Below are 105966 nucleotides of genomic sequence, written 5' to 3'. Positions count from 1 at the left end.
TCACTCAGTCATAATGAGTGAATGGAGTGCTGTCTGATAGGGTGGTGAGGTAATTTTGATTGACACACCCAAAAGGACATAGGATGATGATTTGGGTAAAACTAATGAGGAAGAGCAATAATGTGGGGGAGAAAAACAGGACATTGCCACTGGGTAATGATTCTCAATTATTAAGTCAGTACAGGCACACCGGCCGAATGGCCTTCTCATGCGCAGTAACACTGCCATGATTAGGTAATAAACATAGCAGCCAGGGAGAATTTCTTATATCAGCAATATCATTAAAACCCAAATGCTTTAGTTCTGTGATTAAATCTACAGATTCTGTAGATTTTGCTGGATTCTGACAGATGTTTGGTTACTTGCGTGTTTAATGTATTTCATATTGTTCACGAAAGAGCTGGGTCGGGAGTTAAATAATACTCAAGGGCATGAAGAGAGGTACTGTTTATCTTCATCACGTATGTAATTCCAGTATTTTGTTTAAATTTCTGTTCAGTGCCTTACATTTGTAACTCTTAATCCATGAGGGATATTTTTTGTTTGGATTTGAAATTTTTGCTGGTGTATTTATCCCTTTGATTGATATTGACTGTTTTAAATGAAACATCAGTACATATAAGGAGCTTTCATTAACTCACCTCAAGGGGAACATTTAGGCGCAGTAGTTACCAGCTGCAAACTTGCGCTCCAAATGGGACAGAAAACGTTTTTTTAAACCAACTACCCCACCCCCTTTAATAACGAAGCGCCAGCAATTCATATCGTTATACCCTGATCCGTTCCAAATGCAAATAAACATACATCAATATTGTATACTATTAATCTTGCTTTGGGATTATTAATGAATTTCTGCAAGACAATTTCTTGTCGTTTCAGATGATGTCACACTATTCAAAAGTCAAAAAAAATCTGACTTTTTTTTTGCTCAGTAAGCCAAAACGTAGTGTTGCTTTAGCAGACGCTAGCCTCAGTCGTATTTGTGAATCTCCGACTTGTGTGAACCCAACCCGAATGGTAAGCCTGTTATTGAAGCAGCTGTTCTACCCACACCAACATGTTTTTCACTTCTGACTTAAAATAAATAGTTCCGCAATGACAATTTCATCATTGTCTCCCTTCTATGTACCCCCGTGTCTCGAATGTACCCTACCAGAAACATTACACTTGCTATCAGTTAACCTTTGCATTTACGACTCGTAAACGATCAACGAGAATACTGTAGATAATATTTAACGACAGTTTACTGAACTAAGAAAGACTAGGCACATTTCGAGGGCATGTAAAGTTCTTTATTTGCTATCAGTCTATGACCCGTTGGGTAAGGATCAGCCAGCTACTTTACTGTATTTCCTGCCTCTGCCACGGCTCAAGAGGGATCAAACGTAACGAAGTTTACACTTTCTGCCAAAGAACAAGACTAACCAAACATGAAGGTCAGTAACCAGCGCGACATAGCTATCTCACGGTGCGAAAGGCTGTTTTCATGCAGTACAATCAGAATCCGATGCAAAGTTTTAGCCACTTTAAAATGTTTTCACGTTAGATGCATTTGAAATAAGAGTTTCTATTGGGCTGGCGTTACTATAACTTTGTACAAAGCGGAATTCTAGTCGAATCATAATGGTTTGATGGAGTTTGTTTTTTGCGAGTTTAAGTCCTAACGGGGAATGAAGGGAGCATTGGTTTGGTAGGGTGTTTCCAACGTACTCTTTTCCCATGAATTCTTTGCATTTCAGACCGTTTTAAAAGCTGTGCTGGGGGTCATTGCAACGGCTGTCGTCATCATCGTGATCGTAGTTCCCATTGCAGTTCTGGTCGGAAACAGTAAGTGCGTTTAAAGCTGTTTAGATATCGGAGCACGTCATTCGTGATGTCTTCAGTTCTTATTTGTAGAAAGCGTTGATTTTTCCACGAACCAGCAGAAATTGATGGAAAAACACAAGATTGTACAGAGCTCTGTTGCTCCCATTATGTCAATCTAATGTGTTACAGTGCGTTGAATCTGCAAAAGTTATCAATGCTTCTCTAAACACATCCTTGGTAAATGTTGACTGATATTTGCAGTGCAGATACTTTCATACCACGTGCACAATTTCAATGAGGCGAGGAATTCACCAAAGTGCGAATTTTACATGTAGTTAGAAGGATCTAATAATTGGATTTATGATGGCACAGATATGGGACATTAAGCCAATCAACTCAATAATATAATATTGTACTTCATCGACTGTAAGTCTTTTATTGGTACCCCATATTTTATATTTCTAATCTTTTGTTAAAAATAGTTTTCAATTTGCTTTACTAGTTCTGCCTATTGCACTTGTATATTTTTCCTTCACAATTAAAACAGTGAGCTGCAAAAGAATAAGATTATTACAACAAACAAGGAATGCTGATACGGCACATAAGAGTAATTTTTCTTGTGGTGTCTGATCTGATTCTTTGGTACAGCAATACAAATAGATGTACTCCCTAATTTATCCCCTTTAAATATTAATCCAGTTCCCTTTGAAAAAATACTGTTTCATTCCTTTTCAAAATATCTGTTTGAGCAGCACATTCCAGATCACCAGTCTGCTGAGAGTAAAATATTTCCTCATGCTCCCTTTGGCTCTGTTGTCTACCACCTTTAAAACTAGGTCAAATAAAACAGGGAAAATGAGTTCTGGAAACCTGAAACAAAAACAGAAAGTGCCGGAGAAACTCAGCAGGTCTGCCAACATCTGTGGAGACAGAAACTGAGCTAATGTTTTGAGTGCAGTGTTATGATGAAGGGTCACTAGACTCAAAATATTAACTCTGTTTTTCTTGCCAAAGAAGCTGCCAGACCTGCGGAGTTGCTCGAGCATTTGCTGCCTTTGTTTAAAAATGTGTCCTTTCGTTAACCCTTATGCCAATGGAAACTCTATCAAAACTATTCATGGATTTCAACACCCCTATCTTATATTCTCTTAAACTTTGTAATGTAAGGAATAAAATCCAATTTCTCTCAACAAATAACTGAAATCTGTCATTCCTTGTGTCATAACAAATCTTTTCTGCTCCCTCTCTTGGTTTTGAGACCTATTTGACAGTGTGGGACATGATTTCTGAGGACAAAATCATCATTTCTGAGGCCTACGTGTAATTTGGTAAACCTCACTTCGCCACCAGCTCCCACTCCCTCGGCTGTCCTTATGAGTGCTGAACTGGATCTTAAAATTGCTAAAATCCCTAATCCCTGCCCCTTCAAAGTTCTAGAGTTGCTCTTCCCACTGAGATAGTCTGCATTGAAAGGCAAGCTTTTAATGTTTTGCCAGCTTCAAATATCACTGCTGGATATTGTTTTATATGTAGCTGTATTTTTAAAAATTGAGGTTTTGGTTCAGAAAAAGAAGGAAGCATATGTCAGGAATAGACAGCAGAGATCGAGTGAATCCTTGAAACAGTATACAGCAAAAGTAGTAAGAGTATACTTAAGATGGAAATCAGGAGGGCAAAGGGGACATGAGATAGCTTTGGCAATAGGGTTAAGGAGAATCCAAAGGGTTTTTATAAGTACATTAAGGACGAAAGGGTAACTAGGGAGAGAGTACTGCCCCTCAAAGATCAGCAAGGTAGCCTTTGTGTGGAGCCGCAGGAGATGGGGGAGATAATAACTGAGTATTTTGCATCAGTGTTTACTGTGAAGAAGGACATGGAAGATACAGAATATAGGCAATAGATAATAACATCATGAAAAACGTCCATATTACAGAGGTGCTGGATGTTTTGAAAAGCATGAAAGTGGATAAATCCCCAGGACCTGATCAGGTATACCCTAGAACTTTGTGGGAAGCTAGGGAAGTGATTGCTGGACCCTTTGCTGAGATATTTATATCATCAATAGTCACAGGTGAGGTGCCAGAAGACTGGAGGTTGGCTAACGTAGTGCCACTCTTAAAGAAAAGAGTAAGGAAAAGCCAGGGAACTATAGACCAGTGAGCCTGATATTGGTGGTGGGCAAGTTGTTGGAGGGAATCCTGAGGGACAGGAGTTATATGTATTCGGAAAGGCAAGGACTGATTAGGAATAGTCACCATAGCCTTGTGCTTGGGGCATCATGTCTCACAAACTTGATTGAGTTTTTTTGAAAAAGTAACAAAGAGGATTGATGAGGGCAGAGTGGTGGACATGATCTATATGGACTTCAGTAAGGCGTTTGACAAGGCTTTTCATGGGAGACTGAATGGCAAGGTTAGATCCCATGGAATACGGGGAGAACTAGCCATTTGGACACAGAACTAGATCTAAGGTAGAAGACAGAGGGTGGTGGTGGAGGTTTGATTTTCAGACTGGAGGCCTGTGACCAGTGGTGTGCCACTAGGATTGGTGCTGGGTCCACTACTTTTCATCATTTATATAAATGATTTGGATGTGAACATAGGAGGTATAGTTAGTAAGTTTTAAAATGACACCAAAATTGGAGGTGTAGTGGAGAGCAAAGAAGGTTACCTCAGAGTACAATGGAAACTTGATCAGATGGCCCAAATGCTGGCAAATAGGACGAGATTAGGTTAGGATATCTGGTTGGCATGGACGAGTTGGACCGAAGGGTCTATTTCCATGTTGTACATCTCTATGACTGTTATGATTTGTCCTAATGCTTTACTTGTAAAAACAGGTTATCCATCATATTGTGACCAGCACTCTTTCACTGAGATCCGTTAGACTAATTTTTACATTGGAAAATGTGCCAGAATGGATTCAAAACTGTGAAAATATTTTCAGAAACCCTCCTGTCCTGTTATGGACTGTGGTTTAAATGTCACAAAAACTTAATCTTTGTGAAAAATTGTTCTGCTACAAAATATTTAAAAGAAAGCTGTTTCACTTGTTTTACTCCACTGTTTGACTGGAAATTTGTTTTGAAATGGAAAAGATACATTTTGTTATTTCATCTTAATTGTCTGTAGCTGCTAAAATGTATGACCATCATGAATGCAAGGCTGAGTTTCAAAAGTAGTGATCTACTGCCACAGTTCATGGGTATGAAAGCTCAGTTTTAAACAATTATGATAACATTGTCAGTCTTTGCAATTTGAGAAGGATTTCTTCTTGTCACAATTTCATGATCACTTAAGGGTTTTCATTGGGAAGAAAGGTTTTTGCAGTATCAATGTCACTATGTTTGAAATGCAGATTTATTAGGTTGTTGGATGTTTCAAGTTTTCTAATTGTATTTGTAAGAATTTCCACTAATATACATAGTTCATGACCACTTTACCTATTAGATACTGCATGATTTGCCTTTGGTCAATAACTTGGAATTTCCTACCTAATACTATACTGAAAGCTTCATCACAGTAAAGAGTATGCATTTAGATCATGCCTTTCAAGAATAAAGATAGAAAAATTGCGAAGAAATGTTGTGGTTAGATCAAGTGACTTATTTTATGAGGGCGATTCAGAAGGTATATTGTTTCCCAAAACATTTTACTTTGAAACTTTATTTGGTGCTTTTTCTGGAATTTTGGAATAGATGTAAATAATGTGGTGCATATACAAGGTCTGAGAGGGTACAGTCTGTCAAGCCGGACAGAAAGCAATTACAATAGCATCCTTTCATTATCAAGAATCAAAATAAAATCTATTTGTTTCAAATTGCTTCAATTTACTTTGCAGCATTTTGCTGATCTTTGAAATTACTGATATTGTGATACTTGATATTATTGACATTATTTTGGATAATATTTTGCACAATTAATTAACTCATTTGATTAAAATGGATTTGAACCTTATTAAAGTGTACACATTTTTGCAAATTCTCTCATGAAATGTGGCACCACTGAGAGTAGCATCTTTTGACCATCCATTATCATCATGAAATGGATGGCTTTTTAGGCCATTTCAGAAGGCAACTAAAAGAGAACCAGTTTGTGTGGATCTTGAGTCACATGTCTGGCAGACTTCCTTTCCCAAGGAAAGACCTTAATGAGCCGGATGGATAATGATAACTTCATGGTCAATGCTCCTCAGATTAGCTTTCAATTCCAAATATATGAATTGCATTCAAGTTCCACCAATTGTTGTGGTAGGATTTGAACCCATATCTTCAGGGTAGTAGTCTGGACCTCTGCATTACTAGGATGACAAAATTACCCTGAAGCTATCATTTGCCGAGTGGATTTACAGTTCCTTTAAACGTTTGTCTGTTAACATCTCAACCTCCAATAATGAGTTGGCTTTAATCTCTATAAATATCACTGAATATCAATCACATATATTTTAAAAAGTAAATGATCATAAATAGTCACTGCTGAAAAACATAATGTTCTTCATCAGAATAGGGCTGCCAATAATGCCTAGCCATGATGTCTGTTTTTATTGTGTACTGGAGTCACAAACTGATGCATTTCTATAGATCTACCGGGGAAGAGATGTTCTATTCAGGTTTGTGAAATGTGAGTTAACTTGAGAGAAGGCTGTTGTTCTTTTTTAAAATACTTTTAATCTTATTTGATGTGAGCTTGCATCAACATTAGAGTTTTCAAAAATGGGAGCACTAGAAGTAAAAGTAAGCAAGGCTGCAATGTTTTAATTGCCAAATTCTCGAATACATATCGACAAAATATAATTTCAGATGTAACCAAATAATTCAGCTGATAACAAGTTTGAGTGATAGATTGTGATAAATTAATGAATGCGGACAAACCATTCATCACTATATATATTAATAGCAGCTTGCAAATTTGTTAGTAAATAATAATGCACTTAGTGAAAGTTAAAATGTATCTTTACATGGACTGTAGATAAATGAGGGTTGTATATTTTAATGTTAACAGGGAATTAATCTGAACGTGAATTGTCAAGTTATGGATAGAATTTATACACTAGCTCCCAGACCTTTTCACATTTGGTTGGCTGAAGACTACCTGAAGCAATGTGATAGGACTAGGAAGTTTATGTTGTTCAATCTAGCATTGATAGCTGTGATAGGTCAGAGTTTAGTGTGACTAAGAAGTTTATCACAGCATAAAGTGTACTCTGTATGGTGACTAAAGATGGATTGCATATGGATTTAGTTAAGAGATAGGAAAATAAATTTTGACTGCATTATAATAGTGGAGATAAGATAAAGCAAGATATCTGCAAAGACATTAAAGGGAGAGATAAAAACAACAGAACATTAATTTTTAAAAAAATTCTGCTGTTGTGGAAATCTGAAATAAAGGTAGAATGTGCTGGAAAAACTCATCAGATCTGTAAACATCTGTGGAGAGAGGAACAGAGTTAATATTTCGAGTCCAGGATGACTTCTTCAGAACTGAAAGGGGAAGGAAATTATGATTTTTATCCTGTTGACAGACAGAAATGGTAGTGGGAGAAAAGAGGGGGGGAAGAAGAAAGTGGAACATATTGCAATGGTGCCCAGCTTGAAAGACAGAACTATATTTCTGAAGTGTATTGCTATCATCCTTACTATTTAATATATGTGAGTTTATATTTAAAAAAAACCTAGACAGGAGACGAAACGTCTGCAGCACAAATTCCCAGCTTGGCGAACAGAACCACAACAATGAGCACCTGAGCTACAAATCTTCTCCCAAACTGTGAATTTAGTATCATCTTCAAAATTACTCTCTGTACACTAAAGTCCATGTGATTACTATTTTAAGAAAGAGTAGTGATCCTAATGTATTTCAAAAAAACTCCAAAATTATTACATAATGATACTAGGATCAAATGCTTCACTAAACATTCTTAAAAGGAGAACTACATCTTATTCAGATGCCACCTCTTCTATGATTTCTACCTTGATGAAGGACAATTTTGTGAGACACCATTATTTCCAAGTGCCCTCAAAGAAGCAAATTCTCAATACATGTCTGTATGCTACTTTTGTTTTCATTGCCTTTGGTCAATAATTTGGAATTTCCTACCTAATACTATACTGAAAGCTTCATCACAGTAAAGAGTATGCATTTAGATCATGCCTTTCAAGAATAAAGATAGAAGAATTGCAAACAAATATTGTGGTTAGATCAATAACTTATTTTTCTGATAATAGTGACAAAGGAGGGATAGAGATGTAAAAAGAGTGTAAGTAAAGGTTCAGAAAGGAGAAAATGGGTCTGCTCTGCTGAAAGAAAGGGCAAAAAGAGATGGCTAGGAGAGAGTGGGGAATGTAACAAAATTGGATTGAGTGGTTGTACTCCAAATTTGTGGAACTCAATATTGTTTGTGTCTTACAAGTATAAAAGCTTAACCCTGTGAATGTCCCCATATCTCTCCCGTCCCTTCTCCCCACCCCTTTGTCACATGCACAAGATCTTTCTCTTCAGAAAATAAAATAAAAGTTCTGCAGAGCTTGGCCTCCTGAAAATAAAGAAGAACCCATTGGCTAAAGGATAAAGCAAAGTAATCTGGATTCTGTTGCTGTGATGTTCTGGCAGTGGTGATGAAGTCACTATGGTGGTCTCTGCAGTCACACCTTAAGATGATTCTTCAATCATTCTTTCAAAAGAACAAACAAGTTCTGTACTAAGAAGTGAGAGAGACTGACTGAGCAGCTTGTTCTTGGCAAGTTTTCCTCCAACTCAGTTTGTTCAAAGCAAGCTTCAATCCATCTGAAACAGATAAAACAAGCAGCTCTCCACGACTTTTGCTGTTCAAAACTGCTCCAGCAATGTCTAGATATTTTAATCAGAGATGTTTGGAGATTGAACCTCTAAAGCAGGTGAGCCTCTTGGCTCAGGAAGGGACTGTACCACTGGACCACAAGTGCCCTCTCCCCAATAAAATCTACAGCAGTTATCTATTGTATGGGATTTCTAGGCAGCCTTTTTAAAAAATCTTCAACGTCCACTGTGAACCTTCAGTGACCTTTTTTAAAGAAACCACTCCAGTAGGAATATCCACAATCCATCAAAGCTAAAATCTCCCAAGATTCCTCATAATGTATGGTTAATTTGAGACATGTAAATATGGGATCTGTCTCTTGTTTTACGGCTCCTAAAACACTCCACCCTGGGGTTTTCTAGTGTCATATTTTGCATCTGCTGGTGATGCTTTCATAGAGATTGCTGTGATTGGTCAATTAATTTCCTTCTATTACATCAGTCAACTATTGGGATCATAAAAGGTGAACTAAATGGAGTTTGTTAGTTTCTCGCTTAGCAATTCCTATACTTCTCTGTACCTCCAAATAAAATGTGCTACATCTGATTTATAGATTAAGTAATAAAATACAATGCAATACCGCAAGAACTCGCTAGATATTGCATTTTTTCAATCACACATTCTGCAGTTAAGTAGTCTGATATTTTTTAAACAAGCTATGTCCAATCAATAAACCTGAATTTTCTTTATCTAACAGTTGAAGAATGCAATAGTATGGCACCATTTAATAGTTATCCTGCTCCTTCTTGTACTATTGTAAAGGGTTAAGTGTTTTCTTTGTTTTAATTAGCTGATTAGCACTATTAAAAGAGCTAACCTTTAGTATTTATCTTGCTACACTATTGTACAACCAGCTGTGTGGGTGCTATACAATACGATTCATTCCTCTGTACATGAAATCAGAAATACAATGTGGTTACATAGCCTAACAATTGACGGCCCAGATTAAAGTCCAAGAAAACTAACACAAGGAACATGCAAGATTGAAATGGAAAGATGACCAGTTGAATCTGGAAGGGGGCAATGCAGCCTTATTTTTAAAAAGGTTTAAGGCAATGCTTCCCAAAGTGAGGGTCAGGACCCTCGGGCTATTCCCAAATCCAACCCCCTGACTCACCCACATCTGTTCTTTAGATCGTCTCCCCTCCTCCTTTGCTCTGACAGTTCTTGCAGAGGTCATGACAGTTTTCGAGCCTTGAAATGTCATGTGAAGATTGGGATGCACTGATTTTAAGAAGAAGGGCAGACTTGAGGAAGTTGAGAAATTCCAAAATTGTGGCCTGCTGGTGAGGATTAAAGATGAGCAGGGCTATGGAGATAAACTGGGGCAATTGGATTGCTTGTAGTAAGCTGGCATGGATATCTTGGGTGAATGGTATAGTTTCTTGCTGTAATAACTTTATGGGTGCAATTTTTTTAAAGCCTTGAGGTGAGCTTTTTAGATGACAAAGTAAACCCTACACCTACTTGTGAAGGTATTCATAGATTGCCTGCCAAGCAGCTCATTAAAAGCTGAGAGGTCAGCGAGAGTGAATTTCTTTCCCTATCACATGTGACTTGAGTTACGAGAAGTTGTTGACCAATTGGAGTTGAGGTAAGCATTGCTTTTCTTTGCAGGGTGAAGGTAGAGAGAGAGGTCTGATGGGGTATGGAGGCAAGAGAAGAGGATGGATTTCAGAAAACTCCCACTTATTCCCCATCCAAAGCTCTAATTTCCCCAGAGGGGGGAGCTCAAGATCCTCCCAAACTTCAAGCAGGTTACAGGGTTTCCTTTTCAGGAAGTTAGCTATACTTCTTGCCTGCCTCAGTGGCAGGCGATCAGGATGGTAGTGAGTTCAGGCCTTTAAATGGCCAAACTTAGCCACTTAAAGGACTTTAATTGCAGGCAAGTCAAAAGTTCACCAGGTCCCTTTCACCTGAAACTTGATTATAGAGGTGGCGAAACAGGGATAGGTTATCCTTGAGGGAAACCTCCAGGAAGGGTAATATCATGCCCAATGACTTGATAAACAGAGGCCTGAATTATAATTCAGAGAAGAAGAGTTCAGATCCTGACAATTTGAGAATTTGTCTTCAAGTTATCAAATCTTATAACTGAAAAGCTCACATCATTGAAAATGGCCATAAAACTGCTATTTTGCTGTAATAACCCACATTGACTGACTGACTAATATTAATACCTGAAGGAAAGGAAACCAATTCTGAGCTTTTCTGGCATATGTTACTACAGTCACACGACAGGATGGTGGACTCTTAGATGCCCATTGACATGGTACAGAAAATCACTGCAGTGTGGTTCCTATTGTCTGGAAGATTTTTGCACCTGATTTTCCTTTCTTATTTCCTTGATTTTCTGTCTCACAAATTACCTTATTCCTCCAGGTCTCCTGAAAACAACACCGCGTAGGTGAAATGTGATTTTGTACCTTGGCATGCAGCCGGTCTTTAATTTTTGCTCCAGTTGTGAATGCAGGGAGGCTAATTATTTATTGTGTCTACCAGTCCCAGAGCTTAATTCTCTCATTTCCCAAAATTTGCATGCATATAAGAAGGTCACTTAATCATGATCAGGAACAAGAGGCCTGATCAGCTTTTCCTCTTCCTTACCTGGGGATACCACAGACAATTATAATAGCCAAAGTACTTCCTGATGAGATATACTAATTTAGCAGATTGTGGATGAATACGTGGATCTTTCTATGACAAGTAATTAGCCTGCATGTATTATCTATAACGTTAGGGATGGTGGAGGAGATTTTGTGGCCTTCACACAATTAAAATTCTAATTTGCTAACTTTTAGCTCCCCTTCACATTTTCCCCAAGTCAAGTACTAAACTCCTAAAATTTCATCCAATTAAACTATCTGTCTTAACAATCCTTTTGGGCTCTGGAAGAACATTTTTCACACCTCAAGTTATACATAAATAGATGTATTCATACTATTAACTCTATGGGACTTTTTCCTTTTCTTTCAGAACCTAAATGGATACACTTGGACAAATACATGTTTTCCCGTAAGTTCAAGAAGTCAAGTTCATTTGTAATTTTTCCTTACAAGTTATGATCATTATTGTGTACAAAACAGAAGACACGGTCATTGAGTCTAAATGAAAGAGTAGAGCTGGTAGTCCAGCGAATCAACAGCAAAGCAGTAATACAGTTCAATGACATGAGTAGATGCTTTTAGTTTATTCATTGTAGCCCATATTCAGTTGGGTCATTGATACAACTTCATTAAAAAAGTGATCTGAAGCTTAAAATTAGAGCTAGCAACTTAGGAATATGCATTCCACACAAAAGAAATAAGTTCTTCCTTGAAAGGCTGTGCATTCTGGAGCAGTTGAAGTTTCCAAAAGTTTCTTGTTAAAGGTATGAGAAAAATGGAGCAATGGCGGTTACATTCAGTTGGTGTACCAACCAGCCATGATCTAACTGAGAAGGACAAAAGAATTGAGGAAGTAAGTGGTCCACAGCTATCCTTTATTTCTATGAAATGATGATGCATGATTGCAAAAGCATAAAAATGTCCCAATTTAAATATAATATCTGCACTGTAGTGCTATTAGACATTTTGTAGCCATGTGCATGAGTGGTCATGGAGCTGGAGTAAGATTTTAATGTTTACTCAGATACTCTGCAGTAAACGTCTCGGCACAATTCTCCAAGCTGGCAATTGAGATGCAGCTTTCAGATGAAATAGAACATCCATGTGAGACACCCCATGATAGCACTGATACAAAATAAACAAACTTAGACAAATAGGCCAATAACTGAATCAATTTATGAAATATGATGAGTTTTGTTTTATATTTGGGTATTTCTTTATGAATTTATTGTATCTGCATATAAAAGCCTTGTTGGGGGAATAACTAAGGCTGGGACCAATGGTAAGACTGTACCTGCATGATGTGTCTGATTTGGTTTCTGGCAGTTTTGTTTATGGAAAATAAATAAGGAATTTTATTGTTTGGACTTGTTGCTGTTGTGGTTGGATTCATCACTTTTCTTACCCATCCATGGATTGTAATTAGCTGTTTCATACCTGCATATTTTGGAGTGAATTGGCCTGGTGATTTGAACAGAACAATTTAATTGAGTCTAGAAAGTCACACTTGCAGAATTTCATGCGTAACATTTGCAAATGTGACAGTATGAAGTGTAGTGTACAGTTCCCTACACGTTACAAACCATTTTAGTTCCAGATACAGAAGTGCGTCCTTTCGTAGTATTGAACCCTGAATGCACCATTTACCTTTTCCAAACTTGTGCAATGAACACTCATAATTTTGTCTAACACTCTAAGGTATTCATTCCCCTGACACACGTCTTAACTTCACCTTCTGTTCTATAATTGACGGAATTGTGGAACTGAATCTGTTGTCACGCAACCAATACATTTTATTTTTCTCTATTTAAAAGCTTTTTTTGCATTGATGGCATTGAGGAAAAAAAACTAATTGCAAAACTGATGTATTTTAACTCCGCTGTCTGGGCCCTGATCTGGCAGAATTAATAGCGCATCATTATATAATAATCCTGATTTTTTAATCAACTAAAACTTATGGGTATGTATCTTTTCACCTTTAACTATGCTTCCAGAAAGTGAAGTCAAAAATATACCTCATTTATTTGGCACTGTTTACTGTGATAATCATTTTGTATGGTTGTTTCCTATTTCTAAGAATGATAGGTCATTCCACATAGATGATAAATGTTTTTGAGAAACAGATAGCAAAGATTTTTTCTAGTCACAAGTTATTTTGTGCTAAAGATATGGTGGACTATGAAATTAAACTGTAAAGTTCCTTGCAGGAAATATGACTTCTGCTTTAAGGCAGCACGATACAGGTCTGTTGCTGTCAGTTCCTACTTTGTAACTTTGTATGCTATGTGTCTGTTCTGTTACTGACACAGTACTGACACAGTATTGAGTCATCTATACGTACCAACATCTTGAATAAGTGTTCATGCATCAAGAAGCTGTCAGAACAGATAAAGCAAAAACTAATCAATGTATGAAAGCAATTCTACCCCAGAGTTGGTGTTTACCTTTATTTTATGTAGTGTAACACCTATGAACAGATAAAACTTGATCATTGCAAGAATGATTTTTTCAAGGATGTTGCTGATTGAGATTAAGTTTCCAAGTTAAGTAGAAGTAATAAGCTAGATGGAAGGAAACTATTGCTACTTGTGGAGTCTAGGATTAGGAGACATAGCCTCAAACATTATCAGGCCTTCATGGACTAAATTTAGAAATGTTTTCAGAAATAGTAATAGTGGTTTAGAACTTTTCTTTCATGAATAAAATCAATGCTGAATCAATTATTCATTTTAAGTCTAAGATTGTTAACCAATAGTATTAAGGGATTCGGCAAAAACTGGTGTGTGGATTTAGGTTGCGGTTAGGCATGATCACATTTGAATGATAGAATAGGCTTGAATGATGAAAGGCTATTCCTGTTCATACATTCCTGTCTGGAGGCCAGTTTTGATAATTGCACATTTGTGAATATTGGGTGAGAATGCTATTTGCCTTGGATTTATTGTTAGAATTAATCTTGGCTTCCACATGAAAATTACAGTGAGCTATGCATATTTACAACACCCAGCAAACCAGATGAATCACTTAATGTATAGCCCTTAAAGAAAATGCAGCTGTAAAGCAGACTTGACTATAGACCACTTCTTTAGCAGGTGTTCGACAAGACACCCCCATGGGAGACTGCTAAACAAGTTTAGGTCTCATGGAGTACAGGGAGAACTAGCCACTTGGATACATAATTGGCTTGAAGGTAGAAGACAGAGAGAGGTGGTGGAGGGTTGTTTTTCAGACTGGAGGCCGTGACCAGTGGAGTGCCACAGGGATCAATGCTGGGTCCACTGCTTTTCATCATCTATATAAATGGTTTGAATGTGAACATACAAGGTATAGTTAGTAAGTTTTCTGATGACACCAAAATTGGAGATGGAGTAGACAGCGAAGAAGGTTACTTGAGATTACAACAGGATGTTGATCAGATGAGCCAATGGGCTGAGGAGTGGCAGATAGTTAATTTAGATAAATGTGTGGTGCTGCATTTTGGAAAAGCAAATCAGAGCACGACTTATACACTTAATGGTGAGGTCCCAGAGAGTGTTGCTGAACAAAGACACCTTGGAGTTCAGGTTCATAGTTCCTTGAAAGTAGAGTTGCAGGTAGATAGGATAGTGAAGAAGGCATTTGGTATGCTTTCCTTTATTGGTTAGAGCATTGAGTACAGGAGTTGGGAGGTCATGTTGCAGCTGTACAGGACATTGGTTAGGCCACTTTTGGAATATTGCATGCAATTCTGGTCTCCTTCCTATCAGAAGGATGCTGCAAAACTTGAAAGGGTTCAGAAAAGATTTACAAGGATGTTGCCAGAGTTGGAGGATTTGAGCTACAGGGAAAGGCTGAATAGGCTGGGGTGTTTTTACCTGCAGCGCAGAGACTGAGAGGTGACCTTATAGAGGTTCATAAAATCATGAGGGGTGTGGATAGGATAAACTGATAAACTCCCTGGGGTGGGAGTCCAGAACTAGAAGGTACAGGTTTAAGGTGAGAGGGGACAGCTTTTTCACGCAGAGGCTGGTACATGTATGGAATGAGCTGCCAAAGGAAGTGGTGGAGGCTGGTACAATTGCAACATTTAAGAGGCATTTGGATGGGTATATGAATAGGAAGGGTTTGGAGGGATATGGGCCGGGTGCTGGCATATGGGACTAGATTGGGTTGGGATATCTGGTCGGCATGGACGGGTTGGACCGAAGGGTCTGTTTCCATGCTGTACATCTCTGTGACTCTAAGTAGTTACTGGCAGGCAAAAGAGCAACCTGCCCCAGAGAGTTGCCGGCAATTCAGGACAACCTCCAACAATGATACGAGGAATAGTGACCACTGCTGAAGCAGCATGGAGTCTATCTGAATTCAGCAGGAAACAGAAGAAAGCCTTAAGTGTCAAAGACCCAGTACTGTACAGGAAGCTTGCTGGGAAATATTACTGGGATTGAGCGGGTTGCCTTCCCAGCCCCTACCTCTGACCTCTGACCTCTGACCCCCCCCCCCCCCGACAATCCCCCAAGGAGGTAACCTCACTATGTGGTAGGGGGTTGATTTCTGATGGAATAGTAAAATGCTTCTTTGTATGTTAAAGTTGGCCACTGGCCATCTAGTTAAAGTTGGTTTTCTTTGGCATTTAGAATGAACAGGCAGTATTAGATCAATTACAAAACAATTCACTCCTGGACTTAAAGGTTGAAAAATCAACAAATGCAGTTCCTTTTGTGGTTCTTGTACATCTGCTGAAATGGAAATTAGCCTCTGGGAAAAAGTCTACAGCCAATGACCACCTGCTTTCCCTTCTCTAGTATGGTGAACAACGCCAGCTTCTTTACTTTCTCCATGTAAAGTCACTGATTTCTGTGAGTAAGCTGTGGTAAACCTTCTCTGCAATGTCTTGAAGATTTTGACATCTTTTATTAAAGTTTGGTTCCAAGAATTAATTTAGTATCTGAACTATAATATCTGAAGCCTTCTCAGTGATTTACAAGAAGATATCTGAACTAAGTGATTTTTGTATTCTATCCTATTATAAAGTCAAGGTTCCGTTTTGCTTTATAACAGCCTTGTCAATTTATCCAACACCTTCAAAAATTCCGTACACAAATCTCAGATTTCTCTATTCCTCCAATCCTTAAAAATGAGCCCTAAAGCTTAAATTGCATTTTCTCAATCTTGTTTCCAGAAGTTAAAAATCTCACAATACCAGGTTATAGTCCAACAGGTTTATTTGGAAGTACAAGCTTTCAGAGCACTGCTCCTTTATCAGATAGGTCCAAAAGCATATACTCCAAATAAACCTGTTGGACTATAACCTGGTTTTGTGTAATTTTTTTAACTTTATCCACCCCAGTCCGACACTGACACCTCCACATCATTGTTGCCAAAAGGCATCATTTCACAATTCATCAATCTATTAATTTAGTTACAGCTAAGGTAAGAGACTACAGCTAAGGTAAGACAGTTTGTTTCAAAATTACTTACCTGTAGCGGGCAGCGGAAGTGAGGTTGGAGCGCATAGCTGGGCGGGAAGGTAAGTGATTAGTATTTGAGTGGGTGTGTTCTAGACCCCAGGTCCTACTTTCGTAGGGCCTCCCTCCCACCCTCCTCCTCTAACCTAACTTTAAAGTCCACAGGTTATTGACTCAGTGTTCTTGTTTTTGGAGACAGTGTACAGTCATGGCAGCACAGGCGGTGGAATGTTCCTCCTGCAGGATGTTTGAGGTAGGGGTGACCACCGATACTCCTGCCGACTTCGTGTGCAGGAAATGCAGTCAGATCCTGATCCTCACCGAACGAGTTAGGGAACTGGAACTGGAACTGGATGAGCTGAGGATTATTAGAGAGGCTGAGAGGGTGATCGATAGAAGCTACAGGGACATAGTTACGCCAGAGAACAGAGGTAGCTGGGTAACAGTTAGAGGTGGGAAGGGGAAGAAACAGGCAGTGCAGGGTTCCCCTGTAGTCGTTCCCCTAAAAAATAAGTATGCAGCTTTGGAAACTGTTGGGGGGGACAGCCTTGCAGGTGTAAGCTGCAGTGAAGGGGTCTGTGGCTCTGAGATTCAGAAGGGAAAGGGGGAGAAGAAGAGAGCGCTAGTTATAGGGGACTCTCTAGTTAGAGGGACGGACAGGCGGTTCTGTGGACATGGGCGAGACTCTCGGATGGTTTGTTGCCTCCCGGGTGCTAGGGTCCGAGATGTCTCGGACCGTGTCTTCAGAATCCTTAAGGGGGAGGGTGTGCAGCCAGAAGTCGTGGTACACATTGGCACCAACGACATAGGTAGGAAGAGGGGCGGGGAGGTCATTCAAGAGCTCAAGGAGTTAGGCTGGAAGCTAAAAGCTAGGACAGACAGAGTCGTCATCTCTGGGTTGTTGCCGGTGCCACGTGACAGAGAGGCAAAGAATAGGGAGAGAGTGCAGTTGAACACGTGGCTGCAAGGATGGTGTAGGAGGGAGGGCTTCAGATATTTGGACAATTGGACTGCATTCTGGGGAAGGTGGGACCTGTATAAACAGGACGGGTTGCACCTGAACCAGAAGGGCACCAATATCCTGGGGGGTAGGTTTGCTAGCACTCTTCGGGGGGGTTTAAACTAATTTGGCAGGGGGATGGGATCCGGACTTGTAGTCCAGCAAGTAAGCTAGCTGTGTGTCAGGATGTCCAAGACTGTAGGGAGGCTGTGGAGAAGGTAGCACTGACAGGGACTACTTGCGGACACAGAGATGGGCTCAAGTGCGTATACTTCAATGCAAGGAGTATCAGAAATAAGGTGGGTGAACTTAAGGCGTGGATCGGTACCTGGGACTACGATGTTGTAGCCATCACGGAAACATGGATAGATGAGGGACAGGAATGGCTGTTGGAGGTTCCTGGTTACAGATGTTTCAGTAAGATTAGGGAGGGTGGTAAAAAAGGAGGGGGGGTGGCATTGCTAATTAGAAATGGTATAACGGCTGCAGAAAGGAAGTTTGAGGGAGATCTGCCTCTGGAGGTAGTATGGGCTGAAGTCAGAAATAGGAAAGGTGCAGTCACCTTGTTGGGTGTTTATTATAGGCCCCCCAATAGCAGCAAAGATGTGGAGAAACAGATTGGGAAACAGATTTTGGAAAGGTGCAGAAGCCACAGGGTCGTAGTCATGGGCGACTTCAACTTCCCAAATATTGATTGGAAGCTCTTTAGATCAAGTAGATTGGATGGGGCGGTGTTTGTGCAGTGTGTCCAGGAAGCTTTTCTAACGCAGTATGTAGATTGTCCAACCAGAGGGGAGGCCATATTGGATTTGGTACTCGGTAACGAACCGGGACAAGTGGTGGGCTTGTTAGTGGGTGAACATTTTGGTGATGGCGACCACAATTCTGTCACTTTCACCTTGGTTATGGAGAGGGATAGGTGCACACAACAAGGAAGTTTTTACAATTGGGGGAAGGGAAATTACGATGCTGTAAGACAGGATTTGAGGAGCATACGTTGGGAGCATAGGCTGTCAGGGAAGGATGTGGTGGAAATGTGGGACTTTTTCAAGGAGCAGATACGACGTGTCCTTGATATGTATGTACCGATCAGGCAGGAAAGAAATGGTCGTGTGAGGGAGCCTTGGTTGACGAGGGAGGTTGAATGTCTAGTAAAGAGGAAGAAGGAGGCTTACATAAGGTTGAGGAAACAAGGTTCAGACAGAGCAGTGGAGGGATACAGGATAGCCAGAAGGGACCTGAAGAAAGGGATTAGGAGAGCTAAGAGAGGGCATGAAAAATCCCTGGCGGATAGGATCAAGGATAACCCCAAGGCATTCTATGCGTATGTGAGAAACCTGAGAATGACGAGAACGAGGGTAGGTCCGATCAAGGACAGTGGTGGGAGACTGTGTATTGAGTCGGAAGAGATAGGAGAGGTCTTGAACAAGTACTTCTCTTCAGTATTTACGAACGAGAGGGACTGTATTGTTGAAGAGGAGAGTGTGAAACGGACTGATAAGCTAGAAGAGATATCTGTTAGGAAGGAAGATGTGTTGGACATTTTGAACAACTTGAGGATAGACAAGTCCCCCGGGCCTGACGGGATATATCCTAGGATTATGTGGGAAGCAAGAGAGGAAATTGCAGTACCGTTGGCAATGATCTTCTCGTCTTCACTGGCAACGGGGGTGGTACCAGGGGACTGGAGAGTAGCGAATGTTGTGCCCCTGTTCAAAAAAGGGAATAGGGATAACCCCGGGAATTACAGGCCAGTTAGTCTTACTTCTGTGGTAGGCAAAGTAATGGAAAGGGTACTGAGGGATAGGATTTACGAGTATCTGGAACGGCACTGCTTGATTAGGGACAGCCAGCACGGATTTGTGAAGGGTAGGTCTTGCCTTACAAGTCTTATTGAATTCTTCGAGGAGGTGACCAAGCATGTGGATGAGGGTAGAGCAGTGGATGTAGTGTACATGGATTTTAGTAAGGCATTTGATAAGGTTCCCCATGGTAGGCTTATGCGGAAAGTCAGGAGGCATGGGATAGAGGGAAATTTGGCCAATTGGATAGAAAACTGGCTAACCGGTCGAAGTCAGAGAGTGGTGGTAGATGGTAAATATTCAGCATGGAGTCCAGTTACAAGTGGAGTTCCGCAGGGATCAGTTCTGGGTCCTCTGCTGTTTGTAATTTTTATTAATGACTTAGATGAGGGAGTCGAAGGGTGGGTCAGTAAATTTGCAGATGATACAAAGATAGGTGGAGTTGTGGACAGTGAGGAGGGCTGTTGTCGGCTGCAGAGGGACTTAGATATGATGCAGAGCTGGGCTGAGGAGTGGCAGATGGAGTTCAACCCTGCCAAGTGTGAAGTTGTCCATTTTGGAAGAACAAATAAGAATGCGGAATACAGGGTTAATGGTAGGGTTCTTGGTCAGGTGGAGGAACAGAGGGATCTTGGGGTCTATGTACATAGATCTTTGAAGGTTGCCACTCAGGTGGATAGAGTTTGTAAGAAGGCCTATGGAGTATTATCGTTCATTAGCAGAGGGATTGAATTCAAGAGTCGTGAGGTGATGTTGCAGCTGTACAGGACTTTGGTTAGGCCACATTTGGAGTACTGTGTGCAGTTCTGGTCGCCTCACTTTAGGAAAGATGTGGAAGCTTTGGAGAGGGTGCAGAGAAGATTTACCAGGATGTTGCCTGGAATGGAGAGTAGGTCATACGAGGATAGGTTGAGAGTTCTCGGCCTTTTCTCGTTGGAACGGCGAAGGATGAGGGGTGACTTGATAGAGGTTTATAAGATGATCAGAGGAATAGATAGAGTAGACAGTCAGAAACTTTTTCCCCGGGTACAACAGAGTGTTACAAGGGGACATAAATTTAAGGTGAAGGGTGGAAGGTATAGGGGAGATGTCAGGGGTGGGTTCTTCACCCAGAGAGTGGTGGGGGCATGGAATGCGCTGCCCGTGGGAGTGGTAGAGTCAGATTCATTGGCGACCTTTAAGCGGCATTTGGATAGGTACATGGATGGGTGCTTAATCTAGGATAGAAGTTCGGCACAACATCGTGGGCCGAAGGGCCTGTTCTGTGCTGTATTGTTCTATGTTCTATGTTCTATGTTCTAGTTACAATCCTATTTGTCTTGTTGGATGAATCTTATAAATCAGTGTCATATTGCCCACATGCCTATTTACATTCATTATCAATATTGATACCTCCAAAGCAGCAGTGAAGATAAAGGCAATTAAAATTTAAATTCCGTATTTGGCGACAGAACAATTATGCAGACTGCTTAGGTCTCTGCTTTGTATAATTAGTATAGAGTAGACATCAATAGACAGAATTAATAGTCCTCCAGAGTTAGGTCAAGCAACAATCTCTTTTGCAATCTTCAAAACAAAGAGGAGCTATACAGAACATTGTCTCATTTTATATCGCAATAGTTCTTCTAAATAATGTAAGTCAATTTATTAAAGTTTTCCTTACGCCATAGAAATTTGTAACTTTTAGAGATTACTCCATCCCTGGAACTGAATAGAATGTGTGAATTTGAAGTAGAAGTGGATCATTTGGTCCCTCAATTTAAATGTTTGAAGCTGTTTTCAAATTAGTTCATGGCACCCACAAATCTGGGGGCTGAGGAGCTCAGCACTGCAGTTTGTTGAAAGAGAGATAATATCCCTTTGACCTAACAAACAAAATCTTAATCAGTGTAGATGTAATATATCTTTACCCTCCTCCACTGATAAAGCATGTAGGACATAATAGGAAATCTGTCCAGTTCGCACTTATTAGGCCTACTGAATCTAATGTCTGCTGGGGAACAGATAGCAGGGGAACAGTAGATAAGGTGGTTAAGAAGGAATTTTAGATATTTGCCATTATTAGCTTAAGCACAGAATACAAGAACAGGAGGCACTGACCTCTACACCGCTGAAGTCAAATGCTAACTCGAGGACACCTCTTCCTACTGCCTCGACTATGATTGAACTGTATAGAATGCTTTTTAGGCTACAACTGGACTACTGCATACAGTTCTGGTAACCACATTATAGGAAGGATGATATTGCACTAGAAAAGGTACGGAAGGGGATTTACCAGGATTCTGGTTAGGTTGGAGGTTCTGAGCGACGAGAGAAGGTTGATTAGGTTGTGCTGTTTTCCTTGGTGTAGCAAAAGTTTAGACAGGATCTGCTAGTGGTGAATAAGGTTATGAGAAGCATAGATAGGGTAAGATAGGTAGGCTGTTTTTTATGAGTAAAAGGGGTCAACAATTGGGGGCAGGGGGGCGCACAGATTTAATGTAAGAGTTAGAAGGCTAAGAGAAAGGTTGAAAGAGTTTTTAATGCAGAGGATAATGGGAGTGTGGAACTCACTGTCTGAATGTGGGGATGAGGCAGAAACTCTTGCAATATTTAAGCAGAACTTGGATATTTAATTGCATTTCCATAGCCTCCTGGTCTATGGACCAACAGCTGGGGAAAGGAATCAGTGTAGTTTTGATTATTGTTGACTAGACTGGACAAGGCAGACTGAATGGCCTTGTACACTCTGACCATCTGAGTGACAAGCATGATTTCCTTTGTGGGTTACCTCAGGACACTGCAGGATTTTAAACTTCTGATTTTTTTTTAATTGTTGCAAACTTTGGCCTGATAAGGGCCCATAAAATTATCCCCTGCCTATAATACAGTAATTGGCCAAAGTCTAATTATTTTTTCAAAGTATTACAGGATCTTCTGCTTTCCTACTCTGTGGCATTTTTTACAAGCTGGGCTGTTCAAGTGGAACAAGTGACCTCATAATCAACAGCTTTACAAAGAGGTTGATCAACATCTTACTGCATTTATGACTCCTTAAATATATATCTGTGAAATTTCGAGCTCAGACCACGCACTTAACATTCTTTGTTTACACAATTTATGAATATGCTTGTCCTGTGTAATATGGTTTTCATGGGCTGACAGGAGTGAAGGGAAGAACTGTCTGGGCCCTGAAGTCTTTCAAAAAGTTAGAATGTGGAATCTCTTCCACATTCCCAATCCACTTATCCTGTTCGAAGCCTTGGAGATGCAGGCTCGAAGGGCTGAATGGCCTACTCCTGCATGTATTGTATTGTCTATTGAGATGGGGGTCACGTCCATTCACAAGGCAGGCCACTCATATCTCAGTGGTGCTTGTAGTTCATTAGATAATCTTTTCAGTCTCTCCACCATACTTTTCTATTTTCATCTTGATTTTCTCGAGGATTTTTAGCACTATCTGATCATTATTTGCAACAGAAATGACTTTTTGGGGGGAACTGATGGAAATATGTGAATTTTTTTCCCATCCATTGCTTTCCTTTTTACCTACAGTCAGCTTAAGCACCAGCAGATTTAAACTTCAGCCTGAAAGATGCAATTTATGTGCTGTTGTCTGGCATTTTCGTTGTATCCCTTAACAACGATGAAGCCTTTTGGCATTGGAAATCCTAGGTTAGGTTGGGTTAGATTGGCTTCAGGTTGGTTCACAGGTCAGTGCAACATCGAGAGCCAAAGGGTCTGTACTGCGCTGCTACGTTCTATGTTCTATTTCTTGAAACTCCATACCCTCCTAGTTGGTATGCACAACACATTGGAAGGGCTGTCAAAATATTGTCAAAACTTTTGCCTGGCATCATCATGCAAAAGTAGTAGCGCTGTGTTTAACTTCAAACTTATGGCAGAACAAACAGCTGGATCTTTGATTTATAGCCACCCTTGTGCTCATTGACCTTGGTTCTAACAGTGCTGAGATTTTGCTATTGTCACATGTTCAAATTCTTCCAGTGTCATGTCTCTCCCCATCTCAATAATTCCCACAAACCTTTCAATCTTCTAGGAGCTCTGCACTTGTCCAGTTTCAGCCTTATGCACATCGCTGATCTGTAATGGGGCAATATTAGCCATCGTGCTATCAGCTCTAGGCCCTAAATTCTGGAATTTCCTTTCTAAGCCTCTTCACATTTCTGCCTCACTTTTCTTCTTCAAGTTGTTTTGTGGAAGCTACCTCTCTTACCAGCCTTTAGTCGTCTTGCCAAAAATGTCCTTGTGTGGGACAGTGTTAAATTTTGTTTGTCAACACTGTTGGGACATTTTACTTCATTCAAAGTAGTACATAAATGTAAGTTGATGTTGGAATGCACTACCAAACATAGAGAATTACCAAAATAACAGAGCTTCACTGCAAGTGAAGAATAATGAGTGCAGTATACAGTACACAGGAAATGGGTTATAGTTATTTTCAGTGACCACAGGGACACAGTAGCGTAGTGGTAATTTCACTCAACTAGGTGCCTAGGCTGCTGCTCTGGGGACCTGGGTTAAAATTGCACACTGGTCAATTGTGAAATTTGAGTTCAATTATAATATCTGAAAGTAAAAGAAAGCTAACCAACTGTTTTTTGTTGTCAATGCTCATCTGGTTGACTAATGCCCTCTAAGAAAGGCAATTTGCCATCTTTACTAGCCTACATGTAACTCCAGACATACAGCATAGTGGTTAAATATTAACTGACCCCTGAAATGGATTAACAAGACATTCATTTCAAGGGTAATGAAGCAGGGCAACAAATTCTAGCACAGCTAGTGAAATCCCATCTATGAGCAACTATTTATCTAAATTCAAGTTGGAAATATGTATACTTGAACTTTTCCATCCCACTTCCATCTGTGCAGAAAACCAAGATTTCTTCCCCCATGTCCACTTATAAACAGAGGGAGATGCTAACTATACTTTCCCGAAGTATGCTTTTATATTTTTTCCATGAAAGCAAGTCAGTACAGGATCGTATTGACATAACTAGATGCATTACTTGTTCAATCAGAATTAGTGTCCAAAGTTTGTTCCATTTGTGTGATCATTTTGGAAACATTTGAACACTGCACTGAGAGGTTTCATAGTCTATTATTTAATGATAATGATGCAACTTCTCACTTGTATTAATTCCTCCTTTAAGCAATATAATAGATCCTGTGCAGTTTATCCAACATTTATTGACGTATAAGATTGATATCGAAAATAACCATTGTTTCTTTTCCAATGTTTGAATTAGAAAATCAAGAAGATCGTCAACAAACGTTTCGGTTAGAGGACTACTTAAGTGGAAATTATAGTTACAAATCTTACAGCCTGAGGTGGATATCAGGTAATTACTTAAGCAATTAAATCATGACTTAATTAACTATACTTTCATGATTACACTGACTCCAAAATTGTGGGATTTCAAAGGACAGCCTTACTAAAATTAAGGAAAAGTAGGAAATTTAATGAATACAAATTGAATTGTGTTTAAAAAGAATAAATTAAAACAGATATTGTTCTTGCTTTAAAAATACTAGCATAAAAAACATAGAGCTGAGACGTATAGAGGAAGTGGAGTGAATGTCCATAGATCCCTGAAGGTAGCGAGATAGTTTATTAAGGTGGTTAAAGCATTTAGAACCCAAACTTTTGTTATCCAAGGTACAGAATATAAGAGTTAGAGGTTATGCTAGGACTGTATAAACCATTAGTTAGGTCGCATTTTAAGCACCTTGTGCAGTTCTGGTCACAGAGAAGATGTAATTGCACTAAGAAGGATGTAGTGGAGGTTTAGAAAGATGTCAGAACTGAAAAAAATGTAGCTGAGGGAAAAGTTTGGATAGTGTGGGATTGTTTTCATTGGAACAGAAGAGCCTGAAGGATGATTTGATTGAGATGTACAAAATTGTGAGGACCATGGCTTGAGTAAATAGGAAGGGCCTATTTCTTTCAGCAACAAGGTCAATGATGGAGCAATAGATTTGAAATGTTAGAAGGGATGATGAGGAAGTCCTGTTTTCCCCAAGGATGTGGTCAGGATCTGAAACTCACAACCTGAAAGGTAGTGCAGACAGAAACATTCAACTCTTTAAAAGCTGTACGGGTGTGCACCTCAAGCAATGAAACCCACAGGGCTATGGAAAATATGCAGTAAAGTGAGATTAAGCTGAGTTACTCATTGTGCAGTTGGTATACACGTTTTGGGTCAGGTTGTTACTTTTCTGTGCTATAAACTTTCCATGATTTGGAGTTGACTTGATTAAAATTCTTGTCTGACAACTGCTCATGGCATGTTCTCGATATTGATCTGAGAACAGAACCTATTCTAATGCTGTAACCTTGATTACCTTTAGTGGAATGGTTCATGCCAAAAGCTGGTTGCTTAATTGTAAGATTTTCAATAAGAGCTACATAAATAACTGGACATAAAAGGGATTGATCATACCTCTTGATTGCATTGTATTTACATTTATGCTATGTGTGCTACTGTGTCATACAGATTCAGAAAGTGCCAATTCAATCTCTGGTGTGTGTTTGTGTGTTATGTAAGTGTCAGTGTCTGGCCCAGTCACAATGCCCCAGTGAGCAGTTTGCTCAGCCTTGACAGATCTGAACCAATCACAAAGAGCTGACTACAAATTCAAACAAAGTCAATAATTTGGACCTATTTCCTTATGAGATAAAATCTTTCATAAATGAACCCCATTTAAGGCAAAGAATTTGCTAGCATGTGTAAACCAATCACTTGGGTCAGTTCAGATTTATTGGCCAAAAGACCTTGGCGCAATAAACCACTGACCCCTTCCGAGCTGATATTGCAGCTGTAAAATGGTGCACATGCAACATCCACAATGTATGCTGGATAAGCTTTAATGGACGCTATCCTGATATCACACAGCCACAACTTCTGATGAGATTCCTGGATTGGAAACTTGCACCATGTAGACTGAGCCCATGAATTAATAAATTCCACATCAAAGCCCTATTGTATATGTATCAAATGGTGCCTGAACCTTGGCTAATCAAAAAGTCACTCCACAAATTTCATGGGACGTATTGTTTTCAGTAAATCTTTCTTCGACACAATTGATGGCCTCTGAGACATTTCTTGACAGTTTGCAAATAGAGTCAAGGAGGAATGTAAATTACTTGACCCAGGTATAGAGACAGTTGTTGTAGTGCCTCTTGGTTTGAAAACAGATCAAGACGAGGAAAGAGAAGATGGGTGGTGGGAGGGGAGGGGGTGTGGTGGAGGCCTGAAAGGAGAGGTTAAAAGTGGAGAGACTGTGACAGTACAAATTAAAGACCCCACTTCCACAACTTTCCCATCCCCATATGGATCCACCACCTACTACTGTCTCATCCAATTCACATCCTCTATCAAAATACCTTTGGTTAGAATCATACAACAAAAGCCACAAGCAAGAGTTTGCATATCGCTGAAAAGGGAGGAAAGCTTCTCATCTAGCACTCAATGGGACATGTCTCAAGAAGTACTAATATAAAGAGAAAATAAATGGTCATACTGCATGAAAGCACACTGTTGATTAATGAACCAGTGGATCTGGAGGCATTGCAATAAAAAACATACTAATTAATGATGACTGACACTTAACTGCCAAACTGTGTTTATTTTTTAAATTAGACAGATTGACTCTGGTCAAGGCATTGCATCAAAAAATGAACTTTTGAATGGCTGTCACTGTCTTGTTGAATGAAATAAGCATAATGTATTCTCTCCATTTGCAAAGAACATGGCCCTAGACATTAATATATAAAGCTTCCTATACTTGGAAGTATGCACACGGTGAACCTGACTGACTATGATAAATTGTTTGTCAGTGTAAATCATAACAAACTTGGGATTATTTAGTAAATTCTGTCCAATTGTAAAGCCACATCTAATGTTAGACCCTGTTTTGGGTTTTGCAAGTGTGGGCGGGTTGGCAACAATTAATATCTTGCATGTTAAGAACAGCCCAAGAGATATGTAGTTTGACATGATCCTGTAGACTTTGGGATATGCAGCCTATACACCTAGCATCAAATCAGTATTGAAATTCAAAACCATCCTGCAGGATAATGATTACTATGAGCAAATCATTTCTCACTGTATAATCAAGCAAACTCTTTAATGGGCCAAAGCTGTCACTCTCGGTCCTCAAAAGTGCCCTCAGGTTGGGGAAGATATCTCTGGGGTTTGAGAAAAAAGTTGAGCAATGCTACTGCCCTGCAGTTACAACAAGATTGATGTTTGCCATTAACAGAAGTTGCACTGAATTTCACTTCTGCTGTCCAATGTTTTATTACAACTGGAACAAAGTTCAGAGCACTAAGGTTGGCCCCTTAAAAAGCCCACATTATCACCTAACAACCCCTGTGGTTGACTCCACACTGATTCTAGCGCAGTCACTCTGACTTCAGTTTCAAACCACTTCTTACCCAAGTTTGGTTTGTGAAGTCAGATATTTTCCCAATTCTTTGCTCTGCGCTCATGAATCAGGAGCATAATTTGTGCAATATCAGCCCGTTTGTTGTCACAACTACTTTGGCGATTGTGTACAGCTGTGAATACCTTGCACCTTGTTCTCAGTAAAAGAACCTTGCCAGCAAGCTCCCCCACTCCAACCTGCCCCTGCAAAACTTTCAACAATCAAACCAACTTGGTTTGCTATCAGTTCCACTCAAAACAGCTCACTTGACCTCCTCCAGTGGTTAGCACTGCTGCCTCACAGCACCAGAGACCCGGGTTCAATTCCCGCCTCAGGCGACTGACTATGTGGAGTTTGCACTTTCTCTCCGTTTCTGCATGGGTTTCCTCCGGATGCTCCGGTTTCCTTCCACAGTCCAAACATGTGCAGGTTAGGTGAATTGGCCATGATAAATTGCTCGTAGTGTTAGGTGCAAGGATAAATGTAGGGGAATGGGTCTGGGTGGGTGCGCTTCGGTGGGTCGGTTGGACTTGTTGGGCCGAAGGGCCTGTTTCCACACCATAAGTAATCTAATCCATTCCTTTATTTTTGACTTAAATATGAAAGCTCAAATTCAGTGACAAAATCCTGTCACCAACATTTCTGATGAAGAGCTTATGCTCGAAATGTCGATTTTCCTGCTCCTCGAATGCTGCCTGATCTACTGTGCCTTTCCAGTGCCACACTTTTTGAACCTGCAGACTTTATCAACAGAAAATCTTCCACTCCATCAATGTTCAAATTGTACATGACCATCAATGCCAGATCTTGGAGGTCTGGTCTGAATGTCTGGGGAGCTGCCAAAGAGGTTCCTTATCCTTCTAAGGTCCTTGTGGTCTGGGAGATAAAGGGTACATGGTTCATGACACCTTAATCAAATCCTCAGACTCCTGTAGAATGAAAATATCGTTTTACTCATGCTTCCATTGAGGCCATTATGGAGCAGACCATAGGCCTCCTTAGGATGTGGTTTGATGCCTGGACTGCGCCAGCCAGAGCCTTGCAGTACAGCTAAGAAAGATTTTGCCACTTTACTGTGGCATGTAGTGCCTTTCACAACTGGAGCGGACAAAGGAATCATTTCCTGGATGCAGACAAAATGGAGGATTTAACAGCAATCTCCAGTGGATGAAGATAAGAATCAGTACATTGATGAGGATGGCTGTCCAAGATAGTCATAGAGATGTACAGCACGGCAACAGACCCTTCGGTCCAACCCGTCCATGCCGACCAGATATCCCAACCCAATCTAGTCCCACCTGCCAGCACCCGGCCCATATCCCTCCAAACCCTTCCTATTCATATACCCATCCAAATGAATCTTAAATGTTGCAATTGTACCAGCCTCCCTTACTTCCTCTGGCAGCCCCTTAGGTTCCTTTTATATCTTTCCCCTCTCACCCTAAACCTATGCCCTCTAGTTCTGGACTCCCCGACCCCAGAGAAAAGACTTTGTCTATTTATCCTATCCTCATAATTTTGTAAACCTCTATAAGGTCACCCCTCAACCTCCGACGCTCCAGGGAAAACAGCCCTAGCCTGTTCAGCCTTTCCCTATAGTTCAAATTCTCCAACCCTGGCAGCATCCTCGTAAATCTTTTCTGAACCCTTTCAAGTTTCACAATATCTTTCCGATAGGATGGAGTCCAGAATTGCACGCAATATTCCAACAGTGGCCTAACCAATGTCCTGTTCAGCCACAACATGACCTCCCAACTCGTTTACTCAATACTCTGACCAATGAAAGAAAGCATACCAAATGCCTTCTTCACTATCCTATCCACCTGCAACTCCATTTTCAAGGAGCTATGAACCTGCACTCCAAGGTCTCTTTGTTCAGCAATACTCTGTAGGACCTTACCATTAAGTGTATAAGTCCTGCTAAGATTTGCTTTCCCAAAATGCAGCACCTCGCATTTATCTGAATTAAACTCCATCTGCCACTTCTCAGCCCATTGGCCCATGTGGTCAAAATCCTGTTGTAATATGAGGTAACCTTCTTTGCTGTCCAGTGCACCTCCAATTTTGGTGTCTCAAACTCCCTAACTGTACCTCTTATGCTCACATCCAAATCATTTATGTAAATGATAAAAAGTAGAAGACCCAGCACCGATCCTTGTGGCACTCCACTGGGCACAGGCCTCTAGTCTGAAAAACAACCCTCCACCACCACCCTCTGTCTTCTACCTTTGAAACAGTTCTGTATCCCAATGGCTAGTTCTCCCTGTATTCCATAAGATCTAACCTTGCTAATCAGTCTCCCATGGGGAACCTTGTTGAACGCCTTACTGATGTCCATATAGATGACATCGAATGCTCTGCCCTCATAAATCCTCTTTGTTACTTCTTCAAAACACTCAATCAAATTTGTGAGACATGATTTCCCATGCACTAACCCTAATTAGTCCTTGTTTTCCAAATACATGTACATCCTGTCCCTCAGGATTCCCTCCAACAACTTGCCCACCACCGAGGTCAGGCTCACTGGTCTATAGTTCCCTGGCTTGTCCTTACCACTCTTCTTAAATAGTGGCACCACGTTAGCCCACCTCCAGTCTTCCGGCACCTCACTTTTGATTATCGATGATACAAATATCTCAGCAAGAGGCCCAGCAATCACTTCTCTAGCTTCCACAGAGTTCTAGGGTACACCTGATCAGATCTTGGGGATTTATCCACCTTTATGCATTTCAAGTCATCTCGCACTTTCTCCTCTGTAATATGGACATTTTGCAAGGTGTCACCATCTATTTCCCTATATTCTATATCTTCCATATCCTTATCCACAGTAAATACTGATGCAAAATACTCGTTTAGTATCTCCCCCATTTTCTGCGGCTCCACACAAAGGCTGCCTTTCTGATCTTTGAGGGGCCCTGTTCTCTCCCTAGTTGCACCTTTATCCTTAATGTATTTGTAAAAATTCTATTTGCCAAAGCTATCTCATGTCCTCTTTTTGCCCTCCTGATTTCCCTCTTAAGTATAGTGTGACAGAGCAGAGCATTGTTGAGTCCCGAAACCTGGAATAATCTAATGGAGACCAGCTTCCAGGATGAATGAGCTAGGTTTTGATTTCATATAATTGTTTAAAGTTCTTTGGTAATCTGATAAGCAGCCCCTACTTAGAATAAAGGACAGGAGGACTTGCTGTTTTTGCTGCCTGTGACTTTTTGTTTTACTAAATGAATGGCTCATTATCTGTCTAACCATATGCCTGATATTTTCAGGCAGTTCACTTTAAAGTGTCTATACATTACTTTTCCTCTGACTACTAGTTGGAAAAGCAGCTGTCAGTGAGCCAGTGAATTCACTAAGGTTAGGTAGCAGTTATGGTTTTGATCAGTATATCAGATCCAAGTGTTGTCTTGTTAGCCATCACATTGAGAAGAATTCTGAGGAACCTCTTTTTGATAACTTCCAATGCCAACCATCCTTCTAAAATGTTTTAGAATGCACATAGGCTATTAAATTGCCCTGAAATGCTTTAACATCCTGAAGGACTCCGTTGAACCAGCAGGAGGCAGTGCTTTGTGCAGCTTTACTCATAAAACCATAGACTACAGGAGATGAATTAGGAAATTCAGCCCATTGAACCTGCTCCACCATTTGATCATGAGTGATATGTTTCTCAACCTTATCCTCCTGATTTCTTCTCATAACTATGAATCATGAACCTATCTATCTCTGCCCTGATTACATTCAATGACTTGGCCTCCATATCCCTCTGTGACAATCAGTTCCATAAATTCATTGCCCTCTGTCTGAAGAAATTCCTCTTGATCTCAATTCTAAAAGGTTGTCACTTCACTTTGAGGCTATGCCCTTGGGTCCTAGTCTCTTTTATTCTTGGAAACATCTTTTCCTCTCTCTCCTTGCTATTAATGCTGAACACCAATGGCTAGTGTGATGGAATCCAGGTGTGAGTCTCCATAGTGGTCTCTACCCTGCTCATGGAGACAGCCAGATGCATGAATGCTAGAGTTCGCATGGTACTGTTAACGTTACTGGGATACTTGCAACCTTTGATCCAGCTTACGGAGTGACTTTGATCAGTTTGTCTGCAGCCCCTGTGTCTGTGCATTTTAACAAAGATATAATGATTGTGATCATGGTGCCTGATTTCCCGCAGTCCTCTGAGTGCTGGGGAAATGGGGCATTTCTTATCTATCCAACTGCAGAGATGTGTCAGTGATGTGCTAACGAGACTGCCTGAATGTCACCATGAATCTATCTCAACAAGATACTAACTGTAACTGGGAAAATTCCGTCCATTGTCTTTATAAGATAATTTATACAACAGAAAATTTATATTGCTTTGTTAATATTTTCAGAGAATGAATATTTACATAAAACCAGAGAAGGAAATGTTGTCATCATTAATGTTGAAACCGGGAAAACCAGTGACATGATATCCAACACCACATTTGTAAGTACATTCCTTATTTTATATTTTAAAGGATAAGAACCCTATGTTCTCACACTGGTATGTTACCACAACATTTGTTATGAAATTGGCATCAGACCAGTTCTAGCAAAGTAAATTTGCGAACATGGGTAATTTATTTCAACAGATTAAAAATGTAATTGTTAGATAGAGTGAAATTTAATTGAAACATAGATTATAAGGGTAGGACCAACAGATGTAAAAGCATCTGGAAAGATTATTGAATGGAGAAATCAGTATAGTTTCTTAAAATTGTCTATGCATCTCAATATAATGAGCAAAAGACACCATGAATGATTGACTCACACGTAAAATATGAATCTCATCAACGACAGTTACTTTTGAATAACAGGTAACAAATATTAATAAATATGATTAAACAGAATCCTCATCTGCTTTTACCATATGCTGTGCAATGGCTATCCACAAGTAGCAAGCTAGCCTGTAGCACTCTGCAATGATGATGTAGTTGGTGCATGCTCAAACATTTTCGTAATTTGGACGAACTCCATCCCCCCAACCCCAAATCCACGCCAATGCAAACACACCTTCAGGTTGCTCCACCCTTGACATACATGTTTTCAGCTGTCATACCCCAAGCTTGGCATTCCCTTCTGAAACCACTCCACCTCTCTCTTTCAAACATTCCTTAAAACATTCCTTTCTAGCTATGTAGCTTTTGGTCGTCGGCCAAAATGTGTTGAATGCTGCCCCTTAAAAGCAGCTTGAGCTGTTTCATTACATTAAAAGTGCTAGGGAAGTATAAGATTTTGTTGAAGGTATCAACCGGCCTTGTTATTGGATTGAATTATCTGAAATGAACTGATCATATGTGACCATGATTATACCTGGTTGCTAATATAGACAATTCTTATTCTTTGATTAAATTCATTTTATAATGTACTAAATGTCTGTTCACTCTCAATCTTTGTGGACTGTACTAAAGAAATAAAGGAGTTTCAAAATAAAAGACAAGGTGAGCTTCTTGAGTATTAATTTTGCCTTTTCTCTTCAATGTACAGGATGCGGTCCAAGCTGGATATTATTCTGTTTCACCTGATAGAAATTATGCTCTTTTGGAAAGTAATTATTCAAAGGTAAGATATTTAAACAATACTTATTACTGTTATCATCAAAGTAAAATAATTGAATGCAAAAGGCTTCATATTCAAGAATTATTTGCAAATATGAAAATGTTTGTTTTTAGAGGGACCTTTTATGGTAAGACAGGCTATGACACAATTTTTGTATCCCAGGGGTCTTTCAAACAATACCTCCATTATTAACAATGTCATCATCAAAAGTTTTAATTCTTGACAAATGTACCTTTCAATTTTATTGTCCAATTTAATATTTCCTCCTGGAACTTATTGTTCAACTTAATATTCTGCCGACTCAAATGAAATTATGCAAGAAACAGATTTTGCATCAACATTTTCCTCAAAAAGGATTTAAGGAGATTACAGGTTTCTGTAGTTGCTGCAATCTTCTAATATGGGATCCATTCTTTGTTGAACTTTTAAAAAAGGCTTCATATCGTCCTATTGCCTTGTACGTATGAGTTGAGTCCAGGATTTAGGTGAAAAAGTCAATCACCTCGTGGGAAAATAGCCACTGCCAGCAGACAGGAAAAATAGAGGAAGTGCTAAAATCGGACATTTCCCAGCAGAGTCACCAATAAGAGGAATGGGAGTGAGAGAAGTTCACTTTGCACTATTAAACCTTTGTCAGAAGTTCAGATTATTGCCTAAGACTCTATTGACGCCAATAAGTGCTGACATTTGAATAGAAAATGAAGGTTGTGTAATATATTTGCAGAAAGAAAATGCTGGAACTGTACATTGCCAACCCCTTTACAAAATAAAAGTTCAATACATCCATGTTCACCTCAATGTATTTCAGATAACTTTTCAACATTTTTGGGCCTGCTTTCATATTAATTCCATTTCATGAATTTTTCCCCAAAAGCCAGTTCTTGTTTACATATATTATATTCCATGAGAATGCCGTAGGGGTTTGTATTAAAATTATATTCCAATATGTGTATAATATAAACTGACAATGGTATTTAAGAAATTAGAATACCTGTTCATTGTGGTTGAATAGGTTTAGTTTTTCTGTGCAGTACTTTGTGCTTCTGCTAAGTCACTCAAATTTCATTTGAGTTTTTTTTTCTATCTGCCATTATGCCCTCTCGCAGTTTATCTTGTCTGAGACACATCTCTTCTTATTCCCTTGCCCTATTCCTAAAATGACTGATCACTCAACTTACAATATCAGATAGCACAATTAGGGAAGGAAATGCTTCCCTTTCCTGGCGAACTGTCTTGATCTCTTTTAAACCTGCCTTCATCGCGCTCTCCCACCAAAACCCAACTTCCCAACCCACAACTTCAAATTCATCCTGTTTCAAACCTACATATCCTCTCCATAGGTTTAAGTGGGCTGTTGCCTCCCAAATTTGTATCCAACTTTCTAGCAATTCCACATTTGAACATATCCCATCTGTTTACTATAGCACTAAATCATGCCTACATTTTTTAAAATTAAGATGATGGCATCCTGTCACTCTTCATTCTTCTTGATCAGTCTCCAGGTTTTAACATGTTTGACTATTCCATGCCCTTTAAGCCTCTCTGTCCAGCTCAGCATGACTGCTTTCACCAGGTTCTATGAGAACTGACTCCATCACAGCCACAGAATCTCCTTGAACTGTTACTCTTCTGACTTCTGCACTTAAGTTCCCTCAAGAGCTTTCATTGCCAGCCTCCTGTTTCTTATCTGTGTACTGTTTCTTAACAACTTCATGTGGAAGTTTGTCAGGTTTTGCTTATACAGATTTGATACCAGTTCCTCATAGAGCATTACAACATAGAAAGAGGCCCTTTGTTTGACATTGTTAAAAACAAATCATTATCTTCAGCACGCACCACAAACTCCATTGCCTTGCCACTAATTCCATCCTCCTCCCTGGTCACTGTCTCAGACTGAACCAGACTGCTCACAGCCTCAGCATTCGATTTGATCCTGAGCTGAACTTCCAACTGTGTATTTATTCCAACACAACTTCATAATGTCACCATCCCCATGTGTGATACTTCATGATTCAACTATCCCAATGTTTTTCTGGCTGGCCTTCCATTTTTCTATTCTCCATAAACTTATACTCATTTAAAACCCATAGACCATATCCTAGATGGCACTACATTCTGTTCACCCATTGCCCTTATGGTCACTGATCTACATTGAGCCTCAGTCGATTAAAACATTTGATTTCTGTCTGTTTTGTCATTTAAATTATCACTTTCATCTTCAAATCACTTTTTGTTCTTGCCTCTCCCTGTCTTCATAACATCCTTCAACCTTACAAGTTCCAATCACTGTGCACTCCTCCCACAGTAGCCTATCTGTTCCCCCACTACACCCACTATTGATGGCTGTGCCTTCAGCCCTGGAGGTTAAGAGTTGGATTCCTCCCGTAAACCTCTGAGCTTTTCCACTTCTTTCACTCTTCTAACATGTTCCTTAAAACCTTTGCCTTTAACCAGACATTTGGTCATCTGTTCCTTTTGGCTTAATGTAAATTTTTGTTTGATTAAACTCTTGTGAAATGTCTTAAAATGTTTTACTATATTATTAATGCTATACAAATAAACATTATTGTTGACTGGCACTTTCACTTGATTTCTTCACAGCTATGGAGACATTCTTTTACAGCCTCATATTCTATTTATGATTTAAAGTCCAGGTTAGTAATTTTTGGATAAAGATATTGAGCATGCTTTCTTTGTTATTATTTGTACTTAATACAAAATCATTTTTCTGTTTTTAAAATATTGTCCCCCATAGACAATTTGTGGCCAACACAAGTCTGCCTCAACAAATCCAATATATCACGTGGGCTCCAGTGGGTCATACCTTGGTTAGTTTAATATATTTAACTATGTTTCTCAAAGTTGAATGCGTGAATCTTTCATTACATTTCAAGTTAAACAAGAACAATAATTAATAGCACGGACTAATTTTAATGCAAATATTTCATAATATATATTTTAACAATAAAATTTGTAATCATTTACTAACTTTTCATAGAAACTTCCACATCTAATTTTGTTTTTCAAATTTTGGAACAGAAGCTAGAATAATAGTAGATTGTTTATTGTTCATCACTTAAGTATTGAGAACTTAATGACATTTTAATATGGTTCTTTTCCCTCCTTTAGGTCTATGTTTGGAATTACAATATATATCTTAAAACTGATCCCACAAGTTCTCCTGTAAGTATAACAACCAATGGAAAGAAAAATAAAATCTACAATGGGATACCTGACTGGATTTATGAGGGTAAGTTGATGTTTATGAAAAGTACTATGTATATGTATGTAAACTATCTTGCTCATAAATTAGAAGTCACTTTCTGAAGTATATATTCATTTCTCTGCAACATTTTTGCTTGCCTTGCTAAATGTTTCCTCCTCCTTTCTCTTTTTTCCACTTCTACTGATTGATTAGGTTATGCTCCACCCTAAAACATGGGTAGTACTTAGCATCTCCAGAACTTTGGATCAAGTGGAAAGGAAAATGTGTGGTCAACCAACATATTCTGTCCATAGATGCCTTGGTTAGTTTTGTTTGTTTGGACACAAACACTGTTTGGGTAGTTTTTCTAAGCCTTAAAAAAACTGGCAGCTGAAGGAAGATGGATTCTGTTGCAAGGAACATGTAAATGCCTTTCTTGCATTCTTGTGGGCAAGAAGTAATGAATTCCCCCCCAGCCCTCCAAGCTACATGATTAATCTCCTAATTAATAAGAACCCACTCCACTCTGGGATCTGATGTCCTCCCAGCCTCGCAATCTGACTAGGTTGTTAGATCCATTGTGTCCACACTGCACTGCTGAACAAACATTATGACATAATGCTGCTCTCCTGCCTCTTCTCCATAAACCTACACATTATTTCTATTCACATAATCTTCTAATGTCCTCTTGACTGTTTTGGTGGAACCTACTTCTACTATATTTGCAGGCAGTGCAGTCCAAACCCAAAATATTCAGCGAGTGATAAAAACATTTTACTCGCATCATATTTGCTTCTTTTTGCAAATTTACTTTAAATCTGTGCTTGCTCATTCTTGAGCCTTTTTAGAAGTGGGAACAGTTTCTCCCCATCTACTCTGTCCAGACCTCTCAGGGTGGCGATAACTTTGTTCACATCTGCTCTTAGCTTTTATTTCCATAGAAATAATCATAACTTCTTGGATTTTTAATGATAAAAATGGTCTAATGACTGACACTGGGGAATCTCACGCGATGCTTTCCTTCAGTTTGAAGTATCAATTAGTTTACCACTACTCACTGTTTCCTATCATTTAGCCAAATTTATATACATGCTACCACTGTCCCTTTTATTTAACGGACTTCAACTTTGCTGACCAGCTTTGTTATATGATATTTTATCAAATGCCAAATAAACCACACTAACTATGTTATCTGCAGTAACTTTTTATATTACTCCATCAAAAAGCTCTATGAAGGTAACTAATGGGTTTCTAAAGAGTGAAAGGGGAAGGGAAGATGGGGGGAAAATAGCAATAGGAAAAATGGGGCAAGTAAAGAAAGTAAAAATATATTTCTAAAGCAGTGAGTGACAATAGAAAGAGAAACCAAAACCAACAAAGATGAAGGAGAAAAGAAAATGAGGCAAAGGTTAGAATCTGAAATTGCTGAACATAATTTCCTCATAAGATATGAGTATTGCTAGCTAGCCTGTATTTATTGACATTATCCCTAACTTCCCTGAAGAATGTCAGCTTGTATTACTATACACATACAGAGAGTTTTCCTTTCTTGATTCAAACTTTGTAGCATGTGTGTCACAACTGAATGACTTGCTACAGAGAGAGGAAAGTGTCAACCGCATTTTCTGTGCATCTGGAGTCATATGTTGGCCAGATTAAATAAGGACAGTAGATTTATAATCAACACATGGTCACCATTACACCAGCTTTTAATTCTAGATTTTATGAATTCAAGTTTCCCCATCTGCCATGTCCCGGAATATTAGTCAGGGGCTTTGAATTACTATTCCAGTAACATTTTCATTTTGCCATTCCCTGCAGAATGTAAGAAGTTGAGTCAAGAGCTGAGGTTCTGTTCCTCAAGCTTGTATTGAGCTTTATCGGAACACTATAAGAGGCTGAGGATAAAGAGGCCAGAATTAGGAGTAAAGATGGAATATTAAAATAATAGGTGATCTGAAGCTCGGGGTTACACTTATGAAGTGATAGAAAATTACAGCACAGGAACAGGCCCTTCGGCCCTCTAAACCTGTGCTGATCCAGATCCTCTATCTAAACCTATTGCCTATTTTCTAGGGATCTGTATCCCTTTGCTCCCTGCCCATTCACGTATCTGTATACATACATCCTTAATGATGCAATTGTGCCTGCCTCTATTACCTCCCCTGGCAACGTGTTATAGGCACCCACCACCCTTTGCATAAAATACTTGCCACTCATATCTCCCTTAAACTTTTCCCTTCTCACCTTGAACTCTTGACCGATAGTAATTGAATCCCCCACTCTGGGCAAAAGCTTCTTGCCATCCATCCTGATTATATCTGTCAAAATTTTGTGGACGTCAATGAGGTCCTCCCCTCCATCTTTCTAATGAGAATAATCCTAATATACTCAACCTCTCTTCATAGCTAACATCCTCCATACCAGGCAGAATCCGGGTGAACCTCCTCTGCACCATCTCTAAAACGTCCATATCCTTTTGGTAATGTGGCGACCAGAATTGTATGCAGTATTCCAATATCTGTTAGTTAGGTGACTTACAGTTTAAATTTAGTTTCAGTTGCTCTTAAGGGATTGAAATATGTCCTATCACCAGAGGTGTTTTTGTAGTGTTAAAATGATCAGGAAACAGTTATCGTTTCTATTCCCACAGAGGAAATGCTGTCCTCAAATAATGCTCTTTGGTGGTCACCGAACGGAATTTTTTTTGCCTATGGAGAATTCAATGATACACATGTTCCACTTATAGAGTATTCATTTTATGGTGATGGACAATATCCTGAAACCATTCACATTCCATACCCAAAGGTACAGTTTCTGTTTAATTTTTTTTAAGTATTACATTTAATAAGGAGAAACATTTCACCCATGCTCTTGGCCAAAATTTGATTCAACAGTGGTGGTGAATGTCCGAGAGGTTAGCAAGTGAGATCTAGTATGGCTAGTATGCTTCTTAACAAGCTTGAACTGGGAATCTGCTGGCTCTTCATTAACCTCTTCATCTACCCTTTCACAGCATGTTACACTCAAACAGTGGTAGAGGTTGTCTCCTTCTCCAGCAGAGAGAAAAGGCTTTGGAGTAGAGTCATAGAGATGTAAAGCACAGAAACAGACAGTTCAGTCCAACTTGTCCATGCTGACCAGATATCCTAAATTAATCTAGTCCCATTTGCCAGCATTTGCCCCACATCCCTCTAAACCCTTCCTATTCATATACCCATCCAGATGCCTTTCCAGTATTATAATTATACCAGCCTCCACTACTTCCTCTGGCAGTTCATTCCATAGATGCACCACACTCTGCATGAAAGATTTGCCCCTTAGGTCCCTTCTAAATCTTTCCCTTCTCACCTTAAGCTTATGCCCTCAAGTTTTGGACTCCCACCCATGTGGAAATGACATTGACTATTCATGCTATGCAAATTTTCTAAAACTTCGATAAAGTCACCGCTCACCCTTTGACATGGGTAAAATAGCCCCAGCCTATACGGCCTCCATTTTTCCACAGAAAACTGAACAATTACTTTGAAAAGGCTTGAGTCCAGCTAAGAATTTTAAGAATCTGAGGACTTCTGCTCACTTCGCTATTCCAATAGTGAATTGGATCATGGGGAATGGAGGCTAGGATAACATTTAATCAGATGGGGACTCTGTTGCCTTCCTACTACTTACATTAAGTCTGTGGTGAGAAAGCCTGTGGATAACCTTCCACCACACTGTCAGTTAGACTATGTAAGTGCCTCCGACTTTGTAATAGTCCATGGGAAGACCATGATTGCCTTTTGGGTTCTGGATGCTGGGGAGGAGGGCAGTTGGTGGGGAGGAGCTTTACTCTTTCATTCAAAGGAACTCAGTGTCGACTGAAGACTTCTGACTTCAGGGCCACTGAGAGCCCTAGTTTTCAGCTCCTGTCTGAAGTTCCTCCTATTATTATTTCTAAACTGGGATCCAGCAATTATAGTTACCATTCAATAGAGCAGAATTCTGACTCTGCAATTCTTAATCCTGGTCCAAGCCTGCTGCAGGCCCGTCAATTGTCTGAGTGACACGTGGACCACAGATTTTTGGAAATTCTCAAAAAATGGAGCCATTGCCAACTCTCAAGCATGTGACCAAGAAACTATTCACTCCACAAGATTCCATTCTTTCAACAAGAGCCTTCATTTTAGTCTTTGGGACATCTCTGCTCACTTAAGGTTGCTCATTGTGCCTTCCTTTCCACTTACCTGACTCACTCTTGTGTGGGAGCAATTTAATGTGAATTATGTAAGTGTATATATAATATGCCTCACTCTATAAATATGGATCAGAATTGGGAACCAATTTGAAAATGTAAGCAGAAGTCCTCAGCTGCTGGTGCTCTACTCCAAAAAAAACTATCCCCATTGATATTGAACCTTATTTATGCAAATTATTTAAAATGTAGGTTTGCCTTGTAAATTAAGAAAGATATACTTTAAAAAATACTAATTGAAGAACATTCTTCATGACATCAACTGAATTATGATATAACTTTGTGAAATACAAGGTATTTGTGCAAAATGTTTCAAACAGTCGTTATATTGCAGAAAATGACAATATTTTCGGAACGTGTGCCAACAGCAAGGAACTATATTGCTGACATGCATTTGAAAAATTTAGGCCAATATTTGTAATCTAAACAGTACTTTTCCCTTAAATTAGGCTGGTGCTATTGCTTCTACTGTGAGGTTATTTGTTGTAAATGTTGAAAAAAAAGAGCTTCATGAACTCCCAGCTCCACAAGAGTTTCGTTCAAGGTATACTTCTACTTTTCTCTCTGTTCGTGTTGTTCTCAGAAGTGAGTTTTTTTAAAAATCCATCTACGTAGTAAATGTCACTAAGCTATTTGAATGTGATCTGAGTGGCAGACGGACACATTAAATTCCTTGTAAATTGTCTACATATGAAATTTCCCTTCATTGGCTCGTATAAACGGCTCCTCCCTGCCATCAATGTGTGATATTCCTTGATCAGAGATGCTGTGCCAGTGTTCCTGAGGGTATCTAATGTAATGTCACTATTCAAGAATCAAGAAATGGATAGACCAATTAACTAGAACGTCATCAAATTAACACTGGGAACCGTTCTGGAGGCAATGGATTAATTTTCTGTTCCCACTCTGACTGGCAATCAGATGGAGCAAAATGGAAGTCAACAACAAACTCCTGTGATAATCCCAGGAGTGATGCAGCTAAGGTGACAGATCTGCTGGTCAGTTCTGAGGCAAGACGAAAGTGGATACTGCAGCTGCTGGAGATTGGAGTCAAGATTAGAGTGGTGCTGGAAAAGCACAGCAGGTCAGGCAGCATCTGAGGAGCAGGAAAATCGATGTTTCGGGGAAAAGACCTTCATCAGGAAGGGCTTTTGCCTGAAATGTTGATTTTCCTGCTCCTTGGATGCTGCCTGACCTTCTGTGCTTCCCCAGCACCACTCTAATCTTGACTGCAGTTCCTGGGCAAGTCTTTCTGCTGATTGAGTAGCAGAAGGAGTGCTCCAGTCAGTTAATGCTTCATAAATCATTGAATGTCTCATTGGATCACCCAAGCCATTTCACAGATAAAATATCAGAATTGATTATTTATCAAACATCACTTAATGTATGATATATAGTGTTTGAATATTGAATTTGGTGAGATTATTAGTGACATTAGTGTTGAATGTAGTCTTCTGCATTCTAGCCAGCTGATGTTCATAGTATATACGTCAGGATATTTTCTGTTTTTTTTTCAGCGATTATTATCTAAGTGCAGTAAAATGGGTAACAGATAACCGAATAGCTGTGCAGTGGATTGAACGAAGACAAAATCATTCCATTTTATCAATATGTGATTTGGATAAATCTACCTGGAATTGTGGAAAGGTGATTAGTATCAAGCACCATACTTAAAACATTCTCATTGGCAATAATTTGTATTTTAATTCAAAGTCATTTTAAAACATTGTTAATTCTGGGCATTTGTTCTCTTACACCAGGATCTTCAGTTTGCTGAACAAAGTACAACAGGATGGATCGGTGTTGTATGTAGTTCTGTTTAAATGACTGTTTCTTTGAAAGCTTAGATACTAGAATCCTTGAATGGAAATTCTTCTTGTGTAGTGGTACTAAACAGGAGATATTGGATAAGCACTTCCTACTTAATGCCGTTGACTACAATTAAACCTGATTTCAGGCACAATGTATAATCAGCGGCTGACCTGATTCTTGCCTTTTTCACCACTGCCAACCTCTCAAACTTCTATTTTCTTTCACTTATGCCTTCATTCTCTACTATTTAACTTTGTCTTGTAAATTCTTATTCTTATAAAGAAAATAGATTAGATTATAATTGTATTCTTCAATGGGTATAATGAAGTACTGTTAATAATTCTTAAATATGGATTGGTAATTCATAATAGTAATATAAGAATAAGGACAAAATATATTGCCTAGTAGTACAAACTTGAATATTGTTTAGAAAAGACACAATTAGCCAATGCTTTTCATTTTGTACTCATCAGGACATTGCGGAAGAATATTAATTATAGCAGAAAGCCAACATCTCTTTCATGTAGTATGAGAGGACTCATTGGCTGACAAGTGGGTTTTGATTGGTAGAAGTGTTGGTGTGGAGAATGCACCCAATAATACTGATTTGACCGTTAATGGACAGGCTACCATACAGGCCAACTTTGACTGATGGTGAAGGCAGGTTCAAAAGGCTAAGGTGAGAGGGTTAATAGACATGGAACAATCTTGTAGGATGAGTGCTTCTGATTGGCCTGCAATGGAGGCTCCTCTCTGCTATACTTGTGCAGCACCAGTGCATTCATTTGAAGCGGCTTAGGTTTCCTGACTGCCAATTCAGGAACTTTAGATGGGCTAATGGGCTGAGGAGCAGCAGATGGCTCTGCATTTTGCTAAGGCGAACCAGGGCAGCATTTATATGCTTAAATGGTAGGGTCCTGGGGAGTATTGCTGAACAAAGAGATGTTGGGGTGCAGGTTCATAATTACTTGAAAGTGGATTCACAAGTAGACAGGGTAGTGAAGAAGATGTATGACACACTTGCCTTTATTGGTCAATGCATTAAGTATAGGATTTGGGAAGTCATGTTGTGGCTGTACAGGAGATTGGCTAGGCCACTGTTGGAATACTGCATTCAATTCTGGTCTCTCTGCTGTAGGAAATATGTTGTTAAACTTAAGAGTGCAGAAAAGATTTACAAGGATGTTGCCAGGATTGGAAGGTTTGAGATATGGGGAGAGGCTGAATAGACTGGTCTATTTTCCCGGGGTGTCAGAGGTTAAGGGGTGACCTTTTAGAGGTTTATGAAATCAATAGGGACATGGATAGAGTGAATTGCTAAAGTCTTTTTCCCAGGGTAGGGGAGACCAAAAGTAGAGAGCGTAGGTTTAAGATGAGAGGGGAAGGATTTAAAGGGGATATAAGGGGCAACATTTTCATGCAGAAGGTGGTGTTTATATGGAATAAGTTGCTAGAAGAAGTGGTGGAGCTAGTACAATTACAGCATCCAAAAAGCATTTGGATAGGTATATGAATAGGAAGGGTTTCGAGGGATATGGACGAAATGCTGGAAAATGGGACTAGATTAGTTTTAGGATATCTGGTTGGTTTGTATTTCTTGGACTGAAGAATCTGCTTTCTTGCTGTACAACTCTATGACACTATAACTTAATAAGTAACAGCACTGAGTATGCGGTTATAGAAAAATAATATTTTTCAGTGGCAATAAAGGGGGAGGCTGAATATATGCTGAGTTGTAGACTTGGAAATCAAATGATAATTAAAATGAAAGAAACTTTGAAATATACTCAACAATTGTCAATGTAGTTTTAAGTATTCAATTCATAAAAATATATTTTTTAAAACAACTAACATGTTGGATTTCTAGTAGTCTTATGCTGACTATTTGAAAATTGCAGTTTCACTCATCAGAACCATTCTTTGAAGCAGACAACAGTACTTTCTACAAAGTATTTAGTGACACACACGGATATAAGCATATCCACAAGGTTGCTGGAAAACCGGTAAGTCAGCAATAGTCTTTCGATGAAATAATTAAAGGGATTTTAAAACTTTTTCACACTATTTCATTCAATCAATATCCTTCCGTTTTTATCTAAAGCCTAAAGCAACACCGATTACAAATGGAAATTGGGAAGTCATAAGCATCGTTGCTCTAATAGACAATATCCTGTAAGTATACATGGAATATAATAAAAATATTACTGCTAGAATGTGCAACATATTAGGGTTTTGCCCGATGATCTTCCATTAATTAAACATATTTGATAGAGTCTGTTGTAATATTGTTTTTTTATCCTATGTATAATTAAGCCTGTTGATTACTACACTACTGAATATAACTGGTTTGCTGTACACCACCACAGGAACTGATGCAAATTAGCTTGTAGTATAATAGTCTGAGAAATGTTGGTCAGTACTTAACACAAGTGTAATGAGCTCTTCTGGAATCCCGCTATTCTTCAATTGAAAAAAAGTCATCTCAACATCCTAGAATTTAGTTCATGCGCACCAATAACGAAACAAAGTATAAAAATTAAGATGAACTGGATTTATTCTTTCTCATTTCCAACTGCTGCCGGGACATTAACCGCCTCAACCTGTCTACCTCCCTCCCCCACTCCAACCTCTCACCCTCACAACGCGCAGCCCTCCAATCCCTCTGCTCCAATCCCAACCTCACCATCAAGCCAGCGGACAAAGGGAGCGCAGTGGTAGTCTGGCGCACTGACCTCTACACCGCTGAAGCCAAACGTCAACTCGAGGACACCTCTTCCTACTGCCCCCTCGACCATGACCCCACCCCCCATCACCAAACCATCATCTTCCAGACCATACAGAACCTCATCACCTCAGGAGATCTCCCACCCACAGCTTCCAACCTCATAGTGCGGGAACCCCGCACTGCCCGGTTCTACCTCCTTCCCAAGATCCACAAGCCTGACCACCCTGGCCGACCCATTGTCTCAGCATGTTCCTGCCCCACTGAACCCATCTCTACCTACCTCGACACCGTCCTATCCCCCCTAGTCCAGGAACTCCCCACATATGTTCGAGACACCACTCACGCCCTCCACCTCCTCCAAGACTTCCGTTTCCCCGGCCCCCAACGCCTCATCTTCACCATGAATATCCAATCCCTCTACACCTCCATTCGCCATGACCAGGGCCTCCAAGCCCTCCGTTTTTTCCTCTCCAGACGTCCCCAACAGTACCCTTCCACCGACACTCTCATTCGTTTGGCTGAACTGGTCCTCACCCTTAACAATTTCTCCTTTGAATCCTCCCACTTCCTCCAAACCAAAGGGGTAGCCATGGGCACACGTATGGGCCCCAGCTATGCCTGTCTCTTTGTTGGCTACATAGAGCAGTTGATCTTCCGTAATTACACCGGCACCACTCCCCACCTCTTCCTCCGCTACATTGATGACTGCACTGGCGCCACCTCGTGCTCCCGCGAGGAGGTTGAGCAATTCATCAACTTTACCAACACATTCCACCCTGACTTTAAATTTACCTGGACCATCTCTGACACCTCCCTCCCCTTCCTGGACCTCTCCATCTCCATTAATGACGACCGACTTGACACTGATATTTTTTACAAACCCACCGACTCCCAAAGCTACCTGGATTACACCTCCTCCCACCCTACCTCTTGCAAAAATGCCATCCCGTATTCCCAATTCCTCCGCCTCTGCCGGATCTGTTCCCAGGAGGACCAGTTCCACCATAGAACACACCAGATGGCCTCCTTCTTTAGAGACCGCAAATTCCCTTCCCACGTGTTTAAAGATGCCCTCCAACGCATCTCGTCCACATCCCGCACCTCCGCCCTCAGACCCCACCCCTCCAACCGTAACAAGGACAGAACGCCCCTGGTGCTCACCTTCCACCCTACTAACCTTCGCATAAACCAAATCATCCGCCGACATTTCCGCCACCTCCAAACAGACACCACTACCAGGGATATATTTCCCTCCCCACCCCTTTCCACCTTCCACAAAGACCGTTCCCTCCACGACTACCTGGTCAGGTCCACGCCCCCCTTCAACCCACCCTCCAATCCTGGCACTTTCCCCTGCCACCGCAGGAACTGTAAAACCTGCGCCCACACCTCCTCCCTCACCTCTATTCAAGGCCCTAAAGGAGCCTTCCACATCTATCAAAGTTTTACTTGCACATCCACCAATATCATTTATTGTATCCGTTGCTCCCGATGCGGTCTCCTCTACATTGGGGAGACTGGGCGCCTCCTAGCAGAGCGCTTTAGGGAACATCTTCGGGACACCCGCACCAATCAACCAAACCGCCCCGTGGCCCAACATTTCAACTCCCTCTCCCACTCTGCCGAGGATATGGAGGTCGTGGGCCTCCTTCACCGCTGCTCTCTCACCACCAGATGCCTGGAGGAAGAACGCCTCATCTTCCGCCTCGGAACACTTCAACCCCAGGGCATCAATGTAGACTTCAACAGTTTCCTCATTTCCCCATCCCCCACCTCACCCTAGTTCTAAACTTCCAGCTCAGTAACTGTCCCCTTGACTTGCCCGGACTTGTCATACCTGCCTATCTTCTTTTCCACTTATCCACTCCACCCTCTCCTCCTTGACCTATCACCTTCATCCCCTCCCCCACTCACCCATTGTACTCTATGCTACTTTCTCCCCACCCCCACCCTCCTCTAGCTTATCTCTCCACGCTTCAGGCTCACTGCCTTTATTCCTGATGAAGGGCTTTTGCCCGAAACGTCGATTTCGAAGCTACTTGGATGCTGCCTGAACTGCTGTGCTCTTCCAGCACCATTAATCCAGAATCTTTATTCTTTCTCTGTTAGGTCAGATCCTGGTACAATACTCTACTAGAAACTGTACAAACCAGCAATGTTGTTTTATTTATATGTTTATCAGTTGCAACTCCCAGAGGTGTTATCGCCACCATTGTTTGGACAATACCATAATATTTACTTTTGCAATGTTATTTTCAACTTTAGATTACTTTCCCAAAAGTATATATAAGCTCTTAAAAATATTGCCTGATTTTGTTTTTAAATTCAGCAGGTAGCAGCTTAAAATATTTTTATTGATTTCTGTTTCATCTAAACATTTTAACACCGCACCAACTGAAAGCTTTTCATTTATAATGTATATTTTAATACAGACACGTTAGTCACTGACCCGTTCTGCAAAATATAATCTTGTATGATTACACATTTACCAGGTTGACCTATGCTGAGCGCTGGTCAATAATAATCCAGATGTACCTTGCATTGTCATGTGGTTTAAGCATTGCTAGCTGTCTGTGTTTTGGATGTAACTATCATGAAAAGTGTTTCATGTAGCACAAAGTTCTTAAAAGGTCTATGTTTATTATTTGTGATGCTTTCCAGTTACATGTTCCTGACCATGTTTATTTGACCTGTGATTGACCTGTTAAATCTAAGTCACCAAGGTGGTCTATTGCATGTTTACATCTAAGACTCTCAATTCTATTAGTACTGTCAATGGTCCTTTAACAAAAAAGTCTGTCCATCTCAACTTTAACATCAACAATTGATCCGTTATCCCTCCATATCCATGAAGAGCTATTTCATGATTTTATCCTCCAGGTCTGGCTTTAAATTTTCTACCATGTTATGACTCTAATTGACCATATTATGCCATGTCCCAGACAATAGTGGAAATAATTTCACCCAACAGACTCATCTGACTCCATCCACTCAACACAAAATATTTTGCATTCTGTTAAATTTCTATTTTGATCTACTTGGCTATACAGGAGTCATGACAATCTCTTAATGTAGAAAGATTAACTTTCATATGGCTATCCTGCTGTCTTGGCAGAAGAAATCATTTGATCAGCCACCTCAACTCCTAACTGATGAAAGGAATAGTTGAGAGGATTCATTGAGAAGTATGTTGTTTTGATCTGCATTCAGGGAAGCCTTTCTGTGCCTGAGCGTGGCACAAGATCTCAGTGAAAACATAATCACTGAAGTTCTCTTGCAATGCTTCTGCCCTTATTAATAATCTCCATTTATTTGTAGATCTTTTTAAAGTCCTTAACTAAAATACCAAGATCTTCAACTCATGTTACCTTAAATATTCAGTGGAGCATTGTATATTCTATTTTCTTCGATCATTTTTGTTTTAGTATAATTTTTATTAAAATGTATCTTTATATTGAGTTTTCAAAGGACGACATGTCGACTTTTCCTTTCACAACCAATTTATTAATATTGTTTTCAAAGGAGTAGTTAAACTTTTTGCCTATCTGGAAATTGCCACCATTTAAATGTGACTATTTTTCCCGTGGGCACTAAAGAATGCACTCAACAAATGTCTCTCTTATTTCAATAATACTCAAGTTCTATACCAACAAAATACTACTAATATTCCTATTTTTGATTATCTACTTTACATCCTAGGAGTAATCATATATTTTGTTTGCATTACAGTTATTACATTAGCAATGAATATCAAAACTATCCGGGGCGAAGAAACTTATATAAGTAAGTTTTCGAAATAACATGCATTATTTTGAAAAAAATTATATGCCCTTTGGTTAGAAGTCCATCATTTAGAAACTTTAATTTTCTCGAAGCTTTGTAAACAAACCCAAACAACTCATTCTAACATTTCTGCATAGTACTTTGAGGAGAAGCATGGAAGATATGTTACTGAGATAATTAAAGTAATTTTTATTTTGACTTTAAAATATTTTAATTCTACATATGGTATACAGATTTTGTACACCGATATTCAAGTGGCAAATTAGCCAATGAATGACTTTCAGAGAATTGCAAAGGTTTATTATACACTTATAGTCGCACATAATCATGAGTTTACTTATTTCTTTTCTGGACCCTTCATTTATTTGGCAACCAACACCCCATTGGGGAAGAATTTGGCTCTTCGCTGTTTCTAATCAACTTGTTCAGAAATGTTATGACCCAGTTTCCTGGCTCAGAGGTAGACATTGTAGCACTGTGCCACAAGAACCCCAGAACTCAGCTTTTTTTTTTAAAAAAAGATTCAATCCATTTAAACATGTTATAACACACTTATGGGACTTGAACTTGAGAGTCCTGTCTCAGAGGTCAGGGCACTACCACTGCACCAACATGACCCTCCAAGAATTCTGTTGTTAACCTGTCCTTCTAATCAACCTGTTCAGAGATGTTGTTACACACCTCTGAACAGGTGGACTTGAACCCAGGCATCCCAGTTTAGGGGTGGGGACATTACTACTGCCTGACAAGAGCCCAAGATCTTTGCTGTTAGAAGAGTGAATGAGCATCATCCACCCATTTGGGTGGCATGTTGTTTAACACTGCTGCCTCACAATGCCAGGGACCCTGGTTTGATTCCAGCCTTGGTGAATGTCAGTGTGGACTTTTCATGCTCTCCCTGTGTCTGCATGAGTTTCCACCAGGTACTCTGGTTTCTCCCACAGTCCAAACGTGGGCAGATTAGGTGGATTGGCCATGCTAAATTACCCTAAATGTGTCCTGGGATAGGCAGGTTAGATGGATTCATCTGGGTAAAATGTGGGCTTCTGAGGATAGTCTATGGGAGCTTGATATGGGTGGCTATTCTTCAGAGGATCAGTATGGGCTAAATGGCCTCTTTTTACACTATAGAGATTCTATGATTCATTGCTGTTGATTAACTCTGGGGGTGTTCTGTTTCAGAGTTAGAGGGCTCTTTGAGACTCCAACAAGCAGAGCTGATAAAGGGGATCCAGGAATGTATTGCATTTAGATTTTCAGAAGTCATTCAACAAGGTGCCATGCATGAGGTTATTGCACAAGATAGGATCTCATGCTATGTGGTTGGGGAGGTACAGTATTGAATTATCATGGATTGAGAATAGGTTAGCACACAGAAGAGGTCAGGATTAATTAGCTTTATTATAAGTTGGAAAGACATAACTAGTAGTGTGCCTCAAAGATAAGTTCCAGGTGCTCAATTATTTGCTACCTATGTGTATGATTTGAAGTAGGGGACTGAGTGAAACATATCCAAATTTGCTGCTGATATGAAAATAGATGGAAGGGCATGTTAGAATGAAATAGAAGGAATCTGCCAGGAGTTTTAGATAGGTTGAATAAATGTGCAAAAAACTGGCAAATGGAAATTAATATAGGAAATTGTTTGATCATGCAATTTAGTTGGGAGAATCAAAAGGCAGATTTTTATTAAAATGGAGACAGAATCAACAACATGCAGAGCAGAGGGATCTGAATGCCCTTGTTTATGACGATGCTATGGCTTTAGGAGGTTTAGTTTACCCTGGCTCTTTTTATGAAGAATGGCTGACACAGAGGTGCTGAGGAATCTGCTCCAAAGCCAATAAAATGAAGCTTGTGAGGCCTTGGGCTTTTTGAAAAAGTTAGAACAATAGAAGTGGCCATGAATGGGTGAAGTCAAGCTCCCACAGAATTGGGACTTTTTTTTAAGTTTTGCCTTTCAGTAGCAGCTGCTGGTGTCTTGAAGCTGAATATGGAAGCTTTTATTCCTCTCTCTGTTTTAGTTAAAAGCTGGGGTTCTCTTCCTGCTGCTAGAATTGGATGTGAGACAATCTGTTTTCCCAAATTTGCCTTTGCCAAGAGTGTGTTTGTGGGATGTTAGTATACTGAATCAGTTAATTAGTAGTAGTTCACACATTTCATAGAGTTACCATTAAGCCAATTTTCTTTTATTTTTACTTTGTCTTCATTTTAATTATAGTGTACAAATAAAGTGTATTTTGTTTCAAGCCTGGCTGTTTGACCAATCAGATTGCATCCAGAACAGAATGCCTCACACTTACCTTTAAAATAATACTATAAATGAAGCAGAAAAAAAGTTAATATGCAGTGCAGCAAGAAAGCAAGTGGATTTTTGTAAAACAGGGATGCCTTGCTACAATTGTACAGGCTGTTGGTGGACCTGCCTTTGGAATGTTGTGAATAGTTTTGATCCCCTTTTTTAAAAAGAGATATACAGACATTGAAATCTCATCAAAGACATTCAGTAGAATGAAGCAATCGTCTTATCAAAAACGGTTAAACAGTTTTATCCTTCATTTATTAGAACGTAAAAGCATTAGAGGCGATCTCATTGAAATATTCAAGATTCTGAGGGGTCTTGACAAGGTAGATGTCAAAGTTGTTTCCACTAGTGGGGCTATTCTCAAACTTGGGGTCATTGCTACAGAATAAGGTGACCCTCATTTAAAACTGACAAGGAGTTGAACTGAAGGAGTTTTTCTCCCAAAGGTTAGTAAGCATCTGGAATTTTCTACTGCAGAGGGTTGTGGCAATTAGATCATTAAAAGTATATGAAGAGGAAGTAAATAAATTTTTGAAACATCACAGAGATGATGGCAGTGAAAGAGGAGTTTAGGCCTGAGGCAGATTAGTCATGATCTTGTTGAATGGCAAATTAGGAATGTTGAGCTGAATAGCCTGCTCCTACTCCTATTTATGTTCTTAATCCTCTTGTTATTCAACTTCTTTTAGGATATCTTTTAATATGTTTGATATCTTGTGGTAAGTAAGATGACAGTCGCAGGATAAGCAGCATTCAGCTCCTGAACCTGGGGATCATTCACTCCTGGGCAGACCATGGAGACAACACTGTGCTGCTGAGTCAGCCACATCCACATTTTTTTTTCAATCATTTTCAATCATAGTCTAGGCCTTAACTTATTCTTATTTTAAAGATAAGTGTAGGACATTATGTTTTGGATGCCATCTGATTGATCAAACAGTCAGGCTTGAAACAAAATGCACTTTATTTGTATATACACTATAATTAAAATAAAGACATGATTACTTTGTCATGGGCTTGGTCTTAGCAGCAGCAGCAGTGGAGGGGGTGGCATTGGAGGTGCATGAGGTGCCCAGATCCAAAACCTTGCCAAACCCAACGCAGAGCTCATCTCAGACAAGGCTGATACACCAGATGCGTGAGGCAAGGCTACAGCAGTTATGGTGGAGATTCCATGGCTCAGCCAATTTTCCAGCATCAGGAAATCGAGCGAGGGAGATCAATGTCAAGTAGGCTAATGGGAGCTGAGTTCTAGATGGTCATCGTCAGCTGGAGAGAAGCGGACAAGTCTGAAATCTTTAATTTCTTGCGTTTTATTTAGGAATCTAAGATGGCACCCAAGAATGATGACTCATTGCACTTTTCACTGTAATCCGGTACACCTGACAATAAAGTGAATCTAATACTTAGCCACAGTATATTTGGTTTTGTTGACTTTTAGTTAGCCTGTTTAATATTGTCCATCTTTTTAAAGATAGAAACTGTACTGACTTGTGAATACTCTGATATTCCTGACACATCTGAAGGTTTTTGAAAAGTTGCAACTAATTCACAACAGTTCTTCAAATAAAATTAAATTCCAATTGTTTCTGGCTCCTAAACATCATTTAACTACTTTTTTTCTTTTGTAGAATTACAATTGGAACAAGTCCTCTGAAACCCCAATGTGTTACCTGTGAACTCCTTGGACCACACTGTCAATATTATTCTCCATACTTCAACAGAAATGGACAATATTACATGCTATCCTGTTATGGTAAGTGAGCTACAGAAACTAACTTTTGAAAATAAAATCCAGGGATGACTTTCATGTTTGCTCTTTATTCTATTCAGGTCCTGGATTTCCCGTCTTTACACTTATCAATGCTACCAATGATAAAGGTAATCATCTTTTGCTACCTCTTAACTGAATTGATTGTATTTAAAATGTGTATTTTATTTATCTGACAGAGTCCCCACTCTTTATTTAATGAAAATGTCTAATCTCATGGTCTGTACACAAAACTAATTTTAACGTGTTGATGAAAAGATATCATCATCAAAAACCACCATGAGCTTTGGCCCAATCATGAATGCTACAGAAATGTTGAGCAGAATTTAATGGTGTCCACTCCAAAGTGAATTTAGAGGTTGGGTGGGTTGGGCATTTGATTAACTGGAAGGTTGAGATTCTTCACCCTAGCCAAGCTCAAAGTGAAAGAATTGGAAGGCAGTCTGGCACCTGGAAGCCATAAGACCATATGGCCATAAGACATAGGAGTGGAAGTAAGGCCATTCAGCCCATCGAGTCCATTCCGCCATTCGATCATGGCTGATGGGCATTTCAACTCCACTTACCCGCATTCTCCCCGTAGCCCTTAATTCCTCGAGACAACAAGAATCTATCAATCTCTGCCTTGAAGACATTTAGCGTCCCTGCCTCCACTGCACTCTGCGGCAATGAATTCCACAGGCCCACCACTCTCTGGCTGAAGAAATGTCTCTGCAGTTCTGTTCTGAATTGACCCCCTCTAATTTTAAGGCTGTGTCCACTGGTCCTAGTCTCCTCACCTAACGGAAACAATTTCCTAGCGTCCACCCTTTCCAAGCCATGTATTATCTCGTACGTCTCTATTAAGTCTCTCCTTAATCTTCTAAACTCCAACGAATACAATCCCAGAATCCTCAGCCGTTCCTCATATGTTAGACCAACCATTCCAGGGATCATCCATGTGAATCTCGGCTGGACACATTCCAGTGCCAGTATGTCCTTCCTGAGGTGTGGGGACCAAAACTGGACACAATACTCCAAATGGGGCCTAACCAGAGCTTTATAAAGTCTCAGTAGCACAACGGGGTGACAACATTGCATTCGCTTTCTTAATCACGGACTCAACCTGCATGTTGACCTTTAGAGAATCCTCGACTAGCACTCCCAGATCCTTTGTACTTTGGCTTTACGAATTTTCCCACCGTTTAGAAAGTAGTCTATGCTTTTATTCTTTTTGCCAAAGTGCAAGACCTCGCATTTGTTCACGTTGAATTCCATCAGCCATTTCCTGGACCACTCTCCCAAACAGTCTAGATCCTTCTGTAGCCTCCCCACTTCCTCAGTACTACCTGCCTGTCCACCTAACTTCGTATCATCTGCAAACTTCGCTAGAATGTCCCCAGTCCCTTCATCCAGATCATTAATATATAATGCGAACAGCTGTGGCCCCAACACTGAACCCTGCGGGACACCGCTCATCACCGGCTGCCATTCTGAAAAAGAACCTTTTATCCCAGCCACCAAAGAGCACTTAAAGGTCATACTTATGCACCTCATTCTGTACTTGCTGGTATTCCTAAGAATATAAAACTTGGATCAGGAGTAGGCCATCTCGTCCTTCGAGCCTGCTCTGCCATTCAGTAAGATCATGGCTGATCGTTTCATGGTCTCAGCTCCATTTACCTGCCCTCTCCTCATAACCCTTACTTCTTTTACTGTTCAAAGGATTATCTTAGCTTTAAAAACATTGACTGTGGAAGCCTCAACTCCTTCACTGGGCTCGAAATTCCACAGAATCACAACCCTTTGGGTGAAGAAGTTCCTCCTTGATTCAGTCCTAAATCTGCTCCCCCTAATTTTGGGGCTGTGCATTCTTGTCCTAGTTTCATTCGCCAGTGGAAACATCCTCTCTACTTCTATCTTATCTATTCCTTTCATAACTTTATGTTTCCATAAGATCCCCTCTCATTCTTCAAAATTCCAATGAATATAATCCCAGTCTACACAGTCTTTCCTCATACAGTAACCCCCTCAACTCCAAACAGCAGCAAGCCAAAAACTTATTCAGGTGTTGGATTACTGTGAAATAGGATTGGCTGTGAAGCAGCTAAGGATTCCTATGGGTCCCCATTGTTTTAAAAAAAGTTTGAATCCCATGTTCAGGGTTGCAGCTGGTATTTGGAGATATTTGGTGAGAGATGATAAAGATAGCTTTTTAAAATGTTTCAAAGCAATAAATAAATAAAGTGTAGGTTTCAAGTGAAGTAATGTTTCGTTTTTGCTTTAATTGTGTCAGCGTCATGGACTTATATCCATATTCTGAAAGATTATTAACATAATACTATTATTGATCAGATTTCCTTATTTTTTTTAAATGTTGAGTTTTGAATTTAAATTTACCATCACTGTCCCATTGCTGTCCAATTTTGACTGACTTCACTGTACTTCATTACAATGTTTACAGCAAAGTTAGATTACTGTTAGTCAAGGAAAGATCACTTCCAAAACTTTAACATATTCACCAGTGGAAAACTTCACATTACAAAACATCAGAGAGCAGTTGCATTAATACTTAGAAAGAAGGCAGCCTGTAATACATTTAAGAGAACAAAATGAGGACTGCAGATGATGGAGATCAGAATGAAAAAGTGTGGTGCTGAAAAAGCACAGCCGGTCAGGCAGCACCTGAGGAGCAGGAGAGTCGATGTTTCGAGCATACGCTCTTCATTATTCCTCATGAAGAGCTTATGCTCGAAACTTCAACTCTTCTGCTCCTCGGATGCTGCATGACCGGCTGTGCTTTTCCATTGCCACACTTTTTGACTGTAATATATCTAATCTTGAGTCCATTGTCTGTCATGTGATGTAAAAACATGCTTCATTATAGAATCACATTATGTTTTGATAAACTAGATTATTTGCTGTTATAAGTAATTTATGAACTGTGCATCCAGTTTCTTTTGATCTGGTAACTAAACCTTGATTGATGACTGTTAGAGCGAATATTGTCTGTGGAAAGAAAATCTTTTCTTTTTACTTCAAGTGATAGAAATTCTTGAAGACAACAAACAATTGGAAAAGAATCTTCAGAATATGCAGATGCCAACAAAGGTTGTCAAGTCTTTAGAACTAGATGGCACAAGTAAGTTTAATTATTGTACAGAAAATCTAATTTTAAAAAAACTCATCAATATAATGCTTCACTTAGGTCCAGTCATACAGCTGGCAATGATTTTCACTTCCAATGGAAGAGTATTTATAGCTAAGCAATGTTCCTGCTAAATTAGAATATTGGACAGTTTTACCAACAGGTCAGCATGGGCAGTGTAAGCTATATGGGTTTCTGCTGTGTTTCAATGTTTTATGATTTTAGATAAAAATTAGATGGAGAAGATCTATCTTTGGGGAATTGGGAAAAAGTACATAATCTTAAAATTGGTGCCAGGAAATTCCAGTGTAATGTGTAAAATTGATTTAATGTAAAAATAGTGAAAATGTGAAATTGGGTCCCCAACAAGTGGCCGAGACTAGGACATTCGAACCTTTGAAGACTGAAACTAGTAGAGTTTCTTGTTAGATTGGAATATGAAGGCATATGGAACAAAATTGGGAAAGTGGAATTCAGGTACAAATCACCTTCAAAATCAGTCAATTTTTAATCTTTTCCTGGTCACTAGAAGGACTGAAGCAGTATATTGATGTGTCTAAAGTACAATAATAACGTCCAGTATACCTTTACATTTACATTTTTAATAGCACTGAGATCTTGCCTTCGTGGAAATGTTGCAAATTTCCATGATTGCAGGAATTTCATTGCTCATGTTTGGGATATAACAATGGCTGAGTAGTTAGCACTGCTGCCTCACAGCGCCAGGAACTCAGGTTCAATTCCACCCTCAGGTGACTGTCTGTCTGTGTGGAATTGCATGTTCTCCCTGTGTCTGTGTGAGTTTCCTCTGGGTGCTCCAGTTTCCTCCCACAGTCCAAAGATGTGCAGCTTAGGTGGATTGGCCAGGCTAAATTGCCCATAGCATCAAAAGGTATGCAGGCAAGGTGGATTCGCTATGGGAACAATGGTAGGGGGATGGTATGGGGGAGATTCTCTTCGGTGGATTGGTGTGGACTCTATGGGCCAAATAGCCTGCTCCCACACTAAAGGCGTATTGTGCTCTAAATTATGTAAATATTGAATTTAAAAGCTTAATTAAATAATGACCATCATATTTAGCAACAGTTTGGATGCACTATAAAATGTTTTCCTGTCTACAAATGTTCATATTTATCAATTCATTTTCTCAAATTTATATGTACAATACATGTTTAAATTGCAGCTGAGAATGTAAATTTTGAGCATTTTGAGCTCACAGTTTCATATTAAAATATACCAACAGAATGTTAGATAGTAGAAGCAAAAAGTAAAAGAAATAAGTTGCATATTTACAATTGAAGTATCCTCTAGCATATCAAACATCTCAATTTATATTCATCTTTCATTATGATGCTTGAAATGTTTTTAAGTAACAGGGAAAGTCACCATAGGGACACACGTTCTTTATGATGTGATGAAAGATTTGCAGTATTTTTTTTAATGGCTTAGTTAACCACTATTGCTAATCTTAATCAAATGTGAATCGATATCCGGAAGTTCCCTTATGCCTGTAATCCTTTCAACGTCTCAGATCAGGGTTTTTTCTTTGTTTGCTTGTGGGATGTGGGATGTGGGTGTTGCTGGCTGGGCCAGCAATTATTGCCCATCCCTAGTTGTCCTTGAGAAGGTAATGGAGAGCCGCCATCTTGAACCACTGCAGTCCACATGCTGTAAGCAGACCTGTAATGCCCTTAGAGGGAATTCCAGAGTTCTGATCCAGTGACAGTGAAAAAACTGCAAGATATAGTCTTTAATTTTCTTCTGTAGCCATTGTATTTATATGGCTAGTCACTGTCTGGTCAATGATAACCCCCAGGATACTGATAGTGGGGGATTCAGTGATGGTAATGCCACTGAATGTCAAAGGTCGGTGCTGGAATAGTCTCTTATTGGAGCCTATGATTTCTGTCCCTTCCTCGAGCCCATTTAGACTGTAGATATAATATAATCTGGTAATGATTCTGCGACGTGGTGCAGTAGCAGTGCTGTAAGGGAAGTCTGTGAAATGGATTTTGGTTTCAGTTGGATATGGTAGGAAGCCAGAAAATTGAGTGGCTATCCAATGGGAAGCAGGCCAATTAGAGTTGAAAAGAAGTAGCTCCAGACCCAAATTGGGACTGTAGCCCAAGACGCCATGTGGCAGTTGGGTAATGTTCAAAACACAAAGTCAGTCTGTTACAAAGCTTAAGCCTTCTCCTCCCTCAAATTCTCTTTGTATGCAAGATTTTAAAAAACTTTTAAAAATTGTTTAAAAACAACCTGTTGCCACTTTCACCAGCAAACCTGGTAAATGCATTCAGCCACTGTCCTGCTGGCAGATCCTTTCTTCTGTCCTTGTGTTTCCTCATCATAACCTGCTGTGAAACACTCCTGAACATTTTCACATGCAATGAAAAATTGTGGAAAATGTATTAACCAGTCCAATAGCTTGTTAATGCATAATTTCAAAATGGCAGGCAGGCAGGCTGCCAATTTCTGCATCTCCACTTGACTTTCATAGTTTCATAGCCGAGTGTGATTGTACTGTATTAGGCCAAAGTGAGGACTGCAGATGCTGGCGATCAGAATCAAGATTAGAGTGGTGCTGGAAAAGCACAGCAGGTCAGGCAGCATCCGAGGAGCAGGAAAATCGACGCTTCAGGCAAAAGCCTTTAATCAGGAATGAGGCAGGGAGCTTCTGGGGTGGAGAGATAAATAGAAGGGCAGTGGTGGGGTGGGGGGGGACTGTGGTGAAGGTAGCTAAGAGTGCAATAGGTGGATGGAGGTGGGGATCAAGGTAATAGATTGGATAGGTGGGAAGAAAGATTGGCAGGTAGGACAGGACATGAGGATGGTTGAAATTTCCCTCCCCACCCCTTTCCACCTTCCGCAAAGACCGTTCCCTCCATGACTACCTGGTCAGGTCCACGCCCCCCTTCAACCCACCCTCCCATCCTGGCACTTTCCCCTGCCACCGCAGGAACTGTAAAACCTGCGCCCACACCTCCATCCTCACCTCCATCCAAGGCCCTAAAGGAGCCTTCCACATCCATCAAAGTTTTACCTGCACATCCACTAATATCATTTATTGTATCCGTTGCTCCCGATGCGGTCTCCTCTACATTGGGAAGACTGGGCGCCTCCTAGCAGAGCACTTTCGGGGACATCTCCGGGACACCCGCACCAATCGACCACACCGCCCTGTGGCCCAACATTTCAACTCCCCCTCCCACTCTGCTGAGGACATGGAGGTCCTGGGCCTCCTTCACTGCCGCTCCCTCACCACCAGACGCCTGGAGGAAGAACGCCTCATCTTCCGCCTCAGAACACTTCAACCCCAGGGTGTCAATGTGGACTTCAACAGTTTCCTCATTTCCCCTTTCCCCACCTCACCCCAGTTCCAAACTTCCAGCTCAGCACTGTCCCCATGACCTGTCCTACCTGCCCATCTTCTTTTCCACCTATCCACTCCACCCTCCCCCCACCCCCAACCTATCACCTTCATCCCCTCCCCCACTCACCTATTGTACTCTATGCTGCTTTCTCCCCACCCCCACCCTCCTCTCACTTATCTCTCCATGCTTCAGGCTCTCTGCCTTTATTCCTGATGAAGGGCTTTTGCCCGAAATGTCGATTTCGAAGCTACTTGGATGCTGCCTGAACTGCTGTGCTCTTCCAGCACCACTAATCGAGAATGAGGATGGTTGAACCAACAGTATTGTATTGTTGAGCCAACAGTACATTCTCATCGGATGGGGTGGAGTGGAAGTTTGCAGACAGGCCGTCTGATTTATGACCCTTTCAGCCAGCATACTCTGTGCTTTATTTTAAACTGGATAGTTTCTCATTTGGATATCTCACACCCCTTCACTTCTGATTCCTCTTTAAAATAAGACTTTCAGTGGAAGTTTCATAGCCTTTTAAGCAGCATCAGCAATGGCGAGAAATTCAGAAAAATACAGCAAAATTGTAAAAATGAGTGTTTTAATATCGAGCAAACAAAATTTGAATTCCTTCTTGAGCTTTCAACAGCTAGGTGAAGATGAGTAAATGGCAAGGGCCTTATTTCAATGCATTTGTATGTTGTTATTAGCTAATCTTGCCTCATTTCTATGCAGTTCCAGATTCTCCCAGACATTAGTGAGAAACTGGACAGCATTAATTCCCATCTTCCCTGATAGGTGAAGGTGGCCAGCTGCTTCTGCAGTCCTCTTAAATTCATCTTCATTCATCAATATCTCCTGGTATGGTCAATGGGCAACAACCACCTCCATAGCCAGCCTCAGCACACCATGTAACCAATCTTGGACTAATTCAGGAGCCACTTCAGGACATTGCTGCTGCACTTTGGAGTTCACCAACACCTTACATTGCAATACCTTTGCCAGGTCACTGTTTTGGCAGGGACACACATCTTGTTCATCAGAACAGAATACATCTCAGGATTCCTAGCTTGCTTTCACAGCTCAGTCACCTTTGAGCTTACTTGAATGTTCACAGCATCTCTACCTTGCTTTGTTTCTTCATGCAGACTGAAAGCCAGGCAGCTTGTTATTGTTGCCATTACTGAACAGTCAAGGCAGTAGGGATGCTTCAATATGGCACCATGTTACATCAATGTCAAAGCTGCAGCATTTGCCAGCAGCTTACACGGCAAGCACATTGAGTAAGATTCAACTGTTTAGTCATGTCTGAAAGTTTGACAGGCAGTCCTTTGTTGAGTGAAGGGGAACTATGGTCATTTAGCGGTTCAGCCATCCTCAGTCAAAGGCATTGTCTGGTCTCAGTCCAGGGTGTTAGCCATGGTTAGTCCTGGGGTATTGAGCAGAAAAAGTCGAGGAGAGGTATTCAGGCAATTTAAACATACACACTGCACAAAAATGATTTTAAAAAAGCTTCTTTATCTCATTGAAAACAATCAAATCTTTATAAACTTTATTGACAAGTGTAGCTTAGAGGAATGCACTATTTACATTGGACATTTGCCTGATGATGTAGGGCCACAATTCAAAAAGAAGAGTGACTTAATTAATCAATAAGGTGAGTGGCAGAGGACTGCCTGAGCAAAGTCATGATGTGCTATAGCCAGAAATCCTCCATGAAGCTTCCTGAAGTTACTTAGTCAAAATACGGGAGGAATTCAGTGCATTATGTGTATAGAAATCGTATGCATTACCCATCAAGTTTTCTTGAGCTTTTAAAATGAGCAATTACATTAGTGTACAGCACAGAGGATTCACTTTAATAAGCAAATATTAAACATTGTAAAATTCTATAGGCTTATTACTTTATTCATTTGAAGTCTATTATTTGAATTGGCTCTCATGATTACAGTAAATTAATTCAAGGGTAAAATGCAGTAAACAATGAAAGTGGCAAAAATGGTATTTGTTCTGGATTCACCGAAAACAACAGCTTGATAGGAAACTATAGCACACACTTGTGAAATATTCTATTTGAAAGTTGGTTAATGTTTAATACATAGGTTGAGAGCACTGATAAGAATTACAAATAAATGGTCCACATGTACCTACAAGGAAGTGGTTGATCCATCATCAATATTTGCTTAAAGTGAGATGAGTAAGAAATAAAAAGTGACAATATTTTATGTGTTATATTCCAAAACACATTGTGTTCTGTGTTAATGGCAATTGTGTTAAGTATACTTTTTTTTTCAGATTATTGGTATCAGATGATACTCCCACCAAATTTTGATGAATCAAAAAAGTATCCTCTGCTTATTGATGTGTAAGTGTAATTCCAAAGTCTACTCCTCCCTAAAAAAAAATTGATGAAAGCCATAACATTTGGCACAATGCATTCCTCTCTTTTATTGCCTCATGTTTCATTTGAACTGCAAAAATTATGTTGTTCCCTGAATATAAGCTTAGGTTTGTACCATATATGAGCTAAGGGTTTCCTTCTAATAATAAATAGCTTCTAACTTCATTACACAACACAAACAAGTTCTGACTCCGTGCCCTTGATTTTAACGCACTGCTCAGTCGGAATGATGGGGAATAGTACAAATGGAGCAGTGGACATGACTAATGTTTTGTTACCTGACTGGACACTAATGGACAACTTGTCAAGGTCCCCTTTAAATACCAGATTGAGTTCCAGTAATGTCGCTAGGGCCTAAACTGCTAGTTTAACTTGAAGCCTGAGTAAAAGTAGATTGATGGCTATCTCTGAAGGCTAAAGCTGGAGGGAGCTACAGCTAGAAACTAGTCTATCAAAGGATAAGTTTTTAACACTTCATTTTCTTTCTTGTACAACAGAATTAAAAGTGTTCAAGAAGGTGGCCATCATGTCTGTCCCAGCTCTTTGAATTAGTATAATTACCTACCACTACCAATCTCCTGTTTTTTCTCATACCTTCGCACATAATTTGTATCCAAGTAATCATCCATTAACCCTTAGAATGCCTCAGTTTAATCTAGTTAAAAATCACACAACACCAGGTTATAGTCCAACAGGTTTATTAGGAAGTACTAGCTTTCAGAGCACTGCTCCTTCATCTGGTAGTTGTGGAGTGGGACGAAAAGGCACAGAATTTATAACAAAAGATTACAATGTCATGCAACTGAAATGATATATTGAACAAACCTAGATTGTTGTTAAGTCTTTCATCTTTTAGAATGGGTTGCAGGTTTCAGTTCATTAATATGTAAATCCAAGAACTTCTTTAAAGTCACACTCTAGAGAGAATTTAAAGTTTTATAAAATAAAAGTGATATCCCAGCTTAGACAATGCATTAAAGGTGTGAGGTTAGAGTCTGTCTCTATCCCAATCTTGAGACCGACTGGTTCTATTTCCAAAGTGGAATTTACAAAATATTACATGGATTGACTGCCTGCAGATTGTGCATTTTTTGAGCAAAATATAATGTATCTGTAAATATGATTCTGCAATTACGAATTCACCCATAGACTTATACGTGTGTGCGTATGTGAGTGTGAGTATGCACGTGTGAATGTGAGTGCACATGAGAGTGTGCGCAAGCTTGGTAAAGTATATGTGTGTGTGGTGGCATATAAACCTATGCAAAAGTGTGTGTGTGGGGTGTGTATGTGTGTATGTATCTATGAGAGAATGTGTATAAGAGAGGGTTTGCATGAGTATATAAGTGCTTGTGTGTGTGTGTGTGCATGTGCATGTGTGAGAGAGAAAGTGTATAGTGTAGTGGGGTCACCTGTAGTGTGACATGAACCCAAGGTCCCGGTTGAGGCCAGCCTCATGGGTACTGAACTTGACTATCAGTCTCTGCTCGGCCACTTCACGTTATTGCTGATCCTGAAGCCGGCCTTGGTGGATTGTCATCCGAAGATCCGAGGTCGAATGCCCCTGACTCCTGAAGTGTTCCCTGACTGGGAGGGAACGTCCCTGTCTGGTGATCATTGTGCCGTGTCCATTCGTCCATTGTCATAGCACCTGCTTGATGTCACCAATGTATCATGCCTTGGGGCATCCTTGCCTGCTGCATATGAGATAGACAATGTTGACCGAGTCACATGAGTATCTGCCGCATACACAGTGATACTTGTGACTCGGTCAATGTTGTCTATCTCACACTGCAGGCAAGGATGCCCCGAGGCATGATACATTGGTGACATCAAGTGGATGCTGCAACAACGGATAAATGGACACAGCGCAACAATCACCAGACAGGGGTGTTTCCTCCCAGACAGGGAAGCACATTGGGCCTTGAATCTTCTAGTGACCATCATCCAAGGTGGATTTCGGGATGGCCAAGCAGAGGCTGATAGCCAATTTCGGTACCTATGGGGATGGCCTCAACTGGCACCTTGGGTTCACGCTACAGGTGACCCCACTATGCTATACACTCTCTCATGCACACAAGCACACACATACATAAGCACACATACACATGCACTCTTACATACTCTCACACTCACGCAGACCCTCTCTCATACATACACTCTCTTTCATGCACGCACGCACACACACACACACACACACACACACACACACACTCCCCACACTCGCACCCTCTCACAGGCTTAGACTCCATCACATTCACACACACTTTACCAAGCTTGCTCACACACAAACACACACACTCACTCTCTCTCTGTCTCAGATGCATGTGCACACATGTATAGGTCTATGGGATGAATTTGTATTTGCAGAATTATATTTGCAGATACGTTCTACTTTGCTCAAAAATGCACAATCTGCAGGCAATCAATCCAAGTAATATATTGTAAATTCCACTTTGGAAATAGAACCAGTCTGACTCAAGATTGGGATGCAGCCAGACTCTAACCTCACACCTTTAATGCATTATCGGAGCTGAGATGTCACTTTTTAAAAATAAAACGTTAAGTTATCTCGAGAATGTGATTTTATAAAAAGTTCTGGGATTGACATATTAATGAACCAAAACCTGCAACCCATTCTAAAAGATAAAAGACTTAACAGCAATCTAGGTTTGTTCAATATATCATTTCAGTTGCATGAAATTGTAATCTTTTGCTATAGGTTCTGTGTCATATGGTCCTGCTCCACAACTACTGGTGAAGGAGCAGCACTCTGAAAGCTAGCGCTTCCAATTAAACCTGTTGGACTATAACCTGGTGTTGTGGGATTTTTAACTTTGTCCACCCCAGTCCAACACCAGCATCTCCACATCAGTTGAATCTGCCTCCACTACTCTTCCAGGCAGTGCATTCTGACCCCAATTACTTGCTGTGTGAAAAAGCTGGTTCATGTATTACATTGATAAATCACTTTAAATTTGTGGTCTTTTGTTCTTGAACATGAAGAACATGAATGCTCCTTTTAGATCCACATGGAAGCCTTGTACCTTTCCCATCCTGTTGACATCTTTGTGAGTTTAGCAAATGATTTGTTAATGAAACTATCAGTACAATTCAATTGCAAATTGTGTTATCATCACGTGGTGGAGTTGTAACTTTTTCTAGTCTCTCCCACAGTGTTGCTGGATAAAAGTATTAATTTACTTCATATATGGATAATTACTGAAATCATACTAATTTACAAGTTTTGAAATTTTGAAAATAATTCAAAATCCTTAGTTGGCAAACAAATTCACTTGAATGTTCATATTTGGCTAATAGTAAAACCAAGAAAAACATTTCAATTATTAACTCAGATTTGTTGCTTTAAGTAAATTTGATGGTGGCAAAGTATTTCCACAATTGAATACCTCAGGGTTTTATCAGAAACTTTGTTCATACCATTGTTGTGACATTTCTTTCAGCTATGGAGGACCAGGCAGTCAAAAAGTTGATGACCGCTTCTCAATTGAATGGGCGACTTACCTTGCCAGTACAGAGGAGATTATTGTGGCCAGTTTTGATGGGAGGGGAAGCGCTTATCAAGGTGACAAAATAATGCATGCAATATATCGAAGGCTGGGAACTTATGAAGTGGAAGATCAAATCACAGCAGCAAGGTGTACAGTTAATCCAAGTTAATAATATCATGCATTATGGTTGTGCTTTTAAGTGCCATAATTTCTTCTAACTTTCTATAAATTTAAAAGTCTTATCATTTTGATATTGAAGACAATTTTGTAATATTAGCTTATCTGCTCAGACACTGAACAATATTTTGTTTCTCTGCAGAGAATTCATTAAAATGGGATACATTGATGAGAAAAGGATAGCAATCTGGGGCTGGGTAAGTTATCAAATTTATTTTTGGTAAAAATAATCTCTTATTGGTTTGTTGTACATTAGGATTATGTTAATGGTAAAGATAATATGAATTCTGGCAGCGACTTTAATTTAGGACATTTAGTTAGTTGAGATGGGTGTACTTAATAAACAGGGCAATTTTTACTCTTCATTTTCTGGGCCATGAAAATGACTAATAGCAGGTTATTCAACTATAAAGGTAAACAGATGTATTCAGATATATTTAGCCATTCCATGTGCACAGATAGTTTTGAGAGTTACTGTATGAGCATCAAAATGGGAATCCTGGCTATTTTTTTTCTGCTGGGAGAATGTGGGGACTGCAGATGTTGGAGAGTCAGAGCCATAGTCAGGCAGTATCCGAGGAGCAGGAGAGTTGAGGTTTCAGGCACAAGCCCTCCATCAAGAATAGGCTTCCTGATGAAGGGCTTGTGCCTGAAATGTCGACTTTCCCTGTCCTTGGATACTACCTGACCTGCTGTGCTTTTCCAGTGCCACGCTCCTGCTTTTTTTTTCTGCTGGAGGCCACCTGCCATTTTAATGCACCAAATGTGACTCGACAAAAATCAGTTAATTTAACACTGAATAGAGATGATGCAACCTGTAACTTTCCTGAATAACGTAACACCAAGGCATATTAGACATTGCAGCTACTTGTGAAAACATTATCACTAGTTTAACAAAATACTGTTCTAAATTTTATTACATTCCAAAAGAAAGCTGTTAAGTTAGATTAATTTGGAAGTTACAGGGATAGGGTATACATATTGCTTTTGCATTTATTTTACATTGTTAGCTCCTGTTATGAAGGAAGCACATTAATGTTGGACAAAACATTCACAGAATTGAAGTGCGACACAGAAGGCGACCAAAGCAAAATACTGGAAATGTGAAATAAGATCAAAGCTTAATGGAGAGGTTCAGCACATCATTTATCAGCTGTGGAGAGAAAAAGAGTTAATGGTTCAGGTCAATGACCTCATAATAGAACACGTTATTCTGATAAAAATGTTATTGACCTGAAACAATAACCCGTCTCTCTCCACAGAAGATGATTATTTGGCCCATATAATCCTCTTTCAAAAAGCATTTGAGTTAGTTCCGTTCACCAGTCTTTCTTTATGTCCAAAATTTTTTTCCACCTTAAATATCAATTTTTATCCCATTCTACTTTTAGTGCTATTATTATATAGATAGGTGTGCACCTATCTATCAAGCAGTGAGTTCCAAATACTACACACTTACTATGTTAAACACCTTTGCTCATGTACCCTTGATTCCTTTGATAATCACCTCAAATCTGTGACCTGTTATTATCAACCCTGCAGCTATTGGACAGAGTTTGTTTTGATATGCTCTTTCTAAATCATCACGATTTTAAAATACCTTAATCACTGAACCTCTACTTCACTATAAGGAGGGCAGCTGAAGTTACTCCAGTTTCTTGGTCTAGCTGCAATCTCTCGTCACTGGAACCATTCTAGTAATACCTCTTCTGTGTACTATCCAAAGACTTCAATTTCTTTCAAACGTTTGATGTCCAGAATTAGACATGAATTTCCACCTTAATGTATTTGTGAGTGTGCAGGCCAGTTAATTATGAAGCCCCAGATTTTTGTTTTGTCCTCCCCTGCATAACGAGACGTTAAAAGCAGTCTCATGCAAGCCTTGCTTTGGGCTTGCAGATTGCTGCATGACTAAAGCTGAGAAGAACATTGCTGCAGCTAGGGCCAAATGAATGTTTTGTATAAGCTTAACACAGTTTAGAGTCATTGAATCCTAAAGATGTACCGCACGGAAACAGACCCTTCAATGTAATTGGTCCATCCCAACCTAATTAAGTCCCATTTGCCAGCACTTGGCCCATATCCTACTAAACCTTTCCTATTCATATACCCATTCAGATGCTTTTTAAATGCTGCAATTGTACCAGTCTCCGCCACTTCCTTTGGCAGCTCATTTCATTCACACACCACCCTATGCGTGAAAAAGTTGACCTTTAGATCCCTTTTACATCTTTGTCCTCTCACCCTAAACCTATGCCCTCTAGTTCTGGACTCCCCCACCCCAGGGAAAAGACCTTGTCTATTTATCCTACCCATGCCCCTCATGATGTTATAAACCTTTGTAAGGTCACCTCTCAGCATGCAACACACTCCAGGGAACACAGCCCCAACCTATTCAACCTCTCCCTATAGCTCAAATCCTCCAATCCTGGCAATATCCTTGTAAATCTTTTCTGAACTCTTTCAAGTTTCGCAACATCCTTACATTGGAATGGAGACCAGAATTGCACTCAATATTCCAAAAGTGGCCTAACCTTTGGGGCAGCACGGTAACTCAGTGGTTAGCTCTGCTGCCTTACAGCATCAGGGACTCGGGTTCGATTCCAGCCTTGAGCAACTGTCTGTGTGGAGTTTGCACATTTTCCCCGTGTCTGTGTGGGTTTCCTCTGAGTGCTCTGGTTTCCTCCCACAATCTAAAGCTATGCAGTTTAGGTGAATTGGCCATGCTAAAGTTAAGTGCATTAATGTTAAGTGCATTAGTCAGGGGTACATATGGGGAATGGGTCTGGGTGGGTTACTCTTCGGAGGGTCAGTATGGACTTGTTGGGCCGAAGGGCTTGTTTCCATTCTGTAGGTAATCTAATCTAACCAACGTCCTGCACAGCCACAATACGACTTCCTAACTCCTGTACTCAGCACTCTGACCAATTAAGGAAAGCATACCAAACACCTTCTTCACTATCCTATCTACCTGTGACTACTTTCAAGGAACTATGAATCTGCACTCCAAGGTTGCTTTGCTCAGCAACACTCCCCAGGGCTTACCATTAAGTGTACAAGTCCTGCTAAGATTTGCTTTCCCAAAATGCAGCACTTTGCATTTATCTAAATTAAACTCTGCCACTCCTCAGCCCATTAGCCCATCTGATCAAGATCCCGTTATACTCTGAGGTAACCTTCTTCGCTGTCCACTACATCCAATTTTGTTGTCCAATTTTGGTGTCATCTGCAAACTTACTAACTATTCACATCCAAATCAATTAGATAAATGACAAAACGTAGTGGACTTAGCATTGATCCTTGTGGCCCTCTACTGGTCACAGTCTTCCAGTTTGAAAAACAACCCTCCACCACCACCTCTCTTTCTCCCTTCAAGTCAGTCCTGTATCCAAATGGCTAGTTCGCCCTGTATTCCATGTGATCTAACCTTGCTTACCAGCCTACCATGGGAAGCCTTGGCTGTTATAGTCTGTCTTTAGCTATGAAAAGTGAGATTTCATTTAAAATGCAAACTATTTTGTTAGTTCTTGCACAAATACATGGTCTCTCTGTTCTTTTGCCTTCTTTGAAATTGTACCAGTCAGTGTCTGTTTTCTACCCCTTTTTTTAAAAATTAGATTAGATCCCCTACAGTATGGAAACAGGCCCTTAGGCCCAACAAGTCCATGCCGACCCTCTGAAGAGTAATCCATCCAGACCCCTACCCTTGTCTAATGCACCTAACACTACGGGCAATTTAGCATGACCAATTCACCTGACCTGCATATCTTTTGGGCTGTGGGAGGAAACTGGAGCACCCGGAGGAAACCAATGCAGACACAGGGAGAATGTGCAAACTCCACACAGACAGTTATCTGAGGCAGAAATTGAACCTGGGTCCCTGGCGCTGTGAGGCAGCAGTGCTAACCACTGAGCCACCCCCTTCTTGTCACTTTTATTTGATCTGACAAAATGTATCGTCCGTCATGTTTTTGCATTGTATTTCATCTGCCATGTGTCTATCCATTCCACCATTCTATGTCCTCATAAAATCAATTACTATCTTCCTCATTATTTGTTTAATCTCACTTTTTATAACCTTATTAATTTAAAAGGATGTATTTTCAGATAAGTGAGGCCCTTATGCAATACAGCACATTTTCCATTTCTTCAAATGGGTCATGAAGTCTCGTCAGTACTTGATTCAAGTTGGGGTTCTGGTCCTCTGACTCCGTGTAATTCTACAGTGTAAAATTAAATTTTTTTTAGCTTACTTACAATGTGGAAACAGGCCCTTCGGCCCGATGAGTCCACACCGACCCACAACCCACTCAGACCCATTCTCCTACACCTAACACTACGGACAATTTAGCATGGCCAATTCACCTGACCTGTACATTTTTTTTTTGGATTGTGGGAGAAAACTAGAGTAAACCCACGCAGACACAGGGAGAATGTGCAAACTCCACACAGGGAGTCACCTGAGGGAGGAATTGAACCCACGGTGGTTAGCGCTGTGAGGCAACAGTGCTAACCACCGTGCCACCCACTAATCTTATGGATAGTTTGCAAGTATCTGCTTCTTAACAAATAAAGTTTCTCAAATGTAGTCCCACGCCAAATTTCTCTAGTTTGAGTGAGTGAGACTCTATTTAAACTGAGTCATCCAACTAAAATAACTTAGGGACATGTTGATCTGCTTGTCACTTCTATTAATGCTAGATTGTTATAGGTGAGATCTGGCCCCAGAATATCATTATTCAAGTCAATATACTGGTCCAAGAAGTAGCTACAAAGCTGTCATTCTGCATCAATCCATAGTACCTACATGATTTGGAAGAACAGAAACACTGGGGCATTAGTCCACAGAGACCAAAGGTTTTTTTCTGCCACCATGACTTCCACCAGTTTCTTCAAAAAAATGGAGTTGCACTCAAATTGAACTTCTTGAAATCAAAACTCAGCTATTTTGAAAAATAACTTGCCCCACATCTTAGCAGTGCAACACTTTGACAACCAAAACATCAGCATTTTGGATATATGCAGCAGGTCTACTAGCATTTATAAAAGCAAAACTTAGATAAATAGCTGGATTACAGAGATTGCCAATTGTAGGAGCAGAAGTAGGTCATTCAATCCATTGAATTTTTCCACCATTCGATGGATGACACTAATAATCCTCAACTGCACTTCCCTGCTTTATCCGTATAACTTTGATTCTCTTAATAATCAGAAACTTATCAAAATCAGCCTAGAATATACTCGATAATCCAGTCTTAACAGCCCTCTGTGGTAAAGAATTTCATAGATTCACTACCCACTGAGAAAAATTCCCTCAGGTCTGTCAAGAAAAATTCCCTCAAGTGGGTGACCCTTTACTCAGAGGTTGTGCCCCACAAAGAGGAACAACCCCTCTGCATCTACCCAGTCAAGCTCTCTAAGAACAGTTTGAGAGTTTTGATCATCTCATTTGTCATTGACAAATCTAAGGATTCTTTGTCTCATTTACACACAACCTATCAATATATGGTAACTGAAAAATGACCAATTGCTTTCATTCATCTTTCAGTCTTATGGAGGATATGTCACATCAATGGTACTTGGAACTGGCAGTAAGGTGTTTAAATGTGGAATTGCAGTTGCCCCTGTGTCTAACTGGACATATTATGGTATGTTCTAATTTTTTTTAGCATCTTGATAATTTTTAATGTACCCAGTAAGTATATTCAATTAAAATTTGTGCCTGTGCCTGGTGGTCTAATCTACATCTGACCTCTCTGGTGATAGCTGGCTAAGTGGTAAGTCCTGAAGAAAGAATCCACTTTCGATTTCCTTGGATGATTTAGTCAAATAAGAAAATATGATGGTGTATTTTGACAAGATTTCTACCAGCTACAAACTTAACAGAAACTGATGATCTTTCAAAAGAAGTCCTGATTGTAAGCTTATGTTTTACAAAAACAAGTAATTACATGAATTTGCATTTTGAGCTGTACATCTAGCATTTTAAAACTTTTTTTAAGATGGGGGGGCAGTTGGGAAACGTCATGTATGAAAGTTTTAAAATATTAAATATCTATATTTTCAAGGCATAAGATTGATAGTGCATTCATAGGGAAAAGTTTATGGGGCAGAATTTCAGGTATGTCAGAGCATGAAGGTATGAGCTGCCGTCACCAGCCGCCTCTGCCTACCGGGCTGCAGATTCAAGCTAAAGTTACTCTGTGCAAGGGAGTCCATTGTCACCCTACAATGGTGGCTCTGCAGCTGCAGAAAAGACAGCTCAAGACCTGTCACAGCTGCCTGGAGCTGTTTCTGTCCAGGAGGGCCTTCCATTGGTTCTCTACCTCTGAAAACCCACCTGCTGGCGAATAATTGGCCAATTCAGAGAAAATCACAGCCAACTGATGGTTCTAACTCCCACTTGCTGTCCAAATTGAGCTCTCAAGCCAGAACTAAAATCCTGCCTGTAGTCCCTTGAAAAATGAATTTTTATGATTAACTAATGCATTCTATTAATTTTCAGAACTTTTATACATTAATTGATACATTTTGTATCTTGGAATATGTATAAGTAACGGGATATAACATTTCAACTTGCAATTTTTTTCTGAAAAGTAGCCTCAATGTAACCATCCTACATCAACATATACACAGTCACATCATACGTGCACCATGTTCCCTTTGAGCTAGTTCACAGACATGTAATACAATTTTCCTACTTATTTCTTTTAAGGCACTTTTTCTTATTCCACAGCTCCCATTTCATTTTGGACCCAGTTTCCATCTGTAATTTAATCTGGTCTTCCACTTTTTCTCTACTTGTTTGAAACCTGCATAAATCGTCCATTTCCATTCAATTTCAATCATTTCCTCCCCAGTACAATCGAGCACTTTTCTCTCTTCCCCCAATTAACATCATAATGGTATGGCTGCTACTGTAAAGTGAGATTGCTCTGTCACTTAACACTTATCCTCAAACTCAATATAAACTCTCATTATTTTTCTTCTTCCTTTCTTAATTGAACCTGGTGCAGTTCTCTCTCCTTTTAAATCATGTGCAATTAATATTTCTTTCATTTCAGTTCAGTTCTGGGATTTTCACGTCTTCATCTGTGTAAAAGACAGGAGAGATTTAAGATTCTAAGAATGGTTGGTGAGGTCTGAGTCTATGATTTCCACCCAGGTTACATTTTGTAGGATTAATGTGCCCAAGATAAGAATGAGGGTAGCAAGTGCCACTGTGCAATCCTGACCATTAAAGGAGTGGGTATTTCAAACTCTAATTTTGGTGGAGTCATAGAATCATACAGCATGGAAACAGACCTTTCAGTCAAAGCTATCCATGTCAACCAAGTTTCCCAAACTAACCTAGTTCCAGTTACTTAGTCATTCTCCTTGCAACATTTCTCTCCACAGATGCAGCTAGATCTGCTGAGCTTTTCCAGCAATTTGTTTTTGTTTCCATTTGTGTACATTTGGATATATCCCTCTCAACCCTGAATAAAAACCGAAAGGACTGCAGATGTTCTAAATCAGAAACAAAAAGAGAAATTGCTGGAAAAGCTCAGCAGGTCTGGCAGCACCTGTAGAGAGAATTCAGAGTTAACACAGAGGAAGTGTCACTTGACCTGAAATGTTAACTCTGATTCTCTGCACAGATGCTGCCAGCCTTGCTGAGCTTTACCAGCAACTTCTGTTTTTGCTCCCTCTCAACCCTTCCTATTCATGTGCCTGTCCAAAAAAGTTTAACTGTTGTAACGACCTGAATCTATCAATTCCTCTGGTAGTTTATTTCATATATGCACCATCCTCTATATGAAAAAGTTACCCCTCAGTTCTCTTTTCAATCTTTCCCTTCTCATCTTAAAATTATGCCCTGTAGTTTTACAGGCCCTCAGAGAGGCCACGAGTCATTATTGTGCCTTCTTTAGAATCAGGAACATTTTTGACAGAAAAGTCTAAAAGTGGTTGTCAAATTGACATGTAATATTTAGAAGGTGTGTGATAATTTAAAATATGTTTTAATGTAGTCATTGATGACTGGACTTGTGCAGAGAATTTCCTTCCTGTTTTTCTAAGTGCAGCGGTGACCATGTTACATGGCACGTGTCATGGTATTCCCACTCTCAAGATATCCAAACTATCAGCTCATTAAGAGTTGATAGATTGCAAATAGATGAGTTTCCAACCCTATCAGGCATGTTGGCAAGTGTGACAGGTCTCCAGGAGATGTTGGTTGGTAAGTTCTGGATCTTAAGGACCGCAGGCTGAAGGTTATTCCGAGGGAATCTAATGGTGAGAAAATAAAAGATTTATATCCTGGTGTCACAGGGAGATTAGACAGGGTTCAAAGCCATGAAAGGGGATCTGGCTTTCAGAGGCCATCTGCTTGTCAGCAATTTGGGGCAATTTGTCCACTATGTGCAGGCTTAAAAACCCTTTGAATAATACCAGCAATTTTTTTGAAATACTCAAAAAAAAATCAAACAAATTTACCCAACTAACCTCCTGTTGAAGAAATATTTAATATTCTTAATAATTCTCACTCTTATCCAAATAAACAAATCTGATATCACAGTTTTGAGTTTTGTATAAAGTCAAAAGAAGAACATGATTGGAAGAACCAATCAAACAAAAACACAAAATTATGTTCGGAAGAACACACAGTCATGTAACAGAAGAAAACCAATTGACCCGTTGTGCTTGCGTCAGTTATCCAATGAGAATCATAACTAGGGACATTTACCTTTTCCCCAGACACACTGGATGATTACCTGAACAGAGATAATGCTCTCTTGATTGCCTCAATTGGCTGCTTCTACCAAATTTCTCGTCAGTGCATTCCAAATCCAAATGTGAAAACATTTTTTCTTGCGTCACATTTGCAAATTGCTTTAAGTCTGTTTCCTCATCCACTACCATGAATGGAAACCATTTCTCCTTATCTACTTTATCAAACCTCTTAAGGTTAGAGCATAGAACATAGAAAAATACAGCGCAGTACAGGCCCTTCGGCCCTCGATGTTGCGCCAATCCAATCCCACTTAACCTACACTAGCCCACTATCCTCCATATGCCTATCCAATGCCCATTTAAATGCCCATAAAGAGGGAGAGTCCACCACTACTGCTGGCAGGGCATTCCACGAACTCACGACTCACTGAGTAAAGAATCTACCCCTAACATCTGTCCTATACCTACCACCCTTAATTTAAAGCTATGCCCCCTCGTAATAGCTGACTCCATATGTGGAAAAAGGTTCTCATGGTCAACCCTATCTAAACCCCTCATCATCTTGTACACAACTATCAAGTCGCCCCTAAACCTTCTTTTCTCCAATGAAAACAGCCCCAAGTGCCTCAGCCTTTCCTCATACGATCCTCCTACCATACCAGGCAACATCCTGGTAAACCTCTTCTGCACCCGTTCCAGTGCCTCCACATCCTTCCTGTAGTATGGCGACCAAAGCTGCACACAATACTCCAGATGCGGCCGCACCAGAGTCTTATACAACTGCAACATGACCTCAGGACTCCGGAAGTCAATTCCTCTACCAATAAAAGCCAGTACGCCATATGCCTTTTTCACCACACTATTTACCTGGGTGGCAACTTTCAGAGACCTGTGTACATGGACACCAAGATCCCTCTGCTCATCCACACTACCAAGTATCTGACCAATAGCCCAGTACCCCATCTTTTTGTTACTCATACCAAAGTGAATCACCTCACACTTACCCACATTGAACTCCATTTGCCACCTTTCTGCCCAGCTCTGCAGCTTACCTATATCCCGCTGTAACCTGCCACATCCTTCCTCACTGTCAACAACTCCACCGACTTTTGTATCATCTGCAAACTTGCTCACCCAATCTTCTAGCCCCTCCTCCAGGTCATTTATAAAAATGACAAACAGCAATGGTCCCAAAACAGATCCTTGCAGAACACCGCTAGTAACTGCACTCCAAGATGAACCTTTACTATCAACTACTACCCTCTGTCTTCTTCCAGCCAGCCAATTCCTAATCCAAACCTCCAACTCACCCTCAATGCTATACCTCCGTATTTTTTGCAGTAGCCTACTATGGGGAACCTTATTAAACGCCTTACTAAAATCCATATACACCGCATCTACCGCTTTACCCTTGTCCACCTCCTTAGTCACCTTCTCAAAGAATTCAATAAGGTTTGTGAGGCACGATCTGCCCTTCACAAAACCATGCTGACTATCCTTGATCACATTATTCCTATCCAGATGTTCATAAATCCTATCCCTTACAATTCTCTTTAAGACTTTGCCCACAACAGAAGTGAGGTTCACTGGCCTATAGTTACTAGGGTTATCCCTACTCCCCTTCTTGAACAAGGGAACCACATTTGCTATCCTCCAGTCTTCTGGCACTATTCCTGAAGACAACAAGGACATAAAAATCAAGGCCAATGGCTCTGCAATCTCCTCCCTTGCTTCCCAGAGAATCCTAGGATAAATGTCATCAGGCCCAGGGGACTTATCTATTTCCACCCTTTCCAAAATTTCCAACACCTCTTCCCTACATACCTCAAAGGCATCCATTCTAATTAATTGTGACTCAGTATTCACATCGGCGACAATGTCCTGTTCCTGAGTGAATACTGACGAAAAGTATTCATTCAGTGTCTCCCCAATCTCTTCAGCCTCCACACGCAACTTCCCACTACTATCCTTGACTGGACCTATTCCTACCCTAGTCATTCTTTTATTCCTGACATACCTATAGAAAGCCTTTGGGTTTTCCCTAATCTTACCAACTAAGAACCTTTCATGTCCCCTCCTTGCTGCTCTTAGCTCTCTCTTCAGATCCTTCCTGGCTACCTTATAACTCTCAATCGCCCCAATTGAACCTTCACACCTCATCTTTACATAGGCCGCCCTCTTCCCTTTAACAAGGGATTCCAATTCCTTATTAAACCACGGCTCCCTCACATGACCCTTTCCTCCCTGCCTGACAGATACATACTTATCAAAGACACTCAATAATTGCTCCTTGAACAAGCTCCATATATCAATTGCGCCCTTGCCTTGAAGCCTACTTTTCCAAGCCACGCATCCTAAGTCGTGCCTCACCGCATCATAATTTCCCTGCCCCCCAGCTATAACTCTTGCCCTGCAATGCACACTTATCCCTCTTCATCACTAGAGTAAAAGTCACCGAATTGTGGTCACTGTCCCAAAATGCTCACCTACCTCCAATTCTAACACCTGGCCTGGTGGTTCTGATACTTTCTATCAGATTTCCTCTTATCTGCTTTTTCTCCACAGAGAACGATCCTAATATCTTATATCCATTCTCATTAACAAACGTTTTCATTCAGAAAACTATTTTTATAAACCTCTTCTACATTGTCTCTAATGTGTTCATATCCTTTCATATTTTTGATGCCCAGAACTGTACCAAATACACCAGCTGGTATTTGTAAGAGTCCTCTTCACTTTCAGTATAACCTCCTTGCTTTTGTACTCTGTATCCCTATTAATAAAGCTAAAGATACTGTATGCTTCATAATTGCTGTCTCCACCTGCAATCTTCAGTAATCTATGCACAAATACGTGCAGGTCCTTCTATTCACTAATGTCACCTTCAGTAATCAATGCACATATATATCAGGTCCTTCTGCTCCTATATCCCTTAAGTACACCCATTGTATATATCTGTTAATGTTCTTTCCATCAATTTGCTTCACCTCACACTTCTTTACACTAAATTTCATTTGCCATCTATCTGCACACTCCATTAACTTGTCTACGTCCTGCTGGAGCACAAAACTATGTTCATAGTTTATAATGCTTCCAAATTTCATACTCTGGAAATTTTGCAAATTTCTCCTGCATACATTAATAGATATAATTGAAGCAGAGGACTCAATACCTATGCCAGCTAACATATTTTTCACACTGGAGGAAGGTTTGAAATGGATCAGATGACCATCGCTTTCTGTTTCCTATCATGGGCCAATTTCATATCTACATAAGTACTTCCCCTTTTAATCGATACCTGAAACTTTTCTCACACATCTATTGTGTATCATTGTATTGAATGCCTTTGAAAGTCCACATGCACCATATCAAACTATGCCGTCACGGCCTTATTTTAATTTCTATTTTCTTTTTCATTCAGGAATATCTGGATTTGTTTGCTGTCCCTTTCAAGTAAATATACATTGAGTGTACTCAAATCATCTCCTCTTTGAAGAAAGCCAATTGTTCAGTTACACTTTTTCACATCAACCTTACATCTGTCTGACCCAGCACTGCCCTGTTGAACTCTGCTCTTCTCAGTTAATTATTTTTATTCAGGGTTTCTTATTATTGTTTTCTATCATTATCCTAAACCTTATAATTCAGTGATCCCTGTAGATAATTCCCCATTTTTATCTAATTCAATCACTATGAATAGGAAGGGTTTGGAGGGATATGGGTCGGGTGCTGGCAGGTGGGACTAGATTGGGTTGGGATATCTGGTTGGCATGGACAGGTTGGACCGACGGGTCTGTTTCCATGCTGTACACCTCTATGACTCTATAACCAGGTCCAACTGCATCCTTCCAGTTGTATGAGACACATACTACTGTTGGAAATGTTTGTGAACACAATCTAGGAATGTTTTTCCCTCTCTGTCATTTAATTCCAATACTGTCCCATCTACACCGGGGTAGTTAAAGTTCCCAATTAAAGTTCTTCTGTACTGTTCGAATCTTTTTGTAACTTCACTGCAGATTTGTTCCTATACATGCATTTCACCACTTAGGTGTAGTCTACAGATCACCAACTAATATAATCACATCCTTTTTGTTCCTTATTTCCTGCAAGATTGATTCTGCCCTTGAACCCTCTGCAACGAGATATCTTCATAGATACTTTTTAATTAACCTGTTCAGATATGTTATGCCATACCTCTGGAATAAATGGGATGTGAACTTGTTCTCCTAGTCCAGAGACACTGTCACTGTGCCACAAGAACACTAAATTTTTCAAGTTGAGATCGAATGAGTAATGAGATGTATCAGAAATAATAACCATATCAAGAATGTAATGAAGATCTATTGTCATGAATGACAGAGGAATCAGGAGATGCGTAACACAATACACAGGCAGTCAACATAGGCATTGAAATTGTTTATTCAAATGATATGTCCTGATCCAGAGAAGAAACCTGGTTTTCATGAATTTGAGTATATCTTTTACTGATCCTTTGAATGAAAATTCTCTGTGTCTCAAACATTACAGATAGTATGTATACTGAACGTTACATGGGCTACCCAACAGAGAATGACAACCTTCAGTTCTACAAGGTGAGCCACACTGGGTGAATTTATTATTACTCTCCAGACTGGGAATCCACAGGATCAAGTGAAATGCTGATATTACATTCGTCTATTGTTACTGTCTCCTGACCTCAATACAGGGTAAATCTAATGAGTGCAAAAGCATCTTTGTATGTGATTTAATCAATTTTTCAACATTGTTGAGGTAAAATTTAACCCAATATTGTCTTTCTATCAGTTTGTAGTTGCAAACAGGATGCAATGGAAAATCAACTAATAAGCCCAAAACAAAAATAGGCTACATTTTTCTTGACCACATTGGTTGTACTACCTAGGAACATAGGAACAGGAGTAGATCATTCAGTCTATCAATTTAATACAAAGTTAAAAATCACACAGCACTAGGTTATAATCTAGCAGGTTTATTTGGAAGCACTAGCTTTCAGAGTGCTGCTTCTTTCTGGTTTTATTTCAGAGGTGTAATAGCCTTTGAGCAATGGGCAGATGTGCCAGAACAATAGGAAGGTGTGTGATATGATGAAGGATAGGAGAGACTGAATGACAGAAAAATCTCCTTAGTTCAGAAAAACCGAAGACATCTCTGGCATACTATTGTGGAAGTTCCCATCATCAGAACATGAGACAGAAAAACTGGGAGAATGGATTCCTCACAGGAAGCAGAGGAAGTGTCATCTAGATATCTTTTGGAGTGGTTCATTTTTGTGAACAAGGCAATCACACAAAATTGAGATGGAGAAGACAAGGAAGAGTTGGAGATGGACTGTATGCAAATGAGAGAATAATTTCTTATTCAAATTTAGTTAATCCTTTGTTTTTTTAAGATGACTAACAGCAAATTCGCTATTACGCTTCAGTGCATATAAAGGTAAAGTTACAATTGGACTACTGTCTTATTAAAGAGAGTTGACTGGTGGTGCTTTACCACACCTCAGGCAAAGACAAAGTTTGAGAAGGAGAGTCTTTCATTGTAACCTCAGCTGACTTGGGAATTGAACCCAGCTTGTTGGCATCGATCTGTAAGTAAGCCATTGAGCCAACTGAGCTCACTAATTGCAAAATCATAAATTGCTGGAGAAGCTTAGCAGGTCAGGCAGAATTTGTAGAAAGAAAGCAGAGTCAATGTTTCAAGTCCAGTGACCCTTATTCAAAACTCAACCAACCCCCTTTCAGTCCTAATATATGCAACCCAATTAAATATATTAAATCTCGTTCCAGATTTATTTTCAATTATGTATAATCATTATAATGTGTTTGTAAAAGATCTGTATTTTGAGTCCTGTGCATTAGCATAAAATCACAAACTAATCTGGCTACCTTTAAATATGTTCCGACTAGAATGAACCTAGAGATATTTTTATTCAGCCTCGCTCTGTCAAAGAAAAACATGTTTTAAATTTTAAAACGTATGCACCTTTTGTAATTCTTTTAATATTTTGCTCTTAGTCACTACTTTCTAACTCAGCAAGTTTTCTTTTATTCTTATAATTGTTTCCCAGAATTCTACTGTGATGGAAAGAGCTGAAAATTTCAAACTTGTTGATTATCTCCTCATCCACGGGACAGCAGATGGTGAGCTTGATAGATTCTGAATCGTCCGGTATCTTAAGTAAATCACAGTTATATTTAACTGCAGATCGGAAACCAATCTGCAGGGCAAATACTGAGCAAGCAATAATACTTCATTATGAAACATTAGACATCCTATTAAACATCTGAGTAATTGTCTGTATATATCGACAGATGCATATTTGTTCAATTTAATGCATTATCTTTAGGTAAGCATTATGCCAGTGACAGATTTTTCGAATGTGTCACTTGGAATTATCACTTCCAGCTAATATAACTTGTTTGCTTTAGCTTTAACCTATCAAGCAGACTGGAATATAATTTCAATAATACACTCTGTTTTTCAGATAATGTCCATTTCCAGCAGGCAGCACAGATTTCAAAGGCTCTTGTTAATAAAGAAGTAGATTTTCAAGCAATGGTACGTTAAAGCTTAGCAGTTACTAAAATGTCACCTTATGCACTTTATGCCTTATTATTCTTATTTGGATTATTTTTCTTATGGAATCACAGAATTATTACAGGACAAAAACAGGCCACTCAGCCCATTGTATCTGTTCCTACTCTCCAAACATGTATTGCACTTTGTGCCATTCTTCCATGTTCTCCCCATATCTCTTCTAGATAACAGTTACGTTCCCTCTTGAATATAACCCAAGGGATATATTGGTTCTTGCTGGAAAGGTGATGTTGTGTTAAAGTTGCAGATATTTTTAATGGACAAATTGCACAACAATTTCTGGTTATTAAGAGTTGTGCTGTCAGCTGTAATTTTCAAGTACTTCATAGAAATCTCAGAATATTTAAAACACAGAGGCCATTTAACCCATTATGCCTATATCAACCTGCAAAGAATTACCCAGGCTAATCATACCTTTCTGCATGAGGTACATAGCTCTGTAGATTTGGGCTTTTCAAGTAGGCGTCCAAGTACTTCTTTAAGTTTAGGTTTCTACCTGTACCACTTTTTCAGACAGTGAGACTCACTTGCCCACCATGTCTCTGAGTAAAATACCGCTTCCTCATCCTCTGTCTAATCTTGCTCCATTGATTTAAATTTGTGTCTTTTTTTTAAACACTTCTGCTAAAGTAGATAGGTTATCCTATTTATACTATCAAGTCTCTTTATAACTTTATGCACATTAATTAAGTTAACCTCGGCCTTCTTGGTTCTAAGCAAAGCAATCTGTAGGTATTGGGGGTTTTGTGGCATAACTCAATGAAATGAGTTTTATGTAAGTTCAATATTCTTAACTTAGAACAATGGAATCTTCAGTTGTGCCTGATCTCACAAGGTATCTTGTAACTTGTGTTTACAAATCACGCAAAATTTGTTAAGAAACATATTATATATTCTTAAAAGCAGTGAAGATAGATACTTATCCCACAAAGTTAAGGATTCCTTGTGCGCTAGCAGCACAGATAATGCCTTTTTCTTCTCTGAAGTAACATTATGTTGAGCTGTATCACAGAAGAATTTCCCCACAAAATCAATGGTGAAACTATGCTGAATAAGACTGAGTTTCCAAACTTTGATCGTTAATCCTAACTCCTATTTATCTCTTATTAAGAAATAATCCAAACTAACCCTTTCCATAAGAGTCACCTGCTTTCAGTCCATCATTTAATTAGAGGCATGTACCTTGACTATACATCCTCACACCCTGCTTCCTACCAAGACTCCATTCCGTTCTCCCAGTGTCTCCGTCACATGTTCCAATGGTGCCAAGTTTAACAAGAGGGCCTTCAAAATGTCCACTTACTTCCTGAACCGAGATGGACCACAGTGGCTGACAGGGTCCACAGCTGTGTCTGACCCATCCCTTGCACTTTGGTGCTCAGCCCTTCTCTTCCCTCCCACAATGGTGATAGGTTCCACCTTAGTCCTCACAACCCCACCAGCATCCACATCCGAAGGATCATTAGCTAACATTTCCACCACATCTAGTGGGATGCCACCACCAGACACATGTACCCCTCCCCTCCCTGGTCAGACTTCCGCAGTGACCATTCCCTCCAGGCCACCTTCATTGTTCCTCTTCTCGTCTACTTCCAACATATCCCCATACCCCTACGACACCTTCCCATGCAATCACAGAAGATGTAACACTGGCCGGTTTACTTTCTTGCTCCTCAGTATCCAAGGCCCCAGACACATCTTCCAGATAATGCAGTGATTTTCCTGCACTTCACCTAATCTGGTCTACTGTGTTCACTGCTCACCAGATGGTCTGCTGTACACTGGGGGTACATAATGCAAACAGCTTTGCAGAACACCTACATTCTGTCTGCAAGAGTGACCCTGATCTACCTGTTGCCTGACCAACATCTGTCAGAGATTTGCTGCTGGGCACCAGTAAAGCTCAGTGCAAGCTGGAAGAACAGCCATTCATTTTCCAGTTAAAGACCCTGCAGCCTTCAGGGCACAATGTCACTGTTAATAATTTTAGGACCTGATCACTTTCTCTCATGGCTTTTCCCCAACTCCACACACCAGACCTTGTCATCACAATGGCTGCTATCACAACCATCCCATTATCAGCTATTAATAGTCCCTATTAGCAACTTTCGATTTTACCAGCTGACCTTTACCCATTCCTTTGTCTGCTCAACTATTGTTCTCTCTTTCTCTGGGTTCTACCTCCAAATATTGTTTACTCCTCCATCCACCCCCACTCCATCTTCAGCACATAAACAAACCTCTTTTAGCTACTTTACGTTCTGAAGAAGGATCACTGGACCCAGAATGTTAACTCTGCTTTGTCTCCACATATGCTGCCAGACCTGCTGAGTTTTTCCATCAGTTTCTGTTTGTGTTTAGTGTCAAGACTTAATGGATTTCCATAATGTTGCCCACTACATTTGTCACAGAAAATCAGTGCGGGTAATTAAGGATGTAAACTTGTTTTCACAATGTGACAATTGCTAATACAATCCAATCAACTTCCCTGGTCTACAATGGAAACAATCTAATTTTGCCATGATTTGGAGATGCTGCTGTTGGATTGGGGTGTACAAAGTTAAAAATCACACAACACCAGGTTATAGTCCAACAGGTTTAATTGGAAGCACTAGCTTTTGGAGCGACGCTCCTTCATCAGGTGGTTATGGAGTACACAATTGTAAGACATAGAATTGATAGCAAAAGTTTACAGTGTGATGTAACTGAAATTATACATTAAAAAATACCTTGATTGTTTGTTGAGTCTTTCATCTGTTAGAATGACCATGATAGTTTCACTTCTTTCATATGTAAATCACAAAATTCTTTTTAAAAGTTACATTCTTAGGTTAACTGTAACAATTGGTGTCAGCCTGATAAGATGTTTAAAGGTGTTAACCCCCTGTGTTCCCTGTCTGTGCCATAATGTTTAGACTGATTCTAATCTAAAAAGTGAGTGAACAGAGTCTTACATACAGAGTTTTGTGATTTACAGCACAGTTAACATTTCAGGTCAGAAGGGTCATTGGACCCAAAATGTTAACTCTGATTTCTCTCCACAGTTCTTTGTGTTTTTTTCCTTATTATAAGTCCGTCTTTTTTTCCCATTTCTTGAATCACCTTAGAAGAGCTGCACACTGCGGTCCTGGTGATCACTGTGTTTTCAAATGCACCAATTTCCTCACAATAACACTCAACAACTTACAGGGTAAAATATATTTGAGCTGAAGCATGCAGAAAATTGCTTAAATTATGAGATAAGACATACTCAGACAAGATGCCCTCCATTTTGGTAGGATCCACTGTATTAATATACAATTAGTGACTGTGAATGTAGACCATAGAACAGTATAGCACAGGAACGGGCCCTTTGATGTATAATATTGTGCCGAGAATGATGCCAAATGAAACTAATCCCTTCTGCCTGCCCTTGGTCCATATTCCTACATTCCTTGTATTCATGTACTCATCTAAACATCTCTGCAATGTCCTTATCGTATTTGCCTCCACCACCACCCCGGCACTGCATTCCAGACTCCTACCATTCTTTGTGTAAAAAAACTTGCTTCTCACGTCTCCTCTGAACTTTCCCCCTCTCACCTGAAGTGCATGCCCTCCCTCGTATTAGACAATTCAACTCTGAGGAAAAAGATTCTGACCATCTATGCTATCTATGCATCTCATAATTTTATAGACTTTTATCAAGTCTCCCCATAGCCTCTGCTGCACAAGAGAAAAACGACTGGAGTTTTTCAAGCCTCTCCTTATAGCTCATACCTTCAAATCCAGGCAGCAGCCTCATAAACCTCCAAAACCTCCACATCCTTCCTGTAATGTGGCAACCAAAATTGAATTCAAGCATGCCATATGCCTCCTTCACCATCCTTTCTACTTGCATGACCACTATCAGGGAGCAATAGACTTGAACGTCAAGATCCCTCTGTACATCAATGCTGTTCAGAGTCCTATTAACTGTATATTTTTTCTTAACATTTCATCTCCAAAAGTGCAGCACCTCACACTGGGATTAAACTCCATCTGCTATTTATCTGCAACTGATCCATATCCTGCAGTATCATTTGACAACCTACCACACTATCCACAACTCCAGCACACTTTGTAACATCTGCAAACTTACTAACCCACCCATTTACATTTTCATCCAAGCTGCTCCCAGTACGGGTCCCTGTGGAACATGGAGCTCCAGCCTGAAAAACATCCTACCACCAGTACCGTCTGCCTTCTGTGGGCGAGCCAGTTCTGAATCCACACAACTAAGTAACCGTAGGCCCCATGCATCTTAAACTTCTGGATGTGTCTGCCATAAGAGACCTTGTCGAAAGCCTTACCACCATGTCGACAATATCCACTGCTCTACCCTCATAGATCACCTTTGTCACCTCCTCAAAAAATTCATTCAAGCTAGTAAGATGAGACCTACCCTGCACAAAGCCATGCTGACTGTCTCTAATTAGGCCATGCTTTTCCAAATGGGCCTAAATTCTATCCCTAAGAATTTTCTCCAATAGCTTCCCAACCACTGATGTGAGATTCACTGGTCTATAATTTCCTGGATTATCCCTACTTCCCTTCTTGCTCATAAGAACAAGATTAACTACTCACCAGTCCTCTGCTACCTCTCCAGTGGCTAGTGAGGATATAAGGATCTTGATCAAGTCCCCAGCAATCTCATCTCTTGCCTCTTTCAGTAATCTGTGGTAGAAACCATCTGGAGTTGAAAAATGTGGTGCTGGAAAAACACAACAGGCCAGGCAGCATCCGAGGAGCAGGAGAATTGACGTTTCAAGCATAAGCCCTTCTTCAGGAAGATTCTCCTGCTCCTCAGATGCTGCCTGGCCTGCTGTGTTTTTCCAGCACCACATTTTTCAACTCTGGTCTCCAGCATCTGCAGTCCTCCCTGTCTCCTAGAAACCATCTGGCCCTGGGGACCTATCCACCTTAATGCTGTTCAAGAGACTCAACACCACTACTTTCTTGATCTCAACATGCCCTTGCATATTAGCATGCTCCACACAAATCTCACTATTCTCCAAATCCTCCTGGGTGAATAGTGATGCAAAATACATATTTAGGATCTCACCCACATCCTCTGTCTCTCAGTACAAGTTCCCTCCTTTATCCTTGTTATTGTTTTGTCTTTAATGCATATATAGAATGCCTTGGGATTCTCTTTAACTCTATTTGCCAAGATCATTTCATGACCTCTTCTTGCTCTCCTAATTCCCTGCTTGAGTACTTTACTGCTTTCCTTGTATTCCTCACAGGCCCTGTCCAATTTTAGCTTCCTAAACCTTCCATATACTGTTTTTTCACCTTTTGACTAAATTGACAACCTCCCTTATTATCCTAGGATTCCTTACCTTGCCATCCTTCCTCCTTACTGGAACATGCCAGTTTTGAACTCTCACAAGCAGGTCTTTAAACAATTCCCACATGTCAAGTGTGGATATAGCCCATTCCTGATGAAGGGCTTATGCCCGAAACATCAATTCTCCTGCTCCTTGGATGCTGCCTGACCTTCTGTGCTTTTCGAGCGCTACACTTTTCGACTCTGATCTCCAGCATCTGCAGTCCTCACTTTCTTCTGGTCAAATTTTGGTATGTCTGATAACAGCTCCTGTCAGCTAATATTCCTGAGCTACTGCCTAATACTCACATAATTTTTCCTCTCCCCAACTTAGTATCTTCCTGCGCGGGCTTGACTTATCCTTGATCATAGCTGTCTTAAAAGTTAGAGTGGTGAACACCGTTTCCAAATTGCTCTCCCACTGAAAGGTCAGTCACCTGGCTAGGCTCATTAACCAGGAAAAGGTTCAGTTTGATCCGTCCTCTAGTTAAACTATCCCCATACTGTTTTACCCTGTTTAAAGAAACCGTCTTGGAAGCACGGAAGAAATTCTGCACTGTCTAAGCATCTTGCACTAATGGAGTCCCAGTCAACATATGGGAAGCTAAAGTCACCCACTGTAACAAATTTGTTTTTATTGCATTTTTCCATAATCTGCATATATATTTGTTCCTCAAGCTCTTAGTGACTGTTGGGGGGTTTACAGCATAATCCTCCAAACATTTTCCACACAGCTGACTTTGGCAGGAATTAAGTGGAATCCCCATGTATGTTTGGAAGCAGAGTTTTAAACTAAATTTCTGGCAAAGCAGGAAAGATATATACAATATTGTGTGCATGTGTGTGTGAGTATGTGTTTATATGTGTGTGATTACTCAGGAGTAACAACCTCAGGGCACTTTGTTGGAAAGTTATCCTGGATTAATTCTTTATTCTCCAGAAGAAGCAATGACAGATGTCCACCTTTCTGTCATTTTTTTTCTCTGTGATGTAGGTAACTTTAATTATTTTGAGTGATCCATGTAAAGGAAAAAGTAACTCATGAACTCAAATGGCTGATGCACTGAGATTAATTCTTATTATTCATGTCAATATGTTTCCATTTCATTCAGTTTTATTGCAGTATTGACTAAAATTGGAAGCATGACTTATTTTGCTACTGTATAATATAGCTTGCCCATTGTTATTCAGAAAGCAATTAATTTGATCTGTATATCAAGTTTTGTTTGGTGTTTTAGGCACTGATTATCTTTTACATTTACGTTGCCCACTGTATACCTATAATAAAAAGGCAGCAATTCTGGTACTCACTATCAATCTTAAACAATATTTGCTTAACATAAAGCATGCCTGTTTTTCAAGGAATAGCTGATATGTTTTAACACTCTTCCTACCTATAAATTATTATATTGCTTACAATGATATAAAGTTAAGATAATTGAAAAACAATCAAAGTCAGCAAAAAGTTTTACATGGAATGAACAACCGTGGAATCGAAGATAGATTAGTAATCCAGTTAGCAGATGAAGACATTCATTCTTACAAAAGACATAAAGGCATGGTTATATGATTGAAAGTGAATAGTACAATGAAGGTCACCAGAGTCCCACCAGACCAAAAGGCAGTTCTCTCACTTAACATGAGAATGGTTTAACCTGAGGGTCACCACACCTCAGGCAAAGGAGAAAGAGAATCCTTAATGGTAACCTCAGCCAGTGTGGGAATTGAACCCATGCTGTTGGCATCACCACATCGTGATCTGATGCCTATAGTATGAGAGTGAGCAATGCATTTGTTTGTAAAATTAACTATGATCTCATGAAAATGACAGAACAGAGTTGAGCCTTATTCCTGTTTCTCTATGGTTCAAATTAGAATAAGGCTTTGTGAGGAGTGACTGCAGAAGACAGCAGATATTTCATTTATAAGGATTTAGATTGGAATGGATAAAGGAAACACTCATCTATCTAAGTATAACTTAGTTTTCTCTTTTCAGTTAAATACAGGCTGTGATAAGCCAAGCTCAAACAGAGAGCAAGTTGGAGGTAAAGATAGAACAATGAGGGAATAAACATTCACTTAAGCTGATGATTTTCAAACTATTTATGTTGAAATAGACATTCCATGCTCCTTGGCATGGACGATAAATACAGAATGTTAAAATATGGTTAGGATTTCAGCATGAGTATTGAGCATGGTTAGAGGAAGTGCCCAACAGTAAGTATGGACATCAACAATTCTAAATAGGAAAACTATGGTATGGAAAATTCAGGCACTTAGGAATAATTTCAGAATATTAAGAAGAGATTTAAGAAAACCTTATGCAATTGATTATTGGGAGGATTAGAAAAATCAACGTTCTCAAAGTAAGATAAATACTGATTTTTTTTTTCTTTATATTTCAGTGGTATACAGACAAGGACCATGGTCTAAGCGGTCTTGCCTACTCTCATCTGTATGTCCACATGTCCAATTTTCTACGGCAATGTTTTTTTGACAATTAATGCAGGAAAATATTTTTCAATAAATGGCAAACAATGCTGATTCCATTAAGCTACTACTTCATGCATTTATGTTGGGAAAATACTATAATCTACGTCTTTAAAGTGTGTTTATTTTGTTCCAGCCAAAATAAAGATTAAACCTCTATATCGAAATGATTATCATATTATTTGCAGTTTTTGTGCAGATTCCAGTTGGCAATGTTACATAATTTTGAACAAACACTGCACTTTGGATCTCGGTAAATATGTTGTCATGATTGCAGGTCTCATTAAGAACTAAATATTTTGAAAAATGAACAACTTGGTATAATTTCTTACTAATAAATAATAACTATTTGTACTCACTGCAAGCTTCAGTCTCTTTTAAAGTGCCAGTTCTGTGAAGAAAAATAATCAATCACAATTAATATTTCTGAAGAGGAATGAGCTTGCAGCTGATATTTAGAAGTTTCATTAGAGGGTAAATTAATTGATTCTGTTCTAGCATGGATCTGTGCACCACATCCTTCTTATCTGTGGGGAGGTAAGGGCTTAAACTTCCCATGGATAACAATTCTGAGGCCAACCTTGTAAGTACACGGATGCATGGGTAGAGAATCAGTGGATAATGAGGATGGAGTGTACTCAATAAGGAGGCAGGTCAGAGATATAGTATTCAGTATTATACTTCTGATTGATGTCCTTTTGAAACACTGCACACTTTCAAGTTTGCCACATTATTAAATTTGGTCTTTTTCATGAAGAATTATTATAAGACAATGAAAAAGTTGCAATGTTTGTGTCATATTCCACACGGTATCTTTTAGAGTCATACAACATGAAACAGACCCTTGAGTCTAGCTAATCCATGCTGTCCTAGTCCCCAAACTAGTCCCACTTGCCAAAGTTTGGCCCATATCCCTCCAAACCTTTCCTTTTCATGTACTTATCCAAATGTCTTTTAAATGTTGTAACTGTACCTGCATCCACCACTCCCTCTGGAAGTTCATTACACACATGAAGCACTTTGTGTAAAAAAACATTTCCCCTCATGTCCTTTTTTAAAACTTTTTCCTCTCACCTTAAAAATATGCCACTTAGTTTTGGTCTCACTCATCCTAGGGAAAAGGCTCTTCCTATTCACCTTATCAATGCCCCTCGTGATTTTGTAAACTGCTATAAGATCAGTCCTCAACCTCCTACACTCCAGTGAAAAAAGTTCCCAACCTATTTTTATAACTAAAAGCCTCCATTCCTGGCAACAGCCTAGTAAATCTTTTCTGAACCCTCTCCATTTTAAATAAAATCTTTCCTATAGGAGGGTGACCAAAACTACACATGGTACTCCAGTACAGGTCTCACCAACATGCTGTAAAACCTCAACATGATGTCCTAACTCTGATACTCAAAGCTCTGAGCAATGAAGACACGCATACTAAACCTTCTTAACCAACCTGTCTACCTGTGAAGCAAATTTTATTAGAGAGGAGAAGGTTGAGAGGTGACTTAGAATCATAGAGATGTGCAACACAGAAACAGACCCTTCAGTCCAAGTCGTCCATGGCAACCAGATATCCTTAAATAATCTAGTCACATTTGCCAACACTTGGCCCATATCCCTCTAACCATCCAGATGCCTTTTAAATGTTGGAATTGTATCAGCCTCCACCACTTCCTCTGGTAGCTCATTCCATACATGCACTACTTAATTGAGACATATAAGATAATTAGAGGGTTAGATAGGGTGGACACTGAGAGCCTTTTTCCTCAGATGGAGATGGCTAGCACAAGGGGACATATCTGTAATTGTGGGGTGATAGATATAGCACAGATGTCAGAGGTAGTTTCTTTACTCAGAGTAGTAGGGGTGTGGAAAGCACTGCCTGCAACTCACCAACTTTAAGGGCATTTAAATGGTCATTGGATAAACATATGGATGAAAGTGGAATAGCGTAGGATAGATATGCTTCAGATTGGTTCCACACGTTGGTGTAACATCGAGCGTCGAAGGGCCTGTACCGTGCTGTAATGCTCTACATTCTAATTATGTATCTGAACCTCAAAGTCTGTTCTACCACACTACCCTTGGCCCTACCATTTAATTGTATAAGTCCTGCCCTTGTTTGTTTTACCAAAATGCAATCCTATATATTTATTTAAATTAAACTCAATCTGCTACTGCTCACCCCAATTATTCAGTTGATCAAGATCTCTTTGTAATCTTAGATAACCTTCTTCACTCTCAACTATTGCACTAATTTTGCTGTTATCTACAAATTTATTAACCATGCCTCCTATGTTCTTATCCAAATCATTTATATAAATGACAAACAAAAGTGGGGCCAGTACCAATCTCTGTGGAACCCTGCTGGTTACAGACCTCCACTCCAATAAACAACTGTCCACAACCACCTTCTGTCTCCTACCATCAAGCCAATTTTGTACCCAATTGGCAAGGTCACCCTGAAACTTGTGTAATCTAACTAGTTAGTCTATCATGTGGAACCTTTACAAAAATCCATGTAAATAATATCTACACTCTGCCCTCATCAATCTTTTTGCCTACTTCCTAAAAAAAACTCCGTCAAGTTTGTGAGACACAATTATACTCACAAAACAATGCTAACTCTCCCTGACTATCCTTGCCTTTCCAGATGCATGTAAATCCTATTTTTCATAATCAACTCCAACATCAATGTCAGGTCACAGGTCGACAGCTCCTAGGTTTTTCCTTACATTCTTTCTTAAATAAAGGCACAGCATTAGCCACTTTCCAGTCCTCAGGCACTTCACCTGTGGTTATAGATGATACAAATATCTCTGCCAGGTGCTCATCATTCTCTTTCCTAACTTCCAACAATGTCCTGGGCTATACTTGATCAGGTCCTGGAGATTTATCCACCTTTTGTGTTTTCTAAGACCTCCAGCATTTCCTCTTCTGTAATGTGATTTGTTTTCAAAATATCAATAAAAATTTGACTATTACAGCACAGAAGGAGACAATTCACTCGTTATCACAATGCTGGTTCTTCGCACTATGCAAATTAGTCCCACTGTCAAGTTTTCATCCCCATATGACTGCAAATTTGTCCTTTTCATGTACATGCCCTACGGAATCTGAATTCATCATGCTTTCAGTGTTCTCAGTCTCAGCACTTGCACTAAGCTTGTGCTCTTCTTTCAGTACTAAGATTGCTACCTAATTAGCTATGCTCCTGAGCCTCATCTTTAACATGTAATAAACTGGAACATCCAGCAGAAGATGATATGCAAGGAGTTCCCCTCTCCACAACAATGTTTTAATAGCCCCCTTTTCAATGAAGATTTAGATTCCAATCCCAACTTGGATCTGCAAGTGGATGCCATATTAATGCTGTTTCAGAAAACTCCTCTGATCTAACCATGTGCACCTCCATTCTCCACACAGGCCCTGGCCATGTGCTTACACTGACATATGTTTGTGGTTCAATAGACCATAGAGGAACTCTAGGAAAAATTTGAACCAACATGGGGCATTGGTTTTATGCTGGCTTTTTCAACAAATATTAACAAAAGCTATGATGAGATTATATATATGTGGATGTGAATTTTTAGGGCCATGGTGTTACTACTGCTGGGTTTTCCTTGCCCTGTTATTTTACAAATGACCCATGCTGAGACCATCTTTATTCTTTGCTATGGTAAGGAATAGAGTCGAGTAAAGCATGAAACGTTATATAACTATTCACAATAAATATAAGATGCCACAAGATAGAAAATAAAGTTTGTATAATATATTCATTATGCCATATTAATTGGATACTTTAAAATCCTGTATTAAGATTGAGGCAATTTATTAAAATGAAAAATACTCACCAATATATTGTAATTTGGGCTTTAGAGTTAGCAAGATTAATAGACACGTGGTCAGCATTGCTATCACATTCTTTCATTTGTTATTTTATCAATCCAATAACCTATATAAAATAAATGTACTAATATTTCTGTCAAGATGGATGGACTAATGATGTAAAAAAAAGTGTCATTATCGTCTCCAATATCTTCAAACAATAATGTCTAGGTTATTAGTTATGAACCCAGCACTGCTTTGAGATTACTGCTGTACCCTTCCAGAGATTGGCAATTAGATATCAATCTGATCATAAACTCCACTCTTGAGAATTAATTCACCTGATTTAATGTATGTATCTATCAAGCACTTACAATTTTTCATAATGTTGCATCCTATGCTGGAAATAAATCTGCTATTTCACTGATGTTTGCTTTAATTATATTACCTTTAATGTGTAGCACACTCAAGTTAGATTGCAAGATACACCAGGGTTGGAAAGAAAATATTGTGGGGTGGCGCATTAGCTCAGTGGTTAGCACTGCTGCCTCACCGTGCTAGGATTCCAAATTCAGGCCACTGTTTGTGTTTGCGTGGGTTTCCTCTGGGTGCTCCAGTTTCTTCCCATAGTCCAAAGACGTGCAGGTTCGGTGGATTGGCTATGATAAATTGTGCATGGTGTCCAGAGATGTGCAGGCTAGGTGAATTGGCCATGGAAAATGCAGGGATAGAGTAGGGAGCTGGCTCTGGGTTGAATGCTCTTCAGAGAGTTGGTGTGAACTCGATGGGTCAAATGGCCTGCTTCTGCATTGTAGAAATTCTATGATTGCACCATTATCACTACATTGTATAGGCTCCTTCACTTATACAGAGGACACTTAGGGATGCCACCCTCCTGCAGGACTTGGCATTTGTAAAATGTTACATTTGCATTTTTGTACAGCAATATGATGTCACCTAGGATAGTTGAAATAATCTAATATGAAATTCAGTCCAGATCTTCAACATAAATGTAAAATCATTGCCTTTAGCCCACTCAAAAAAACTCGTTGAATCACATTATCAATAAAGACCAATGTCATTCAGAATTTTTTCTTGGGTTTTTGGGTTTTTGTGGAACTAACAACTGACTGAATGGTAATTGAGTTGTGATTGGATTTTGCAGTACAGGTTAAAGATGAGAAACTCCAAAAAGGTTGTGTGATTTAATATTCTGTCATCTGTCCTGTTTAAACTGTTCATAAGAAATTCATTGATTAGTCATTCTAAATAGAAAATATCAATGAATTAGTACTCTACTATCAGCATCTTTATTGTAAAAAAAGGTCTCAAGTGCTGATATATGAAACCAGTATAAAAATGGACTTGTGCATAAATGACCAGTCTCCCTAACATTCTATTCACTATCGAGAAACTGAACATTTAAGACATTGTCAATTTATACAAATTTTGATCATATTTTCATTTACAACTATTTGTAAACATTTAATCAAATTCTCCAGCATTTTAAATAATTCAATAATAAAAGCTACTGATTTAAGAACTTGCTCAGTTTCCTGTAAATTGCTTCCTTGCTAATGAACACTAAAATAAGACGATAAGACATAGGAGCAGAAATTAGGCCATTCAACACATCAAATCTGCTCTGCCATTCAATCATGGCTGAAAAGTTTCTCAACACCATTCTCCTACTTTCTCTCTGTAGCCCCTGATCCCCTTGACAATCAAGAGTCTATCTGTCTCAGTCTTAAATATACTCAATGGCCTGGCCTCCACAGGCTTCTATGACAATGAATTCCTTAGATTCACCATTCTCTGGCTGAAAAAGTTTCTCCTTATCACTGTACTAAAAGGTTTTCCCTTTACTCTAAGACTGTGCCCTCAGGTCGTAGTCTTTCTTACCAATGGAAATATCTTCCCAATGTCCAGGCCACTCAGTATTCTGTAAATTTCAACTAGATCCCTCCTCATCCTTCTAAACTCTATTGAGTATAGTCCCACATTCGGCAGATGTTTCTGATATGTTAAGTTTTTCATTCTTGGGACCATTCTCATGAACCTCCTCTGAACCCGCTCCAGGGCCAGTATATCCTTCCTGCAATACAGGGTCCAAAACTGTGCACAATAACCCAAGTGTGGCCTGACCAGAGCCTTCTAAAGTCTCAGAAGTGCATCCCAGCTTTTATATGCAAGTACTCTCAAAATAAATGCCAACATTGCATTTGCCATCGTAGCTACTGACTCAACCTGAAAGTTTGCCTTGAGAGAATCCTGGACTAGAATTCTCAAGTCTCTTTGCACTTCAGACATCTGAATTTTGTCCCCGTTTAGAAAATAGTGTATGCCTCTATTCTTCCTGCCAAAGTGCATGACTTCACACTTGCCCACTTTGTAATCCATCTGCCAATTCTTTGTCCACTCTCATTACCTGCCCAAATCCTTCTGCAGCCTCCCCACCTCCTCAATACTACTTGTCTCTCTACCTATATGTCTGTCATCTGCAAACATAGGCAGGATGCCCTTAGTTCCTTCAAAAATCATTAATGTATACAGTGAGACATTGAGGTCCCAACGTTGATCCTTGTAGGACACTTGTCACTGGCTGCCATCCTGAGAAGGACCCTTTAATCCCCACTCTCTGCTTTCTGCAAGACAACTGAGCTTCTATCCATGCTAGCATCTTGCCTCTAACACCATGGGCCCTTATCTTAGAGGCCTTCTGTGTGGCACCTGGTCAAAGGCCTCCTTGAAGTCCAGGTAGATAACATCCATTGGTTCTTCTTGGTCTGACCAGCTCATTACTTTCTCAAAGAATTCTAGCAGGTTTGTCAGGCATGACCTCCCCTTAATGAAACCATGCTGACTTTGCCCTATTTTACCATGCACTTCCAAATATTCAGAAATCTCATCCTTCACAATGGATTCCAAAATCTTACCAATGACCAAGGTTAGGCTAATCGGTCTGTAATTTTCCATCTTTTGCCTTACTCCCTTTTAAAACAGAAGTGTCGTGTTAGCAATTTTGCATCCTCTGGAACCCTCCCTGATTCTAGCAAATCCTGAAAGATCACAACTAATGCCTCCACTATCTCCTCAGCTATTTCCTTTAGAACTCTAGGATACAGTCCATCTGATCCAGGTGAGTTATCCACCTTCAGGCCATTCAGTTTTTCTAGCACCTTCTTCTTGATGATAACCACCATAGTCAGCTCTGCCCCTGACTCTCATAAAGATTTGGGATATGACTTACGTCTTTCACCATGAAGATTGACATGAAATAATTATTCAGTTTCTCAGCCATTTCCTTTTTCCCCACTATTATTTCTCTAGCATCATTTTCCAATGTTCTAATGTCCACTTTTTCTGTTCATATATTCAAAGAAGCTCTTACAGTCTTCCTTTATATTACTGGCTAGCTTATTATCATATTTAATCTTCCCCCTTCTTATTTCCTTTTTGTTGCCCACTGTTGGTCTTTGTAAGCCTTCCCAATCCTCTGGTTTCCCACTGCCCTTCACCTCATTACATGAAAACTTACAAAATATGAAAGCTTTATGGCAAGTGATTCGTCCATAGCAGCTTTTCTGTACATTTCAGTTAGATTCCTTCTCATCTTTGTGGGTGGCACGGTGGCACAGTGGTTAGCACTGCGACCTCACAGCGCCAGAGATCCGGGTTCAATTCCTGACTCAGGCGACTGACTGTGTGGAGTTTGCACCTTCTCCACGTGTCTGCGTGGGTTTCCTCTGGGTGCTCCGGTTTCCTCCCACAGTCGAAAAAAAAATGTGCAGGTTAGGTGAATTGGCCATGCTAAATTGACCGTCGTGTTAGGTGTAGGGGTAAATGTAGGGGAATGGGTCTGGGTGGGTGCGCTTCAGCGGGTCGGTGTGGACTTGTTGGACCGAAGGGCCTGTTTCCACACTGTAAGTAATCTGATCTAATCATCCTTCTAAACTGGAGCAGTTTTTAACTGTGACTGCAGGAGATATGGAGTATAGTGGTACCACAAACTTATTGTTAAGTAAGGGTTGGGATGAGACAGGAAACCATGCTAAGGATGCTATTATTGATCTCAGTGAAACTAAAAGAATTACAAAATGATGAGAGTAGCATGTGTTGAAGCTAAGCAGTTAAGAAAACAGTTTGTGTAAAAGGTTGTGGAGATATGGAAATCTCACCCAAAACCAGCTGAGAATGTTCATTGATGATTATGTCAAAAGGGAGATTACAAAATTTGGTGGTCAAGGATATCAAGGATATTGAAGGAATTAAGAATCAGATGTCCTATGATTTAATTGAATCGTGGAACAGTGTCAAGGACTGAGTGGTGAGTTCTGCTGTTTATGTTTTCTCCAAATATTGGTATTGCAATGCCTAGTTAATATAGCTCAGAGCATTCTATTGAGCATTTGTGAAGTTTGTTGATGAGATAGAGCTGAAAATGTGTTGCTGGAAAAGCGCAGCAGGTCAGGCAGCATCCAAGGAGCAGGAAAATCAACATTTTGGGCATGAGCCCTTCTTCAGGAAAGCCCTGAAGGAGGACTCATGCCCGAAATGTCGATTCTCCTGCTCCTTGGATGCTGCCTGACCTGCTGTGCTTTTCCAGCAATACATTTCCAGCTCTGATCTCCAGCATCTGCAGTCCTCACTTTCTCCTTGTTGAATGAGATGACCAAGATCAAGGATGTCCCCTCGGGGAATCATAGCTATAATCCAAAGCATTATGAGTGAAGACTTAATACAGTGACCAGAGAGAGAAAAGAAAATGCAGTTGTAATAGCAAGGACTGAAAGATTCTCTGTCCTGTTTCTGTCTCATCATCCTGAAAGCCAGCAAATCAGAGAAACGTCCATTCTCTGAGAAATATAGAAAATAGAAGCAGGAGTATACAATTTGGCACTTCAAACTTCCTCCACATGAAATTTGGTCATGGCTAATTATCTAACTCTGTACCCTCTTCCTGCTTTGTCCTCATACCCTTTGATCCCTTTAGCCCTAAAATGAATATCCAAGACCTTCTTCAAAACATTCAATATTTTGATCTCAACCACTCTCTGTGGCACAGAATTCCGTAGGCCACCACTTTCTGGATAAAGAAATTTCTCATCATCTCAGTCTTAAATGTTCTACCCTTTAAACTGTTACCTCTGGTTCTAGACTCCCACCATTGGGAATGTCCTGTGCTTACCCTGTCTAGTCCTGTTAGAATTTTATCGGTTTTTATGATGTTCCCCCTCATTCTCTATACTCCAATGAATATAGTCCTCAACAATCCAGTCTGTCTTCATACAGTCCTGCCATTCCAGGAATCAGTCTGGTAAGTCTTTGTTGCACTTGTTCCATTGCCAGACAATACTTCCTCAGATAAGGCAACAGCACATAATACGCCAGGTGTGATCTCACCAAGGTTCTGTACAATTGCAACAAGGCATCCTTGTTCAGGTATTCAAATCCCCTCACTATGAAGGGCAAGATTCCACTTGACTTTTTGACTGCCTGCTGCTCCTGAATGCTTATTTTCAGCAACTGGTGGACAAGGACACCCATGTCTCATTGCATCCTTCTGAATCTATCGCCATTCAGATAACAATCCTCCTCCTGTTTTTGCAACTAAATTGGTCGACCTCACATTTATCAACATTATACTTCAACTGCATTCATCCACTAATTCAGCTTGTCCAAATCACAGTAAAGTATCTCTGCTGGATCTAAGTTTGCTCGCTGAGCTGGAAGGTTTGTTTTCAGATGTTTCGTTACCATATTAGGTAACATCATCAGTGAGCCCCCGGTGAAGCACTGGTGTTATGACCCACTTTTGATTTGTGTTTAGATTTCCTTAGGTTAGTGATGTCATTTCCTGTGGTGATGTCATTTCATGTTCTTTTTCTCAGAGGGTAGTAAATGGGGTCCAGGTCAATTGTTTGTTGATAGAGTTTCGGTTAAAATGCCATACTTCTCAGAATTCTCATGCACGTCTCTGTTTGGCTTGTCCTAGGATGGATGTGTTGCCCCAGTTAAAGTGGTGTCCTTCTTCATATGTGTGTAAGAATACTAGTGATACCGAGTCATGTCTTTTTGTGGCTAATTGATGTTCATGTATCCTGGTGGCTAATTTTCTGCCTGTTTGTCCAACGTAGTGTTTGTTACAGTTCTTGCACGGTATTTTGTAAATGACATTCGTTTTGCTTCTTGCCTGTATAGGGTCTTTTAATTTCATTAGCTGCTATTTTAGTGTGTTGGTGGGTTTGTGGGCTACCATGATGCCAAGAATTCTGAGTAGCCTGACAGTCATTTCTGAGATGTCTTTGATGTAGGGGAGAGTGGCTAGGGTTTCTGGATGCATTTTGTCTGCTTGTTTGGGTTTGCTGCTGAGAAGTCGGCAGACTGTGTTCATTGGGTACCCGTTCTTTTTGAATACGCTGTATAGGTGATTTTCCTCTGCTTTTCATAGTTCCTTTGTGCTGCAGTGTGTGGTGGCTTGTTGAAATAATGTTCTAATGCTGCTTCATTTGTGGGTGTTGGGACGATTGCTTCTGTAGTTCCTGTTTTGTGAATGTTTATTTGAGCACCCGACAATATTACACTCTAACTAAAATATAGTTTTAGCCAAAATTAAGGAGTCACTTAAAGTTGTTTTCCTCCTTTTTTGTGAGCTCTCTGCATCCTCCTCACATATTACCCTTCCATCAGCTTTGTGTTGGCTGCAAACTTTGGAGATTTTTCATTTAATTCTCTCATCTGAATCAGTCAAAATGTTTGTAAATAGCTGGGGTCCAAATACTGATCCTTAAGATACTGCTCTAGTGACAGGCTGCCACTTGAAAAAGACCCATTTATTACAACTCTTTGTTTCCTGCCTGCCAGCCCGTTCTCTCTCCATGTTAATACACAAACCTCTAATCCCCTGATCTATAATTTTATATGCTCATGTCTCCTGGTGGATCTTATCAAAAACCTCATCCACTGGCTCCACCTTATCAACTCTACTAATTACAACTTCAAAAAGGTTTAATAGATTTGTCAAACATGATTTCCCTTTCATAAATCCGTGCTGACTCTGTCCTATTCTGTCACTGTTTTCCAAGTATTCTGCTATAAAATCTTTTATAATGGATTTTAGCATTTTCTCCACAGTAAATATCTGGCTACCTTGGCAATGCTTCCATTTTCTCCCTTTCCCCTTTTTTTAAAAATAGTGATAGTACATTAGCTATCCGCCAAACTGTAGGAAAGAGAACTCAAGAATTCTACACATTTCACTATTGCTGAGGATGCAAGACATCAAATAACCAGACATGGTCTTAAGTTTAGCTATAACAATGAAGGGCTCAGAAGAGCTTTGTAACAGCAGGTTGTTTACCTTCCTCATGTACTTGACCCTCCATTTTTAAAAACTTGATACTTGTATTGATGTGTTATTTGGATGTCATATTCATGTCATTTTTGTTGGTACAAATCGTAAAACTCCCTTTTCTTTCACTCTAGAAAACATTGTAATTGACTCCTTAATTTTGACTGAAACTACATTTGAGTTGGAGTGCAATATTGTTGGGTGCTAAAAATAAATAAACGGCAGAATGTTATAGGAATCTGAGAGACATAGTCTATGGTGAGATTTATAGTAGAATCTGGTGAGATCTATCTCAATGTTGGGAACACCTTGCTGCATTGTTAATGCTTTTTCCAAACAGGCCATGCACGTTTCTCTCTAGGCAGCAGAAGTTGTCAATTAAAGGGGAGTAGAGTTTCAGGTGTCTGTCTGTGTGGAATTTGCACATTTTCCCCATGTCTGTGTGGGTTTCCACTGGGTGGCATGGTAGCTCAGGGGTTAGCACTGCTGCCTTATAGCTCCAGGGACCAGATTTAATTCCAGTTTCAGGTGACTGTGTGGAGTTTGGCCATTCTCCAGGTGCTCTAGTTTCCTCCTACAGTCCCAAGATGTGCAGGTTAGGTGAGTTATCCACACTAAATTGCCCATAATGTTAGGTGTATTAGTCAGAGGGAAATGGGCTTGGGTGGGTTACTCTTCAGAGGGTTAGTGTAGGCATCTTGGACCAAATGGCCTCTTTCCACACAATAGGGAATGTAATCTAGTCAATGCCTTATTAACAGTCCAATTGATCTTGAAGCTTCCTATTTTACCAGGCATGTTGAACAACCTAGACATCAAGAATTCTCAATGTTGAAATCAGAGCAGTTACCTGACAACTTCAACTGGCTGCAAAGAGCCCTCCATGTTGCTCAGAACAAACTAGCCTTTCAGGACATGATCCATGACCACTAATCACATACACACCTAATCCATGGATATTGGTTTCTGACATCTGCCAACCCCTCAAAACCACGAAGGCTCCCCTCCAATGCAGGCTGATAAGGAAGCATAGACTTGCATTGGAGAGTGGACCAACAACTTGCTTTGAAAGGTTGCAGCAGGGAAACTTTGCACATCCTGATAGACATCCAGCTCATAGAGTGCATGAAGCTGCATCTCAGGATTGCTTGCATGCTCTCTTAGTATCTGCTCATTTAGCACCTACCTCTAGGCCTGCAATTTCCATGCCTTTTTTTAACATTAATTCATGGGGTGAGGGCATCACTGGCTAGGCCAACATTTATTGCCCAACCCAGAGGGCAGTTAAGAGTAAACCGCAATACGATAGGCCTGGAGTCACATATAATACAGACCAGATAAGGATGGCAGTTTCTTTCCCTAAAGGACATTAGTGAACCAAAGATTGCTAATAGATTTATGGACAGTATTTGATTCTTAATTCCAGATTTTTAAAAACTGAATTCACCGAACTCCAGCATGATGGGATTTGAGCTCAGGTCTACAGGGCATTACCTGGGTCTCTGGTTTAAAAGTCCAGCAACCATACTGCTAGGCCAATGCCTCCTTGCTTTGCTTTGCTATGCCTTTGCCTTTTAGCACAATAGTGCTTCAGCCAGAACCAAAAGTGATCATTACTGTTGTATTGATGTACACAGTTTGCAGACACACAGACAGGCTGCTGGTCATACTTGTCACTGGGGATCTATCCAGGTTCGGTAGCATTATTAGCTGTATTGCAGATCATAATGTCAGTTTAACAAGCAACCAGAAAGATGGCAGCTGCTTGTGTAGTAAACACATTGCATATGTGTTCATCCAAGTAATAATAAACAGAAACTCAGTGGGGACAGTCCTCTATTCAGTCAAGGGGAAGCCGCTGGTGGTCAGGGGACCCAAGTAAATTCACTCAGGAATACAGTCCAGGGGTTTGGCGATGGTCAGTCGCCAGCTTGGGGTGTTCACCATCAGGGGTTCTATCAGACTCTACTTGGGGATTAAGCAATAGTCCATTTTGTAGAATCAGCAACAGCAACCAGGGGAATTGTATACTGTCAGTTGGAGAGTTGCAAGGGCCGTGTTTGGGAATCTGTACAGTCATGCTTTGGGGTTTCTCTTCAAAATCAGTCAAAGGTCTGAGGGGAATACAGTCCTGGCAGTCCAGTAGATGCTAGCTGACTGCAGAAGAGCATAATTGATCGTCAATGTCAACATGTAAGAATTTGGTTCACATTGTCTGTGTTAACTGCAGACTTAACTAATTTTGTTGTATTCTCTTTCACCAGCTGTTAATAAAAGCTCTAATTTCAATTGTCCTAGTACTCTGTATATGATGTTCCCCTACTGGACAATGACAAGATGTGGATGCAGGGAAAGAGTTACGGGGACTCAGAGAGGGTGATCAGACAAGATATATCTGAAGACAGGTGAACCATATGCCCTGAAGTTTACACAGTGCCTTGGATGAAGAGAAAGCACTTGTCTGGGTCAGCAAGTGTCAGTTGGGGGCAGCATGTTCAGCTTTTGGATGCTGGGCCATTACATTGCTGGTGAGAGACAACGGCAGACTGCCAATGCTTATTTGGGTTCACAGTGGCCTTTCAAAGATGGTGTGGGTAGATTGGCAGATACCCACAGAGTGATGAGTTGTTCTGGGAATAGCTTGTGGTAAGATAGGGTTAATATCACACATTAGGGGTCACATGGGACTTGATAGCTAGTTAAACAGGTGTGTTTGGTAACATGCAATGGGAAATCTCTCTAGGAAGCGCAGCAAAATATCCCTCCAAAAAACTCAATGTAACTTTCACTTAGCCAATAAACCATAGTTGTTGTAATTGACCTCATGTTTTTGATCAGAAATCACACAATATCAGGTTATAACCTAACAGGTTTATTTGAAATCGCATGCTTTTGGAGTGTTGCTCCTTAGGTGAAGTGGAGAGAAGTACAAAGGTAGGGAATTTATAGATGGAGAGATCCTTGCAAGATAGTTTCAGGTAATGAAGAGTGTCAAAAGATAGTGTGAGTGGAGCATCGACAGGCTGAATAACAAGTCTTTGCAAGTGATCAAAAGTGTTAAACGGTGTGACTAAAATGTCAACAGCTGAATAAAAAGTGAAGGGATGACCTATGATCAGATTAATTAAGACAGAGAGATAATTACAAAAATATCAAAAATAAGATGGTGCTGGAGACAAACCAAATGGCTGGAATAACATGAATAGTATGAGAGTCACTTGACCAGGGTCCAACCGAAGTAACAAGTAATCCAAAACTGTACAAACAAATTAAGGTAAAGAGATCATAAGTTATCAAGGTGATGGTGTCAAAACAGAACAGTAAGGGAGGTTTTACAGATACAGAACTGTACACTGGGATTACATGTAGTGTGATATGAACCCAAAATCATGGTTGAGGATGTCTTAATGAGTACAGAACGAAACTATCAGTTTCTGTTTGGAGATTCTGCATTGTTGTGTATCTCAAAGGCTGCCTTGGAGAATGCTTACCCGAAGATTGGAGGCTGAACGTCCTTGACAGCTGAAGTGATCCCTGAGTGGGAGGGAACATTGCTGTCTGGCGATTTTTGAAGGCTTTTGAAAGAAGGGAGCTGACTCATCCTTCCTCAATGCGAAAGTACCAAAGAAGGCACAACAAACACTGACAAGAATGGTTTCAGGAAGGAAAAACTTTAATTTCGTGGATGGTTTTAAAAAGTTGGGACTGTTCTTCTCAAAGAAGGACAGATCAGAGGAAATTGGTATTATACAGATGAAATGCTTGAGCTATGAAGAGAGATCACGTACTTGTACTTCTTGCTGAAGATGACTACAAATGTTTCAATCTTCTGTTTTGCACTGACTTGCTATGCTCCACCATCATTGAGGCTGGGGATATACAAGCAGACTCTTCCTTTGTTTTGTGTTTAATTGTCCATCATCATTCATAACTGGATGTAACTGTGTTGCAGAGCTTTGAGCGGATTCTTTGGTTCTGGGATCAGTTGGCTCCTTCTATTACATGCCAAGAGTGTGTGCTGGAAAAGCAAGGCAGGTCAGGCAGCATCCGAGGTCCAGGAAAATTGACGATTCAGGCAAAAGCCCTTCATCAGGAATGAGGCTGGGAGCCTCGGATGTGGAGAAATAAATGTGAGGGGTTGGGGCTGGGGGCCAGGTAGCTGAGAATGCAATAGGTGGATGTAGGTGGGGGTAAAGGTGATAAGTTGGAGGGGAGGGTGGAGCAGATAGGTGAGAAGAATGATGGACAGGTAAGACAGGTCATGAGAGTGGTGCTGAGCTGGAAGGTCGGAACTAGGGTAAGCTGGCGGGAGGAAAAATGAGGAAACTGGTGAAATCCACATTGGTACCATGGAGTTGAAGGTTCCTGAGGCGGAAAATGAGGTGTCCTTCTTCCAAGCGTCGGGTGATAAGGGAGTGGCGATGGAGAAGGGAGAGTTAAAGTGTTCGGCTACATGGCAGTGGGGTTGATTAATGCAGGTATCCCGGAGATGTTCCCTGAAGCGCTCTGTAAGTAGACGTCCTGTCTCGCCAATGTAGAGGAGACCGCATTGGGAACAATGGATACAGTGAATGGCATGTGTGGAAGTGCAGGTGAAACTTTGATGGATGTGGAAGGCTCCTTTGGGGCCTTGGACGGAGGTGAGGGAAGAGGTGTAGACGCAGGTTTTGCAATTCCTGCGGTGGCAGGGGAAGGTGCCGGGAGGAGAGGGTAGGTTGTTAGGGGGTGTGGACCTGATGAGGTAGTTGCGGAGGGAACGGTCTTTTCAGAAAGCAGATGGGGGTGGGGAGGCAATATATCTCGGGGTGGTGAGTTTGTAGATGGCGGAAATGGCGGAAGATGATGTGATGTACCTGGAGGCTGGAGGGGTGGAAGGTGAGGATCAGGGTGGTTCTGTCCTTGTTGTGGCTGGAGGGGTGGGGTTCGAGGGTGAAGGTGCGGGATGTGGATGAGATGCACTAGAGAGCATCATCGACCATGTGGGAGAGGAAATTCTGGTCTTTGAAGAAGGAGGCCACCTGGTGTGTTCTGTGGTGGAACTTGTCCTCCTGGGAACAGATGCACAGAGGTGGAGGAATTGGGAATAAGGGATAGCATTTTTGCAGGAGGCAGGGTGGGAGGAGGTGTAATCCAGGTAGTTGTGGGAGTCGGTAGGTTTGTAGAAAATATCAGTGTTGAGTTGGTCACCGTTGATGGAGATGGAGAGATCCAGCACCGCACTCTTGGCTGTGATCTCCAGCATCTGCAGTACTCACTTTCACCTCCTTCTGTTACATGCTCATTCTGCGACTTGGTATCTATGTGGTCCTTTGTTGCATCTTCATCAAGTTGGCACTTCACTTTTAGGTAAGCCTGGTCCCACTCCTGGAACACTCTCCTGCACTTCTCTTTGAATCAGGGTTCAATGGATAATGGGATCCCCCACAGTGAGGAGAAAGTCTCTGGCAATTGTGGGATGTTGTGTGTGGAGTCAGAGGAGATAGGGGAAGCACGAAATAAATATTTTTCGACAGTGTTCACAATAGAAAATGAAAATGTTGGCGAGGAAGATACAGCGATACTTGCATCTAGGTGAGATTGAGGTTCACAAGGAAGAGGTATTAGAAATACTGCAGAATGTGAAAATAGACAAGTCCCCTGGGCCGGATGGGATCTATCCTAGGATCCTCTGGGAAGCAAAAGAAGAGATTGCCGAGCCTTT

The 105966-nt window shown here is 40.1% G+C and overlaps 1 protein-coding gene across 6 annotated transcripts; it reads left to right on the top strand.

The window, feature by feature from the left end:
* The first annotated feature begins 864 nt into the window (after nt 1-864).
* On the top strand, nt 865-89259 carry fap (fibroblast activation protein, alpha). 6 transcript variants are annotated; one of them, XM_072579463.1, is made up of 28 exons: nt 865-1017; nt 1740-1827; nt 11026-11046; nt 11620-11658; nt 24751-24843; nt 32302-32396; nt 33437-33511; nt 36110-36162; nt 36264-36336; nt 36638-36758; nt 39367-39521; nt 41397-41491; nt 42465-42594; nt 42708-42752; nt 44658-44762; nt 44861-44931; nt 49214-49267; nt 53204-53328; nt 53406-53453; nt 56366-56464; nt 62128-62197; nt 65698-65892; nt 66065-66119; nt 71471-71570; nt 79168-79232; nt 80723-80795; nt 81140-81213; nt 89008-89259. In XM_072579463.1, exons 1-28 carry the CDS (start codon nt 880-882, stop codon nt 89104-89106), a joined length of 2454 nt encoding a protein of 817 aa, XP_072435564.1. In that variant the 5' UTR covers nt 865-879; the 3' UTR covers nt 89107-89259. The 6 variants fall into 6 exon arrangements, with proteins under 6 accessions (XP_072435564.1, XP_072435565.1, XP_072435566.1 ...); XM_072579466.1 differs by lacking the exon at nt 865-1017 and adding an exon at nt 1033-1436; XM_072579464.1 differs by lacking the exon at nt 11026-11046.
* The last annotated feature ends 16707 nt before the right edge of the window (nt 89260-105966 follow it).

The sequence above is a fragment of the Chiloscyllium punctatum genome, chromosome 10 (genome assembly GCF_047496795.1).
Source record: "Chiloscyllium punctatum isolate Juve2018m chromosome 10, sChiPun1.3, whole genome shotgun sequence".
NCBI classification, from domain to species: domain Eukaryota; kingdom Metazoa; phylum Chordata; class Chondrichthyes; order Orectolobiformes; family Hemiscylliidae; genus Chiloscyllium; species Chiloscyllium punctatum.
This window is presented reverse-complemented; position numbering and strand designations above follow the sequence as displayed.

What these genes read in the sequence shown, in the direction of transcription:
- fap (XM_072579463.1), top strand. Translation starts at nt 880, where the DNA reads ATGATGTCACACTATTCAAAAGTCAAAAAAAATCTGACTTTTTTTTTG. An exon ending in CAGCCTGAGGTGGATATCAG is followed by an intron (nt 24,844 to 32,301) that starts GTAATTACTTAA and finishes TAATATTTTCAG; the next exon opens with AGAATGAATATTTACATAAA. An exon ending in GATCAAATCACAGCAGCAAG is followed by an intron (nt 65,893 to 66,064) that starts GTGTACAGTTAA and finishes GTTTCTCTGCAG; the next exon opens with AGAATTCATTAAAATGGGAT.